Source organism: Grus americana, chromosome 11 (genome assembly GCF_028858705.1).
Source record: "Grus americana isolate bGruAme1 chromosome 11, bGruAme1.mat, whole genome shotgun sequence".
Taxonomy (NCBI): Eukaryota; Metazoa; Chordata; class Aves; order Gruiformes; family Gruidae; genus Grus; species Grus americana.
In genome coordinates this window covers 14,155,584-14,299,762 of record NC_072862.1, presented here as the reverse complement: position 1 = coordinate 14,299,762, position 144,179 = coordinate 14,155,584, and the positions used below count along the sequence as shown (strand labels likewise).

The 144,179-nt window shown below is 37.4% G+C and overlaps 4 protein-coding genes across 38 annotated transcripts in view; 2 read left to right on the top strand and 2 right to left on the bottom strand.

The window, feature by feature from the left end:
• The window catches only part of PDE12 (phosphodiesterase 12), a 5,152-nt gene extending 3,778 nt beyond the window's left edge, over nucleotides 1-1,374 (top strand). Inside the window, exon 3 of the mRNA XM_054838863.1 lies at nucleotides 1-1,374. This exon is cut by the window's left edge and continues 599 nt beyond it. The gene's annotated coding sequence lies outside the window, so the exon portion shown is untranslated.
• A 6,423-nt stretch (nucleotides 1,375-7,797) lies between these two features.
• ARF4 (ADP ribosylation factor 4) lies at nucleotides 7,798-19,610 on the bottom strand. Its single transcript, XM_054838864.1, has 6 exons — nucleotides 19,200-19,610; nucleotides 12,365-12,445; nucleotides 11,747-11,856; nucleotides 10,277-10,348; nucleotides 9,628-9,753; nucleotides 7,798-8,749 (listed from the first exon to the last, which is right to left on the bottom strand). The coding sequence occupies exons 1-6, from the start codon at nucleotides 19,264-19,266 to the stop codon at nucleotides 8,663-8,665; spliced, it is 543 nt and encodes a 180-aa protein (XP_054694839.1). The 5' UTR covers nucleotides 19,267-19,610; the 3' UTR covers nucleotides 7,798-8,662.
• Nucleotides 19,611-21,024: 1,414 nt separating this feature from the next.
• DENND6A (DENN domain containing 6A) lies at nucleotides 21,025-46,967 on the bottom strand. Of its 2 annotated transcripts, XM_054838861.1 has the most exons (20): nucleotides 46,722-46,967; nucleotides 43,203-43,241; nucleotides 43,060-43,102; nucleotides 39,318-39,430; nucleotides 38,249-38,329; nucleotides 37,786-37,891; nucleotides 35,998-36,077; nucleotides 34,440-34,502; nucleotides 33,715-33,770; nucleotides 33,265-33,387; nucleotides 32,992-33,087; nucleotides 29,823-29,917; nucleotides 28,427-28,492; nucleotides 28,268-28,332; nucleotides 27,558-27,647; nucleotides 25,833-25,886; nucleotides 25,637-25,746; nucleotides 24,940-25,042; nucleotides 23,398-23,472; nucleotides 21,025-22,884 (listed from the first exon to the last, which is right to left on the bottom strand). In XM_054838861.1, the coding sequence occupies exons 1-20, from the start codon at nucleotides 46,914-46,916 to the stop codon at nucleotides 22,753-22,755; spliced, it is 1,785 nt and encodes a 594-aa protein (XP_054694836.1). In that variant the 5' UTR covers nucleotides 46,917-46,967; the 3' UTR covers nucleotides 21,025-22,752. The 2 variants fall into 2 exon arrangements, with proteins under 2 accessions (XP_054694836.1, XP_054694837.1); XM_054838862.1 differs by lacking the exon at nucleotides 34,440-34,502.
• An 8,007-nt stretch (nucleotides 46,968-54,974) lies between these two features.
• SLMAP (sarcolemma associated protein) lies at nucleotides 54,975-143,586 on the top strand. Of its 34 annotated transcripts, XM_054838636.1 has the most exons (25): nucleotides 54,989-55,138; nucleotides 55,271-56,701; nucleotides 92,084-92,231; nucleotides 97,952-98,024; nucleotides 99,345-99,381; nucleotides 100,418-100,480; nucleotides 102,147-102,242; nucleotides 102,537-102,608; nucleotides 103,427-103,567; nucleotides 105,195-105,332; nucleotides 106,582-106,750; nucleotides 106,836-106,886; nucleotides 107,466-107,516; nucleotides 111,790-111,852; nucleotides 117,971-118,027; nucleotides 121,371-121,451; nucleotides 121,715-121,774; nucleotides 127,737-127,859; nucleotides 128,637-128,711; nucleotides 133,697-134,017; nucleotides 135,242-135,359; nucleotides 136,910-137,081; nucleotides 138,525-138,659; nucleotides 142,166-142,255; nucleotides 143,290-143,586. In XM_054838636.1, the coding sequence occupies exons 2-24, from the start codon at nucleotides 56,504-56,506 to the stop codon at nucleotides 142,247-142,249; spliced, it is 2,526 nt and encodes an 841-aa protein (XP_054694611.1). In that variant the 5' UTR covers nucleotides 54,989-55,138; nucleotides 55,271-56,503; the 3' UTR covers nucleotides 142,250-142,255; nucleotides 143,290-143,586. The 34 variants fall into 34 exon arrangements, with proteins under 34 accessions (XP_054694610.1, XP_054694631.1, XP_054694624.1 ...); XM_054838635.1 differs by lacking the exon at nucleotides 142,166-142,255 and having other exon boundaries at nucleotides 54,975-55,138; XM_054838638.1 differs by lacking the exon at nucleotides 106,836-106,886.
• The last annotated feature ends 593 nt before the right edge of the window (nucleotides 143,587-144,179 follow it).

The window sequence follows — 144,179 nt, the reverse complement described above, 5'->3', positions numbered from 1 at the left end:
CACTGTTCGGAATACTTGCATGGCAACTGTTCCCTTTTTTATATGCTAATAAGAAAAACAAAAATATTTAAGACAAGGGATTTTGAAAATTGGATTATCACATACCTTTTTATAGGTGTTTTTAAAGGATTAAGAATTATTTTGTTAAACATACATGAATTTAATCTGATTTATAAGACAGTGTACAAACTGAATCCTGCTTAATTCAGAACCAAATGCAGAACTTGAAAATAGCTTTAGCTGATTCAACCTTACTGTAATTACTGTCATGACAAGACAGTTTTTAAAATAAGTTCAGAAATTTTCTTGTTCACTTACTAAAAAATTGGACACAGTAATGGTAAGTGGCATGAACAATGTACATGTACCTACTATCTTCTGAAAAGATGTTCTTTAATTGTCAGTGGATAGGCTTTGTGTCAACAGTTGGCCATGTTAAATTCAAGATTATAATTGATTTGAAAGCATTTTGCTTGCCCACTTAATATGGGTAATGAGAGTAACTTTAGCACCTGGTAAAATTGGACTACATATATAGGTAAGCATCTACTTTGAACATTTGTTCCTTCTGTTGTTTATAGTCATTGGCAATATAAGAAATACCAAAGTTTAAGACAGCAAACTCTGGCTGGGAGGGAGCTTTTTAATAATACAATCTGTTTTCAGATGGTGGTGGGGACAGACTAGTTAGTGTGGTACATCAGGTATCTGAATCTAAATCTTTAGAGAGACAGACAAGTGACTTGCAAACCTTTATCACAATTTTCTGTTTTCTTCCTCTATTGCATACAAAGACCACCTGAATTTAATAGTGGTTTTCCCACATTTTTTCCTTCTAGAAATAGTCTAGTCTTCCCTATTTTGTATGAGATAATTTGGAAGTGGGGAAATCGATTTTATCCATACATTCATTGAATGTGTTGGAGAGGTTTGAATCATTTAACAAGCTTCTGTCCCTGCATCATTAATCCATATGAAACAAATTGCATTTGAAAACCCTTTCACTAGATCTCCCTCTTTCATGTAATAAAGTTCCCTTTTCCATTGTCTGTCACTGGTGTCACTTGATTTCTTTCCAGATACTGGTGTCTTTCATGGCAAAGCAAGTCTGCCCAGGTGATAAAAGCTGTGTAGCCTGTACTTGCACAACTAGCTACTCCCTTCCACTGCATTCTGGTGGACTGTAGGTTTTAGTTGGGATTCAAACTCTATATACTGCTAAAAATAGGCAGTCACTTTCAAGTAGCATATTGCTGAGGGTCACTGGTCATGTCTTGCTGTAGTACCTGCTATACTGTGAAGGGTGGTGCATTGCACAAGTTTGTAAACATCTGCCTTTTCACCTATGTTATTTCCAATAAAATTACTACTGGTTTTTGTTACTGTAGTATGTGAACATCTAACAAGTTGATGCTGATAAACAACTGCACTAGTAAGGCAGGTTTAGCCTCAGGTCATACAAGGCTAAAAAAACCACTGGGCCATAAATCTGAAAACATACCTCACTGTCTCAAACAACATGACATGAGAAAACAAATCTCATGAACTGTCCAGAATTGTTACCAACTCTGCACATAAAAACATAGGTAAATGGGAATTCACAACAGGACCATTCCATTAATGTGCAAGTTTGTAGAAGCCTGTATTACATGAGATCTCATGTAAATGTCCTTTGCAAGTAGCTTTTTCCAGCAACCTAAGCAGATACCTTCCATCTTCCTGTCATCCCAACCTCTCTTACCTGATCTGGCTTTACCACCTCTGAGTTCTGGCTACTTGTTCCTGCTCATGCCACATGAAACTAAAATAGGGGTAGTAATCCAGCTAAAAATACAAGGCCTTTAATTTGTAAATATTTGCAAAAATAAAATGTATGTAATTTTAGTGGGTCATTATATCCTGAGCTAATCCACCATAAAGCCTCTTGTGCCCAAAGAGCAAGATACAGGCTTGGAGGTAGGGGTAAGTGATCAAGGCCTGGAGCAAGGCCTTCACAAAACATAACACAAGACCTAACTGAAAGGGTGATCAGTGATTCATAACTAGACTTCCAAGATACAGAATGAGGAAAAACCTTGCAAACAGAATGGAGGCTGTAAACCTTGTGTCTGGGCAAAGACTACTTAATACTTACTAATTTAGTAAATGAGGGAAAGCTTACACCTGAAGATTGAATGTTTGCAAGCATATGGCATCTTAAAGGGTAGAAAAATTAATTGGAAGAGCTGTTCAAGAAGAAAATCTAAGTATTAGACCTTGGAAAAACACTGAAAATTACTACATTATATCTGAGACAGAAACCTTCTACAACTTGCCAGCTGTGAAAAATTTTGGGGAAAAAACCTGAAAAACAAAACTCCACTGAGTAATGCAGGCTTGTAGGCTGGCAAGAGAAATGACTTAGTCACTTAGAAAAAGATGGCAATAAAATTTGGAAGTGAAATCATATTACTCAAGCTAGCTGAGCTCCCCTGATAACTTAAAAAACCCATTCTTTTTCTCCTTTTTAATACCTACCTATTACAACTGGATTGCTTCGTCTTATTTTCCAAACCCAAAACATTAGAAATCTTTAACTTCTCCATAGGACCAGAAGATGGAGCTGCTCAGAGAAGAGACTTGCCTGATGTTCTGCCTCCCTTCCAAGAAACGGCACATCCCTCTCATTCCCTGTATCCCTACTTGGGTTGCTGCAAGGAGAGGGAGAGCAGAGCAAGGAGAGGGAGAGCACAGAAGAGCTGGCATCTGCAGGAAGCCAGCGGTAAGGGAAACACACAGCACTGGAACAGGCCCAGTAAAATTAGATGGCCCTTGCACATGGGAGATAATCCTTTAATATCTTCAGGAGGAAATTCAGCCCCACGAGCCAGTGCTGGAGATTCTCCAGCCCAAGTACCTCTGATTTAATTAGTCAAATGCAGCAGCACAGGCTGAGTGCCAATAGCAGCAATGTGTCAGGAACCAGCCAGACATTTCTGGAGTGAGAATGCAGCACTAGGGTCTCAGTTAGGAAAAAGTCACCATTTGAAAGAATTGTTATATTCTGAGGGGGTGAAAAGCAACCCTTAAGTACACCTTTGGCCCATATCCCCCATGCTCCTAAGCTATATTTACATCTATGTGAGGTAATATATGGTGCTTCCTACTCCACATAAGGTGATTTTAGCTCCTGTTTTAGCTCTCCCTCCACATCTGGACCTTGCCCAGCAATTAATTCTTCCTCTCTAAATGACCCCTATAACCCAGATTTGTAGAAACTCCATTAAGTTTGTCTCCATTTAATTTCATAATCCTAAACTCACCTGCATTCCTCTTCCAGCAATTGGAATGCTCCATATCCTTCACATCAAAAGAATTGGGCAAGATTCTCTTTGTATCCTTTCAAACGTGATTTTTTTTTTGTTTGTGGGGTTTTTTGTTACTTTCCCAGACCAGCCATTAAGGAAAAAGGGAAAAAGAAACATCTTTCTTAGCTTTCTAATCAACTTTCCCATCTCTGATGCAGTGAACTCAAAAGAGATGGCATCTGCTCTGACTACCTGTTGTCTCCGAAGGAGTTTGGTCTTTCCACTGGCTCCTGCTGCGGACAAACTCGTCGCTCACAAGAACAATACAAGGACTAAGAACACTGAAAGACTGGCCTTCTGGAGGTAGTAAGATACTTGGCTAGTTTTTGGGTTGTTCTGGTTATTGTGAAATGTAGTTTACCCATGTATTTGATATGTACAAAAACCAAACAAGTTCTGCCAGATCCTTCAGATGGGACTGGCAACTTGAAACTCGTATTATTTTTTCCCCTGACCTTGTCCATTCCAGACAAAGGGATCTTAGCCACCTGTGACAGTACTTCAATTCTTACACATCAGTTTTTCTTGTATCACTGCTATTTTTGAAGGGACTAATTCAAGCTTTCAGTAAAATGCATTTATGTATCATGATAAAGCAAACAATAATGCAAAGTATGATTAATAGAAGGAGGAAGAAAAGGAAGGAGAAAAGTGGCACAAGAAGAGGAAAAATACCCAACATGCTAACGTGTCAGATATTTCAACACCTCAAAAATTGTGTAGTTGCCTTGTTGCTCACATTCCTAACATAAAAAAATTGTTCCAAGACTTTCAACTCCCACCCAGTAAGAGGAGGAGCCTGAAACATTTCAGTTTTCCTAGAATTTGCATCAGATTCCTTAATAGGGCCTGATGCTTTTAAAAATTCTTCTGCACAATGCACACCACAGTTGGCAGCTAAGCTTTACTCGCAGGTCCAACAACAGCATATCAAATGTCATTTCCTACTCAAGTCCCCTGTCAATACCATTCTTGACAAGGGTGAGAAAGATGTACTGGGACAAAGTAATGTGCAAAGTTTCATCATAGTGCTCTCAACCTGCCTTAATATAAAGGTTACTCAGCTGAGCAAGGGACTGCAAACTGGACTCTGAATTCTCATCACTGGCAAAACCCTAAACCACTTTTTACACAAGCCAGACCATTGGTGCAAATGCCCTTGTAGTATCCTATTGCTTCCAGTACATTGTTTTATGTATGTTAAAAACACTGAGAAAAAAATGAAGCAAGCACAAGTGCTTATAGCATTTGTTGTTAATTCCTGATGCTTTTAGAACCAATTTCTGTTCTGCTTGCAAATAGATGAACCAAAGTCCGTGATTATCTACAAAACACCTGCAGCAAGTTCTAGATTATATTGTTCATGAAGCTTTTTTTTTTTTAAAACAACCAACATCCCAAACCAACAAATATCCACTACTATTTATGTTACAGGATTGAGCGATAAGTTTAGTTACATGTGAGAAAACCAAAACAAGCCTTTTGCTCTGGTCTATATGTAGATCTGAATATTCACGCAAAACTATTCTCCTAATGTTAGAAAAAAAATGAAAAGCCAATCACGTGTGTACTGAAAATACAAGGAATAAATTGTATCAGCATGGCCAAATAAAAGAAAAAACACTAGTTCTTCTGCGTTTTGCTCTCTTAGTTGACCTGGCCAGCTAATATACTGAAATAAAAAAACCCCACTTTTGTATACATATATTACTAGACTGTCTCCCCAGTACAGTAGAACTTACCTGCTGTTTGAATATAGGAGTTGATCCTACACAATGAAAAATTTCAGCTACTGGAACTCAGGATTTCCTGTCATTGCAGCAGAATAAGGAACAAATTTTTAGCAGTCTTGTGCCTGTCCAAGACTTTGAACTCCTAGGACAACAGCTCAGTTCAAGTATTTACCTTCTGATAAGGAAATAACAAACAAAAGTTAGTATCTAAACTCTTCACAGACATGAAACAATTGGATCTTCGTGGGAGTTTCATCTGCCTCCAGAGAACAGAGCTGTATTATACATTGTTACTGATATACGTCATATGTAGGTCACTGTTATAATTGCTTTAGCCAGAAAATAACTATTTTAAAGAATGCTAAAAAGCAGGGGGGGGAAGTATTTTTACCTATCCACAATATCTGAAATGACAGTCAGTGCCTTTACAGTAGAAGGGTTGTACTGCGTTTGTGTAAGAATACAAGCATACAAATTATCATTTCAGTCAGTTTAAGAAAGCGTCACTGCCACAACTAATTAATTGACTGATGGATAGACACCATCCGCTGAATTTCAACACCATGTGTGATCCCGGTACTAAAAGAGATAAGGCAGCATAAAAACACCTCATCAGCACTAAGTTTGTCCCTGCACTAACAGACAAGCACTAGCTACAAACGTAGCACTAACTACAAAGGAAAAAGAAAGCCACCAAGGTTTCAGCTCGTAGCAACAGCCAGTAAGAACATGCATAACAAACTACTTCATGTTTGTCATCTGAAGACAAGGCAGCTTTCCAAGCATGCGCACCAACCCCAGGGACTGCTGCTTAGAACCAGGAACATACAACATAGCACGTACCTGGAAAACGTTTAGAGAATTACAAACAGTTGATGAGAATGTAACAACCCAAGGGAAAGTTTTACTTCTATCGTGACATTATTCCACAGCCCATCAAGCATCTTGTCCCCTCTGCAGCTTAATATTACTATGAATAAACTACGTAACAGAGACCTTGTTTCCAAGATTACAACCTTACAGAGTACTAAGAGGCAACTATCATTTTAGTAACAGCAGTCAAGTGTGATCTTATCTATTTACAGGAAGATTGAAGTACTTGCTTCAGTTCCTCTCTATGCTCCGATTAACAGTGACTACTCAGTTACACCCAAGAATTTTACTGACTTTGTCTTGCTACTTTAGTGTAGCTGTAGCCTTAACCCCTCATGCAGATCCCATCACTCTTAAATAAGGCTCAAGATCTTTACTACTTTCCTACTTTGATTTTATGAAATTATTCATTTTGTAGCAGAATTACAGCTTACTGGAACACAAAGTGAAGTGGCCAAACAGTGCTCACCTAAACCTAAGTATTTAATTTCTTAAAAACACTTGAAAGAACTAAACCAATGACATCTTCATCTCTATTTAACAGAATGTTTCCTTTACAATAATAGGCCTTTGGTTCTAAGTTTCTGCTTTTTTATTTAAATTCTACCTCTAACTTCTTCCTTGGAAGAAGAGACGACATTTAATTCGTTACAAGCACTGTTTCAGTTTAACCTATTGGGACTACCAATACAATCCACATTACAGACCAGCTGCCTCTTCTGAACAAGATGCTCATTTTAAGGATTATTTCAAGAAACTGCATTGCTTGAAACACACATATTAACAGCTACTGATCCAATGCATGGAAATATCAACTTTGGTTAATACATAATCAGCAATTCATTAAAGGTGCAAGGAAAACCCTACTCACCTTACATTGTCTCCTGGGTTTATGTTACCTACTGACGACAGCTAATGACCATATTAAAGAGCTCTGGAATTTTCTCTGGTTAGTTGTGTTCACAGTAACAGTACTTCCTAGAAACTTAAACCTCAGTTACAGCAGCAGCTGCCTTGGAAGTTGCTCTTAACCTAAACTACCTTGAGTTTACCAGACCTTGTCACTGCGATTTCTTGTAGCAAGGATAACAAGACTTAGGCTAAAAATAAGAGAGGAGCTTAGCCTAAAACTGCAATGAAATCATGCTTTGGGTTCCTAAAGACATGCAATTAATAAACTATTTCAGTTGGAAGACTGAGCCATATTTGCATCCATACAACAGACAGGCAACATAAAAATAGATTTTAAAATACCCGTTAGTAGCAGCCTCAAAAAACATGTTAGCTTAAGTCTTTTGAACTACACAGGTATAAGGGGGCATAAATATGAAAGCAGACAGTAGCAGCTGCATAGAGCTGATATTTTTGGGGTGACTATCACCACTAATATAATATTGACTAAAACCCTGTCCAAGTGTTCAAGTTAACTTCCCAGCTAGCCACCAACAGAATTTGTGATTCTCCTGCTAAAACCCATGTTGTTTTATAAATGTAGATACAACTACGAAACAGACATGCATGCTTTTTAGGCAGTTTGTACTTGTTTTATTACAATTTTTGTAACTGTTAGTATTTTCATATCTGGACATCTTAAAAGGAATTTTAGATTTACAACTTCAAAAGACACTTACAGAATTATATAAGTCTTGATGACAGCTACTCTACTGCACTGTATACAACTTTGTTGCCCACCTTCTGTGTCCTGCTCTACATAGCTCCGAGCAAGTGAAAATCTGAGACTGATGTTCACATTCAAACTACAGGAAAGATCAGGACATGGAAAAGAAGTGATAAATTGCAGTTCAACTATATCAGGAATCAAGAAGAGCATACGCAGAGCTATACATTTTATCATTTTATTAGGAATAATTCCAAGTGGGTTATGAAGAAACTAATCCATTGAGTTTGATGAATTTTCCAAAATTTCTTTATGAAGATATGTTCACCAACAAACAGTAAAACTTCAGCAGAACTATTATACACTGGGCAAAAATAGTCAGGCTGATACCAAAAAGCAACATGCAACATAAAAAAATGATACAATATAAAGGAAGACAATCTGCTGAATATTAAAAACAACCTCAACATGAGCTCTTTGCAACCAGCACAGAACTATTCTACCCATCAAATCCAATTCACACAAAGGCAAGTTGGGCTGATAGAACCCAAGGATTAATAAAATGTTCCTCAGTGCAGTAGATTTGTATAGTGTTTTAGAGCATTTTCTTGGCTGGAACAAGCAGTATTAGGAATTCTTTTTGGCAAGGGAGAGAAATAAATACATACGGAATGCTACATTTTTAAATCAGCAGACTGTCAGAGGAATGAAACAGGGCATCAGTAAACTAAAAGTAGCAGGGAGGAAAAAAATTTAAAACATTAATTTATTTGGGCTCAAAAGAGTATTCAAAACAGATCTTAAAGATGTCACAATAACTATATTCAGGCATTTAGGCTAACATGGGGAATAAAATCAGAAGATACACTTTTTCCAAGTTAAGGAGATTTTTACCCAAGCATATTGCTACCTTTGCAACATGTAGCTTGGTAAACAATAATTGGCAACAAAATAAGTTGAAACGCTGTAATATCCTGCCCAAATATCAGTTCCAGATACTGTAATAACCAAGATGCAAACTAATTTTGTTGTAACAAGCCTAGACCACTTATATCAAACATGTCCCTGGTGAGAGAGTCATCCAGTTTGAGTTAGCGTTTTGAGAGTTCATTTGACAGCCAGTCAAGTCCCTCATACAGACCAGTTCCTTGCGTAGCACAGGTAGCCTGGACATACCACTGTTAATGCAGAACACAGACAAAGATTGAATTTAAAAACTGACAAAATGCAAGCTATGTTATCACAGTACGTGACACTCAGATACACATTCAAATAGTGTTCTTTAAACATTTTTGTGCCATAAGTAGATTCAATATTGAACAGATGCTATTTTTCTAAGTTTTGAAAAGTATATATAAAACAGGCAGGGTTCAGACATTACCCAAACCCTCAGTGTTGGCCTAACAAATGCTAGGACACTGTTCAGTGCAACAAGAAACAAATACAGAACTTGCATTTGGTTTATAAGATGAAAACTAGCTTCTTGTTTTTGAAAGACCGCTCTTGGGGAAATGGACATGGAATTACCTAAATTAATTCTATAGATATAATCTTAGTGTCAATATACAGACATTAAGCGAATATTACAGAAGGATAGACAGTTTATGTGAAGCAACCCCATGTCTCAAAGGCTTGTGCAGATGGAATCTAACGATTCAGGAGCTACTTAATTTCCTTACGGCTTTGTAGCGGTGAGAATGAAGAATGCATTTCCTCCCCCCCCCCCCCCCCCCCCCCCCCGAAAAAACAGAAAGCCCACCACATACTTTGTCAAACATGTTTGACAGCTGTGTTTCAGTGACAGCCTGGAATATCTGTATTTTTCCAGGAAAAGGTGAGAGATGAAACACCTGCAACAGCTGTACACATTGGATTATAGTTCTAAGTCACTTATTTTGAATGATGACCTTAAACTATGCACTACAAAGTTTAATAGCAGGTAAGCACATCCTTCTACAGAAAGGTGGAAACTTCCCTTTCCTTTAAAGTGAGATTATGTTTATAACACATAATAAAGGAAGACAAGAGTTCAGCAACCAGGAAGTTTAGCACTTACAGTTCTGTTACGCAGAGACTGAAGACCTAGTTTATCTGTCATTTCACTGATTGCCATAGCATTTGGCAGGTCTTGTTTGTTCGCAAACAGAAGCAACACTGCATCTTGCAGCTCATCCTCCTGAAGCTAACAGAAAAAATGATCATGTTATTAAATTAGCCCAGTTAAGTACTTCAACAAGCACTAAAGAAACCTAAATACTGATTTAAGGGTTATAAACATTTTCATTCTTGCTCATGAAGTCACTAGTAAGTACTTAGTGAAATTTAACTAGTCCCCAGCAGAACACCTCCTACAAGTAAGGAGATATTCTTTCAACAGGCAGTTCAAATTTCCCAGCACCTTGCTGCTGAAATTCTTAACACCAATTTGTTTTTCCAAAATTCTTTCTTGATCTGCTCTATTTCTTTTAAGGTTTTATGAAGGAAAGAAAGGTTCTGACACATTAGTAGTTCTTGAGCTAAAGCTCTCTACAGAGTTGCAGTTACAACTCAGTGCACTATGTGACCCAGAAATACCAGGTGAATACAATATGCACTGTACAAACTCCCTAAAATTTTAAAATCCTAAATCTCTTAGGGAAGCTGACACACATCCAAAAATATGACAAAGTATAACAATCATATTTCAGAAGGTTATCGGTATTTACCATTTTCTGCAGCTCTTCTGCTGCTTCCTGGATTCTCTCTCTGTCATTGCTGTCTACCACAAAAATGAGGCCCTGTAAGAAGTTAAGCAGTTTTGAAAAGCCAATGTAAACATGCAGTACTATTTAAAAAAACAAAACAAAACAAAAAAACAACAAACCACAAACAACTCATCCTGAACAGTGTGACTGTTCCCTCTCTTAGGTAAGCAAATTTGACAGAAATTTCTGTTTAAGCAATGCAAGATATCTATTTGAACAAGTACATAATAAATTTCAACTGCAAAATAAAGCTAGGCTTAAACACCACAAAGGTCAGTTTATAGATTAGTGTGGGATTCTTTAGGGGGGGGGGGGGGGGGGGGGGGGGGGGGGAAGATACCAGCAAAATTTCAGAAGCTAACTCTCCCCCATCCCTTTTCACTCATTGTATCATGTTAAATGCAGCGAGATAAACACAAGTGCTTCACTATCTCATGTTTCACTGAGAAAACCCACACCCTTAAAGTAAGGCCTGAATCTGTTTTAAAAAGTTTGTACCAAACAGTATTTCTAATGGCACCTCTGTTATTCGAGTGCCCCCCTTACACGCACTATTTGCTCTTAAAATTTCTGTCTGAAAACCTTACATTTTATCACTCTCTAAGAAAACAGAAGCATCTTTTAAAAATACTTAGTAACAGGGTTGAATAAGGAACTGAAATTAAGTATTACTCTATTCACAAGAGCACTTTGGTGCAGAAAAATGAAGAAGTCTGGATTGACAAAAAGGAGCTAGCAATCACATGCATTACGCTGCACAGAAGTTTCTTGGAAACAATTCTATATTCAACACAGCAAAAATAAAAAACCAACAACCCAACCCAACCAACCAAACCACTCCCAAAGTTTCCTGATACCAATAAGCAACTTACCTTACTACCTGTGAACCAAAGGAAAAAAAATCACATTTATGTCACCAAAAATGACAGCAGACACATCAATATGAAGTGGATATCTTCTAATGAATTGGTAACAAGACCTTTTACCATATTTTTAGATACTCAGTGTTCTAAATACACTGATATAGCACAGTAAAAGCTGTATATTTTGAGGGTGATTAGAAAAAAAATATGTAGAAAGGTGCTTAGACAGTAACATTTCTTATGTATAAAACAATGCCAGTTCAAACAGATTAAAGCATAGACACAGCAAAGTTGAAGAGTTCCTCACAAACAAACCAGCTGCTCTGGCACATTACAGAACACTGGTAGATCCTAAAGGACTTCATCCTTGTCAGGCTACACTCACGACTGGACTTAAAGCCTTCAGGGTAACAAACCAGCTTCAACTAGAATAAAATTTGGGTATCCCTTAGAACTTGCAGGAAGTAGTGAGGAGCCTTTCTGAAAGGAAGGAACAGAAGACAACTTTCCATGTATAATGAGACTTTACAAAACAGGTCTCTAACAATTGCCATCTCTGAACTCTTACCTGTGTGTTTTGGAAATAATGCCTCCAAAGAGGTCTAATTTTATCTTGACCACCAACATCCCAAACTGTGAAACAAATGTTTTTGTATTCTACTGTTTCCACGTTAAAACCTAAAATAAGAGAGGCAAACAGAAATAGTTAATGCTAGTGTTAAAATGTAATTCTAATCATGTTAGTTACTTCCTAAGTTATATTTCTCCCAAATAAATATAAAATGGCTTATCAGAATTGAATTGCTAGATCAAGAAGAAAATTGACTGCAGGGAAAAAAACCAATAAATTAATCAATAAAATCCAAACAAAACACCATCTTTGGTTCAGCAAGTCTTTCAGCCACAACCTGCTAGAGAGGTTCCTGGTGTTTGAGGGAAATATTGCTACTTAACTGGTTCCTACACTCCTGAGCATCTGCTACTGGCCACTGTCAGACACAGGATTCTGGTCTAGATGTAACTTTGGTCTGACACAGCTATGTTATGGTAGTACCAGAAAGCCCACATTTGACTTGATGCTTATACTAACAGTAAAGATAGCAAATCCCTACAATCTTCAGAAGCCAGTCTGTACAACACAAGTTTAGAGTAACAAGTATGAAGACATGAGAATTGAATATCTTACCAATAGTGGGAATTGTGGTGACAATTTCTCCTAGTTTCAGTTTATAAAGAATAGTTGTCTTACCAGCAGCATCCAAACCAACTAGAACAAAGAGAAAATTTGATTTAGTTCCCAATATGAAATAAAATCTGCTAATTCAAAAATATGTCATTTTACATGCAAATTATTAGGGATTTTTTCCTGAGAAGCAACTTTTTAAACACTCTTAAGTCATTGTTATACTACTATGTTTCTCCCCATCTCTTCTACTCAGTACAGAGAGAGAACAAGCAATGAAGAAAACACTTCCATCCACAACCTACGGGCTCACAAGCTTCTAGTCATCTTCCTTCGTATTTGTGTTAATTAAGTTTTCACATTCACTTTGAAAGTTTCTTCTGTCTAAGTCAGGATGGTTTAAAATGCCTAGCAACAATCTACAAGCAGGACATAGTTCCTAACTGATCACGTTTGCTACTTCACACTCAAGTTGGGGAAGGTCTCACTTACTCAACCTTCAGCTAAGGCCAGTTTCACACACACCTGAACCAACAGGAGCTGGCACTACCAATGGAAGACACTGCAGTCTCCCTCATCCCAGTCTCTTGTCCTTTTGCTATAACATTTATTTTGCATTGACAAAAACCACATACATTTGGAAACTCCTGTCTTCTCTCTGCGTATACCCTAAGGGTTGTAACTCTTCTTCAGGATATCACTTCTATTCATTGAGATCCACTAGGATGCTTTCATCAGAAGTCTCTACTTTTGATCATTGTAGAAGGCCTTCTGCACTGAAATTTGTTCTTCTGTTTCAACAACAAAGCTTAAACTTAATGTTTTTCAATATTAGCTATGTGGTAAATATGCAATCCTTAAAAAAAACCAACACACAAAAAAAAAATCCTTAAAAAAAACCAATAAAAACTGAAGCCTCAGAGACATTTTTGAGAAGCATCACTAACATTACAGGTGTACACTGTAGTTTTCTAAAACTGTTTGTGCAACTGCTTATTGTTAGGCATTTCAGAACACGTGAAGAGCAACATATAATAGCAACTCAAAATACAATTCTTTACATTAGAACCCAATGCCTAGCACATAAGCACCTAAACAAACAGTACGTACTAAACACCACAACGACAGCTTGAATAAAATTTGTGAAACTTAAAATAGTCCATAAAATTTTGCCCAAACAAAACACCCATCAAAGAATTAATTAAATAACACTTGCACAAGAACCCAAATGTCATTCTTGTCTGATAACATTCTTAAGTGTTCTGAGTTAATTTCCTACTTGGTGACTGTGATATGTTAAGCTTAAAGTGGTTTGATGACTTGACTATTAATAATATAACTGTTTCCTTAGTGTTGCAATAAAATGGAATTCACAATTACCTACTTATTCAGAATGAAACCAAATTAAAAAGCCTCCTCCTTCTCAAGACACAAACTGCTGTTACAGCAAACTAATTAAAAAACCCTATCTATAACTGTCCTACACTCTGATATTGTGAACAGGATTATACATGCCAATGCAGTTTCTTTGGTATTGTCATTGCCTGTTAAAAAAACCCCACACTGGTCCAATTGTTAGTGTCATGAAAGAAGAAGGGGGGGTGGAGGGGAATAATCTACCATCAAAACCAAAGCTCCTTGAGGGGTAATAAACTCCCAAAATACTCGAATTAAAATTTAACAGTTAAGTTTGCTATTGTCTAAGTGTTGGTCTCTTAGAGTCACACACAAACATGAACAAAAAAAGACATGGCGCAGCAGAAGTTTCACAAGAGCTTGCAAGTCATGAAACATGTAGATGTTAGCATTTTCCCTACACCAATAGTGTCAGGTAGCCTTAGAAAACCTTTTAAGCAAACTCTGAAACTCTCAAATGCTCCATCTATGCTGAAAAACAACATTTTTGATAGCACAGTGCTTGAAGCCCAACATTATTCTTATACAGCTCAGCTTCAAATGAGCATTTGTAGGATGCCTAGATCTTTACAAGAAAACATAATGTATGTACATAATATAGGATAGTTTTCCAGTAAATTAACATTAAGATAGTTTAGTGAACCACCAATTAAAGCTACACATACTCACAAACTCTTCTCCTACCCCTGCAACCAAACCCCCAACAGTTATCAGTAGAAAAAAAACTGACAAGAGTTGTTGAAATTAGCAACGAAAGAAAGATGGCTTTATCTACACAAATGGTTTTAGTATATTTAGGGGTTATACTAAAGATAAAGAAAAAAGCTAATCTCATTTCCAAGAATATACACAAGGTATCAAGGATCATTTGAACATAGGACTCCAAGCTAAGAACTTAGAAACCAGTCAAGAATTTCAAATTATTTCCTATATTTAAGAAACTATTTCTCTAGTTATCCACTCTGCTCTTGTGCCAGGACCCACCACCACCTCAGCGGCCTTGGCAGAAGGCTACATTAGCTATGTAAGTGCAAAGCCCACAGACTTTACCTAAATCCACTCTTACTCACAATTCTAATTAAGCTGTTGGACTTTGCACTGAGGCAGGCTGAGCTATGGATACATGTTTTCTTCTTCTGACTCCACACTTAAGACAGCAGCTTTCAACCAAGTGAAGGTGACTTTTGCAAATCACCATGACCCTATTTGCAAAACCTGCCTCTTTTAGCCAAATTGCAAACATTATGAAGTCTAAACAAGCAATAGTCATCAAAAGCATAGCTTCCATTCATCCCTCTTACTCCAATTTGCCATTTACCAACCTTTTTAGGACAAGAAATTTCAGAGCTCCAAATCACAATTAATCTTTTGAGCCGCTAGGAAGTGTAACTATTGCTTTTAGTAGTTAAAGAATAAACACGTTTACATTTGCACTGAAACACTAAATGTGAATCTATGAGCTACTTCTATGTCATAAAGTTTAAGTTGATTTAACTATCAAGATTAAAGCCTAAATCCCTAAATAGCGTAATTTTCTGATTCTACATTTTCACTCTGATTCCACTGCATAACTGACCATCATCAACAAGGCCAAGGTGTAGGAACCTCGATGTAGAGTATGATGGTCAGCAGTTGTACCACAAAGCATTAAGATTACAATAAGTACAAATGGAAAGCACAGACTTGCACTTGCAACCACTTCTCTTTAAACTGAGTCAAACATCCTCTTCCTCTAGCTGGAGAAAAAAAAAGAATCTACAGCAGCAACTGAAAGCATTAAAACCATTGTGGTTCTAAGTCCTTTACTCCTCTCTTAAGAGTGTTTTACTCACAGACTGTTAGTTGTGTTTCTAAATCTCAAGCTTGTAGTTCACTTGTCCCTGGGAACACCACCCCTGTGACCGCATCACATTCCTCATTTACAAGCCTTCTACTTTGACCACTGGTGTCTGAATAGCTATCTAGCAGCCTCAGTTATCATAGCACAGAACTTCATGAACTATAGGTACAGAAAAATTAAAATTAACTTTTTAAATGGACCACCCATCAAGACCAATAGATTTTGCTCAATTTCCAAAGTTTATCATAGAATACAGCATGTTGCTGCTTCCAAAATGAATGCTTCCCATAATCAGAGAAGGAAAAAACACCCCACCTTGTACTGTATTTAACTGATTCATGACATTCATGTTACAATCAAAAGCCAGCTTAGGAAAATAAAATTAAGGAATCCCAACTTATCACAGGTTTGTATTCCCTCACTTTTCTTTTACCTTTATGCCAGTTCTCTCAAAGCTTGTCATACTTATCCTTTACATACTATTCCTCTTTCAAGTTTCATTTCAATTGGATAACTCTTTAGAGGACATGAAAGGGCGATTCTCAATACAGCTTCTCAAGAAAACATACACACAGACACAGAAAACCCCAAAACCAAGAGCATACAAACCAACAGTGGTTAAAAAAACCTAAATGGTTTTGTGCTGTATGGCAATACAGTTACCAAAGAATCTGACAATTTTTCCCACAATGCATTTAATAATTACCTTTGTATTTGAAGCTCCTGACTAGCTATTATCTCAGTTAACACTTGCACAACTACACCAGGACACAGAACACTAAATTATGATATTGAAAGGTGCACAATGAATCAATAACTTTTCTTTTTTAAGCACAAGAGTGAAGAGTTTTACAGACAGGTACATGTAGGGTTAGGACTCAGTTTTTCCACTCTAATGCCCAAGTTGCCTAGTTTAACTTTAAGTCATTCAATTCTATTCTACAGTTATTTCTTCTCCCTTGTGCTACTTCTATCTATAAAGACAATGCAGGAATTATTTTACATGCATTTCCTCAGAATGTTAATTTAATATTTCTAAAAAAATATTTAATTTTACAAGTGCATTTTTTAAAAAAAACAACACTTCAGTAACAGTGTACCATTACATGTCCACCTTTTATCATAAATGTAGTTTGAGAATATAAAAGATAGTGCATCATGTTTGCTGTTGGTAATGGTACCTGATGAGAAATATTCAAGTTCTGAGAACTCAATAACACAAAGTCTGTCTTAAGAGCTAAACTAATTCTACTTTATCTTGAATTCTGCAGAAACAGAAGAAAGCTGTGAAAAGGAAGCTTGAATTATAAATTAATCATCTGTTCATTATCAACTCACCCATAAAATATTTTTCGCTAAGTATTTCTCCATAAACACCTTACCCCATAAAGATACTGCACTAGTATACTATTTAAATGCCTAGCCTTATCCAGCTCATTTTCAAATCATAAATTTAAAGTTATCATCTTGAGGAAAAATTTAATTTGGTCCCAGTATTCATTCAGACATCTCTTCTCAAATTGCTGATACATAACATAGAATGTTATCAAGATCTTCTTTTCCATGTTACAGATATAAACTAATTATGTGATCTCCAATATAACATATTTAGGTCCTATGATACACTCTCCTCACAACATAGCAAAAGTTTTACCCTCTTATACTATATAACAAATATGGTGCAGTTGCATGCTCTGATCCGGTCCTGGTTTTGAATATAATCCATGCCTTAAAATAAAAATTATTAAAAAAAGATGCAGTTGAACCAACTGCTAGAAAGTGCGGCTCCCTAACTCATATCTAACCTAAAATTGAACTAATTACCTACCCATGAAGAAACTAAAGCCTTGCAAGCTATTTTGATCTGCATGACATTGCTTTCCTGTTTTCATTATTTTGCAGAATGCAACAGAACTACAAATACCACGGACACTATCTCATCCTACAGTCAAGCTCATTTGAAGATTTTACTTCATTCATTTAGAGTCATATGAAGAGTCTGGCTACTAGGGAGACAGTCAAATCACTTCCTTGAAACCAACAGATGTACTAAGTTGTCTCAAAGACAAAAATTACTCAGGTTATTTTGAAATGGATGAGACTCTCTAATTTCAAATAGCAAAGATACTAAAAATTACTCTGCATGTAATAAAGAACTCTGTCATCACAAAACATATGGAGAACATGGCAAATAATTTTAAAAAGTTGCATTTTGCGTCTGCTGTGCATACCCAGGCAGTCCTAAGAATGAGCAGTGCTCCAAGAAGTTTCACAGTTAGGACCCAGTCCCATTGCTGGCTATATTGAAATGAGCACTTTGTATAATTCCTTAGGACAAGCTCCTTCAGTCTAGGGCCATGAATCAAGTTCCATTCACTTTAGCAATAGCATTTGAGAAAAAATTGGGGGTTAAGATTTGTTTGTACATAAAGCTTGTGGGGGTTGGTAGGTGGGAAGAGTTGGAAGTGGAGGAGGAAATACCGAATGCAGTATGCCACCTGCTTTGACCTTTTGAACCATAATCTTGAAGTGAGAATCTTCAAGAGCCACTGGCTTCAACTCTTACACAGCCATTTCAACAGAAATACACTCTAATTCTAAATAAATAATTACGAGCTGATAGTAAAACTAGGTTAAGCACTGAAAAAGCAGCCTATGGGGTTTTATGATTTTGTGCACATGGTTCAGGAGAATTAAAGTGCACAGATGTTATGCTGAAGTGTCCTTTCACAAGAGTCAGAGATACGGACACCTTAGTCACCGAAAATCGGCAGTTATATGGCCACTTCTTAAGCTGTTGGTGTTGAACACACCAGGTTTTGCCACATCCTGTTCGAAAAGCCACGCTGCTGGGGCAGGAGCGGCGTCCCCAGGCCGAACGCACAACCGCACCGGCGGCGGGGGAAAAGCAAGGCGCAAACCTCGCTCTCCTCCTCGGAAAAGGGACACGCTCCTCAGCCTTGCGTGTTTTCCCCAGCAGGCGGGCACCGGCTTCACCTACTGCAATTTGATCTTTGTTCTACATTTCGCTCTGGCTCAACGCAAGCGGAAACGCAGGTGCAAAGAGAAGGGGCTGCAGCCTCGCATGCCCCGCTGCAAACCCCAGAGGAAGCGGGGCTCCGTCTCTCATTATCCAGCGCAGCCGCGACCCCCGACAGCGGGATTTGGGGGGGTGGGGGGCACAAGAGAAGAAAACGAGAACACGGCGGAGGAAAAGGAAGGGCAGACATATCCCGATCCCCACCCCCTTCCCCCATCACTCCTTCTCTCCCCTCCACTCGTTCACTTTCCAACGACCCTGCGAGCCCTATGGAAAGGGGATAGAGGTGTCCTGTCCCCCCCCACCCCAGGACGGGGTAAGCCCCCCCACCTCCGCCTTCCGCCCGCGGCGCCCTCCTGCCGGCCTCCCCTCCCCCACCGCCAGCGGGACACGTCCGTGAGGGAGCGGGCGGGCCTGGCGGCGGCCTCGGCCGGGTAGGGCGCAACGGCCGCGGCGGCAGCGCTCTGGGGAAGGGGGGTGGGCGGAAGAAGGATGAGAAAGCCGCGGACGGGCGGCGGCAGCGTGCCGCTGTCGCCCCTTACCCATGAGGATGCGCATCTGCTTCTTGCCGAAGAGGCGTGAGAAGAGCGAGGAGATGGTGAGGCCCATGGCGGCTCCGGCGCGGGGCTGGGCGGCGGCGCAGGCAGCGGGAGGAGTGCGGAGAGGAGGGAGGAAGGGAGAGCGCGGCCCGGCTCCTGTCTGCGCTCACGGATCCCTCCGCGAGCAAGGAGGCAGGCTGCCGAAGCGCGGGGTTCGCCCGGCGACGCCGACTTATAAGGCGCAGGCGGCAGTAACGACAGCGGCGGCTGCTGCTCTGTGACCGGGGAACCTCGCTCGCCCGTTCTCTGCCACGTCACGCTCGCCACGGCCGCCCCGGCTCCAACGCGGACAAAATCACGTCACGCTCGCCACATCCCCCATCCACAGCACCACCCTCTGCCACACGGCCCGAGCGCCCAACGGCGGCGGGGACTACTTCTCCCAGCGAGCGCTGCGCAGGCTCCGCGCCTCGCTGGCTGTAACAGCTGCCGCTAGTGCACGACGGGGGATGTAGTTTAAGGCTTCCGGCCCGCCTCGCCGCTGCTTCCGGCCGCCCCAGGCAAGGCAGAGCGCGGCATGCTGGGAAGCGTAGTCCGCCGGGCGCAGAGCAGCTCCTCACGCCGAGGCCCAGCACCCCGCGCCACCCAGCAGCACCGCCCGGCGGGGCCAGAGCGCCTCTCCCCGGGGCACGCGTGTCCCTGGCTCCCCCCAACCCTCGTAATTCACCTCACCGCAGCTCACGCTCCTGCTGCCCTCAGGCCGAGACCCGAGAGCCAACAGGCTCTTCTCCCACGGGCCAAAGGACAGCCCCAAGCAAGAGAGAAACAGGGCTTTCAGAGCAAAACAAATCCCCAGGGAGCCTCCACACACAGCCAGGTAATTAAAAAAAACCACCACCCAACCCCGATCCAACCAAACCAACCCTCTATCACATGAACGCTGAATGCTGCAGCATTCTGACATTGTTTCTATGACCTCGGCCCTCTGCAGAGTCAAGACAAAACTGTGATCTTGGCACCAGAACAGCACCTGGTTTCTTGGCCAGGAAGCAGAGAGATAGAGGGAAGTAATACGGGAATAAAACTGAAAGCACCATGGTTTATTAGAAACAAGCCATTTTTTGAGAGCTATGTTTGATTTCATAACCAGCTGGTTATAACAGCTTCATTCACAGCTACTGTAAAAATCCCACAGTAGGGTAATAATTAAATAGGGGCAGAAGAGGAGCTGCATTTAATACTTGAGTGATTGAGCACCCTATCCCAAGGAAGCACTGGATCAATCAAAAGCCCTAAAATATTTCAAGGGATTTATAACCTACCTCTGCTAATTAGAAACCACATCAGTACACAAATAGCTAATGTTTTTCAAAACAGTTTTAATGGTCTTGATAAAGAGACAGTCCTGAATGGGATCTTAACAGTAAGCTACTAAAGAAAAGGTCAGCCTAAGTTGAGTCCCTCTCAATATGTCATGTTAAGACTCTTAAATTATGTTCTGAACCAAAAATCTGCTTTAAATTAAGGAGGCAGTCTTCTTAGACTGAAAATTGAACAAATTTTGCTTGGAAGCCATCCCTGCCATTTGTTTTCTTGAGGATCCTGCAGCTCCATCATATTATAACCATGATGCATGATCAAACTATAACAGCACTCCATCACATCAGGTATTTCTGGTCACCTAAGGGGTACAGCTTCATAAAGTCAGACTGAGCAGCAATCTCTACAAACTGCTGAACAGCTTTGCTTACACAGGAGAGGGAAAAAAACCCAAACAAACCAGCCACACACATCATACAAGTCATATAACTTCCAAAGGAAAAAAAAATAGAAATCAAACCCTTTATTTTCTTTTACAAAAATACATATTTGCAGTCATGTGATAGTTATCATAGTTGTTACCAGTTTACATGGTTCCAAGAAACTACACAGTGCTCCAGGTTAAATATTTAAGATAATTTAGTATAAGAATGGCCACTTAATTTCTGGATTAGAAATGCTATTCATCAGGGTGTGCAAAAAAATTTGCAAGTTAGAAATTAATGCTGAAGTGGTATAGTTTAAGCAACATAACAGATACACTAAACTTTTGGTCATGAGTAATTGTATCAAACCATAACAGTATTAAAATACATATTTTCATAAAAATACCATTGTGACACTTTATATCTAAATAAGACATTTTTAGAAAGATGGTATGAAATATTTATTATACAAAAGCATATTCTTATAGCAGGATTATGTCTTAAGTTTTTTAAAATTCTATCCAAGCACTTAAAAGCAGATTTTTTTTTTTATAACTGTGATCCACTTGTCATATAAAAGTATACATTGTGTGTACACTATAGCATTAAGTTTATTCTACTTGAAACTGGTCAAAGTACAACACTGCAGGTGGAGCAGCTGAGTTCTTACATACCACTGAAACTTGTTCAAGAAGATAAACATCACATTCTTGTTGCTTAATATGCAAGAGGAAATTACTCTACGCATGTCTGCTATATGCATATACTGAGAATAATTTCATGCTACAATCGTTTCTTGCCACAGTTTGACCTTTCCATAGGGTTTTTTCAGCTGAAGCCAACATCTTCTCCCTCCAGCCCCATTACCTCCTCAAACACCCTTCTGATATAAGTAAAAAAATTTTAAAAAAATTATATCAGGAGCTGACCGCTATGATCTCCAACTGAAACAGACTATGTATCAGCTAATTCTACTGAAATCACCAATTTTAAAATCCGTATTAGAACACCACTGGGTTTATTTCCTGTGATGAATACCACATACTTACATTTACACTAGTGATCCACTTTAAATCCTGAATGTCAGCAGTTTAAAACCACCAATTAGTATACAATTACTTTATATTTAAGGCATGTGAGTAAGAGCACCCTAATCAACTGACATTGAATGGAAGAGAGTTCAGGAAATTTTTGTCAGCTGCCTATTCTTCTTTAAAGATGCTAAATTAATACGGTTTTGGAAAGATGGCAAGGAGGAAAAAGGAAGAAAGTTAAGAACCAATCTAATTATTTCAGCTGCCCCTGAAGTGGTTTTGAAAGCAATGATTTACCAGTAAAATACCTCAACTATAATGTATTCTGACCAAGTCACATAATACGCCAGTTGGGCTTATCACTAGATGAAAACTAAAAGAGGAAAGAAAAGCAACTGGGTACTACATCACAGGACAGTACAGGATCAATACCTGAGTTACCAGGACTGGGTATAGCAGCACCAATTGGAAAACATTCTGCAATGCCAGCACTGCATTGTGGTCCTATACTGTGGTATAGTTTCATATGCCCACAGATTTTTCTTTAAGAGCACTTATTTCAAATGTTAGACACAGGAATTCCTTTAGTTGCATTGGTATTTAAGTGGAAAAAAACAGTGAAAACAGTATAGTGGGCTATACTATTAGTACAGTCCATCCGTAGTGTTAATATACTATTTAGAGCTGTGTTCCGAAGTTGGTAAGCCACTGTCTTCTGTGAAACTACATTTGCCCTTTGTTTTCTGCACAAAAAAAAAAAAAAAGGCCCAGTAGAAATCACGTTGTGCCAGTTTTGAGCAAGATGTCCTGTAAGTCATCTGGAAGTGCTAGTATAATATCATTGATGTGTGTCTGCAGCTTTTTCAGTGTGTCAGTTTTCACAGGAAGCTGTTCTCTGTCAGCCTGCAACTGCAAAGGTACAATTAAACAGGATTTCTACTAAAAATGCAAGTTTACCTTAAGACACACCAAAGCAACATATTAGTGAATCTGGAAAAACAATTCCTCATTTGCTGACTGAGTAGGGATTTGGACAATAGCAGCTTTCCTCAACCACCACACAACAGCATGAGCTAACATCGATCTGGACTTTCAGTAATCACAAGAAAGTGTGGGTTTGTTTCCCTGAGGATTCAGCCTTGTTCCCACTCAGATCAGTCACAAAGTTCCAACTAGTTTTTTTTTTAAAAACAAGATCAGTGCAATGCTTCCAACATAGCTGAACAATGTTGGGAAGTTAGCTAACTCTTCAGTCATGGCTGAAATGAACTGGTTTTGTTTTAAAAACCTGAATGATTGATTCCTTGAGCTACACAGATGTTAATATAATATTGTTATTTAAGTACTTGTAAGCACAAGTATATAATACTTTTATCTAGTTAAGTCAGACAAATTTGAGCCATGTTCAGTTCAGTTACTTACCAGTTTATTCTTTAACTTTAAGACAAGATCCACTGTTTCTACTTCAGTATGTTTCTGACTCCAGAAAACCAAGTTCTAAAAGAATAAAAATTAAGCATTGACATATTTATGGCAATGTATATAATTTTCACAACTAGTATTAATTTACACCTGCTGTTCAGAATGGGTCTTTTCCTTATTCTCATGCCATTTACTAAACTCATTTTACTCATGTACTGTGTCTACTGTGAGCTGCAAAATCTGCTTTATTTGCATGTTTGCCCAGGACTTAGCAGAACAGGAGACTAGGACACAAACACAATACAAACAAATTAAAAAAAATCATGCTAAACAGGCTTAGTTTCAAAAATAGCATCTACAATGCAAAATGGCAGTGACTGTTTACCAAATCAGATCTGGCAGCACAATGAAACATCAAAATAGTGCCAGGCAGCACTTCTTGTTTCTTGGGCATTAAAGGAGAGCACACAGTCGCTAACTAGTAAAATATATTAAGTGAATTTTGTTATGGAAGTTCTGTTCCTCTACCCCTTTACTATTTACCTGTTAAAGACATTTGCTCATGTACAGAAAGATGTTAACACTTGGATTAAAAGAAAAAGCTAATAAGAAGCAGAGTCAGTAATAAATCTGTGACATTCCCTTTTCTTTGCAGTAAATTAACATCAAATATAGTTGGATAGATTCTAGGTGATGTAATTGACCTGGCTATTGCCCTGCAATTACTTGAGCTGCTCTATTCGAACAGTCTATTTGGGTTGCCACAATGTACTGTTTGGGAATTGACAAGGCAAGGGCTAAAAATCAATGGCTAAAAATCAATGGCTTTTTAAAAATAACCAGCACAATTTTTTATTTGTTTTTAAGCTGTGGTGTTGACTTTTTTTGTTCTTCCTACTCCCTCTTTAGCTGTACAATCTCTTCTCCTCTTGCAATACCTTTCTTTATGAGCTGTTCCAACTCAAATTATACTGACACCCACTTCAGCTTCTTAAGTAAAGAATGGATCTTACAACATAAGATCATTTATGTGGCATTTTGTTATATACATGAATAAACAGATTTCACTTCTCAGCTTCCAATTACTATGGATCAGTTGTAGGCTTATTTACTATCCATATCTAATTAGTTGTCAATTTTCTATGGTACTGACTGAGTTTATACCTTCAAAGCTACAAACTATATCACAACTAAAAATGTGTTGGAACACCAAAGAAGGAAGGAAATAAGAGCAAAAACTTTTTTTTTTTTGGGGGGGGGGGGAGTGGGATATGTATTCAGTTTCAAAATACACAAAAGATATTTTACCAATTATGACAGTCGTTATAAAAGTGAACTGTATTTCATATTGTTCTCTTTCATGATGATAGTTCTAGCTTGTAGTCGGTTAACAAGTTCATGTTTTGCTAGATCAGACTTGACAAAATTGTCAACATTTTTATGTTCAACCAATGAAAACAGCAGGAGTAAAACTGACTTGAGGGAGAATATATTTTTATTAAAAAGATTATAAATGTAACCATAAGCACACATTTTTCTAACCTCATTACAGAGTGCTTCTAAATGAAGGGCCTCCAACTTCTGCGTCATTTCTTTCTGTCGGCTCCTAAACCAACCATCAAAGTTGGGCGATTTCAAAAAATGCCTGGTAAAACACCGAAGTAAAATACATTTTATATTTTCATTACAATTTTGATAACAGTCTGTTTTCTATGCCATCAAATGTAAAGTAATTATGTTTGAGGTTGAAGAAGATATTAGGAGCCTTTCTCTGTTTACTTTCAAAAAATGTAATATTCTGAAGTGGAGTATAACAGGTGCTTCTATTAGTCAAGACAAGGATCAAGAAAACAAATGTAAAGAAAAGGTGTCTGAGAGACAATAAAGATCAGGAATTTTGCCAGGAAGCAAGGCTCTGTTTGAAATATCTTCATTTTTATCTTTGTGTTTGATTGGAAGGAGGAATCAAGTTATAACCAGAAATAGAACCACAAATAATACTGGTATACAGAGACTTGTAGCGTTAGTAGCATCTTATGAAAACCGTTAACAGGTTACAGAGAAACAGATTTGAGTGAAGTATACTAAACACTATCAATTCCTATTAAAGCATATATTCTAAAAGTAAGTCTTACTCAAATTACTACTGATAGTAAGTTTGTTCAGGAAAAGAGCATTCATATTACTGATTTGTCTTCATTGATATCATTTAATTTTTTATGCTGATTAAAGAAATTACCTGTAAAGTCCTATCCAGTCTCCTTTTAAACCTGATGTGAGCTGTGGTCCTGCTTTTTCCAGTGTCTTCATGAAGTCATCTTGGCTAAACTGCCTCAGCTGTGGTGGACTCTATGGAAAGAAAAAAAATCATTGGCATATCATAACCATTTCCTCTTATCACCGCTTTCCAGCTCATTCAAATTATATTTCCTTACCTTCCATGGTGATATGCATTTTTGCAAAGGCATCAGGCTTGCCACATAACGTTCCTAAGGAAAGGAAAAATAAAGGTTGTTTGTACAACCAGTATTAAAGATACACAGTCCACGTGTATGTTTACTTATCACTTGTGACCACAGCATTTTCTTTTCTAAGTATTGGTACAGGGTGAGGTCGTGCATATTTACCACATGAGAGCATAAGGAGGAGCTTATCTAGTACCATTTGTATTTCCCAACTACAGAACTTTACGTCAGCAAGATTCAAGACGGACATGAGGGAAAGGAGGGCAGGAAGCAAATGTATACATGGAATATATATATCCTGAACTCCAGTGACTAGTAAATAATGTCCCTTTTCTTTGGTGACAGCCCACAGGTACCTTCATAACATGGGTGATTCCAAATAGTAATCCCACTTTGTATCAAGTATTTGGGAGTGATTTTCAGAGCCCCTCATACAAGCATTAAATATAGAACTAACCTACAAAATGCTGTATTAGCTGTGGGCATCTCCACAGCAGCAACACTTGGCAAACGCACAGCTAGAGCCCCAGCTGGCTACCTAACCTATGACTAGTGGAGACATTTCTCAGCAAGGCCACTGCTGAAGCTTAAGGTCTGATGACAGGAGACACCTCTGCCTTGCCAGCTCACACAAGCACATCAATACAAGCTGCTATATATTTTGAAAGTGTTTGTACGCAAATGACCATACATTCTGATCTGTGAACATGATCAACTTTAATAACATTATGAGAAGTCTAGTTCTATCTTTTGAAAAAACAAAACACCCCTCCATATACTTTTCTTGTGGCAGAGAATGTAAAGGGTGATATCACCCTGTAAATTTAAGATTTATGACAGAAAACATATTGAGTTTCTTGCTTGAAATGAAAGTTGGAGCAAGATGGAGGGGAATGCCAGGGAAAGGTTTTAGATTCACCCTACATGTCCATCTTGTCTCAAAAGAACAGAAAAAAGACAAATTTTAAGGAAAAACTCCTCTAATCATTAACACCCAAGGACAAGTGCCTAGGGATGTCCCAATTCTTGCAGACAGAAATTGGGCCTGATCACGTATGCTCTAAAATGATGAAAAGTTCCAGTCATCCACAAAAAGTGTTCACAGAGCTCAGAATGGGGCAGCTGATACATAAACATCCAATGCCTGAGGTATCACTTCCCAATTTTAGCCACTTGCCCAGAGAAATGACTTAACTTCACACAGAACTTTTTTGGTTGATGAAGACCATCACCTGGTCCTTCTTAGCTTCAAGGGCATATTGCGGGCTGAAGTTCAACTTCATGTCCACGAGGACCCCCAGATCCTTTCCTGCAAAGCTGCCTCCCAGCCAGGCAGTCCCCAGTATATACTGCTGCATAGGTTTACTCCTCCCCAAGTGCATGACTGCATTTCTCGTTGCTGAACTGCATGAGGTTCCTGTCAGCCCATTTCTCCAGCCTGCTGAGGTCCCACCAAACAGCAGCATGATCTGGTGTATCAGCCACTCCTCCCAGTTTTGTACCACCCCCAAACTTGCTGAGGCTACCCACTGCTCTGTCATCCAGATCACTAGTGAAGATGTTGAATGTTACTGGTCCCAGTATTGACCCCAGGAGTACACCGCTAGTTACTGGTTACTGGACTTAGTCAGGCTAAGGCCAAAAAAGCTACTCCATATTACATATGTAAAAAGCTCCATTAGTCTAAGAACTCACTAATGGAATAATGAAACTTTCCGTCAATTCCAAAAAATACCGCCGAAGAATCACACTCTGTGCTTCTGTAGGACGTTTCTGTTGGACACCCTTAAAGAAAGAAATAAAATATCACAATAAGTCTGTTAACCCCAAAATATATAAGTAGTTTTGGGGTTGTTTTTTAAGAATATTTATTCCAGTATTTCAGTATTCATTTGCTGTAAGCTTACACATAGCACCCCCTACCCTGAACCACAAAAGGAAAGCAATAGCGTGAAGTCCTTTTGCACAGATACTCATTCCTTTAATTGCTGATTTTTTATTTTCATGTAAAGAAATTCAAGGAAAGAAAAAATTTCTGTGAACAAACTTGTGCAAATCAGTTAAAGTTTGGAAGCTCTGATTCTTACACACCTCATGCATGAGATTTCTAGACTCAAAGAGGCTAGAGGGGGATGGCAGAGGGTGGAAAACCCAAAACAGATGAACTGATCAATTCTCTAAATTGTTAAGCTAACTTGAATTCTACCATTCATGTTGTTATAGAAACTGCTAACGCAGCCATTCTACAATGACGGTGTATATCTATCTATTCAGTTTTGAATTGGGGCAAAAGGAATCAGAACCCAATTTAATTTCAGTTACGTACACAGAGCTCAACCTTAAATGAAAACACCGTACAAGAGTACACAAAACAATTTCTGTTAAGTAGAGACTTGCAGTATTACCTTTTGTAACTGTTTCACGATTTCTTCATCTTTGTTCAAGTATGGCTTGTAAGAGGTATAAACACCTGAAGAAAAAAAGCAGCATATAGCCAAAGGAAAAATGGAATATGCTTTTAAAAATTAAAATACTGGTAATTAAACTCTGAAGCAACTTATTACCAGGTTTGGAGTCCAAAGTTTTTAGGTTCTTCAGTTTTTTCACTTTCACCTGCTTTGGAACTTCACCTGCCAAAACATTTAAAGCCACCTTACTTGAAATCCCCATCCCTTTTACTAGATACTACAGTTAAATGTGCTATATGTTCCACTGATTTTTAGAAACGGCTACTTTCATTTAGAAGACTATCTAATATTGTAAGAGGCATTAGAAACACCGACAAGCATCCAGAAACAACCAGTAAACACATGAATAACAGCTTATAGGCTTTTCACTTTGTATAAGGGGTCCCAAACAAAACCAAACAAAAAACCCAAAAGGATGACCTTCTGAATCAAAGCAGCCAAAGAAAAATACTGACTATACAGCAGTAAACAACTGTTTCATTAATTTCAAATTTTATTGCATCTTCCTTTGTTCCCCTTGGGTAAATACTTTCAGGAACAAATCTTTAGTACCTTGGCCAAAATAAAAACTGTATATAAGAAATTAAAACAGTAGCCATGGACTAAGTTTTGTAAGAAAATTAATTTAAGTCTCCTTTTTCCATAGGCCAAACTAAGTTGTTTTTGTTTTGTTTTTCAAATATATCCTTCTCCAGCCAGAGACCCTAAACCCTGTTAACAGTCTTGCAGCCTCAGCAGAACCTTCCTCTTAGATCTAGTTGGATGCTCGATTTCAGAAAAGATAATAGTATAAATTGCCACTGAAACTGCAGAGTGGGAAGAAAAGGAAAATTAAAAAAATAAATAAAAATCACAAACCCTTTCTTTGTCCCTAAAGAAATAAAATTTAAATTTCTAAAGGCAAGTCAGACAGATACATATCTGGAAGTTCCTGACTAAGCATTTCGCATCAGAGTACTGCAGTATTTTATTACAGGCTAGCAATTGACATATTATCCAAAGATTACATTAAAATTCTGCTCAATTGTGTAAGGAAATCATCCAACCTGAAAAATTAATAATTACTGGAATATTGCCAGATTAGAAATGTATTATCAAAATACTGTCAAACTACTTTTTATATTATTGTAACATTCAACCTTCGCTTTCACATGGGTTTTACTTTCTCTGCACTTGCTATCATTGATTTATTACATTCTACTTATCCTAAAATTAACATCAGTAATAAGTGATGTTTCTCATTTTAATACCTTAATGGTAGAGACACAAAAACTGGATTATGCAAAAGGTAAAACATTATTACTAACAGTATTACCATACTAGATTTGACAATACAGTACTCAAGAGTCTAATTTCACTTGACGATTTACATCCATGAAGATCTGGTTAGAATTAAACTAAATTCATTGAACTAAATGACATATGTTTATAAAAAAATAAGCACACAGTTAGATCTTGTTGCACAAGACTGTAGAAGATACTTGTACCTTACCTGGAAGTTTAATATCTCCAATTCGGATAATGTGAGGCCAGTGCTGAAGTGTTTTAGCAAAAAAAGGATTCGTCACCCCTAGAATGACAGATGGTCTAGAAGAATAATGATAATGTTTAGAATATCACAGTAAAAGCTTCTGTCTTAACAAATACGAAAGTTAATTCTTAACTTGAAATTATTTTCCTTTTGTATTTACGAGTTATATGAAGTTGCACAGTATGTTTATCAAAATTTTTAAGTTTTAGAAGATAGCAAGACAGATGTATCTGAAAGTCCAAATGGTAGCGGAGAATAAAAGTAACAATGTCTTGGCTGAATTCTGCCCATTTGCAATGATGAGAATAGGGTATTGTCTGATTTATTACCTCATTTTTTTTTTTTTAATGAGCAGGAATCTGACTCATTTGAAAGATAAATTGCTACTTTTCAAGGTTTGATTATAACAAACTCTCAGTACTTCAATGTGCATGTCAACATCACTGCTGTTTGCATGAGACTTCTCAGCAGAGCTGCTGCTCAGATGGCATGGTTAAGAAAAGAGACATTTAATATCCTATTGCCTTTCCAACATTTTCGTTATTTGTTAAAAAGCAGTTATCAAGTGGTGAAGTACAAGCACATTAATAGCATTGTGCTCAAGCTCACAGCCTGTGAGATTTTTCTGTCTGTTCTGTGCTTAGAATCTGGCTTCTAGGATACACAGGGGCACCCAGAGAACAAGAGGCAGTAAGAGCATAAGGCCGCTGCTACAGCATAGGGCTGCAGAATTTGGGATTTATAGCACTAATATGATGAAATATGACCATTTTTTCAAAATAGTGACTGCCATCCACATTACAGGCAAAAGTTAGCTAAGGAGAGAGTATAACTGCAAGCCTCATTGGAGCTGCCAAGTTTCCTGTTTCTCAAGGCAAGGTGGGGGGGGGGAAAAAAAAATCAACAAGTAATCTAAGTTTTTATTCAGTTCTTCCAGCTATATCATGGTAGCAATTGGGCATCAATTTTTATGTTAACATACAAATATTTCTGACTTTCATTCCTCCCTCCGCTTGCTAACTATAACTATATATATATAGACACACACACTCATTAGGCATTCACAGATAAGTTAAAAATCTGATCACACAGCTCTGTAACTTAGTATAACGTCTGGGCTATGGGACTAGCAATTTTCATCTCCCCGTTCCATCTTAGAATGAGCAGCACGAAATTGTATCAGTTTCTCAGCAGTCTTCTCTTGTTTGTCACTGACTCAACCTTCACCAGAAAATTCACTTCTTCAGAGATCTACTGCTGTACGGGTATGTTCACCTGAAAGCACTTTATTCCAGATATATTTTTCCCCACTCATTTGAATACAGTTTATTTTTTGTTGTTTCTATAATCCTGTTAAATTCATTTGCATTACTGATTTAAATTCATTGGGATTTGCAAACGTTATTCCTGTTTTTTCAGTGTTACCATACATGATTTACAGTCTCTTTTCCAAAACAATGATAAAGACGAGTGTCCATAAAAAGGTATCAACAGATTCCTTTGCTGTACTCTGAAAAAATCAATTTATGATGTTTTATCTTATGTTTTTTTCATGATCATGTGATAGGAATCAATGTAAGAAACAAACTGAGTCTCTAAAGAACCCAAACAACAGGCACTCTCCTTCTCCCTAGGAATGGATCAAGTCTAGCCTAACTTAACACAACTACTAAAACTTCTCATGCCTATTCTGTGTGAACCAAAAAGGAAGTTTTACACACAATTGTTTTGGACCGATTACACAAACTTACATTCTCTCACTAACTGGAGGGTTAAAGACTGAGGGTTAAAGTCAAGTAAGGCTTTCATTTATACACACACACACAAATAGTAGTTCTCCGCATCAAGGTAAACTGGTAGCAAATCATGAGGAATCTTGTTTTGCTGCTACTGCTGATATAATTAATAGCAAGATGTGGTAAGCTACCTTGTCACTTTTAGAAGCCTTAATCTATCGTATTTACCAGACCCAATTCTGATTTTAAACCACTGAAGTAATTTCTGAAAAGGCACAATAAATTAGAACATCAAGATGAAAAATAGTCCTTGCTCCTCTCTTGCTGAACGTAATAAAACACACAGAATCTGCATCATCTGGATTCTTCCCCTTCTTAGAGCCACTGCTTTAAAAGCCTATTTCCAATTTTTCCATTTTTTTTGTTTTCTCTAAGAAAGCCAGAGCAATTCTAGATCTATTTCAAATACTAACATCCATACTGAACAACCTTTCTATTTTGCTACAGAGCAGCAAATATAATTTTTAAACATGGGTTACTAAAGTTTAACCAAATTCTTCACAGAATTATTTTTAGAAATTAAATTACATACTGCATGACCATTCAGATTGTATTCCGTGGGAAACAGAATGCCTATGTTTGTATATTTTTCCACTGCTGTATCTCTGGCAGTAATTTTCATTGAGAGGAAAAATACAGTAAAAAAAGCCAACAAAACAAACAAAAAACCCAACACAACAACCACTGCCTGGTCAGACATTAAAAAAATTGTTTACAAAAAGATCAGTGAATCTAACAGGCACTCCATTCCCAAATCAAGTTGCATTTAAATAATGTATAATAAGAAATATTGGAGGTATATGCTCTCAAAATAAGAGTGGGATAAAAAAAAAAAAAAAAAGAGGAAAATGTGTCCTTAAAGCAGTTTCAAACAGCATTGTTTTTGCAGACTCATGCTCTTAAAAAATAATCTTAATTTCTAAATTATTTACAACATTTTTTCTAACTGATTTAGTGAAGAGGTATTTACTTTTTAAATTTTTGTCTCAACTAGGACACCAGTTGGACTAACTTTATAAACAACCGTATGGATGCTGAATTCTAGAAGTCAATTTGTTTAGGAATTGCTTAAAAACTAAAACCAAATACAGAACAATTTCCCAAGAGCTACTACGGAGCTGGTATTGCATAGACAAACCCTTACTGAAAGCAAAACTTTCTCCCGCTTTCATATTTGCGGTTCTCCTTATTCTGTACACAAGTACCCTAAATAAGGAGGCTAAATGTATTCTCTAATGATAGAAACTCAGAATAGTTAAGCAGTATCTTAAAACAGAGTTATGGTTATGAGTGGCTTTGAGCAACACCTTCACAACAAAGTTTGATTTACTTACGGGGCTTGTGTGCGAGTTGTATATTCTTTGAATTCACTGTCATGTATGGTAAAGTATGGCCTGAAATCACTGCAGTACTTTAACGGTGAAATACAACTGCAAGGTAGAAAGAGGATAAGTTTGTTGTATGTATACAGTGCAAAATCTCATGAAAGAAACAAGCAAATCTAAAATTTGTAATGCTTTGTTATATTCAAATCAAATGAAGTTGCACTCAGCTGACATCTACAATGACTCACTTAGTCATTAGGCAGGAAGCTCAGCTATATTTACCTAATAAGTGCCAACACGGTTTCTGAAGATTCAGATGGTGATGGTGCCATGACAACGAGTGGTTCTCCTAGCAATACTAGTTCCCAAAGCATCTGGATGTGAAAGAACACTGGACAGAAACACCTAAAAACCAGATTGAGGTATTGTAACAAACATAACCACAAGAAATATGTATTCAATCAAGAACTGGATAAAAAGGAAGTTTGCAGTAGTATTTAACAGTCATTTGAAAAATATAAAATATTCTTGTAAAATGGAGCATTTAATAAACTTGCTTATTTATTGCAGTTTCAGACTGCATGTTGTCTGAATTGTTTTTAGCCAGCTTTACAGAAAAAGAATATTAATACCAATACTGATAAATGTTAGCTTGTAAGCTCTGTGTGTTATGGAACAGTCAAATATTTGATTTGTGGGAATTCACAACTAAGAATCAATCCAAACTCCTACCTGAAAAGATCTACTTCGTGAACAGTCGGTAAAGCCACAGAGATCTGAGCATCTGCCTAAAAGACATCGCAATGCTTGGTTTTTAGTCATCAGAATACCTGGGTGTTAAATGAAATAGTTTCCCTTAAATGCTTACAGACAGTAGATGGTATGTACCCTAATTATTTACCACTACTGTACTACTGCAGTATGTACTACATTATCTCCAAAACTATTACTGTGTGCTAAAAGCAAGATTTCTCCCAACACACACTCACACTACTTAGAGGCATGCGACTTTCAGCCCAGCAAAGATACAAAATACTAAAGCTGTTTTAAAGAACAGCCACACAGCACAGGAAGGCACATACAGATTTGTTTTATATCCACCTTCTATGGCTAAAGATTTTTAATTCTGTTTTCATCCTCAAAAAAAAAAGTTTAGTACAGTTTCACCCATTAAAAGGATGTTCATGTTCAGTAGTTTTGTCAGCCAACTATCTTTTTTCAGGAGCTGGACAATCCTCTCCTAAAGTACTTGGGTAACTGGGTTAGAATGCCTTTTCTATGAAGAATCCAACTCTAGACTCCTCCACTCAAAGTTTCAAAGACTGTGGATTTCATTATTATCAAAGTATACGAGGATTGGTTACCAATCTTTTATAATCAAGTTTAAAGGAAAAGAATGAAGGCAGGTATTGAGCTTTTTCTTGCTGTTATATTCAATAGAAGTATCTAATCTCTACCTGGTGCATATTCTGTACTATTGGCGTTGTTCCGGGCTTGTCACGATATGTTGGAATCCGCAACTTTGAAAGAAAAAGACAGACTTTTTTCTTTGTATTGAATTCAACAGAGACTTAAAATGCTGACTTACAGACAAGATGTAACATTTAAAGATATACTACAGTATGATGCTTAACTTACTTTACAGAACATCCACCTAACAATGAAAACCTAGGTGAAGACTATGGATCATTGCTACAGGAATCAATATGCAATATTATGTAGTACTACATTGCAAATTAAATACTAGAATATGAAAATTATACTGTTAAAAAAGACTATTGATGACATTAGTCACAACTGTTACGATAATTTCAATGAAAATACATTTAAAATGTTGGAGAGAATGATCTGAAATAAGGTTACGGAGTTTTAAGGTGGTACAGAATTACTTTTAGAAAAAAATCTTCTCCTAAAACATCAGATATCCGGGCGGGTATAAGGCAGAATCCAAATATACTGAACAATATAAATACCTTTTTCTGATCTCAGTCTGCATCTGTAAGTCTTGAATACTACAAATTTAATCATATTGGAGCTGGTGTGCACAAATGGATGTAATTCATACACAACAATTAAAACCAACTGCTCAAACAGTGAAAACCAGGGACAATACCACTGAGGATGGTGATTGCATTCCTAAACTGAGTGAAGCCGTAATTTCAGCTCTCATGGATAAGAATTACTGATGAGGTAAATGCAGGCAGTACCCAAAGAAGACATATCTGGCATTCATAATTATCATCCAAAACACTGCTTTTTTGAATTTGTGCATTCAGAACAGCTTCAGAAACTTCTCCTTCCTCTCCCTGGTGATGCACATGCATCTAGCCATAAACTTGAGAGTACCTGCTAAGAACGTACTTCCAACTGTAACCTCTGCATCCATCAAATCCATTGAAGTGCATTTCATATGAAGATGCTATGGCTCCCAGAGGCCCAGTTCTTAGCCACCATTTAACCTCTACAGTTCCTCCCCATGCACTAGACATAACTTCTTTAATAGCTTTCTTGAGACATATTTCACTTTCATTGAAAATTATCAACAGACCAAGAAATTAATTTCTGGTGTGTGGGCCAAAAAAGATTTCTACTTGTCAAACTTCAGGAACAAGAATGCTTTTCATTAATATATTTAATTTGCATGACTGGAACTTAACTCTCAGTATTTTGAAGTGTTACTTAATGTTTGATTTGACAAATATAATTAGCATTAAAGTCTCCTAGAATGCATATTCCAGAGAGATAATACAGACACTGCAATTAGCAGCTGTACTAAAACACCTGTTTTTAATATCTACAAAAATTACGTATTAACCTGTGCACCATAAAGGATCCTCCCCTCCTTGTCCCAATCAAGGAACCTAATCAAGACTTCCTGGACCTTCACTCCGAGTGGAATATACATCTATTCCTGTTCTAAGTATGAGACACTGAAAACAAGGCAGAATACAGTGAGTACCTACACACTCAATGGAGGAGAAAACACCCCCAGAGAAAAATAAGCAGAGTATTTACCTTCATTATAATACCCATAATAGGCAAATGCAGTATTTTCCCTGGAATTGGTGGTGGCCAATGATCAACATCACTACAAACTTAAAAAAAAAAAGAGTCTAATTTAGAATTAGTTTATATGCGCTATAACCCGTGATATTGTAGTCACCTTTGTGCACATTGCAATTTTAAATTAGTGCCGATAGCCCACAACAGTTCTACTTATCTCTTGATCCCTGTATACTCTAAAGACATTTTACAGCCTTTTTGACATTCTTAATGTATTATTTCATTAGAACTATAGAGGTTTTAATTTAAAGAAAACAGTATCCTCGTCTTCAATTTTTTTGTAGCAACTAGACTTGCAATTAGTTGAAGAAATGTTATATGAAAAACCATGAAAGTAAATATTAAGAAACTTTGCAAAGAACACACAGTTGGAGCAAGTCCAGAGGAGGACCACAAAGATGATCTGAGGGCTGGAGCACCTCTCCTATGAAGACAGGCTGAGAGAGTTGGGGTTGTTCAGCCTGGAGAAGAGAAGGCTCCGGGGAGGCCTTAGAGCAGCCTTCCAGTACCTAAAGGGGCTACAGGAAAGCTGGAGAGGGGCTGTTTACAAGGGCATGGAGTGACAGGACAAGGGGGAATGGCCTTAAGCTGAAAGAGGGGAGACTTAGATTAGATATTAGCAAGAAATTCTTCCTTGTGAGGGTGGTGACGCATTGGAACAGGTTGCCCAGAGAGGATGTGAGGCCCCATCCCTGGAAGTGTTCAAGGCCAGGTTGGATGGGGCTTTGGGCAACCTGTTCTAGTGGAGGGTGTCCCTGCCCATGGCAGGGAGGGTTGGAACTAGAGGGTCTTTAAGGTCCCTTCCAACCCAAACCATTCTGTGATTCTATGCATATTAGCTACTGTAGAACAGATAAACATAAGTAGTTGAAGGAAAAGCTACCTTTCTAGCTTGGCTAGAAAGTTTTTCAGCATTTTGCTGTAAACAGTTATGAATATAATTACTAATTCTAGTGATTTCTGCAGACCTTATTTTGTTCATAATACAACCTATCATAAAAACCTGTTTATCTACAGGTTATTAAAAAAATACAGTTCCTTCATCAAGAATGGTTTCCACAAATTGTTGTGCAGTGAAAGCACAAAGACACAGATTTGTACAGGGCAGACAGAGTACCTCCAGGCAAAGAGCAAATAACTTTCCCATTTGGCCCTCTCCGGCTGTCAAAGTTCTACAGTAAGGCTGAAGTACCTGTTATCAGTGCTGCTCTGTTGCTTTTTCTTTTTGGTCAAAAAACCCCAAACAACCAAACAAAAAACCCAAAACAAAACCACACCACCAAAACCCAAATAAAACCACATTAAAAAACCCCTGCGCTCAAGATGACATTTGTACAGTTGCTTAACAGAAGTTGTCAGAATGCTCAAAAGGACTCAATTTGTGAAGAGTGCAAATTAAGAATTGCCATCAACTACTTGTGCTGAACAGCTGGTCCTGAAACATACAATGAAATCCTAGATGTTTCTTTAGGGGGGAGCTTCAACTCTCCCATGGAGTATCCAAAATTAGAATCATGGAATTATTTAGGTTGGAAAAGACCTTTAAGAACATTGAGTCCAACCATAGATCGGCTTTGTTCAATGATCTAGAAATCAAGTCAGTTTACTACAGTTTCAACCCTCTACCCTGCAAGAAGACAGAAATACAGACTAGAATGTGGCAGTGTTGTTTGTTATTTCTCCAAAAGAAGCATGTGATATTATAGGAGCTCTTCCAGAACAACATAATAGTACCACTACCTGCTTCCAGGAAAGCTTCACTTTTTTCAAAATATTCTGGTGCTATTTGCTTAAGGATGGTGCGAAAGAGATGGACATACGGTAGTTTGCTGATGAGGACCAGCGACTGGAATAAAGAGTAACAAAACAAAATTATAATTTTAAGTTAACACTTTCCCTCAGTTCTACTGGTTATCCTCAGAGAATGTCAAGTGTGATTTTTCTCACACATGCAAGCCAATCATGCATTTGACTATAGGCAACTGCAAACAAACAACTTCAAAAGTTCCCAACTTTTTTGTTTTTAAAACAACAAAAAAAATTCTGACTGTGCAGCTGGAACACACCATAGCTCATGTAAAAATAGACCAACAAATCAACAAAGAATTTAGTTCAGAGAGTAAGATACTCTCGCTGCTCCTCTGAGGTCACTGAAAAATCATTAATTTCCGAATTAATATTTTTCTAAAAGAATTGAAATCACCTTCTGGAAGTAGCCTCTTTTTAACGATTTGTCTCGAACTTGTCTGAAATATACATAGCCGTAGTAATATGCCGGATCTTTCTGCAAATGAAAGGAGAGAATTCAATACAACAACCTGACACTGCCCTTCCTTCTGAAGCATTCTATATGCATTTTAAAACCTTATTTCCCTGCAAGATCCAAAGTTGATTAGATACAACAAACTAGAAGCATGACTCTGTTTATTGGCTTTTTTTTTTAATACGTACTTCAAAAAGAAAACACCAGTGTGTGGAAACAGCTGTGCTTTCTGAATTTACTATTTTTATATCTACATTCTCCTGACACACCATGAAAACAAAAATAGAATTCATTTCCTGAGGAATAAATCAACAGTCATAATTTTGCAAAGTAGCTCTAAAAGCATTTTAGCAGTTAAAAACCTTAAAGCCCTGACTTGAAAAGATAAAAACTAGTCTTTCAAAGTATTAGTTTTATAAAAAATTCTTGGAGTATTAAGGAAGCATGCTCTCACATGTCAAAGATAAAACATCAGCTTCATCCTTCCTACAAAGAGAAATTCAAGTATTTGCCACGTAAACAGATCTAAATAGAATTTGAGAATCGGACTCCCACTAACATAGTTAAAGACATGCTGGGAACAACTTTTTGGCCACTATCGCCTTTAGATAACTGCTCCATCTTCAAAAAAAATGAAGGGTGGAAAGAGAGAGAAATATCTCAACCTATTTTTTTTTTTTAAGTTATAGAGCACTTCAGATAACCAATAAGGTAATGGTTTTTACAATTTGATCTACAGGTTTCTAGTCAGCAGTAAAATAGGTCTGCTCATCAATTTAATTTCTTGCAGTCCAAAACTCATAATAAGAAAACTTAAAGAATAGTTAATGGAACTAATTATTAGCATGTCATTATCATAATAATTAACTACAAAAAACATTTGCTGAGCTTTGTCTTTCAGGACATCCAGTTTGAAGATTTTGTTTTTGAAGCATTAAATTTAAGCACAAAGACCCATAAATTAACATTACCCAGAAGAAATGAACTTCATTTTTTTCTTATTTCCAACCTTTAAGTAAACTGGCAGATCTCTATCCAATTGGTCCAGAACACAACACAATGAGACTTTCCTTCCAGGAGACCGTCGAAATCTAAAACAAAACTGTGTGTCCCCAAGACAACCTACATAGAGGGAAGAGATGAAAAACAAATAGACAGTATTCTGAGTTTGAGCCTTGTTTAACATGAGGAGTTGTCTATAGCCAATGAGGTAAAATAGTTTTGGTTCATTTATCTTGCACTGCTATTGCGGCCATTTATATATTTATATTTTTATAAGTAAACAATTTGGCATCTTTGGCAACAATAAATAGCTTACCTGCAACAAGAAAAAAAGTCACTCTGCCTCACAGCAAGTTTATTAGACTGTCACGTCCTTAAACAGCTCTACTAATGGCTGTCCTCCTACTGTTATTACACATTTTATTGGTCTGCCTGTATAGTTCTGATTATCTTAACCACGTCATTTCTCCGTTGAATGACTGCACTTAACCTTTTTTTGATACCAAACAGCTCATACGTAAGTCATACCGTAAGAGCCTATTATGCTAATTTCTTATAACTCCATGTGCAGGCCTAAGACTCGGTATTTGTGAAATCTGCAAAACTAATAGCAGAAAACAGTGTGAAACAGAGTATTACTTCCCAGTAATACTCCCAAGGAGTGAAGTTTCCCCTTAATTTCATAAAAATTAATTTCTGAAAGAAAAATATAACTAAGTATATTGACTATTTCTACTCTGAAATTAAATTTGGGCTAAGTTTCTAGCAGATATCAAAGAAACTTTCTCCAGGTGGAACTGAAGTATCAGAACTTGTATCACTGATACTCTCATGGCTGCATTCTTGCCATTGCAAATGTTGTCTGGTGTTAAAAGAGAAGAAGCTCCAAAAATCCTTTAGTTCAAGTAGAAGCTAAGTAAGTTGAACAGAATGTGCTGTTCAGGGGAACGATGATAAGTGGGACCGCTAGAATCTTAAGAACATGCAGGTACCTTACTCGTTCTAGCAAACTTGTAAAAAAAGCCCCTTCGGAATGCTGTGTTATTAACATGAACACAGTCAATGGAAAGACAACCTCCTGAGCATTGTCAACCCGTGGTAAGCAGACTATCTTCACCATAACAAAGTAAACATTCATGCAAGCGACTATAAAAACCAATCTACTATTAAACTTACAGCTACTATTATAGCAGTAAGTTTCCAGCTGGCAAAGGACACTTGCTTCACCATACTGAACCTAACTTCTTCATTAGCACTTTGTTCTTACAGCTTTTTACAGTCATTTGCAGAGACCTCCAGGAAAATAATCAAGTCACTACTGATCATCAGCACTCTTCACAGCTGTCCTGTCTTACATCAGCCAGTGCCAATTGACTTAATAGTAAGATAGAGCTCCACTCTCCAGATAACTATTCTTCAGACTTAAAAACTCAATTTCATCTTCTCTTTCAGCCACCTACATACTGCTACTGCAACCACAGACAACCCAAACCCTCAGTCAAATTCACTGGCTCTGCAACTGGCAGTGTAGATTAATACTGGCATGTTCAGAGCATTCAGGTCTGAGTCTTAGAACCCCTCAAAGTTGCAGCAGGAAACCTACAATGTGCTAAGACAAAACCAAAAGTAGCAAAACACTGTATAATGGGATAACCATCCAATTCAAACAGGTAACTAAAGCAAGTGTATAGCAATATGGATCCAATCATAACAAGAAAAAACACAGCACGTGCCAATAACAAAGCACTAAATATTTGCTCCAAGTTTTCACAGCTAGTTCCCTTCATCCAAAGCAAAAAAACCCCACCATCCTACCTATTATAAAAAATCATACACAGAAAACCTAAAAGTAAATTACCCTTAATTATTAATATGTTGAAATATCATTCAGAGTATGATGTCTTCTTATGTAACAAGCTATTCCGGTATGTAGAATTTGAAAAGATCAGTAAATGCCTGTTCTTTCTTCAACTATCCATGTAGAAAAGGCAAAAGCGTTATTTTAAAGATAATGGTACTAGGAAACTTAGCTTAAAAAACACAAAGAGAGTCATGATTTAGTACCTGGTTAAATGCTTTTTTCCCGTAAATTCACAGCCACTACAAGTCCTAGAATGATATCTATTTGTAGTTGTATAAGAAAAAAAAAGGTTCAATTAATCTTTTGAGCCACGAAAACCTAGGAAAGACTGATCTCAAATTCAGCTGCAAGCTAACAACTTCCTTCACTGCTATATTACACAAAGCTTTCCTTTTTATATTGTGGCCTATGATGAAAAAATAAATTGTAACAGATAGCACACACTCCCTGCTAATTTCTATAATGCAGGTTTTACGTAGGTAATACCTCTACATCATTTGAAACTTCAGCCTACCAAAAACTATCAAGAACCTACAAGTTCTTAACAGGGACATCATAAAAAGCAAAAAGGTGGGGTTTATTTCCTGCTTAAAGTAAACCCTCCTTACATGTATCTAGTCTGCCTAAAATAACTTTACTATCACACTTATTTGAAAAAACAAACAATCAAACAAACAACCAAACAGCCTTCATTTCTAACACATTATTTTGTACCTTCAATATACCTTTTGAAGGTTGGACAGATTAATAACCATTGACAACGAGACTAATAAGAAGATACAGTTAACTCATCTTTCAATAATAGAAAGCAGCTCTTCCCCTATTTACATACAGGATTTCAAGAACAGAGAAAATATCTTCATTTTAATGACAATAAGATAAAGGGGAAAAACTAGCCAAGATATTTTGTAAAATTACTAAGGGAGAGCTCACACACATGTTAAAAGCACACATCTGCATAACCCCATATGAGTTGTTATGTTGCAGAGCAACTGAAAACACAGAGTAAGAGAAGTTATAGGGACAAGTTTGTTACTACAGGTTTTTTGACTTTTGTAAAGAAATAAATGTGAAAGAAAGTGTTTGTACTTCTGCCATATCATTTTGCAGGCAGTCCAAGTCATCAGCCACATGCCCCCGACTTCTCTTTGGCAGCAGAACAGTAGAAGTTTAAATTAAAGAAGAATTCAGTGAGCAGGATCACACACAGCAACAGAAGCATCAACAATAGAGAAGATACAACATAGCCTAGGTTTTTCCTTCACAACTGTTCTTTCTAAATACTTTTGAATTTAAAAGTCAGTTTCACCCTTATGAATTTAGAAAATATACTTTTACTCCTTTATGAAAAGATGGTTCCATATCCCTTCCATTTACTTTATTAAACCATCCAAATTCTGTGCCTACACTTCTCTCTACAACAAGAATATTACTATTTTCTTTAAAAGCAAGATTAAGATGTTCATTCTTTACTTGCAAAGTATTCTGAAGCATCAGAATAAGACCAGGTTGGATGAGGCTTTGGGCAACATGGTCTAGTGGAGGGTGTCCCTGCCCGCAGCAGGGGGGTTGGAACTAGATGATCTTTAAGGTCCCTTCCAACCCAAACCATTCTATGATCTGTATGTGTGTCATCTGGAAGGTCTTATACATTCACATTCCTGATATTTCATTTACAGAAAATAAAAAAAGAGTTCTCCAACCTTACCGCAATATAGACAGCTACAGTTTTATATTTAACCTTATATGCAACTTTTCTGTAATGTAGTATTAAGATATTCATCTAAGCATTTAATATAAACCCATGCATTTATACTGTCAAATTCTGTCTTTTTTAATATAGCTTAATCTAACAACAGACTTACTAGAGAATGAAGGAAGCACTTACCTGAATTAGAATCGGGAAAAGACAAATAGCAAATATTGGTCTTCTACAGGGTGGGAAAAGAAGACAAAAAAAAGTGCCATTATATTTCCTGAAATTATTAAACTAAAAACAAATGATATACTAATACAGCAACCATGGCTTACCTCTTTATCTGTGAGTTTTGAATGTGGAGGATATATTACCTACAGGAAAAAGGTATTATTTTATTTGAAAATAAACTGGGTATAAACAGTAAGCTTTTATTACATATTTTTATGATACAACCCTCAAATACCTGCCTAGCCTTAGGCCATTTTCAATGGTAAGCTATTAATATTACACCTCTGTTCTTATTTTTCATACGCTTTTAAGCTAACTTGATTATGCATCTTTGCAAGGTATTTTGAATGCCAGTTGGAGACCATACAGCTACAGTAAAAAAATTCAGAGTACTTGAGATTTCTGGCCCAACAGGTCTCAAAGGAGAGCAAGATTACATCCTTTAGATTTAACTTGTACATACAGATGCAGTAGATGATTCCATAGAAAGCCAACAACACAGTATTGTCTGAAATCTGTTGCAATGCATAGTTAGGTGGGAGTAACTGAAATTCAATTACAAAACACCCTCTATATTAATACTAACTCTTGGAAGATGAAAGTCGGCCCCAAATGAGAGCCGGGAACTGTGAAAGCTCAAGGAATACACTCAAAAAGCCATTACATTGTACCAACAGAAAAAAGTATATTTGTTTAATGTTTGTACAGCAGAGAAGTCAAAAACGATGCAACACAATGTAAGATATGGAAGCACCGTAATTTAAAAAAACCCAACAAACTGGATGTACAAAATCAGTGATTATGCAGGTAAGTGAGAAAATAATATACAGGAAAGAGGACAAATCTGCGATTCTTAAATTTCAACTTCAAAGTTGCGTAAAAACCTGCCCAAAAGTACTGGAATGGGTGGCTAGATTGTAAGCAAAGGAAATTAAACATAAATTCAAAGATTACGTTTCAAAGGTTTCAGTGCTTTCGTAGATGGGAACTTCTCTAAGAACAGAAGTTCAACACAAGAACACTGACAGCCTAGAGTCCTCATTTTACCATACCACTAACATCCAGATATCTAATTCAATCTTGTTCGACAAAAGGTAAGTAAATATATCTCCTGATAAATATAATGCTATCCTATTCCATAGAAAACAACAAATATCTCCGCTGGCTGATCTCTGACTAAGCGGGCTTTCTGCTCTCTGGCTATAAAGGCCCTAATTCATTTATTTTTCCCCTCACTCCTCTATCCAATGATGTCCAGGCATACAGCATACCATTAGTATAACTAAAGCTATAAGCAGACATATGGGCAGAACACCTGATACTGCATTTAGTAAACCTAGTATCACCTTTCTTTTTTAATCTCTTAACATCTTCCTATGCTATCTTGTGCTAAGCAGTACATTGAAACGTAACTCTTTCAGCAGTTGAATGATGCTGAAATGATCTGCATCTAGCCAGATGAATGGAGTACAGAGCAGACTTGACTTCATACTCCTTTTCCTCACTAGCTGGTGTATCTTCCCACAAGTCAAAGGAAGAGGAGTAAAACCAGTTGTAACTGTTACCTCTATCCTCTCACATCCGCCCAGCCTTTCTGACCTGCATGGATGGCCATGTCAGAATGATGCAGTGATAATGAAAGTAAGCACAGCCCAGGTGAAGTTTTACCAGATTTCACAGTATTCTGAACAACCTTACAGAAAAGAGCACAAACATCACTCCTGTGAGCTAATGCTATGTCTGCTGTTCATCACCAGACAGTGTTAAGATGAAGCTGCCTATCAAAAGCAAACAGGAAAGATAAGACTGCATGGGAGACACAAAGATGCAGAATTAACGGAGACCATCACTTCCTAGTTCCCAAATGTTTGCCTCCATAATCTAAATGTCCTTTTCATGTATGCTCTCCCCCCTCCCCCTGAAATAATAATCTAATTTGCTGGATAGAAAACAAACAAAAATGCCCAAAAGACTAATTTTCTGTAAAATGAATTCCAGTGTTACAACAAATCCTGTGTCATAAATATCAATGCTATTATAAGAACATGTGCTTAAACTTGTAAGTGAAAAAAAGTAACTTGAAAAGTGTTATTATTGAAGGAAATATAACTTTGTAACTACTTGAGAACTCTTCCCCTCAAAACCAGAACTTACTTCTAGAATTGCTCATTTGAGCAAGGTGCTGCTTCTTTCTGTCTAAGGAGTTTCCAAGAAAGAAAGAAAACATCATCTTTTGCGTGGGTGTGCAACAATAGAAAAGCTTGCTTTGCATTTCTGCATCTTTTAATATTCTGTACTGTTAAGTAACCTAATTGTTAAGGATTCCAATTGAAACGAAAAGCTAATTCTTCCTGCAGCAACATAATCGAGAAAAAATGTCTACATGACTAAGGCCTGAGTTAAGTTTCATTTCTTTTGTCCATTCAACTAAAATTATTGGGACTGTTAACAGAGTTGTTTGCAAAGCTACTCTGTGCTCCCCTCAGCCACCCAGTACATTATCTGCTTAAGTCACAGGTTATAAAGAAATGCCTGTCTTTGTTGCTAACAACAACTTATAACATCAAGCAAATAGTGTTTTGAAAACCAGCACAGTATGCTGGTTTCTTATGTGCACTTCTCTTGCAGCCAACAATGCATATCAATTATGTATTTTAAATATTGTAATAGCTAGCTTGGTTGAATTTTAAGCCAGTCTGCCACACATTTATGCTAGCACCACTTCAATAACAACAACAACCCCAAATGAAAAAGACATTTTTCCCTGCACATTAACTGTTTGTTGCACAGTCATACGGTGGATATGGTGAAACAGGATGTGAAACTGATCCAAATGATAGTTATTCTTTCTAGTTTATTTTTCAGCCCAACCAGTTCCCTAACACAGTTCCACCATGCAATTTCATAGATGTTTGCCTGTTGCACAAAATGGCAAAGAGCAGCAGGGAGTTAAAAAAACCTGCAGTTTGTGGCAGCGTCACTAACACATCGTCACAGTTTGACATTCATTTAATGGTGCAAGGAAAACGCTTCCAACATTTAGATAGTTTATTTGCACACCTTTGCGATACGGCGAACACTGTTAATTAGGAAGACTACTTACAATCACGCTATTATTATACTCTTTTAAAATCTTTAACATCTAGATGCGATGGAAATTAGCGCTCTTCGTACATAAAGAAAGCCGATGATGGATTTAATATAAACCCTGGCACGAGATGAAACCCATTCACAACGGCACACTGACGTGACAACCGGCATAATGAACACAGTTGCTTGAAAACGCTTAAACTCACCTCACGCTCCGTGACAGCTGTCGCTATCAAAGGCTTTCCCACAGAACGCTCCCTCCCGCTCTCCCCACACGCCGCGCCCGACCCCGCCGAGGCAGACTCCCTCCCCTCAGCCTTTTTTGGGATTTTGCACAATCCCATTTCTCTCAAAACACCGCCGAGCTTCCCCCGCCGCTGTGCAACACCGGCACCAGAGGAAGTGCCCGATTCCGGCGGGGCCCTGCCGCAGAGCCGCCCGCCCTCGGAGAGAACGGTGCCCACAAGCCGGCCGAGACGCCCCGCACAGCGCCGAAGCCAAAGCGCCCACCGCGCTCCCGCGGCCCCACGTACCTCCACGGCCTGGCCCAGCTCCAGGTCGAAGCCCACCACGCACACGCAGTGCAGCCAGGCCGAGAAACGGTCCCACGGCAGCAGCGACAAGCACCGGTCCGGCCCATCTGGCTCCGCCAGCAGCGCCGCCGCCGCCGCCGCCGCGTCCTCTCCGGCTTCGACGGCGCCACCCGGGCTCCGCTCCCGCAGCGACATGGCGCTGCCGGCCCCGCACCGCCCAGCCGCCGGCCCCGGCCTCAGCCCCGGCCCCGCCGCGGGGAGCCACGTGACCGCCGGCGCAGCGCCCCGCCCCCTCCGCGCTCCCTCGGGGACTGGAGCCGCCTGAAGTGGGAGAGCCCAAGTGGGCAGCAGAGCAGAGGGGGCAGCCTGCGCCGGAAAGTCCAAATCATTACGGCAGGGGAGCGGTAGGCGCGGCGCTCCCCCCCGCGGCCTGCGAGGGAAAGGACGGGCGGACCCGGCGCCCTCGCAGCGCCCACCCGCGGAAACCCATCCCTTCTGCCTCGCCCACGCACTGCGCGCCCTGCTCAGGAGCGGCCCGTGCTCGCCTCGGTTCCGAGCGCTGAACAAGCGCTGGCTTGGCTTGTGCAGCTCGCTTTGAGAAAGGCCATCGCTCTCCTTTTTCGGGGGGCTCCAGACAGAGGAACCCTGCCCTGGAGAGCGACTGCCCACCTTCACTCGTGCTTTAGGAGGGTGCTGGCGTGGGGGAAATTCCACAGGCAACATGCCGTAGGCAAACAATCACAATTTTCTTTTCCTATTTGGCACGTCAGTGAACAGCACCTGGACAAGGTTATCGCTAAGTAATGAATAGGCATGTCCTACATGGTGTCCTACACAAGACTGAGCATCAGTCCGGAGTCGCATGGAAACATCCCACAGGCTGATGGACAACTTTACCCTAGACTGCACAGGAAATTGGAATAATAGAAGTGAAAGCATCCTAATCTTTTAAAACCTATTTTAGTGTCTTAGCCAAAAGCCAAGCTCTTTATTTAATAATGTAAGAGCTCTCAAATATTCTTTCAGCATAGATCATGTCCCATTTATATTTCAGCAGTAGAAACATTCTGTGGAATTGAAAGGGCTATATGTTATTAAACACACACACACACAAAATAAAAATCACCACCACTCCCCTCCTAAGCTGTAACTCTTATTTAGCTATTCACACCAGACTTTTGGTTGACTGCTACCAGAACAGCTTCAACTGTAGTAGATGCGGACAGGCTGCTTGCCTGAATTACTACATGCCATTTTTTCCCAATAGAAGTTGTAAATATTAAAACCAAGACACCACATCTATACATACTTAATAGAAAATTTATGGCTGTTCAGATGCAATGTTTCCTTAAGACCCATTAACAACATTTGTTTATCTATCAAAACAAAGCTGCTAGAAATTAAAGCATGCTTTGATCATTACAGTAATTTCCTAGACAGAGGAACAAACATGTAACTCAGACAAAATTATAATACACAAAATTATCATTGTAATAATTTAAGATATAGCAGCCTTCAGTTATCATATACCATTAGCGGCAAAGTGAATTTTAGATACAAACTCAGATATGAATAGAGTTATATAGCGTGCAACAGGAGTGGGTGTACAGGAAGGCTCTTGCTGTCTCTGGTTGCATCAGGTATTTTACCATGATGCCACGTAAGACTCACAAACTTTTCCAATAGTTAACTCCTGAATTCTGTAAAAGATTGCTATCCAAAATAAGACATGACTAAGACTTCACTTCATCAGGTTAAACTCAGCAATGATTCTGCAGTGGTATTTTCATTTAAGAGCTGAAACAGGGCCTGGCCAAAATCTTTTATCACTTGGTTTAAGAAAAGATAACATCTCACGGCTTCTTACAAGCCTTCCCTTGTTTATATTTTCATACTTTCCCTTGTTTACATTCTTGCTATCAAGGGCAGAACAAGATTTTAGCTAGTAGTATCACATGCTCCCTTCTAGTTTTTGCTGTCCTCTATTTGTAAGTTTTCACGTCAATAAAAAGCATCAGTATATACAAGTAAAATAATGAGAATAAAGTACTTAGTAAGACTGATATTCTCTGCTAATTTAGTTAAACAAACAATAACCAATAACTTAATTCCACTAGGTGCTTAACAGAAATAAACTTTTGGCAGGAGAAAGTTCAAATAATAGAGACACGATCTGAGAAAGAAGTCACTGAAAAAGAGAGGATTTTTGCCTACTGGAAATATTCCCAATTATTAGGGAAACATTAGTTCAGGAAGATTTTCACATAGCCATTTCAAATACATTTTAGTTTTGGTAAAATGTGATGATCTTCCTCAGGTGAGAAAGGATGTCAGTTGTTTAAGAAAAAGAATAAAAATATTTCTGCATGTATTTTGAGTATTGTAATGTTTAGAACAACTGAGACTGCTTTCTCCTTCAAGAAGCGTATCAATGCAGGACAAAATACAGACTTCAAGGTTGGGAATCTATTAACTGAGAATGCTTTGGCTACAAATTTCAATACAGTCCCATGAAAGAGTAAGGCTCTGCATATGGAATTTGCCATTACAAAGCTCTATGAACTCTGTCTTATTTTGCAGAAAGACAGCAATCTGTTCATGTAAGTATTCGGCAGGGTTTGGAGAAGAGTATCTTCTAGAAAAAGCATCCCTGGTGATGTCAGTTGCTGGAATAAAAATTAGTATAGGCCTATGTGGGACAGCTGGATTCTAAAGAGCCCAAACTGTTTAGCATTTGAGCCTATCTTGCTTTCTTCCACCCTCTATCTTTCTCCTACAGCTGCTATCTCTGCTGTTCTATCCCACCTCTCTCAGCGGGTACTTTCTATCAGGTAGCAGCAAATGTTGTGTTGGCTGCTGGCTGGCCAGTTTCTATCAGCTTCAGTAGGGAGTGACTCTGCAGGCTCTTCATATCCACTGAGTAACACCAAAGAATTGGATAAACATCTGCTCAGCTCACCTTCCCCCCTCCACCTTCTGCCTTGAGATTTCAGTTTGAAGCAATACTTCATTTGTATTTGAAAATTAGATCTGGTCTAATAAATACATTTATTTAAAACAAACAAACTAAATCCAGAAATGTCATATGTATTTTTCAAACACTTTTTCTTCTTTTTCAAACAGCCATAGAAAACATCAAACATTACAAAAAGTCAACCTCATATTAACAGAAAAGCAACTAACAGCTGGTTACATGATGACTACAGTCTACTAAAATGAAAAAGCAGTGAAAATGCTATATATACCAACTTAATTTCATTAGAAATGAAGAAACATTGTATGTAAAATGCATTATATATTAGCATAATACTGTATTAATAGTATGCATGTTACGTTATTTATATACACCATATATGTGTATCATCAACATACTATACAATGTATATTGTCTATATAAATAGGATATATAGACTATATATTTATTCTTGTATAACTAGAACATATGCATATATTTAATAGATAAGGTAAAATAATTAGTGTGTTCAATATATTTTATGTGTATTACATTAATATAATTGTCTGTTATGTTAGCAAGATACTAATTTGTACACTGGGTACAAGTATCTTTTAATAAGCTTAATGCAAACTAGAAATAGGAGCAGGGAAGAGTCTGAATAAAAATGAGATAAATGGAGAATCTACCTGACAAGAGAGGATTAAACCAGCTCAGTTGCTTATTCTTTCAAAATTAATGCTGAAAGAGAATGCAATTGTTCTTTATATAATCAGAAAGTTAAAAGATCAAGAACAGAAAATAAGTCTAAAACTAGAGAATAATGATAGTGCTACAATAAAAAAAAAGTGTAACCACCATTCAATAAATCCATAATGATAATTGGAATAAATTTTCTAATCAGTGGAGAAATAAGGTTTTGAACTAAGTTTTCCAACAAGAGTAGGGAGGAGTAAAGTCCTAGTAAGTTTTAAGGAGGAGCTTGGTGAGCTTCTAAAAAGGATTTTGTGTGGTCAGTGCCACTGGAAGCAGAGTGGCATATACAAACCAACGTCTCTATCTGTGCAGAATCTTTTACAAAGTGGTTTACATACAGTGGTTGAAAAACTATGCAGCGAAGTTCATAGTTTAAACTGAAGTGGAAATCAGCGCTTAGATGTATTACAGGCTTCGTGTTATCTGTGATCTTTATTCATCTAGGATAGTTTGGCTCTTTTTCAATGCAATCATGAAACCAGCAAATAACCTATCAGCAAAGACCTGTTGTTGTTTTCTGGTAATGATCCATCATTCTGAGGACATGGTCTTGCTCCATTTACTTCTCATGATAAACTAGCATGGACAGAAACACACTGGTAGAGAACACATCTGTAGAATGTATATGTATTCAGCAGCTCTTAAGACAAACAGGTATCCAAAAATACAAATCGAATTGTTGCTGTCTTGACATACAGCGCAACTACACCATTTACGCCTGTGAATGTCCAGCAAAACGCACTATTGGGGAGTATTTGTAGTGTTAACATTCAAATGTGGTGCTTAGGGACATTGTTAGTGGTGGACTTGGCAATGCTAGGTTAATGGTTGGACTTGATGACCTTAAAGGTCTTTTCCAACCTAAACGATTCTATGATTCTAAATTGACACATTTATAGCTCCAGGAAAATGAACCTCTTGCTCTGAAACAATTCCTTACTTTTTGACAGTTCAGCTTGATTCTGAATGTTTCAGGAGCTACTTCTGAGGCAAGTTTGTTTTGCAAAAGATACAACATTAGGATGTAAATAACAGTTCAAACTTTGCCATACATTTCCACATTGCTCTATGTAGCAGTAAACGCCTTTATAGACTGTCATATTTTAAAATTTGGTATGGCTTAAAGGAGTGCAGTTATACATAGAATTTGTTGTATTACTGAAAATCAATGAGAAATTGATTTAGTAAATTGTTGATGAATGAGTTTCAGGGATGAGAACTCAGTAGAAAACTGTGCATCTCCAACTTTCTCCTTACCTGTTTATTCCATTTTCCTTATCAGTTTGCATCTTAATTTTTACACTAGAAACTGAACTTTTGCTATACTGTATGCTGGATTAATTCCAAATGTAACAATCCCTCCTGAGTCAGGATCCCCCAATAAGCAACTGGTTCACAACACCTCCCCACTGACAATTTTAATCTGATGTATATTAATATTTTGGTAGCTTTTTAGATCATCATTGCACAATACTCAGAAATCTGGTACTGAGTTGCCTATAATGATGCTCAGTGTTTTTCTTTTCTAGTCAGTTACAGTTAACTTAGAATTCACAACACACTTCCTTTAGCAAAAGATCTTATTTTTCATCAAGTCATTACGAACACAGAATCTCTCCCGCACTTTGACACACTCAAGCCAAAATCCAGATGTTTGGCAGGTATGCACATAAGCTCTACCTCTGATGCATTTCATCATCCTGAAACAGAGACTAGCTCTTCAGAGGGCAACTGTGACAGCCACCTTCCTTCCATTTCCCTTACCCAAGATGGCTATAGAGCGGGCTGTTTTTGCCCTCAGCTATGATGGCTATCATAAAATTTTTGTGGACTTCCTGCCCAGAAAAAGGATGGCCACTTAAGTGGCATCTTGCTGCCCTTACCTAACATGGCTGCCAAAGCTCACTGCCTCTTTTGGTTGTGTGGCAAACGGTGGTTCGCAGAAATGAAGCGTGAGCTTACACGTCCTCCTTACTGCTGCTGAGCACAGTACAGCCGCTCAGCATTTTATACTGAACTCTTTCCATCCACCTGTTGCTTTCCACAGTTCTAAGACGGACACTTTCTAGTAAGCATCAAATACCTCATAAAATACCCATACAATAATTGTATCCTCATTTCAGAATGCAAACACTTTCTATATTTTTAACTTAGTCTGAGTCTGCCCCTGATAACTTTTGAACTCATTAGGCAATTTGAAATAGTTAAAAAAAGTCTGAGAGATAACTAAACTCATCCAACTTCTCCGAAAGCTGGCACTCATACAGAAAAGGAAGGCTCAAATTAATGCCCTCGCTGAAAAGTAGGTAGAACTCTGCTGTTACATGAGCCGCTTGGCAGCGCCAAAAAAGTATTAGAAAGGCAGCTGGCATGTACCATTGCTTCCCCATGGGACTTCTCGAGGGGATGGAGAAGCGTTCCGGATACCATAATATGGCAGCAGCTTACAGTTTAAAGGACACAGATATGTAGGGTATTAGTTTGTTCTACTGGTCACAGGAAGCCTTAAGAAAGAAACTGTACAGACAATACAGTATGAAATTTGTTTGAATCTCAATGACAATGTCTAAAAATTATAAATACTTACAGAGAACATAAGAAAAATATATCCACTGCTCAGCTTATCATTTTTACTTGAATCTCTTAGGCCCTATAGATGGTAATTGTTCTTCTTTATCTTTGATCTTACTTTCAGATTCCTTTCTCCATTAAACATGCATACAAAAATATAAAAAATGCTCTCATAAACGTTCTTTTCATTCCAACACCTGTAGTACTCTTTGTTCCCACTTTCTGTGCCTTTGCAATTCCAAAATGTTCTCAATTATTTCTACTTTTGCAACTCTTTCCCTTAACTCTAACTCCTGATGGACTTAAATTTATTCCCCATTTCCCTCATTGTCTTTTTATACCCTTTTCCTTCCCCCTTTTGATTACTTACGGCACCTTGTGTGCTATAAGCAATAGCATTACTGAATTCCTATTTATTTATTTTATTTTAAAAATGAGTAAATTAGGAATATATTTATCACAATAGTATAATCTCATAAACAAGCTGATGAAAGCCACAAAGTGGTGTGCCAGATATTGTTTTGTTTATCTCCTGTCAGGAGAACTAAAAACTATGGACAAACAGTCCTAAAGCTTCCACCTATTAGTCTTTCTTTTTTTGTCTTCAAAAACCAGACTTGTCTCTCATCTTAGATTTCATTTCTTTGCTTCAAACACAGATGTTACAGCCTGGTTTTGCTGTCTTTTTCTCATTGGATTGTTGGAAGAAAACAGAAGAAAACTAGGCTGTAATGAATCACCTCCCCTAATCACACTGCAGTCAAAAAGAAAAGAAAAAAATTAAGACAACCTTGAGATTTTTCTGTGCTATAACTAATAACACAGCAACTATGCTTTCTCTCATACACTACACTGTCTTACCTCAATTGTTGCTTATTTCCCTCATACACTGCTGGCTAAACTGCCCGGCCCTGCTCCACTTCTCTCCTCCACGCCTGCCTGGCCTTTCTGGCATCAGAAAACCCTCCCATATCTCTAATCCTACCACCTTGTCACAAGGTAATTATAGTGCCGGCACAACTCCAACATCTATCTTATATCAAACAATCTCCGCTTGTTTGCTTTATAGGGAATGACGGACTTAAAAATTAATTCAGACTGGAGAGACCTGTTTGGCACTAGCACTGTATGACCTTGAAAAAGGAACAACCTTTCCTTGGCTTCTAGAAAATGGGGATAAATATGCTCTTGGACGATGCTCCAAGCCCTTCCGAGGGAAATCGCTGCACCAGTGACCCCACCTCTGTCCTGCCCTGACCCTTCCCTCTCGCTGCCTTGTCCCTGCACTTACCACTCCAGGGGTTCCCCCCGCTCCGGCTGCCAACCTGTAACCAGAGACGGCAGAACACTCACAGCCAGCATTTCTCCCTCCCCAACACACGTCAAATGACACTGCATCTTCCAAAACTTTCAACCTGGGATCATAAAACGACAAGAAGAGCACGGGGAAAGCAGGAGGATGTCGGGGAGACTCCTGCGCTCTCTCGTGAGAGCTCTGCTGATAACGTGGCACCCCAGTTTCTCCTCAGGGCGCCCCTACTTAACGACAGACCAGCCCCGGTCGCTCCTTCCCTCCCTCTCCCGCCCAGGGCAGAGCTGAGGAGAACAGGGGAGGGGAAAGAGACGGCACCCGGTCCCGGGGGCTCACTCACCTCAGACACCTGCCCCCGCTCCCACCTGCTAACGCGTCCTAGCTGTCCCCTTCCGCAGCAGCCCTTCACCCCTTTTCCCGCTTCACAGGAGGCCGCTCGGCCCCCCACACGCCCGCCCGAACCCTCACCCCTCACAGCTCGCCGCCCACCTCCCCTCACAGGCCCAGCCCCCTCCCCCCGATTGCCCCCCCCAACCCTATGCAACCCGGAAGAGAGCGGTAGCGGCAACAGGGCGGGGCCTCGGCCACTGCCGCAGCTTCACTGGGCGCAGCGCGCCTGCGCAGCTCTCCTTCCCGCGCCTGCGCAGCTGCCGGCGCGGAGGCGGGAGGCGGCCGCCGCGCCTTCCCTTTGGTCAGGCCCCGCTGAGGACGGCTCCTCCCTCCGCCACCGCCTGCCCTCCTCCCCGACCCCCGCCCCTCCCCGGCAGCACCGCGGCTGCTACACCGGGTAGGTTTCCAGTCACTATGGCGGCCGCTGCGCTGAAGGTAAGGAAGGGAGCGGAGCCCTGGTGCGTCCCGTGCCTCCCTCGGGGCCGGGCAGCGCTAGGCCGGGGGGGGAGGAGCGGGGCCGCGCCGGGCGAGGGAGGCGTCTGACCCGGTTTGTTTTCGGCTCTGCAGGTCGGAGGAAAGTTTTCGTGGTCGGCGGCTGCCTGAGAGGCAGAGCTACTGAGCGGGAGGCGTCCGGGCCCGGCCGTCAGGCCTCTCCCGCCGCCGCAGGGCCGGCCGCCGCCGGACCAGCGGAGCCGCGCTCGGCGGGCGGAGAGCGCGGGGGGCTGAGGAGCGGGCCCTCCTCATGCGCAGCCACCTGCGGAGGGGCTGAGCGGAGCGGAGGGGACGCCGCCTCTCCCGGCCCGCCACTCCCCGCGCCGGGGGTTTCTGGCAGAGACTTCCTGGAGCAGCCCCCTGCTCGCTTCCCTCCTCCGCCGGCCCCCGCGCCCCCGCCCGCCAGCAGACCCGCCGCGGAGGGACGCTTGCCCGCTGCTGCTAGCCAGAGCCATCGCGGGCACCGCCTGGGAGCAACCTGTCAGTGCACCTCGTAGGCCGTCCCCGAAGGACCCTTCCTACGCGTTGGTTTGTCCCCAAGAGAAGGAGAGTTTGAAGCCCTCTCCATGCCTTATCAAGTTCCTTATCTGAGTGGCTGCCTGAAACTGTAGACTAGTTCAGCTTTATCTGGTGTAGGGGAGGAAAACAGTATAGCTCTCATACCCCATCCTAAGTTGAGCACCACCTATTCTGCTTTGGGTTAGTATACGAAGATGGTGAAATGCGGATTGCCTTGTGAAGCGACTAGATCCCTGTTGTGGAGTGAGGGCTTCCAACTCCTGTTCTGTGTGCTGTGAGAGAGGACACTAATCCTTCTCCCTCATCCCCCTTCCCTAAACCTTGCCTTGCTTCCATGTTGCATTGGTCAGAATTTTGGTCAGTGTTGTTTACGGAAGGAGGGGGGAAAGAAGGCAGTTGAGGTTACAAACAAAAGTACTTGTATGACTCATCTACTTGGATTTAAGACATTCTATCCTTCTTTCAAGGAGCTTTTGCTTCTCTTTGAAGGAATCAGATGCTTGTTCCTGTTCTTCCAGAGGAGGATGGATTGAAAGTTGTACATTTTAGACTTTTTTTGGGCCACTGCTGGTATTATTAAAAGACATAATGGGGCTTTTTCACTGGATTATTGCCAGAATTAGTTTACACACTGAAATAATGAGTTGTTAGGCCTCTCCTATGATAATGTTTGTCCTGCTTTAATATAAAGTTGCTGTGGAGGTTTGGGTTAAAAATTGTGGAGGACAGTTTGCATCAGAAGAGGCTCTCTTCATCTCTGGTCAGTGTGGCAACCCCAATCTGTCCTCGATGCCTTCAGCCTTGGCCATCTTCACTTGCCGCCCGAACTCTCATCCATTTCAGGAGCGTCATGTCTACCTGGACGAGCCCGTCAAGATCGGTCGCTCAGTGGCTCGCTGCCGGCCAGCTCAGAATAATGCAACTTTTGACTGTAAGGTGCTGTCCAGGAACCATGCTCTTGTCTGGTTTGATCACAAGACAGGCAAGGTAAGATGTTTTCTTCATTTAAAAATAATGAACTACACATTTGTTTTAGCAAGTCCCTGTAAATTGCAGATCACTTTGATTTTGCTGTAATAAATATGGCTTCATATGGTAGGAGAAGGATTTGTGTTATAGTTAAAATTATTACTTTTTAGGTAAGTTGATAATTTCTTATGAAGGAGAAACTTTAAATATTATTAAAAGTACATAAAGTTAACAGTTGAAAATGGTGATAAGTACTGAAAAATTTGCATGCGTATTATTCATTGCTGGAAGTAGGTGATTTTGAGGTGAGTAATACAAATCTGAAAGTGCAGGCTTGTATGAATATAATGGTGTAATAGTATTTTTTCAAATGCTGAGAAATTACTATTTAATCAGAGCATGTAAATAAATCTCACTGTAAGGAGTGTCAAAAAATGGATTTAAAAAAAAATACTGGGTTTGGCACTCTTCCTACTTGACCTTTTGAAATTTTGTAAAGAGTATTTTGTTGTTTGGGTCTGGTAGAAGGTTTATTACTGGCAACAGGAGTGTAACAAATGGCTTACATGATATTTTCTCACTGATAATGAAAATGGCTTTAAAATATATTCTATGTTGTCTTAACTGTTTCTCTCATAAGGTTAACTATCTTGTTAAGTGAAATTTAGGGGTTCTGTAGTGCATGTTTTGTCCACTAGGGATTGAACTGAGACAAGTAAAGTTACTTTACTTGATGACTGTCAAATTAATTTTAAATATCTAGCAAGAAATGACTAAAGTGCAGATTTCAGTTGCTCAGCACTGTATTTTTTTTCCCCCTCAGATATATTGATGTTCTGCCCTAGAAATTCGTATGTTCTAAATCAGCTCTGTGTTTTAGCTTCGCAGCATGCCCTTCTATGAAATGTGGTCAGTGTAGCTCTTGCTTTTAAGAATAATATGGTCTGTAATTAATGCAATATTTTTTAGTAGTATGACACAGCATGAGGAACAGTACAATGCAGTCAAAGTTCTTAAACCTTCCATTGTTAACTATCCTATGTTATGCAATACCTGGGCATGATGGGACAAGACAAGCATTTAATTTCTTAAGGTTGGGTTATGGCATGGCTTTCAAGTTACCTGCACATAATTGTGCAAACTGCTATCTGTATTAGTGTTTCATTAAGCATGTTATTTTGGCTCTGTTGTGTATGTGATGTACCTTCCTGGATGCTTTAGAAAACTTCAGTCCATTAAATATTTTTAGTTTTTAACCTTTCTTGTTTGACTCAACAAAGTAAAAAAATGTTCCAATTTATTGTACTGTTTTTAAATTAAAAAGTCTTATGCATGTAGCTTTTTATCAACAATTCTTATGAATTATAAGGATTTTAAGACCCCCATGTACTCTCTTATGGTTACGAATAATCTAGCCGTATTAAAGATAGTTAATTTGATAAAGCATTGAGTTCGTTGAGCAAGTCTGCTAACTAATAGACAAGCTTAAAAGACAGTTAGCTATGGGGTTTTTGTTTGTTTCAAAATTTGTTAGCTTTGGTTTTTCTAATACAGGTCAAAAAATTATATGCATATTCACTTTATCTAGCTGATCTAAAATAGTAACTTAGTAGTAGTAAATAAGTGGATGGTATGTGATAGTTCTTGAGATGCCATCATGTGAGCGTTTGATGGAGGTCTTGATGAAAATCACCTGGGTGATTGTGTGGATCAGTAGCCATAGTGATCAACTACAGAGGAGGTTTAAGATCAGACATAGGAATACATTACTTTAAATTTTGCATGGTAGATGTTGTGGTAGTGGAAGAAGTTTAAAGCATTTATACAGTAGTATGGAGAATTTTGGATTCTGTGTTTGTTTCTTGGCAATATGGCCTGTTTTTTCATCTGTTTGAGTATCTGCATGGTAAATTGTGAGATAGTTGGAGGAAAGGGAAAAATGCATCATTAGAAATAATAGATCTAAAATGATGTTTTGAAAAGCAGGTAGAAGTTGTCAGTAAATAACATCTTAATCTTGAATGGCAAAAACTACTTTAAAGAAAGTAGTGTTTTCAAAGTACAAACAAAAACATAAAGCTAATGCCAGAAAATTTGCATGCAGGAATGTTTATTATCATTGTTTACAGAACTTCTAATAAGTACATCTCAGGAATATGTCATTATCCTATCAATGATCTGTATTTAAACCTGCATAAAATCTTTTTGTCACAGTAATTGTAAACATTTCTTAGAAGCATATATATAGGGCTTTTATCATTCTGAGTTTTATGAAAGATAAGACCTTGGAATTTTAATTTAGTAACAGAGAGAAACCTTCAAATAATTGAAAATAGTTCATGAATGATCTGGGGCTGCAGTTTCATAAGTTGTGGACTTTGGAAATACTAGTTTCTGGCATTGTCAGTCAGTCCAGTCTCTGTGCTGCCTCTTGAGCTGCCTTTCAGTTATACTCTAATAACATATTTTTTCATGAGGGTTCGGAGTTTTGTTTTGTTTCAGTGAATCATGTGAATGACCCTGTTTACTACATAGCCTGCAAACAATTATATCAGCATCATCTGTAAAGAAAGGTAGAAACCGAAGAGAGGGAGCATCAGTAAACAGTGGCAAGGAAACTAGTATACAATTTTTTTTAAGGCAGAGGTAGGTTTAGGCTGAAGTATGTCACATAAATAGACCAAGTTGAAGATGACATGTTACTTAGAGTTGAAAGATATGAATGTTTACTTGGTATAAAGGCATTTTAATTATGCATGGAAAAGTTACATGCCTAAAGGAGATAATGTCTATGTAACACCAGCTTTATTAAGGATAAAAGTAGGATGAGCCTTTAAGATCACCAGTAAATAGCAATTAAAAGAAGATATTTAAAGTTGGATTTGCTTTTAAAAATATTTTTAACATAATATGTAAGCCTAAAAATGTGTAAAATGGAAGGAGGTGATGGGGGAATATCTGTACTCAGACTTTTTCTGTGCACTGGTTGTCTAGAAAAGTATTACTAAGCAATGCCTCTTTTTGCTTGTGTTTGTAGAAACAGGGTGATATCTCCTTGTGAATTTCTTCAGACAACAATAACATTAGAAGCTTATGCTTAGAATTGATTTTTTTTTTGAGTAATTACAAGTTAATGAATCTTTCTAAGAGATGCCTGAAAAAGTGAGTCACTAGATATGTAGGAAGTGGATGTTGTGCTGTGCATGGACTGTTCCAAAAAGTGTGAATCAAAGCAAAAGAAAAAGTGGGCTATAGTTCAGAAAATCTAAATGTTCAGCTTCTATCAGTCCATATGGGCAGAAACTCTGTAAAAACTGCTTAATTGAAATAGTCTTAAACTTTTTTTTAATTTTTGTTTTGTTTTTAAAAATAAGTTGAAAACCCTTGAGAATTTGTGTGTGACTTCTCCCAGGCTGAAATGCTTCTGGCAGATGTGATGGAAGCTTTTAGTAGAAACATGAAGTTTCCAAGAGATATCCAGGCTTTCAAAAATTGGAATTATTCAGTGCCTTAGATTGTTATGAGTGGCTATTTTAAGTAACTTTTATAGAGAATCCATTGCCACAATTTACCAAAGGCGCTGAGAAACTGTGAGAAATAAAGTATTTTCTTACACCAATAGGACTCTAAATAACTGGTCATTTTTAACAACTGAAAAAAAAGTGTAGGCACAAGTTTCTGTGTTAGGGTGGTAGCTAATACTACTGTTTTCAAAATGGATTTGAATTGAGCACATTCATAGTATCTTGGTTACAGAAATGCTAACTAGTAAATTGAAAGCCCAATAGTCCACATGATAGCAAATGAAATTTATTAAGGCTGAGCTTTATGGCTTCTGGGCTTAAAATACGTGAGATAACAATGTTACAGTACACTTCCTGCAGGGAGCACCCTCTTTAAAGAAAACAAACAAATCTTGCTGTCCCGTCTCCGCCCCCGCCCCAAACACCCAAAACCCCCAAAACAACCACACAAAACAAAAAACAAACACCCCAAAACAACAACCCAAAAGGTGCAGCCAGGGAATTACAGACTAGCTAGCTTTGTTTGAGTCCCTGGGAAAGTCATGGAACCAGTTTTGGGAACAGTTTTCTGGGCAGGTGAAGAAGATGATTTGGTAATGATCAGTATGGAGTTAGTAGGGATAAATCATGTCTGATGAGTCTGATTGCCTTGTATGATAAAATGACTAGATTTGTGGGCATGGGAGAGCATTTACCTTGCCTTTAGCAGGGCTTTTGACTGTTTCCCACAGTGGTCTTCTGTCTAAGTTAGGGCACTGCAGTCTGGATGTATGAACAACTAGATAAGTAAAATAAAACTGGTTTGAGGATCAAGCTGGGGGGTAGTGGTCAATAGGTGGTGCTCTATGTGGATGCTGGTAACAAGCAGAATACTGCAGGAGTCTGTATTATGACCTGTCTGTCCTGTTTAATATTTTTATCAATGCCTGAATGGCGTGGTGAAGTATATTCTAGCCAAGTCTGAAGATGACACCAAATCTGGGAGTGTTGGTGTGTTGAGGAACAAGTTGATATCTTCAAGGACAGGGCTGCCATCCAGAGGGACCTAACCTTGCTGAACAAATGGTCAGGGAGGAACGTCAGGAGTCTGAACAAGGACAAATGTCAAGTCCTGCGCTTGGGAAGGAAGAACCCCTTGCAGCTTGTTAGACTATGCGTCAGATAGTGCATCTAATTTTGGACCACCAATGCAAGAAATACATTGATAAACAGGAGTTGAAAGATTAGATGCTCTCTTTTCCTGCTGTATTGTACTAGGGATAAAAGTATATTGACAATGGAAGAAAGAAGAGAAAGAATTTCTAAGAAGGAAATTTGTTGCTCACTTAGTATTACATAGAATTTTTTGTGGAGATCAGGACTTTGGCAAGATTCAAGAAGTACAGGGCATCTTCTCTGGACATCCTGTTTGTTCAGAAGTATTTTAGTAAATCTATCTTACAAATTTTAGTGGGATATGAAAAATGTTTTTTGTGGTTGCAGGATTTCAATGGGAGGGTTTTTTTTTTCTGGCTGCTTCCTATAGAGATTCCTGTATGATATTCTGGGTTATTTGGTGCTGATCTAAGTAAGGGATGTTCAATTTTTCATGTATCAGTAGCATTTCTTTTGGTAGATGCCATGTCTGCTATTTGTTTTTCCTCTATTACATCTTTTCAGCTTTCTATTATGATTGTTATCTTTGAGAGCTGAACAAATGTTTTATTTTTCAGTACTTTTGATGTTGCTGTGTGCTTATAGACTGCAGTGTCTGTAGAGGAGATGCTTTATCTTCCAAACTTTGGATGTTTATTCCAAGTGCCCTGGGAGACTGACCTGGGATCTGCTATAATGCACTAAGGTGAAATTTCAGTGCTTAGATGCTTTCGGTAAGAGGGTGATGTCAGCCAGCCCTTACATACACCTGTTAATATTTTTATGTAAGTGCTCTTCACCGTGAATGAACTATCCAATTGATAATGATATGATACTGATAAGATCACAGGAGTAGTATGGGGTAGGGAGTTCTTGGTTTCGGCAAACTTCACCACCATACTTCTTTTAGAAGCCAGCGTAGGAGTGCTGGTGGCCATTTATAGTAGAGGTACGTTACTGCTGACAAGGATTTCCCTGCAGAGATACCATCTAGAGCCACTGCTGCAGAGCTAATACTGTAATTCTTGGAGCTGATCCATTGCAGTCATGATGCATCTATCCTGAGCCAGGAACACCAACACATTGATTAGGTTTTAAAAACAAACAAAAATCCCTTTTGTATTTGCAATGAATTTTTACAAACCTCAAATGAATCAGGTTACTTAGCAGTAATGAAGTCAGTAAATGTGTTTTCCTTAGGTCTCTAATGGGTGGTTTGGGTTTGCTCCTGATCCCGTGCTTATAAATGTAGAACCTTGCTTCCCTAATACGCTTTGTATTATATAAAATTCTTTTTGCCTTTTACTTTCTTTTACTTGTTAGTTGCAGCAATCCATTGATCATTTGCAGGTAGATTTACATTACACTGGAGAAATATTTTTTATTTGGCTTTGCTCTCTCATTTTTCTTACTGAATTTGAACAGTTTGGGTTACTTTGTTATCTAATTAAAGTAACTGAATTTGCGTGTGCTGTAAAGGTCCATGTGGGTTAGTATTGTCTAACTGGGTCAGTGCTACTTTGGTTGTGTTGATTTGAACATGATCTAGCTAAAACTCTGCAAAATGTGTAGACAAATATGCAGCTGATTTGTTGCATTTTGGTTTTTGTAATTTCTTTTAATAGATAATATAAAATGAAAATGATTATTGTTTGTGGAACCTGGCAAGTAAAGGGAAGAATGCTGTCTCCATTCTGAAAGCTAGCATTTTACAGGCTATTGCTACTAAATTATACGATTGTTTGTTGCCTCTGGATTTTCTTTTGAGTCACATCAATAATTGCTTCCTGTTAATATTGCTCACTTGCTGAGAGTTTGGATTGTCTAAGAGCTCCAAGTTTAGTTAAATATTGCTGTGACAATGAATTAACATTCCCAACTTGTGTCTCTTTCCAGAAACATTTCTGCTTGTGGCAGAATTGGTGGAAGAAGGCTTGCGGTATTGTCATGTTTTTGTCAAGTATAGACAAATGTTTTTTCAGTCTGCTTTAGGAGTGGGAACCTGAGGCAGAGAGATGGACTGGAGCGTACCATTTTAAGCCCCTGCAGGAAGACATACCTGTCTGCCAGAGACCCAGAACAGTTTCCTTTTTGAAAAGGAAAATAATTGTGATGGGGCCAGACACTTAATCGGCTACAATTTTTGTGTTATGTTGTACCAGACACACATGTATGTGATTGAGCAATGTCTTGGGGTTTATTTCAGTCTTGAGAAGGGACAAATAAATGCTGAACTTCCAAGCAGGCTTATAATAGAAAGTCCAAAATCCTGTAGTAACACTGTAGTTGAGTGGAAAACCACAGAAAACACTAGCAGGAGTTTGATTTTTTTTTTTTTTTACTTTTGTAAACATGTAAAAAGTAAATATAAAAAGTACCGAGATTAGTCAAGAGTAATTAAGGGCATGAGGAATTTATAATATCTTCGCAAAGCTAAGGAACATTTCAGTATTGATAGTTGAACTGTGGTGCATACTGGAGGAAAATATGAACTATTCTTAGACCTTTTTAGGTTAAGAAATAACAGTAATCAACCATTGAAAAGACTGAAGAATTGGTGATAAAACAGAAAGAACATTTGTGATTGAGCCTAATACTGTAAAATAGTGAGAACTTGTAACTAAATACAAAAATATTGACAGTATTGGGCTACTGTTAAAGTAAGTTCATCCCTGGTTGGAACATCTTGTTCAGTTTTGGTTTTCATATGATAATATTTTCCACACATTTGAATTGACAGAAAGATTTCAATATAGGAAACGTGACATCTGAGATAGATATAGAAGCTGTGTAAGAACAGACAAGTGACCTTTTGTTCTTGTATTAAGAGACTATTGAAAATAAAACTAAGAAGAAGTTATTAATGCTGTATATTGTCATAATTACAGTTGTAATAATAGTTCTTCCATAAAAAGAATGCAAGAGCTTAAGATACAAGAGTTGTGGATGCTTGTAACTGTATTGAGTAATAACCTTTTTAAAGGAAGGAATGGAAATGCTTATGCTTCAAATCAAAGAAGAAAAGCTCTGTTATGGGCCAAATAGATAATTTGTACAGCAGGTTCTTTTGAAGACATTTGGTACTGGCTGCTGCTATTTGCATATGCCATTAGTCTTATCTGATATGGCAGTTTTTGCTTTTAACTGGCACTTTTCCATATTTGTTCCTTTTCTGGATGTTGAGCAAGATTAAGTTTAAACATAATTTTTTTCCGAAAACTTTCTTTGATGCAATATTATTAATGTTCTGTAGGAGGTTTTTTGCTTGTTTAACACCTCCCCCCAGCAGATTTTGATGACTCTGCTTCACTTTCTATTTTTTAATTGCTTTTCTTGAAATGTAACACTTGACTGTATAGGGTAGAAGCCGATCTCTTGGTTTTGTGAAGCCAGGCTTTTAGCCTGCCTACCTGTTCACCTTTTTAAATTTCTGGTGACCTTTCCCAGTAATTCCTGGCAAAATTAATAGTAATTCTTCTCTTTTTTTGGTTGTTAGCTATAATAGTTGAATGGACTTACAGGCAATAGCATTGCAAATCAGTTTCTGTAGTATTACTGCTTGTGATTTTATTCTGGCATTGCTGTTTTCTGCTTTCGGGAGACATAATTATTTGTAATTTGTCACATTTTTAATTTTGTTATTTAAAAAAAAGCTTTGTTTGTGAAAAAAACAAAAGCTCTGGTTGTGAAAGAATCCATTCTGCAGCCAACTATTTTTTCAGGTCTTTGATATCCGTAGGTAATTGCAGCTCCTTGTTGTTTTCTTGCTATCATTCCAGGGATTCCTCTTGTGGAATGCCAGAGGATTTTTAAGGCTATGTGGAGTCAATATAATCACATATTATTCAGGGACAAAGTATAAGTTTGATGAAGTTTCTTTTGTTTCTATGGATTCCAGAACTGTAAGTCATTATGTATAGTTAGGGTGGTATTTACTTTAAGGGAAGTTACAATACTATGAACAAGGACAGCCAAATTCTATGACATGGATGTACTGTCAGAGGCTAAGTTAGGTTGGTATGGACCTCTGGAGATTATCCAGTCTCATCCTCTGCTCCACAGCAGGTCCAGTTAGTTTAGGTTGCTTGTGGACTTGGGATAGAATTTTGGATACAGAATTAATCCCTACCAACAAATAAACTTCTGAGGCTAGGGTCAGGCATACTTGCTAGGTAGGCTGGCTTGTGTTGCTACTGTCTTATGTTCTGAACTTTCGGCATCTGTGTGTGTGTATATATATAAAAAACTTAGTATTATGAAATACCTGGAGTACATCTTTTACAGTGTAACTTAGAATTCTCTTAAAATTTACTTGGAGGAAAAGAAGCACTGAATGAAAGACATAAGAATGTTCCTAGTTCCACTCCTAATTCCATAAGCGTGGAAATAATACAACACTTTCACTTACAGCTCTCAACCACTACTTCCTTTTTAAGAACTCAAAGGGGAAATTAATTATTTTTTTCAGTCTTCCTCTTTGAGAACTTTTCCTAGACTGCATATTCCTGCAGCAGTAAGAGAAAGCCTGGAATACAAATCATCATAGAGGGGGCATATTTGTTTTTGCAATCTGAGTAACTAGTTAACATTACGTAAAGCTACTGGTTGTGCTGTTCAAGCAGGGCTTTTGGTATGTATATAAATATTGTCTATGACTATAAGCCAGTGATTTGGTCTATGAACAGAGGCCTTCCTATGTTATTAAAGGAAGAACTGATAGACCACTATTAAATGAATAATATGTTACCTATAAAATAGAAAGGTGTGTGGATATGGTGTCATCCTGATTTTTAGTTAAATTAATGAATCTGACTGCTAATTAGAAAGTTAAAAGTATGGATGCTGTGTTTGGATAACCTTTAACTTTCATGTAAACAGAAGGGAAAATGTACTAGGTGTTTTTTGTACTTGAGCAAATGCATTGCATTGACACACATGGACAACTTTCTCTCAAACCTTGTTTTTTGTTTTGGAATCTGTGTACATGCTACCTCACCTGCTGAAGTCAGTACAGATTACAGATATATCCTATTGCAGAATATTGCGTCCTGATAAATTTAATGCAGATCTGCATTTTAGCTGCAGGTTTACTTGCTCTAACCCCATGTTCCAGAAGTGAGCTTGGGAAGGGTTAATCTGGCAAAACTCTGCACCAACACAGCCATCCCTCTTTCTTTGAGCCACTTTGGGACATCCTGATTGCATTCCTGTGGGCTCTTTAGGTCATCCCGTTTGGGGGTTTTGCCTGCTTCACAGCCTGGTGTAAATGTGCCTGCAGTTGAACAATTTCCTATGCAGATGTGCAGATAGCTGGGTTTCTTGGGTCTCCCCTGCTTGATGAAATGAAAACATGCTCAATTTTCTTCTTCCCTTTCCCACATAGCTTTATGTTGAGCCTTCCCAGGATGGGTGTTGCAGGATGAATTTGAGATGATGACGTGTTTTATAAACTAATATTAAAGGATCTTGATGACTAGTCTTTCTTTTGAGATCTGTAACTTGTACTCTCTTTGATGTGTTTTATAGTTTAAACTTGCTGTACACATCTTCCTTTATTTTAATTGCAGTTTTGTTTCCAAAAGATTTACAAAAATAATTGCTTTGCAGTATCCTTTAAAACCCTTTTATGAAGATGCAGTTTTGAGTCTAATGTTAGGATACCTGTAATCTTGTAACATTATTTCAGTGACTGGATCTGCTTGCTGGTGTCATGCCTCAAATTAAGTCTAGAAGGTATATTATATAGTTCTGCTTTAAATATTGCTTTAGACAGTTTTTATACAAAGATGAGTGGAAACTATTCTATCCAGAGCGACAGTTTTCAGACAATAGAAGGATTTAAGAAATAGTAAATGCTTGCTTATGCTTGTGAATGTTTGGAAAATGTAATCATTTTACATTTTCCATGCTGCGCTCATGCTGAGGTGTCCCAAGCTACCTTTTCATGAGGTAGCTGTGGTTGTGGACCAAGTTCTAGTTGTGCTAGATGAAGGTGCTGTTTAATTGTTGACAGTGCTCAGAGTTGGTAATTTGTATAATCTCTTAGTGATAGACAATTGAGAGGTCCATTATCTGCCTCCAAAAGGGAGCTCTTGCCTGGTGATTGTTTAATGAGGTCATTGTTGTTAGTAATAAGGATAACTTTTCTGATACCATCATGGTTAAAGCTGTTTGGTGAGACACTATGCAACTGTGATTTCTCCATTAGACCAAAATGACAAGTTACTTTGCAATTATAGAATAAAAATCTGGTGATCTGAATCTATTTTGCCTTTTTTTTTATGACCTTCCAGAATTAAGGCATTTGCATCTGATTTTTTTTTTTAAACAAAAAACCTCTTGAATTTTTTTGTTTGAAGTGTCTGTTCCTGGACTGTGCAGGAGCTAAGCATTCTTACAGCTGATAAAGCTTCAGTGGCTTAACAAATGACTTGGTGCCACGATAGCTGCCTATGTGTAAATGTTCATGTCCATGGCAAATACTAAGTACTTTGGTTTAGTCTGTAGCTGAAAGCTAAGGGTGCGTGTATAGGTAGCTATTATGTATCTGAGTCCCAAGCTGTTGATTAGAATTAGTAATATGACATCACAACCTGTTTGGGGGCCCCACTATTAGCATTTACTAACAAAACAGTAAATGCTGTTTTAGTGGGGAATTGAGAATAAGGAGCTTTTATGGCAGGATCTGGTTTAGAATGAGAATCCGTGATTACGTACGGACAGAAAATGTTTTTTATCTTAAAACTTAATTATTGTATTTACAGACACAGCCAACTTGCATTTTTATTTTAAACTGGTTATATTTAATGGATGAGAGTAGAAACATGAGTAAGAAGGAAAAAAAAAAAAAGTGGCAAACCTGCTCTCCAGGAAGTCTCTTCAATCTGAAGAGAAATTGAAACTTTTCGAAAGTTCTGGTTGAAGGCTAAACTAACAAATAACATGGTGAAAAGAACACACAAGCAAAACAAATATTTGGGAACACAGGAAGGGGTCAGATTTTTGCAATTTTAATAATACCAGTGGCTGTGCAATTGCTAGCAGAATAAAAAGGATTTTAGTGAGTGTGCTGCGTCAGTTATGAAAAATGGGCCAATTTAGTCTTTGCTCTTATGATTTTTAACTCTTCTTGGGGTTTCCTTTCCATGAAGCTAGAGATCCTACAGTGGATGGAGAGGACCAACCTGCTACTGATCTTCCAGGGTTCCCCCCTGCCCATCATTGTTTCTTTCATGGTCTTTATAATTTTCCTTGCACTCATTCAAATACTAGAACGGTTATTAACAAAACTTCTGAGTGCAGTAGAATTTCTTGCTGTGCTTTTCAAAGTTCTTGATGAAATGTCCCATTTCAGTGGAAGAAAAGAACACCAGTAATACATTACCACAAAATCAGATGGGTATTCCATGCTCTGCACTTGCTCTTACAGCTGGCCAGGAGTGCAGTTTCCTTTAGTTTTGTCCATGAGAAAGTAGGTCTGAAGGCCATTTTAGCTACTTAGCAAGAGGTTTTTTTAGTTTATGCGTATACTGTCTGCATTTTGGTTGGTGGATATTAGCTCCTTATTTTCCTGATGCATTGTATTTTTGAGCAATTGAAAGAGTATTAGCTGTACTAGAGCTTACTTTTTTAATGTAGTCTTTGAAGCATGAGCTTTGTTTGCTGGCATCTTAAGAGAGGGAGGAGAAAGTTTATCTGCTTTGGTAAACAAGCCTTTAGAAAGAACTCTGTGACCTTGCATGAAGAAGAATTATGATGGGAGGAATATCTTGTATATTTATTTTATATAATCAGAAGTGGTAAAGTCAGTTAAAGTGCAGCTTGTTTAAAGTACTGAGATACAGGTCTATGCTGGAGGCATAGTAAGGGTATTATCATTTAAATGTATGAGTTACAATAATTAACATATTTGTTTAACATGCTAATAGTGTATTCAGCCAAACTTACAAGTTTTGAAAACATTCTAATTTCCATGCTTTTGTTTGGTTTTTTCTAGTATTACAGCTTCAAGTTCTGGAAAATAGACGTGGATGACTGTTCTTTATAAAATAAAGTATTATCAACATGCCTGAAAAAATTTTTTATTATGCTTGAGTAAAACTGTTAAGATTGTCCCATAGTAGGAAGCTTCCGTCTTGCATTTCCCCACAATGCTAATGAGAAATTGCATTATGAAAACCATGGTAGGATATGGATGTTTTGTTATTTTCTGCAAAATTCAGTGCTGCAATTCAGAGAGGAATCATGCTTGTTAGTTCCTAATCCTATTCTCTTACAGGATTTCTTTCCAACTCAAAAGGTACTTTTTTCAATATTGATTCTCAGTATTGATGCTTTCAATATTGTTTCTCCATGCTTTCTAGTTCCCTTGATGAATCAACTAAAGCTAGTAGCATGAAGCAAAATCTTGTCAACTTATTCTGCATTGTCCAGGGCATGTATCTTTTAGAAAATTCACGGTCACTGAACCTACACGTTTCTGAAAATACGGGTGATAACATTTATCATAACATTAGATGCTGTTGCCAGTGATAGGGCAGTAATCTAGTAAGTTAACAGGAAGAGTGAAAGGGAGTAGGCACTAAAAAAGCATGATGAACCACAACATCAGAGTAGTGTTCCTTGTTTCATTTATCTAATCCTCTTGAGACCTAAAGCCTACGTAGCAGTGAGTGCCTCTGTGTTGTGTTTCTTTGTGAATTTTCAGTAGTAATTTCCTTTTATTGTAATGTGTATTTATTACCATTAGAAAATAGGGTACTTTAGGTCGTGGAATTAAGTTTCCCTTTATTTTTTTTTCAATTGAGAAGGTAAAAAAATAAAATATTCTGCAAAATACTGAATTTTAGCAAGGTATATGACAAAACTGCAGAAATGAGAACAAATCTGTGGCAAAAAAGGTTGTGGGTCCACAGAATTTTCCCAAACTGCTTCTCAAATGTCAGATGAGCCCTTCTGCATGACTAGTCCTTCATCCATCCTGTCCTCTGCATTCTAACTGTCTCACTTGGGCTGCTCTTAAGAGCTAGGCCTTAGACTTCAGCTCCCATATCTATGCTCTATACTGTTGATCCTGTCTTCTTTCCACGCATTGGGAGGAAATCAATTCTAAGTGTTCATAAAGAGGTACATTATCTATCCTGTCTGTTTTTTGAGCACCACTTCCCTGCTGGAGCCTATAAGGCTGCCTTCCTGAAAGTCATTGTTATCCTAGCTGCTGCCTTCCTCTTACTACTGTCCCTTTCAGCAAAGACAGACAGATTCCCAACAATCCGTGGTAGCATCCTACCTCAGCTGCACCTTTGATTCCTCTCCTCTTTTGTCCAAGTGGGTTTGGGGTAAGTGTGACGTGGTGATGAGGCAGCCATACCTAAGTGATTTTTAGGGACTGGAGAGAGGAAAATTAGGGGAAAGTAGAGTGAGATGAAAGGCTGGAAGAAACTTTTCTGGTTCTACATGTCTCATTCGTTCTAAATACAAGCATCTCATTCCTTCTAAATACCAGTTCTTGACATCACTTTCTCTGGTTTGAGCCTGCTAGCCATATCGAAAGGTGTTCTGCAGGTGTTTAGGTACTGTGAGGGGGCAGGAAATCTGTATGGTCAGGTTGGAGAACTGTAGAGGTGAGCTTCCTGTCAGCACTGAGGCACAAATCACTTTTCAGTATTAGGGATAAACAATCAGGTGAGAAGAGCACTGAGCAGTGAAGATACCATGGAATTTGATTGGAAATTCTACGAGGATGGGATAGAGAAAAGATGACTGATGTTGCAAGTGGATGAAGTGATGCAAAAGGGAATAGTGAAACTTAAGAACAATTGAAGTCACGATTACACACTTAGATTGCAAGTTGCTCTTTTAAAAAAAAAGAAAAACCAACAAGAAACATGTATTACCACTTCTCCTTTTTAAATTTACTTGTAGCATTAAGCATAGGTGCTTGACGAGCAGAGTTCTGTGCTGTTGAAAAAAATCATCGTAAAGGTTAAAATTATCATTTAAGGTAACAAAGCTTTTCCTTGAAAATTTTCTATGTTAAGTCTGCTATTTGAATGTTTCACTTTTAAAAATGCATATTTTTCTCAGCTTAATTTCTTAAGTTCTATCAAAATATTCTTAACATGTTAAAAAGAACTGTCATTATGAGCAATGCAGCAATGGTGGTTGTAATGAGCTTCATTTATAGCAAAGTAAATATTTCTTGATCTGACAGATTTTTTTCATTGAACTACTCATACCATTGGAAGATAGGTTCATCTTCCATAAATCCATGAAAGATTTTAGGGAAAATAGTTTCATCTCTTGACTTGCTAATGAGAGCATTGGATGTTTGAGTTTGCTTCGGTGGTTTTGGTTTATGTTTTAAATAGCAGCATGGAACTACTTGTGTTCATTTCCATGGTTCTGTCACAGCTAAAATAATTTATTTCATATTTAATGTAGTTTTGAACAAGTCACTTCATGAAGAAATCTAGTAATTCAGTTTGCCTTGTAGTCAATACTAAGTAGAGATGAATGTTTGTATCCTTGAACTGACACAATGATTACTCTTCATGTCTGCAGAATGTAAAAGTTCTAGTAGTTTTCTTTAAAAATCAATGGTAATTGGTTTTGTTTCTGAGACTGTCACAGTAAGTGATGATTTTTATCAGCTAACAATTTGAATTTCCCTGTAATACAGTATCTGAAGTGAATGAAGAATAAAAATTCAGGTAAAGTGTGAGTAGTAAAAATATGGACACTTAAGTGAAAAGACTTTGTTTGCTCTAGTAATGTATTTACAGAGTGACTCTTAACATAATGTAAGGAGGATTAAGTATTGCTTGAAAAGAAATTGTTTTCCAAAATGAGCACTCTTAGAAGCTCGTTATTAAATTCGAATCAAGTTGGTAAGTTTCCCTTTGTGAGGCTTTTTGGGGGGTGGGGGCTATGGGGTTTTTTGTTTGTTTTTTAATTTTTTTTCTTGTAATAGTTTAGGGACTGAATTCTTCTAATATGCATTGAATTTTCAGTTGAAATTATGGCTGCACGTAAATCTGAGAGAAGATAAGCGTAATTTGTTGCAGTTTAAGTGGTATTGAAGTTCCAGGTGATTGACTGACATATGTGGGCACACTTCTTTCTGCATTGCAGAACTACATGTTTGTAAATGAAGCACACTTGGTAAATGTTTAGAAAGAGAGGAATAAAAGAATAAAAGGTTATAACTGTTCCTGCGTGAAGCTTTATAATTACAATTGTCTGACTGGCAAAGAAGCAACTGTGTTGCATTCTGTCATAAGGCCCAGTGCAAGAATACTTCTATTGTAATTTATCATAGAATATTACTGTTGAGTGACTTGCTTTGCATAAATGATTATGGTCGTTTCTTAAAGTAGTAAGTGAAAACTGGATTAATAGTTTGCACATTGGTTATTGTATGTATGAATGACTGATAAAATCCAGAGGGACTTTATAAAATTATAATTTATGTTTGTAAATTATTTTATACAAAATAATTTAGGTATTGGTAGAATAGTTAGGAATAAAAGGTTAAGTTCATTTGGTTTGAAATGCCTACCATTTTTCTTTCAAAGTAATAGTTGTGTGAGTTGTCTTGGGATTTTTCTCCTCTACTTTGTTACTCTGAACTATTGATGTGGTTTACACATTTTTGTTTACTAGTTTTACTGTTTCTGGTATTTAAATTTTCAAGCTAAACCTTTCAAAGGGAAGTGAAGAAAGCATCAACGTTCCTGATGTGCCTGTTAAGAAACACTGAGGTTATAAAACTGTTGAGAAACAGAGAAGGCCAATGCTGCTGGGTGGTGGTTGATGATAATGTGTCATGCTTTGAATTAGTTTTTGTTGGTGCTGTTTGAGTGGCTCTTGGAAGTCTGAAGATGTTCAACTGCTGAGTCTGGAAGTCGTCAGGTCATCCAGTTTGTGCTGTCAGTAGGTAGATAAGCTGCTCAAGTTGTCCAGCTTTGAATTAAGTGTGAAAAGTGCAATTTAACAAGGTAAGCGAGGGACCTTGGTTAACAGAACATGTTTATTTGATCTGACTTGCACCTAACTATAAGAGACAGACAAGCAAGCCATGGAATAAACAAATATAGTAAAAATGCATTTTTGTTTGTCCCATGAGAACTTAAGAACTAAATGATGTATTTGTGTTTATGTCTGGAAATACAGCACCCCTTTGTTTTTAAGGTACCTTTTACTGAAGGCTGAAACTGTAGTACAGGATATTCTGCGGTGTGCTTCTAGTTCCTTACGTGCTTTGCACGTGTTGCAGTTGTGTGATGGGAGGGGACCAGTCTACACTCAATTCCTCCATGGGTCCAGGGTTTTTTTCTTTTCCAAAAGAAACCAGAGCACATAGAGAGGAAGCTGGAGATGTGCTGTAGTGCAACTCTTAAAGCAGATGTTTGGGAGAGTAGAAGAGCTGTCTGTACTGCACAGTATGTCTTTCCTGCAGTTGAGTGTGCTGCAGTATAGACCTGGTGCAAAAGGACCTTGTTAGGATGAAAAATAGTTGAAATACATGCAAAAGAAAGAGAGCTGACTCCTGATGCTTCCCTGAAAACTTAGGTGGGAGATACTGAGTGCTGTCCAGGAATGTGCTATCCAGTAGAGCCAAGAGATATGTAAAGACTGAGGTTGTGTGTATGTAACTTTCCAGGAACTGCTGCAGAGTCTTTCTTTTAAGAATATCTAAAATACAGCTGCTTCTTCAGCCCCTAGGAGCTCCTGTCAGGTGGCAACAGAGGAAGGAGGTAATTTTAAGATCAAGTAGGAGGAGGACTTGCTTCCTTCTTTTGAAGTCCATGGTAGAGGGACTTAATTCCTACCTTCTAACAAGAGCAGCGTGAAAAGATGCTTTCATGTAAGAGGGTCTTACCCTTTATTTGTTACCTGTATCTGCTAGATTATGTGGCTTCAGTGGATATTCACATGAATCTGTGTAGAAGCAATCAGGAGGGCTGTTACTGATCTATATGTAAATTTCTTACTGTTTTTATTATAACAATAACTTCTTAATTGTTTTAAGACTAGCTGGGCAGACTTTGAAGCATTTTTCCTGGTTTTGAGTGGTAAACACTTCTTTAAAATTGTTCTAGCAAAAAGTGTCACAAATTTGGTTGTTTTTTTTTAATTACAGGGTTGAAATAATGCGAAGCTATAATAATCCAATGAAACGTTCTGTCAACCTGCATCATTTATAGGGCTTGATATGCCTGGTATTTGCATAGGACCTCAGTATACTACTTGGCTGCAGAAGAAAACTATTTACCAGAAAAGTTTGGAAGAAAGAAGTGATGGGGACTCACACGTTTCTCTTGAATTTGTATTTAACCATGTTGCTCTTATTGCTGCCAATTCCCAGTGGCCCAACCTATTTTCCTTTGAAACAAGCTATGGATAGCATCTAATCCTAATTAAAGTTTATTAAAACTTCATACTAATACTAGACTAATTATAGGTAGTGTAAAAGTCTCACTGATTTTTCTTTAATCAAAGTATAGTCTTGTCTACAGCCATATTCAATTTAAGTTTGGATGACAAACCTCTTGGTGTGTCAAAGCTCATTACTTAACAGCAACCATGTTTTTTGTGGGAAGGCTGTGTTTGTACTGGGAGTGCAGTTTGAATTTTATGTGAACTTAATTTGAGGGTTCATCTGTTTTGGTGATATACAGTACGGTACAGATTTTGTTTTTTCATAGAGTAGATGAGCCAGCGTAGATGGGACTGATTTGATGCACAGTACCAGTGCGTTGCCACTCTTAGAAAGTGTCATTATCATTTTAGTGACTGGAGAAACCAAGCTTGCTGAGCTTCTTCTGTGTTGTTGGGACTGTAGATTTTGAAATAATTCTGTAGATGTTTTTGCTTTGAGTTACCAGTGCATATCCTTCTGCCAGTTGTTTTTGTTCTTGTTCTTTTAGTAAATGACTCATTCTTCTGGTTTGCTTTAGTTTCTGGACCTTCTCTTTTGTTCTTCTAAAAGCCTAGATAATGAATTGTAGCAGAACTTAACATGATAAACGTCAAGAACACATTTCAAGAAAGTCCTACCTTTGTAAAGAAAAAGCCTAACTGTTCTCAGAACAGAAATATTTTTGAAATGCTGATTAGACATGGAAAAATTTGCATGTTAATTCCAGTGCTTTTGCAGCATATGGCCAATTTCTAGCTAGATATTTTTTACTATTGATTAGGAAGTTCAATTTCTATATTTAATGTGAAAAGGTTTTGACAGTATTCTGATTTTTACACATGCTTGCTTATTCTGGGTAGAATTTCAGTAACTTGCAAAATTTCAGTAGCAGGAACATTGAAGTTGAGAAAACTAATTTTAAAATCTGAGAGGTAGGAGAATTGTTAATGTGGATGTTGTAGCTTAAAAATAGCTTGTGTTTCAGGCTCTAGGCTGTAACGATGGGATTAATAGTTTAGACAATCCACAGTATATGTGCTATAATTAATGGAAACGTCAGTATTAAAAACCCCCACCTTCATAATACAAACAGTCTTCAACTGTAGTTTCTGATATGTACTTTTTGATTGAATCTGTTTGTTTTACCAAATCTGGGCAAGAGCGTGTATAATTATGTTGCCCTCTAGTGGCTGTAACTCAGGTTTAAATAGTGAAAAGAAAAGGCATTTTCATGCTTAGGGAAGAATTCTGTGATTATTGCTTGCAAATGATTAGATGTGTTGTGTTTTTTATGGTAGCAATGTGTTCATTGGCCTATGGAACAGCATGCTACTTCTGTGACAACTGAATAATACCAGGATTGTACACAGAAAAATCACTTGATGATCCTTCATTTATGGGCAAACGATATACTAGCTTTCCACATTGAGTGGGACAAGTTCCCTGAATTGACAGCTACATGAAAAAACTTGGTACTCAGAGTTACTAGTTGTGTTTCCATAATTTTGCATATGCTTTTCAGGATTGAAACTCTCTGTACTTACGTCATCTCTATCTCCCCATCCCTCCTCCCTCCTTTTAATTAAATCAGTTTGCAGAAAAATACTATCAAGCTTATCCTAACTGCTTTGTTTAAAAAAAAAAAAGGCGGGGGGAGGGATGGGGATGGAAATAACTTTTCTGGTGATGATACTGAAGTACAAAGAAAGAGAATGAATGATTCAATGCACATAGTATCAGCAACTTAATATCACTGCTTTTAGGAGGTGAACTGTGGAAAATGTCACTGTGTATTTCTAGCCATTAAAAATACATATCATCTTGGTAAGAAAAATGTTATATTTTGTTTTGTCAATTGGACAGTGTGACCTGAAATGTGCATGTAGATGGCTGAAGGTGTCTCTAGTTTTCAGACCAGGAAGGATCTGCCATTCGGAAAATGACTTGATGTCTGTTTAAATAATTAAAACATCGATTTCCCTTTATAAGATCTATGATGGAGGATATTTCTTCTTAGACTGACAATCTAGAACCACTGGTGCTAGAAAGAGGTTCTCTTTGTACTTTGAAAAATGTTTTCCATGTTTTAGAGGGAAATACAGCACATTTAGTCCAAAAAAATGCAAAACCTGCTAATGTATTTGAGAGGTGTGGATGACTACTCTCTTGGGCTTTACAGCTGAAAGGGTGTGAGATTGCCAGCAGTACTTTGCAATTCCCTTGCCCCTGCTCCTGATGCACACTGGCAGATTGGTGGTGGGCACTTATCGTGTTCTAAGTACTTTTTATTGACAAAGATATTTTAAAGGCATTCAGGTTTGTTTTCTTGGCTTGTCTGAAGAATAAAATTCATGGGCAGAGTGTTATCAGTGTAATGTCCCTGATGACTTTGGGGATGTGATGGAAAATAGCAAGAAAAGACGTCGAAATACTTTTGTCTGTGTGGAAAGCTGTACTGGAATGATTACCTTGGCAAGTTTTGCCACATTAACAAACCTTTTAATCTGTAAACCCAAGGTACCATGTCTGTGATTTCTGCCCTCAACTAAGACCCATATGAATCATGAGTCACTGTGTTTGAAATTGTAATTACCATATCCTTGACCATCTTATCTGTGCTCTGCCTGTTCCTCTGCGTCTGCTGGGTTTATTCTGATGTTCCAAACAGATGAGAAGGCTGCAGCACCTGCACCTTGTTCTGAAGCCAGTAGGACACAGCTAAAGAAATGGCTGACTAATATTCTCTAAGATCAAAAAATCAGCTCATACAATCTCTCACATTGCTGGCAGACCCATCTCAGTATGTGGATGCATGCTATAGGTATTTCTTTCCTTAATTTAAAAAAAAATCTTTTTTTAATTGTAAAATTGTTAATCTCCAAGGAACACCAGAATAATCTGCCTTTGTTCATGAATACCAGCATTCAATTACTGCTTGCTTTGAAAGTCTTGACCCAAGAATGAGTTGCAAATAAATACAGCCTCCTCCCAGACTGTTTTCGCTCTCAGTTTGTTGGAGGTATGGCTTGGCAGTGCCTGGAGTACAACTATTAAACTCCCAATTGTCAAATTTCTCCTCTGTGCTGGAAAATGAATTTTCCGTCTTTGGATGGAGCCACACCCTTCTCTGACAGTGTTTGGTTTCCAGTAAATTGCATTTGCTCTTGGTATGGAATGCTGAAGTTCAAAACAAATAATGAAAATAAATTAAATTTAGTAATATTTTTAAAGAAGTTTTGGTCCTTACTCGATGCAGAGAAGTCTTCAGAAAAACATGGAGGAGCGTATTGTTCTGGTGACACCTTGTTTTCAGTATGAGGAAGTGTGCAGTGAACTCTCACTACACTATATTTTGGTAGTATTTGTGGTTTGGACCTGTTACAAAAGTATCTAGCTTGACATGATTAAAATTATTACAGTGTCATTTGTACTTAGTTCTTTTGAGTTAGGACTTGTACTTCTGCATCTTTTATGGTGATATAAATTCAATGCAGCCAATACATTAAGCTTATCCTCAGTATGGTCATTTTAACTGTAGTTTAGAAATGTGCTGAACATTATTTTCCTTGTGACACCTGTCATCTGTTGATAAATAGTTGAGGAGCAGATGATGTCAGAAAGCAAGAAATCTCTGCTTTGTGTGGAGAGATGAATTAACTAGGCCTGCTGCAGATGTTTGTTTAAAAAAATAACACTGTAGTTGCATTAGAAAAGTCCTTTCAGATGGAATATGTCCCTTGCTAAAAGGAAGGGAGACAACATCTTCATAAATTTTTCAGGGTATTTTTAGAGTTTTTATGTAGTGTTATTGTGACAATACCAAACCACTATTGCATTTGGAGGTGTGTTTGAAATCTGATTATTTCCCCCCCCAGCCCTTATCTGAATGTGTGATTACTGGGAGTTTTCTCTGTCATAAAGCAGCAGTAGTACAGAATTAACGATAGCAGGTAAACACACTACCTTATGTGGAAGGAGTAGAAATGAGGAGAGGTTGAAATAGTTTCAACAACTTCCCCCTTTACTCTCTATACAGTTGAAAAGTGAACACGTGAGAGATATTCTTCTCTGCAAGGGGTAGAGGAGCTTTGATGTAATGATTAACTAATTGGAGAAACTTCTCAGTGTGTAGCAAGATCGTTAAGCAGCTTTTGCAGTACTGCACCTGACTTGAAATGTCTGGGATTATGGAGTTGGAGTTTCCTGATAAACTGACAAGCTGCCTCGTGCTTTTTGCTTTCATATAAGTAGATCTTCTCTTCTGGCTCTTCACCTGGTGGAGTATCTGGTAATCTAGGCTTGTGTTGTGGTTTTTCTCCAGTTTGCTTGCAAATGAAAAATGTGATTGTTTGCTGATATAAATTTAATAATGCAAATTTTGTAAGGCAAATTTCCATTTCAGTTAATTTTTTGCTAATTACTTAGTTAATTCAAGATTTTTGAGGAAGCAGAAACAGTAGATGATGTTAAGTGTTAGATTTCTTGTTCTAAGTATTTGCTGTGCCAGATCCTGATAGTATTTCAAGATTTCCTTTTTTTAAACACTTGTTTTTATTTGTCTGCTTTTTCTGTCAATTCTACCTATTCTCCAATGTTTTCCCACTGAAACAATTTAATGTTTATTTTAGCAGGTGTTGTAGATCTTTAGTTTTAGTTTTTATTTATGTAAGGTTTTAGTAAGGTCAGTCTCTTAACGTTTAAAGACCAGGAGAGATTTATGCCTTACCTCTGGTCTTAAATTAGGGCAAAAGCTATGTCCAGACATGACAAATCTCCCTTTTTATGTCATATTTTTCTTTGCTACAGTCAAAGACAAGACCACAGTCTATTTTGGTCTTGCACTTTATAAAGTTTGTAAAAGAACGTTACTATCGTTGCTATCAAGTTTAACTATTTTTTCTTGGTCATGAATTTAAGAAGAAAAAATTTAGTTCTATGAATAGTCTTAGCATTTTTCCCTAGTGCAGAATATTAATACAGGTGCTTTTGCTGCTTGAAGGTAAGAACAGATTGCAGTAATAAATTGAAAACCTTTAGGAACATACATTTGAAAAGAAATTAGAGTTGTATGTGGGAACCTGCTCTTTGCAGAGCTCATAATTCTTTATCTGGATACATGCACCCTACAAATAGTCTTTGGGACTTTGAACACTTCAAGATAAAGTTTACTTTGTTACTGCAAAGTTTGAGTATGTCATGTTGCCAAACTCTCATTAAATGTATTACAGTAAACAATAGTATTTAGCTTTCAGTCTAGATTTGGAGGAAAGCATTCATGTAAGGGCATCAGGATTGATGAGTATTTCAGCAATATTTTACACTTAGAAGTTTTTATCCTAAGTGATTATCCTGAAGAAGCCTGGATTTCTGGGTAATTGACTATTAAGGTGTTTTGTTTCTTTATTTTAAAGCCATATTAAGTTGCAGTATATTTATGTAATTGATTAATATAGAGAACATAGTAACATTAAGTGAAACCTCAGAAAGTCACCTTGTCCATATGTTTTCCCCAGGGTAAATGTTTGATGTGGTGATGGAAGTTGATGTAAATTATACAAAGTAATCACTGGTATCACAGTGACACATGATACATAGCTGTATAAATGTCTTGCGTAACAAGAGACTGAGCTTCCTTAATGAAATAGAGCAGAACAACTTATTTGTAACAAGTACAATATCCGTCTGGAAACCTATTTTTATTTAGTTTTTACTGGTTTTATGAGTGCATGACACTATTCATGTTTTTAATATGGAGCAGGAAAGTTATTTTCCAAACTTTCTATATTTTGTGTAAGATATTGTCATCTATGACAGCAGTAATATAAAATAAGTCTCTTCATTATATTTCTTTTGTATTCTAATGAGTCAGTTTGAGCATCTTGGGACCATGTGTGAGTAATCATTTCTCAGGAATCTTTCTCTTTATTGCACTTTATTGTTAATATATTTTAGCTTAGCGCTTAAAGCAGCAATATACCTTAAAAATCTCTCAGCATCTTCAGGATGAGAATTGCACCCAGAATTAAAACTGTACTTGAGAATTTTCATGTGGGCTGAAAATTCAAATAATTTATTTCCTCAGTAGTCCTGAGTACTGGCGATTTTTTTATTTTGTAGGAAAGGTCTCTGCTTTGTCCATATTCAGAATGGAGTTGCATCTCCTTTTCTAAGGCTATTAATGTCTTTAAATCTATTTAGTGATTTACTTACAAAAGGAAGTATTAAAGCATGGCATATGTGAAGGGACAGACTGATTCAGCTGTGAAGAGAATAAATATAAAATTTTTCTAGTTGTCCTGAAACTATCCAGCATTTGTAGCAGAAGGCTGATTTTCAGGAATTCTTGTGTGAGGACAAAAGTTAAGTAAAAAAGGTATTCTAAAGAGTAGTAATTAGTAACTATGGTGACAGATGTCTCACTGTAACAAGTCAGTCAGCTATATATAAACCAAATTACTTGTACATTAGAACTCTTCCTCTAGATCTCTTCTTATTTTTAAAAATAGCCTTTTGCATCAAAACTAGTGACATTAATGTGGAGAGAGATCTATTTTTGCATGGCATCGTCACATTTTGTGGTAAAACATTTTATCTTGAGGTTTTGGGGGAGTATTTTGTCATCCTTCCTCCTTTTGACAGTGAGTGCAGTTCTGGATTATTTGAATAATCTACAGGTAGATCAGCACTCATGAGTACCTTGTTCCTTTTTGAACTACTTTATATTCCACACCTGTTTACCACAGAAAACTTTATTCAGTAAGAGGAGTGAATATTGTGTTGTACCCTGCCTAGGATTGTTTCAGGTCACATCCTTCAACATGAATGTTCTACATGAATGTACTTATTACAGAATTTTGAGGAATGAGGTGTTAGTGCGTAGTAGAGGGTGGTCAGGACTTGTTCTTCTGTGACAGGGCATTTTACTGCATTTTGCGGTTACAGAATGTGATTATTGGAAGGAGTTAACTTCACAACTGTCAAGCTGGGTTACAGATTGTTGTTTCTAGAAAATAGAGTTTGTGAAGTTACCTGAATGCCACCAGTTCTGCCAGAGGAGGGTGAGGGCAAATAAGTTAGCGATGGGAAGCATCTTTTCTGATAATGTTTCTATTCATGCTTGTTTGTTCCAGGGTTTTTTGGTATTAAAAAAAAAGACCAGACTTGGGCACCTTTTGTGCAAAGTTTTGGATGAGTGCACAGTTGTAGAATAAAAGCACTGTTTTCAGTATAAGCTGTTACTTTGTTGCTATTCTACCGTGATCATCTCATATGAAAGATTTTTTTCTATATAAATTACCATCACCATAATACTACTGTATTTTTTTTCCAGAAGTTTTATTCTTCTAGGTGTTCAGAGTGTTAATAGTTCCTTGTTCTCTGAAAGTGGGTTTTTAGCTGGATAGTGATGTTTGTGTAGTTCGGTACTGATTGTTGGGATGTTGGGGGTTCCAGGAATTGTAATGCAGTTTGTTTACTTACATTTTATGAAAGCAAAGATGATGCAGGTCATCATGGTTTTCTTAATTTACTCCAACTTCAGACAGCTATCTCCTAATACAGAGAACTCCAAATTCTGGTTGCGAAATGTACTTTAAGGTCTTCAGATTCTGACATACAGCAATTGACAGAAATCAGATGGTTGACATTGTAAATACAGCCTGCTCTATGCCATTCTCTTGAATGATGTGGCTGCTGCAGGAGGTTTGAGTATCTGGCTTAGGAACCAGCTTGTACAGTATGCTCATTTTTAGCCCAGGTCATTGTTAGATACCAATCAAATTAAGTAAACTGAAGATGGAAGGAATTCTGAAACAATGCTGAGTTGTTCAGCTCTCCCTGCCATTGAGCCAATTTTGCTGCTTTCTGTGATGGGTAAGGAGCAGATAACTAGGGTGGTGGTGGGTTCAGCTGCCTCATTTCTTTTGTCCATTACCACATGTGAGTTGAAGACCTGTCTTGAATGGTATAGTGATTGTGAAAGATGGTTGGAAGTTGAGGGCAACAATACATAATTACAGCAAACTTTGGGAGACAAGCAGTGGCGATCTTCCTCCTCATTCTTTTATATATATCCACAAGCTTTAAATTGTGAGCATGGGGTTTTGCTTTTATTTTAAATGAGAGAACTTGGATTGTGATATAATTTGAGGTCCTAAACTTAAACTCGTATCCATTTTCTGCCAGTCTCTTTAATATGAATTACTTGGAAAAATGTAACAATACTGCTTGAGAATTTTATTTGATAATAAATAGCCTAAACCATGGAAATAGAATGTGTTTAAGCTTCACATAGCTAGTTCTAAAGCCAAATAATTAAAAAGTATTGCTTAATCTTTTTAGTAGCCTTTCTGTTAATAATGACCACTGATACAAATAAAAAAATTGTTTTAAAGTAGATGTCTGACATCCTGTTTCTGAATTTTCCTGATGTAAAGTAGCTTATGTGGATAACTGCAAATATTGAAGAGTAGTATAGAGCTGTTGATTAATAGTAACCTTGAGTCCTCAGCTTTTCACCTTCAGACCAGTAAGTTCACTTACAACTACTAGCAAATTTGTGGTTTGAATAGTGATTTAGAAAGTAAATGCTATTGCCTAATGGGCACAATAGGTAGGAGATGGTATTAACTCTGCAAACATGCAGTCATGTTTTTCTTTGTTAATGTTTTTAATATGCCATAATTTAAAATTCTGGTAGGTGTAAGTGTATCTGTAGAACTCAATAGTTAAAATAAGCATTGCAATGTAGTATGTCAAAAGAAAGGTCTGTGCTGAAATGTTTGAGGTACAACACACCTGGAAATGTTTGCTGTGTTTTGTTGAGGAAGGTGGCATTTTGCTACGAAGGAACACACTGGAGCAACTCAAGGTTGCAGGCAAGTGTATGTTTTGTGCACAGTTTAAGCTGTCAGTGCCTCTCAGTGTTCGACATTGCCCCTCTACCTAAGGTGGTTGTTCCTCCTCTGCATAAATCTAACCCGTCTTCCCTTCCCCACAATAGCCCATGTCCTTTTCAGGCAGTCTGCTGAATTAGCTCAGACAAAGTTAAGCTCAATGACAGGGCCTGTAGTGAACTTCAAAGCACTTGAACTATCAGGACATGGTAAGCAGCAGAGGGAATAATACTTTACAGCACTTCAAATACATCCAGAAAAGGCTGAACTCTGTTTATACTCAGACTCAGTTATGCTGGCACAAAACTGCTTTTACTGCCACAGTTTATTTTGTTTGACAACAGGTATGAGCAACCAGCAGGGTTGTCCTGGCAGTACAGTCAACAAAACTTTAAGGTGTAAACAGACACGGAACAACTTGGTCAGAAGAAGTGCATATTCACTGCTGTCCTCTCCCTCCTGCCACTTGGAGCTACTGGCAGATTTGGAAGGATAGCACTGAATTCCTGGGGGTAGCTGAGGATTTTAACCCTTTTTATCAGAGTACCTAGATTTAGATTAGGCTTACATTTTCAGTTGAAAGTTTAGGGTGAATATTTTTTTTGTCCAGTGCTATGACAGTGAAGGTTCACTTTTCCCTTTTTTCATATTTACTGCATAGAAAGAGTAGTTAAGTTTATTTTCCGAAGAAGTTACTGAAAACTACTAACAAGTTGTGCTTCTCTCCGTGGACCTTCAATACTTATGGTCCCTCAATAGCTGTCTGCCACTCCTTTCAGTCTGACTGGAAAATCCCTTCACAGCTGGTCACTTTTAGTTTCACAGCCTGTGCCTGCCTCAGGTAGCTAGAATCATTTTAAAAAGATTTGCTAAACACCCAAAAGCTAGTTCACTGGTTCTGTTTCTAAGGTGGAGGAGCTGGTGTTTAGCAAGCAAAGAGCTATTAGATCCATGTGTTTAAGAAATACAAGATTAAATAGAAAAGCAATTTTGCTTGATGTACCACACCCTGTGAATTATGCTTGCTTATGGAGACAAATACTTCGACTTCCTTGATAGGTGGGTGGCGTTAGGCAAGTGAGAGGAAAGGAATTTAGGATGTGTCTAAGCAGACCAGAATGAGGAACTCAATCAATTGGATCTGGAGATAATTTAGCTTTTGAACTTCTCTATCTTACAGCCAAAGGATTGACCTGGAATTCAGTGCAGTTTGCACAGTGTACTCTGCTAGCAGAAGTGCTGCTCCCAAAATGAGAAAATACTCAGTGTTAACACTTGAAGGAAGATAAAATTATCTTTTAATTGTATGGGAGAAAAAGCTTTCTGGCTGCAGTGTGATAAATGTTGGCCATATTGGTTTGACCCCATTATGTATTGTTTTAAAATCTTTTCAGATTGTGCAAACCCAATATACTTCATCTCCTAGTAGAATACTCAGCGTGAAACAAGTAAACAAACACAGTTGTACTTTTCAGTCCAATTTTGGACTGAAGTGTTACTCTAGAGCAAATACAATTTTACAGCACCATTTATTTGGTACATTTGAGTATTAGCTTTAGTACTCAGGAGGTACATTTGTAATGCCATCATTAATTATTTAATGATTGATCATTTAGTTTGTAGCATGAGCAGGGGAAGAATCTGTCATCTGAACTGCAGCATTTTATGGCTTAACTGCTCTAGCTGACAGCCTTGCTGCCCTTTTGTGGTAGTAAACATGGCAGAACTGAAGCTGTCATCTCCTTGGTGGCTATAGTTCAGTATTTGACTAATTTAAATCTTTCTGGTTTAAACTGATGCCTCAAAGCCTGTATAACAGTGCTCTGAAGCACATGGGAAAATAAGAGATGAAGAAAAGAATGGTAAACTTAGGAGGTCCTGAATTTGGGGTTCTTTTTTCTATATCGGTTGTCTAGGCAGTGGAAATATATTGAATGAATAAAATGTAATAATATTTGACTTTCTGTAAAAGAGGCAATGGCCTTTATTTTGGTGCTTATTATTTACTTAATTCAACTACGGACTAAGGCTGAAATGTGCTTAAATATATGCTGTGGTCAATATGTACACTTTTAGATGTAGAATTTGTTCCTCTTCGTGGAGTGAATCTCACATCTCTGCAGACAAACTAAGTTCTCCAGCAGTTCTCCTCACTGTAATTCTCAGTGTAACTGTCCTGAACTGCAGTTTCAAGCTGGGTTAGATGAAGTAGCAGTAATGTGCTCTTAAAATGGAAGAGGATGGCTATAGATAGTGATAGCAAATGTTACGTGAGTCTGTCTTGACTGCCATTCTTGATTTACTGCCTTACTGCAGTACTGGTATGGTTCTACCCTAAAAGAGACTTGAGGTTCTTTTTTCATTGTACTGTACTTGGGGTAGTTAGGCTGTAAGAGTTTTTGAAAAAACACTATTTAAACAGTCAAGAACTCATTAATAGAGGACTTTTAAAACATTGATTATTTTTTCTGTTGTCCTTTTATGCGGAGCACTTACTCTCCATCTTGACCTTGTAATGAACAGTTATACAACAAAAAGATCTCTGGTACCTTTGGCTTTTGAGTGTGTGATAGATTATTATGTACTGCTGTTTTTTTGAGATTATAATTTTATTCTGAGAAAGCTAAAATATTAAACTGGCAAGTTAATTAAAAGTTAATTTTTGATGATACATTTTGCTACATTTTAGGCTAATTCTAGAACTTCATGTTAAAATTCTAGTTTGAGCCTCAGTGAAATGATGCCGTATATTGAGAGATACTGTATATCGTCAAGATGAAGACGAAAAAAGCAGTGCTAAAAGCAAGTCTGGTAGTAAGATATTAAAAGAAAAGCTTGTCAGTTGTTTGTTCTACCCTTGTGTTGTACTGTAATTAAATCACTGAAAAAGTGTGCTGCTTTCTTTTCAAGATTTTGTGTGCATCTCTGAGCTGATCCTTTGTCTTCTCTGAGATCTTCAGAAGTGTGTCATCCTATACCAGAGCAGCATATGGCTTGGCAAACAAAACACTTCATGACTTTCTCACCTGTCAGGCTAACTAAGGAGTTATCTTCAGCCTACCTCTTGGAAGATGGTAGAGTAGTAATAATTAAGCAGAATGGTTTGTTGTTATTTGGTTTTATTTCTTTGAAGAAAACAGTCTACCTGCTTTACATAGGTGAAGTTAAAATCAGTCCTTATGGAGCATAGCAATTTTGTAACTTCATAATATCAGCTAAGATTCATATATTGTATGTGCATAAGTTTAAGGTATTATTATCTGGGATCTCTGTGGAAGAATTTTTCTATTTCATTAATCAGGAAATATTAGGAATTTGTTACATGGGAAAAATTGTAGTGCTGTCTAACTGCATGAAAGTAAAATGTTGACTCTGATTTCGCAAGTTGTAGTGCTCTTCTGAGTCACTGACCTAGAAAGCAATGGAACTTAAATGGAATGAGATTTTTGTACACCACGTCATAGCAGAGGAGGTTCTTTTGTTCAGTTTGCAAAATTGAATATTAACTGGAAATATGACAAATACTAAATTTGTAAAATCAATACATAATTCTTTGTAAAACATGGAACCACAAATTTAATTTTTTTGAAACTTCCTTAGTGCAGTTTCTAAAGATGATGGACTGTACTGGGGAAGACTGAGTGTACTGATGAACTGCATGTTTCATTTTATTCAGAAGTCTCCATAAATTTTGTGGAAGCAGCATGATAGAATGTCTGCAGTTAACTGATTTTGTTAATGGGGTATGAGAGAGGATGCAAACTATTATGAGAACATAAATTACTAAGGGGGACATGTGGGCTGGGATTTCATTTTCTAAGAAGGTGTTACAATACTGGAGAGGAAGTTTCTTAAATAGTTGTATGTTACCTTGGTATTTTAAGAAAGAGGGAAAACTGCCACTCAAACCATACATACATACAGTTCTGATCTGAATTAAGGATGTGATAATTCTTTAACAGTCCTCAAAAGCTGAGGTGTTTTGAATGTTCATGAGTTATCCTCTCGGCTTTAAATTGGACTTGTTTTTAATATGAGGCACAGAAGGGCTGGGACTTTAGTTTGATCTGAAGGGAAGTGTGAATTATAAAAGTAAATGTAATTAGGTGAGTACATGCTGCCCTTCTTTCTGGCAGCACTGGCTTAAGCACCTCCTCATATAACTTGCACCAGCTCTCAAAACTGGTTTACAGTGACTAAACAAATGCTTGAGCCAGTACAACTAAAGAGGTGGTGGTGCAACTCAGTAATGAGCATCGGGGAAGGGAAAGATTTATCGTTACTCTTCAAGCTGGCACCGCTGCTAGAGCTTGTTGGTTTGTGCTGCAAAGCAGGAAGAACAAATGGTGCTGCTTTCACAGAAAGCACTCACTGTATTACGTATCTGCTGCATAAAAGGCGTTGTTTTGGCAATTGGAGAACCCACCAAGGATACTGCATAATTAATACTATATTAAATACCAGTATACTACCATAAATATTAGTTATCATATACATGTGTTTGTTTCAGGGCTTGTGCTTGATTTTGTTTTCTAAAGATAACTTTTAGTAATGATACAGAAGTGATGAAGGGATAGACCTTTAAGATAATTTGAAGTAGTGAAAACTAGTATGGAAATAACATTTGAATTTGGTACAGGAAAGGGACCGGTGCTGTGGATTGCTGACCAGTTGCTACATTAAAGACAAGATGGCTCAATCCTTTTTGCTAAGTCTTGAAGTCAGTGCATTTCTACTTAGGCATCAGCTTATTAATATGTTGCTGGTTTTACTTATTTCTTTAGGTGCGGGAATAGGAGAGTATTTTAATCCTGTTTGTAAAGATTTCAAGAGCATCACTCTTCTAGAATTTACGTAACAAAATTGAGTAGCATACAGTTAAATGGACATCAATTTAATAATATTAAATTTAATTTGTATTTTCCATGGCCATTTGTTTACAGATTTTTTTTTCAGTTTGAATTTTGAGAGTCTACTGGTGTTTTGTAAGTTTTGTGTTGCTATGGTCTGTTGCACTTCCTTTCCTGTGGTCACTCTCTTGTATTTCCCTGTGCTATCTTGTCTGTGCCCCATCTGCAGATTCTGCAGAAGTGTGTTTACAAGGCGCAGTGATTAATCAAAAAGTTGGAGGGATAAAAGACAGATACTATGCATAGGAAAGAAAAGGGTGGGGAAAAACAAATAAGCTCAAGCATGTTTGTTTCTCCTTGCTTGTGACTCACTTTTTTATAACAGAAGGATTTTCAAGTGGAGCAGAAGGCTAATTGAAAACAAACAGGAAGTAAAAAATAATTATCTCTGCACTGAACCATGAGAGGGTTCAGTACTTTTAGATTAGTAAATTAAGCTAATGAATTTGATTGGCTTTAAAACTTATAACTGTTATGAAAGCTATATTATATACTATTATATAGTATTTCATAATATATAGAGTATTATTTAGAGTAGGGTGGGTCTGATTGTTAATACAGTGAGTGCAGCCATAATTTCTTGATCTATGCATAATTTGTGTTTACTCTTCATCTTTATGAACATATGACTATTTGATTATTATTTTCTTTTTCTTCTATTTAAGATCAAAGACATATCTGCTGGGAAAAAAAAAATCTTTCATGTGCTGCTTTGCATTCTGTCATTACATACACCTAGCTGAGCTTTCCCGTGCTGGCATTCCCCTTAATTACTGTATTGAGTCCCATCTTCTGGACCCAGTGGCACTTAAGCTCTCAGGTTAAGGGCACTGCTTTGTGGTACTCAGGACGAGCATATAAGATACAAATGCTTGGTGTCATTTTGCAGTATGAGATCTGAAGAGCCCTAGTGTTGGGGTCTCACTCCATTGTAACCCTGCCTTTCCCCTCAACGCTATTATTTTCAGCTATATACCACTCTTTCTGAGGAGTGTGATAATAGAGGCAAATAAAAGCATGGAAAAGTTTGCATGGAATCCTGCCAAAAGCCATGAATTGCTTTTATAGGGAAAAAAGCATTGGAATGCGTTTATTTCTTTGAAGGCAATGTCTCTCCCCCAGCCTTATGCTTGCTTTGGGACTCAGTGAGATTCCTTCTGAGTGCAGGAATCACAGAATGGTTTGGGTTGGAAGGGACCTTAAAGATCATCTAGTTCCAACTCCCCTGCCATGGACTGAACCCTCTACTAGACCGGGTTGCCCAAAGCCCCATCCAACCTGGCCTTGAACCCTTCCAGGGAGAGGGCGTCCACAGCTTCTCTGGTCAACCTGTGCCAGTGCCTCACCACCCTCACAGGGAAGAATTTCTTCTTAATATCTAATCTAAATCTGCCCTCCTTCAGCTTAAGGCCATTCCCCCTTGTCCTATCACTCCCTGCCCTTGTAAACAGCCCCTCTCCAGCTTTCTTGTAGCCCTTTCAGGTACTGGAAGGCTGCTCTAAGGTCTCCCCAGAGCCTTCTCTTCTCCAGGCTGAACAAGCCCAACTCAGCCTGTCTTCATAGGGCAGGAAGGCAGGGATTTCTACCATCCCAGGAGGTTCCTGTAATAACTGTTGTCATCTTGAACTACTGAAAGTGACTCATTTCAGAAGTTACACCTGGCTGGTTAGTAACATTCCAGTCCCCTCTTTCATGCTGTCTGTTAATCAGGTCTTGGCCAGTAACTGGTCTTCTGCCAGGTGACTCACTTGTAACCTCTTCTCAGATGCAGCAGTTTTGACTAGAAGTCTTGTGTCATAAGCAGTTTCAGATTCAATGAGTTGCTATTAAAATTTCATTAACTCTACAAATGGATATTTGCAAAGGTACTTGATGATGCAGCAATCTTGACATTAACTTAATGGTGTGAACTAATATCGCTGAGAGATAAAACATCCTAGTTTTGTTTTCCGTAGTGTGGTGGGTTGAGCCTGGCTGGAGGCCAGGTGCCCACCACAGCTGCTCTCTCACTCCCCTCATTCACTAAACAGGGGAGAAAAGGCATAACGAAATGCTTGTAGGTCGAGATAAGGACAGGGAGAGATCACTCACTAATTGTTGTCACGAGCAAAACAGACCGAACTGAGAGTGGGAATTCATCTAATTTATAACTAGGCAAAACAGAGTAGAGGAATGAGAAAAGAAAATCAACTCTTAAAACACTTCCCCCCCACCCCTCCCATCTTCCCGGGCTCAGCTTCACTCCCGGCTTCAACCTTCCCCCCCTCAGCGGCACAGTGGGACAGGGAGTGGGGGTTACGGTCACTTCATCTCACGGTGTTTCTGCCGCTTCTTCATCCTCAGGGGGAGGACTTCTCTCATTGTTCCCCTGCTCCAGCATGGAGTCCCTCTCACGGGGTGCAGACCTTCAGGAGCAAACTGCTCCAGCGTGGCTCCCCCACGGGGTCACAAGTCCTGCCAGCAAACCTGCCCTGGCGTGGGCTCCCCTCTTCACGGGTCCACCGGTCCGGCCAGGAACTTGCTCCAGCGTGGGCTTCCCACGGGCCGCAGTCTCCTTCAGGTGCCTCCACCTGCTCCGGCATGGGGTCCTCCACGGGCTGCAGGTGGAATCTCTACACCCCCTCATCCTTCCTCCATGGGCTGCAGGGGGACAGCCTGCTTCACCATGGCCTTCACCACGGGCTGCAGGGGGATCTCCGCTCCGGCGCCTGGAGCTCCTCCTCCCCCTCCTTCTGCACTGACCTTGGTGTCTGCAGAGTTTCTTACATCTTCTCACTCCTCTCTCCGGCTGCAAAAGCTCTCTCTCTAAGTGTTTTTTTCCTTCTTAAATATGTTATCACAGAGGCGCTGATTGGCTTGGCCTTGGCCAGCGGCGGGCCCGTCTTAGAGCCGGCTGGCATTGGCTCTGTCAGACACAGGGGGAGCTTCTAGCAGCTTCTCACAGAAGCCACCCCTGTAGCCCCCCCGCTACCAAAACCTTGCCACGCAAACCCAACTCACTTAGTTTCACCTTGGTCTCCTCTTACAGTTCCTTAATTCTGTCGTCTGCCAAAGCTTTTCGTTGTGCCCCAAGTGCTAGCCTTCCCTACAGCATGTTTCTGTCATGGAACACTGGTACCTTATACATGTATGAACAGTTAGAATTTTTGTGTGTTGATCAGCATAAATATAAATTCTTACTTATGTGTGGCAAAAGATGTTGTTAATAACAATGTCTGATTCTTTCCGTGCAGGCAGTAGGTTAAGTACAGTTTGTAGCAATTATTTGCATAGTTTATGTACTAGAATTCAATCATATGTTAAACAACTAAAAATCAAATACAAATATTTCTTGATAATGAGAAGGTGTTGCATCCTGAAGAGAGTGTTTTGAGTTTGGTACATTTGTCCTCTTCTGCGTAGGGAGGTCAGGCTATATTTTATAGCAAATAAAATTTTACTGGAACTTAATGTTTCATCATACTTGTTTTGGTTTTTTTCAGATACTTTACTATTCTTTTTGTTTGTTTTTACAGTTCTATCTTCAAGACACTAAAAGTAGTAATGGTACCTTTATTAATAGTCAGAGATTGAGTAGAGGATCTGAGGAAAGCCCACCATGTGAAATTATGTCAGGTGACATCATCCAGTTTGGAGTAGATGTGACGGAGAACACACGGAAAGGTAAGGGTATGGATCTTCTTTTAAGTATATTTATTTAGAACATCTTATTACAATCTGATCTTTAAGAGTAAATGGTATTCCTGTTCTAAGGAAATAGTTTGGGGTTTTTTGGTTACCTCCTTTGTGCTGGCAGTGAATCCTGCAGCCACATGGTAAGTTGGATGAGGAACTGATCTGAAAACACTTGACTCTATCCACCCCACCACTCACCAACTAGATTTTAACTGGGTTGCTTCCACAGCCCACCTTCTGTGGCTGTATGGGTGCTATACGGTGTAGTAGAAATGCAGATCCAGAAGAGGAGGCTCAACTGGGACCACGTTTAGCTGTTGCCTCACTTAAATTGACTTAGAGCAATTTTAGAAGTGCAGCATGGGCGTGTGTGCGTAGTGCTGTGTAGGGTTTTTTGTGGGTTTTTTTAAAATATTTTATTTTTGTAACTACCTTTCTGTCAAGTCTATGAAGCCTAAAGTTTCAGCTAATAATATGGCAGAAGTATGAAACTGCATTTCTTGATGAAGTACTTGGCATAAGTTTGAAACAGGCTCATTTAATTCTTGTCAAGATACATACTTTCTGTGACTGCTGCTGATTTTGGTTTCTGCAGGGGCTTTAAAATGAGAACAGAAAAATGTTGCTAGCTGAAAATGAGGTGATGAGGGATTTTTGTTTGGTTTGGTTTTCTTGCTGTCCTCTTCCCAGTATGCAAGCTCAATGGATCTCGTGTTATGGTAACAGCTATATATCTGTGTTGTTAAAACTGTAGCCTCTGTCTCTTTTTTTCCATTTATGTGCAGTGTTTCAGGAGTTATGTCTCTTTCTGAAGACTGGTTTGTATGTGAATTAATAGATTGTAATCAACATTGTCAAGACTTTTGGAAGTTACCTAATGGGTCAGTTACTTTCTGTAATTATCGAAGTTCTTGCCGTATTCTGAACAATCCTAATTCAGTAACACAGATTGGGCAATAAAATGGCAGAACTGCCATCACTGCGCTTCCACTTTACTACTCTTCTGACCAAGACCTTCATGGAGCTTATCTTTAGAGGGGTATATTAGAAAAGAATGAAATGAAAAAATAATATGAAATTTAAATGCTGATGGTAAAGTTCTTTTTTTAAAAAAACAAACAAAAAAAACCCAAACAAAAAACTCCATGCACACCCCCAAACCAAACTCCCTAAAACCCAACAAACCAACCCATAGTACAACAGTAGAATTTTTAAAGGATGTTAAGTGAACAAAACAGAAATATGAAGCCTGTTCCATCTGTTACTTACGAATTCTATCTGTCTTTAGCCAGGTAGGTTATGATTCTCAAAGTCTAAAGTATCAGAGGAAGGTTAATGAATATATTTTTAAAAAACACATTGTTAAGCAATGGAGGTGGTTAAGTATTTTGTCATGGAGAGCTTCTGGAGCTGTAGTGTTCTTGAATGATTCATGGTAGTGAAGGTCAGATTACATTGTTTCACTTTTCTCAAAAATGATGATGTGAAGATTTAACTCCCAAGTGTCTAGTTGGAATTGTCTGGGAGTTACTTAGAATGTTATTTCACGTGAGGTGATTGCAAATATTAATGCTAGCAGTATACATGGAATAAATCAAAGGAATATATTGCATCTAATGAACCTGGAACTGTTCATTTGATGAGATACTGTCCTTGCTAAAAGTAGTTGAATTTCTTCATGTGTATTTAGACCTAAACCAATTTTTATTTTAAGATTTAGTTGGAAGAAAAACTGGAGTTCACTTGTTTTTGTCAGCAATTATTTGCAGTTAGTTTATGTGAAAGTTCATCATAAGTAAATTCTTGCCAGGAGTTCTTGCCAGTAGTGGTTCTTCCCAGTGGTTTTATGTTAGTTTTACAAAACAAGATCCCAGCGACCTGGCATTTGTCATGAGTGATCAGGTTGTACAGCCTTCCTTTCTCTTCCCTAGCTTTGAACGTAGGAGCTGTACTTATTTTACTCATGAATGTGTTGATCTCGCTAATGAGGAGGAGCATACAAGTTTGCTTTCCTCTCTCTTCATGCTCCCCTAAGCAATGAAGATTGTATCATCATGCTGGGGCATGAAACAGCTGCATCTCAGTTAAAGTGTTTACCCATGAATGCAATTGAAATGCATATAAACACATTTTTTTCACCAGTTCATTTCAGTAATCTTAGATGTTACTGTTAACCTAATCTAGTAATGAAACAGATGTGAAAATAGTTTTTAAATTAGTGATTCCCTTTTTAAAACCATTTTGCATTCTGGTATTTACATACAGCCTTACTTGCACAAGACATTTCAGTATTTTGCTGTGTGTAATTACAAGGTAATGACAGGATAGGCAGTTTACTTGCCTATGTAAATTCTAGGATACATTTATTGTTATTTTATTGTTCAGGCTGTGTTTTAGTAAGTCATTTCCTTGCAAATACAATCTTGGTTTGGTTCATTAAAATGCTGGCAGATTCAGTATGTGATTTTTTTCAAGGTATCTTATATGAGCACTGATTCCTCCGCATTCTGCTGCTGAGCTGAAGTCAGTAACAGGCCCCAGAGAAACGTTTCCAACTCTCCTGCTTCCTTATTTGTCCACTTGCTATATTACTAACAGCGCACAGGCCTGCTCATTTCTCCATTCTCAATACAGTATTTACCTTTTAATCATCTTACCGTGCCTTTCTCTGCATTAGTGTGGTCTATATTCTTTTAGCACTTCCTAACTTTCCCAGTCAGTACCAGAGGATTCCAAGAGTTAACTGATGGTGACTTTCCCACATGGAAAGGAGCAGCAGGCTTTCGAGTAGGGTCAAATAACACCAGATGATTTAGTTCAAAGCCAGTTCACGCATTTTTTTTTTTCCTAGTCAAGTTTGGACTCTTCTTTTTAATAATCTTTTCTCTCACGTGGTGTTTGAAAAAGCCTGTGCAGATGGGGAAATGCGGTTCGTGCTGCTTGTCAAATACATGGAGCTCTCCAAGGGGAGTGAGAGGCTGTTTCTTAGCCCCATTTTGCTTATTGCCACGGCTGCTGTTATCATATTAACAGGTGAAAATACAAATGAGAGCATCATTTGAAAGTTATCTCTCTATGAAGCAAAAATGTTGAGACAAAAAATACTTTTTTCCTGTTTTGATGCTCCTTTGCAGCATAAACCCCTCATCAGGGTTCAGGGCAACTCTCGCTGGTTTTTTGGAGTTGTGCGGCACGGCGTGTGACGGTTCCATGTTTCAGAACGGTGCAGCGAGTTTGTGACTCAAGTTTCGCAGAGCGAATCGAGCCCGAGTAGGGTTTCTCACTGTATTTTCGGTTAGGTAAGGCAGTTCGGAAGCCGAAAGCCGGGGCTCCGGGGCTCCTAGCCGGCAGCGCGGCCGTGGCCCCGCCAGCGGGTGTCGGCCCGGGGCGCCCTCTGCCGCCAGGCCCTGGCGCCGCAGCTTCGCTCCCGGCCCGAGCGGAGCGTCCGCCCGTGCCGCGGGGCGCGATGGAGCCGGGGAAGTGCCGGAGCCCCGGCACCGCTTCGTGATCCCCTGCCACCGCCCGGGAGGTGAGTGCGTGGCGTGACAGCTGGGACGTGGGGAGAGGAGGGAATGCGTTTTGCTTTGAGAAGAATTGTCTCGATCCCATTTGGCAACCAGAGGTTCCTTTACTGCCTTTTTTAAAAAAATTCCCCAAAAGGAATAATATAGACGTGCATTTAAACAATTACTACTATCCTGTCCAGTCTCACTATAATAATGTTTTATATGTTGCTTTACCTTTCCCTTAGGCTTTCTCATTATTGTTCCAGTTATAATGAACTGATAGCTAAAGGACAGCATGCAGGGTTTTTTTCTTTTTTTAATTATTTTTATGTTATAAACCTATCAAAATGCTTGGTATCTTTTCACAGTCACTGTCTATTTGAGACCCTCTGCTAAATCCCCTTTATCTCTTAATTTTTTTTACACAAATAAAACTCCTGCATCTTTTAGGCGATTTCTTTTTTTCAGTCTGAGTGTTGATGGAAAAACTTCAGAATTATGTAATCTAACAGCAGACCTACTTGACACATGACCCAAAGGTGAAGCCGTCTGTTGGTCTTTAATTTCAGATACCCTAATCCTTTCTTCTCAGAATCACTAATTTCTTCTTTATGCCTTAAAGGAAAGATAATTCATTATGAAAGCTTTGTGAGTATTACATGCTACAGCTAATATTGCTAATGTATTTTTTTAATGTTTTTGCAAGAACAGATTTGTGAATTCTGGGGACCTAAGTCTAAAGCCAAAAAAGACCCTAAAACCCAGAGATTAATCTGTTTCGAGAATAAGGTTCTGTCTGTTCTTCCTTGGCATGTAAATTTAATACTTTACCAGGTCAGCTTGAAAAAACAAGGTGCTGTAGCCAAGAGGATACTTCTCTAAAGCATTAGCTTTTAGCACTGAATAAAGGTTAAGAACAACTCTGTTTAGTTGGATGATTTCTTCTGTATTTTTAGATTCTATTGAGGTGGCTTCCTCAAAGACCTGTCTCGTTTCCCTGGAGTACTACCGTTGTCCTAAAACACCCATTGCCCCTTTTTTTTTCTTTTTTTCTTCAAAGCCAGATTAACTGTTTTGCTGATATTAATAACCATGAAAGTAGAGCAGCTATTTGTATGTTGGTGGGTGCTTTAGGTATAGTGGTAGATGATAGATGACCATATGTTTATTGTATCTAGCTTATGGTAGTATTTTGGAAACAATGTCTGTCTGTCGTCCATGTAACTGGAAAGAGTTTTTACTTCCCAAATGATAGAACCATTTAAAAAAAAAAAACAAAACACCAAACACACACCTACGCACACACACAGCCCCCCCCCAAAAAAAACCCCAAACCAAAACCACCACCAGAAAAAATCCCAAACCCAACAGGTGTAATTTGACTGTTTGCAATGTCATTGAAAATGGTATCAGTAACATTTTTGGGGAAACATTGTTGAACTTGATGTAAGGATCAAATACTGCATTTCCTCCTCTTATTTCTTAAGATCTTTCTTGAATTTAGTCCTGGAGAAGCAAGCTTTATCCTTCTGAAGTGAGAGGCCACTTGTCTAGGACAATGCAATAGAGGTGTACTACAAGCATACTAAAATAGAGATGTATTGTTTTGAACGATGCCCCTCATAGCGTTCAAGAGGATGTACTTCTCAGTGGTTCCTATACCCTTCCTCTGCGTTCCCTTTTTGATCCTTGTGTTTGTAACAATCGCTGGGCAAGTCCCAGATGTTGAAGTGATTGTCTGGTGACACAAATTGGATGTGTTGGATATGCTTATAGGAATCTTGTAAAAAATGTAGCTCATTGTTTTGTTTATACTTCTTCATTCCCATTACCTAGTGCAGGTAAGATGTATTCCTTTTTACTCATTTTAAGATGAAAATGTACAGTTAACTTTTTTAACTTGCTTCAGTAAAGACCTCTTGCAGATATTGCTGCACATGGAAGAATTGGAACTGGAACTGCTTCACCAGCAGGACTTAGTGCACAGCATACCCTCTTCAAGTTTCCAGTGATAAAGTTTCGGGTCTCCAGAGGAGGTCTGAGAAGGCAAACCCAGGCACTGATGCTTGAAAGCATTCATGCCTTTTCTTGTTTGCTTGCCTCAGAGTTTAAGACAGTTTGCTTGGTTACTATAACATTAACAATTAAACTTATAATTAAATAGTAACAAATCATGATGACTTAGTATTTGTTTCTTTTCAGTTACCCATGGATGTATAGTCTCCACAATCAAACTGTTTCTTCCAGATGGAATGGAAGCTCGATTGCGATCAGAGTAAGAATCAGTATCTATTCATGTGTAGCAAAATTAAACTACTGTATAATGAGGATTTGATGGATATTGTTTCGAGTCAGCATAGGAACAGTTTCTTTTCCTGTGATCATGCAAAGAAAATAACTGACAGCATGGTTCTTTTGCAAGCATTGTAAAAAAGAAATCTCATTTGCTTGTTGCTTTTAGAAATTAAGACGACTATGAAAGAATAAAAAAGTTCTTACCAAGTTGTGCTTTTCTGACTGGCTGTGGTTTAGTGTACTGGAATGGGTATTATGAACAGAAGAATATAGGAAAAAAGCAAGCAAATGAGCATTCTCCTTCCCTCGTTTTTATTTGGGATTAGTATTTTTGCTGCTTTAAATGCACCTAGACTTTACTAAAGAGATGGTGTGTCTGTGTATGTCCACATAACACTTTATATTCTTCAGCTAAGTAATACAGTAACATGTCCTCATGGTGCAGTTATTTGGTGTCACAATGAAAGAGCTTTGCCTGGCATGAGGAAAAAAAAATCCTAACATGTTAGATGGAATAATGTTTGGAAACTCAGATGAATATTGACAGGCTTTTCTGTGTATATGTGCCTATTTTGGGGAAAACTTCAGAGAGCAGTAGAAACAAAAAATGTAAACTTTTTTGCAGTAACTGAGTGCTAATTAAAAGTTACATAATCATTTTTCATCCACAGCAATTGTATGGTTTTGATTGTTTATTTAAATATTCTTTTGTCATTAATATCCAGTAATATTTGCATGAAGCTTTAGGGTATCTTTTTGCTTCTGGGAAGTCAAAATAAATTATTACAGGAAATTTTCCATGTAATTGCATGTCCTAATAAGAAATAGTAGAAATATATGGTGTGAAGTTTTTAGTTCTGATGAAAATGTGGAAGTATAACATTTGCTGCAGTGGAAGTGCACAAAATTCTGTAAGTTACCAAATATTATTTTACTCAGCTTGCTGAATTTGTGAACAAGAGTAGTATATCCACTCTCTCTTCATATCTATTGTTTTGTGCTTGTAAATTCATTTAAATCTTAATAAATCAGTTTTAAGGTCAAATACTATGTAACTAGTGAAATAAAAGTTGGTAAAGAGAGTTTTTAGAATAGGCCTTGGATTTATTATTTGAAAATAGTTCTGTAACTATGAAAACATTGCTCAGGATAGTTTTAACTGGTTTTGTACATTTGTATATTAACTCTTCATTTTTATCTGAATACACTTAAAAATTTGATTATATGTATGGTACTAGGGATCATCTGGATTTTTTAACTGCTATTCTGCACTTTGTATTTACTTTTTGATTTTTTTTAGTGTTATCCATGCTCCATTACCAAGTCCTGTTGACAAGGTAATTCAGTAATTTGCTGTTTTCTACCTTATTCAGCCATGTGCTGTTTTCTGACTTGTTATAAAGATGAAGAAATGGTCAAGTCCAGTTACATTTAGATATGTTTTCCACTGCCTGTTTTAACGTAGTTTAATATTTTGAGTGACATTTAAGGTAGAGAAGGTAATGCAGTATCGCAGTGTATGTTTTAAGGTAGCTTGACTTCTTACAGTATGGCATCTGAAACATGGCTTTGAAAAAACCCTGTTGATGTTAAGATGGTTAAGTTTCCAGGTACAGGTTGACTGACTAAAAGTCTTGGGTATTGCATGATTAATACTTGATTTGTTCTGTGGGGCTCATGATTTGGTGTTTGGATGAGGTCTGTTGTCCTTGTATCTTGTTTTTTTATGGAGGAGAGTGAAACTGTACTGCACAGACTGGAAAATGCTCTGACATCTTCCAAAGGAAGATTGAGACTAAACCTCTCTGCTCCCCTTGTACAGATACAGCTGAAGTCACTCACTGTAGAGTCATGGAGTCGATAATGTCTAGTGTAATTTTTAAACTCAATTTTGATAATGTGGGGGACGTGTAGAAAAGCTGTTAATAGATACACTCTTGAGACAAGTGATCAGGAACTGATCGTCTGTCTAGCCTCTAAAAAGGATTATCTTAAATAGGTACAAATCAGAGTTTTAAACATGAATAACAAAATTTTGAGAAACTAAGGAAACTTATTTGCAAAGTTAGCAGCCTGAGGAGTTCATAGACTTTGCATTTAAGTTGAGCTTTCAAAACAGCGTATGTAGCTTGAATCCAGGGCAAGGGCAGAAATTCTGAGGAGGGGCAGCAGGTATAACTGTATGAAAAAAAAACTAGCTTTGAAACTATGTCAGTGTAGGAAGAGCCTACAAGAATTAGTAAATAAACACTTTTGCCTTCCCCACCCACTAGCCCACCTCCCCCAATTCCAGAACAGTTTCTGGGATGGTAGAAAGTATAAAGTAAGACTTACCAAAACCCATTTTGATTCTTAAATTCCTTTATTTTTCAGGTCGCTGCTAACACTCCCAGTATGTATTCTCAGGAATTGTTTCAGCTTTCACAGTATCTACAGGTAACTTTTCTCTTGACAGTGTTAGTTTGGCTAAATATTTAATCTTTGTTCAAAACACAAATCTTATGCTCTGTATATCCGTGTTTGGCTTGCATTTTATGAACTGGAACATAACAAGCATTTAACTACCTTTTTCTGTGGTGAAATAATGAAAAACATTATTGCCCAGAGAGGTGGTAGATGCCCCTTCCCTGGGAACATTCCAGGTCAGGCTGAATGGGGCTCTGAGCAGCCTGATCTGTTGAAGATGTCCCTGCTCATTGCAGGGGGTTGGACTAGATGACCTTGAAAGGTCCCTCCCAACCCAAACTGTTCTATGATTCGATGTCGTAATTGAACATAGTATAGTTCTATGTAAACTTTTGGGGTTTTGCATGAGCAATATGAACTATGACTTATAAAAGAGACATGGAAGCTCCCTCTTTTATAGAAGGCTCCCTGAACCCTCTATACTTGCTTTTCTTGGCCTTTCTCCTGTCCTGCCTCATTGTATCCCAGTTTCTTTTGCTCCCAATATTTTTGGCATTATCCACTGCTGTGGATGTACTGTGTATGCGTATAAAAGTTTTGGTAGAACAAAAGAATGGCAAAACAAGAGGTCATTTCATGTATCTAGAACTAGTTTGTCTCTATGAATATAACTTCTTGGTATTAATATTTCTGTCCCTGTTCTTATTGGAAAGTATAAAGAAGGGGACAGTGTTGGCAGCTCTTCTTCCTCATTGGCATCACCAGCCTTTCTGTGCCTGCTCCTGTGTCAGTTTTAATAGGTGTGTTGTTAATAGGTGTGTTTTTTCCTAAGGTGTCATGTCACAAAAGGCTTAGACTGCAAAATGGCAACACATAAAAATGTGTTTATATATATTATATAATATGTGTAAATAAACTCTTTAGAAAGGATCATAAAATGAGCTTTCTGGAAAAGATGTGGAAACATTCTTACTGGTAAATTCTATGTAGCTTTAATTTATGTATAATTCTGCTGACTTATTTTGCCTGTTTTTTCTTTGGTAATGGCAATTTTTATTTATTCACATGAATGATGAGGCTTTTGAGACAGATACTAACATTATATGTATTTGCTGACATAGCAGGAAGCAGCTCAGGCAGATGCTCTTTCTTGGGATGGCCAAATACATACACACCAATCTGTTCACTCTCTGTATCCTGGAATTGTTAATGAAGATGCTTTTCTATCTTACTGTCATAAAATGAAAATCAAACAAAAATAGTAGTTCTTGCTTGGCATTTTTCTCTTGTGACCTGATTTAAGGATGAACAGCTCATTGCATGAGAGCTGCCAAGCTGCCTTTTGGTGTTTACAATTTTGTTAACTCAAGTTATTGACAAAAGTCAAAATGTGTTTAAGTCTTGGAAGGAATAACTTGTTACTATGTGTACTCAGCAGGTGCAACATATACATGGAAAATGAAGGGATTTAGGAACCTGATCATAGGTTAGGAAACAAGGTTATAGGATAACATTTTCTAATTAAAATAAGTGTATGAATGGATAAAATGGGATGGGCTTATTATAGCTTTGAATATGTGACGATGTTTGCTGCTCACACTTCCTTTTTTTTCCTTGTATTTTGGTTTCTTTTATGTTGCTTCTGTTGTTCTGAGTTGTTCCAGCTGAACTCACTGGTGCTCTGCTCTCTTCATAGGAAGCCTTACATCGGGAACAAATGTTGGAGCAGAAGCTGGCAACCCTTCAGCGACTACTTGCTGTCACGCAAGAGGCTTCAGATACTAGTTGGCAGGTACCTGCAGACATTCTTTTCCTTTATGGACTGAAGTATGCAGTGGCATATAAATTTTAGCTATTAATTTACGGAAAATGGGGGGAAAAAGCAGCAAGAAGAAAAAAAAGCTTGTGGCGGTTCTCAAACTGCGCAAAAGATATTTTTTAACAAGTTTAGTGATCATGTACCAGTTTGAAATAACTATTTGTAGTAAATACTCCAACAAAATTAAAGTTTTTAAAGCGGAACTCTACTGGAACTACATAAAGCACATTTCAATACTAAGGTGACTTTTTTCTTTTTTTCTGCTAGGCTTTAATAGATGAAGACAGGCTGCTATCAAGATTAGAGGTTATGGGAAATCAATTACAGGCATGTTCAAAGGTAAGTAGTTCATTTAAAGGTGAATGCTCGGAATGATGAAAGATAACTCTTTTAAAGTGTTTTGAAATTAGTTATAGGAAAGCAGTTGGAACAGTTTTGATAATCTGAATAGCATGAAAACTGTAGATCTGTATTTCATGGAATCACTTCAAAACTAGATAAACGGCTCTTTTCCAGCATTTTTTTAGCATGAACTGATTTCTTTTGTATATGCATATAGACATGTCTATACTGAAATGCAGAAAAGGAATGTCATCTGTGAGAAGCAACCATTCTGTCCAGTTTCCTATGGATGCGTCTTTCCAGATAGGGATTTGAAAAGCATTATCAATGCCTGATACTCAGAGGCAGAGTTACAAGTATGCCCTGCCTTGATTGTTGTTTAGGCCACCTATGCCTGCCTTAGAATTTTATTTTATATTTTAAATTCCTCTCAACTACCTGCATTATAAGAACTTTTTTTGCAGGTCCTGTTTGAGGTCTTTCAGATGGGACCTTGTAGGTTTCTGGTTTGTCAAATTGTTGGTCTCCTAGGCTTGACATTGTCTTAGCAATGCCCAAAAAAGTCTCATAGTTTTCCTATAATCAAAACTGATCATTGAATGTGTGCTACCATACATACACTTCAAAAATAATTGGTTTATACTCAGTTCATGTCTGGAATCTTTAATCACTGATTTGTCCATAACATTTTCCCAGCTAACAGAAATTGCTAGACATTTTGGAATAGAACAAGTCTTATCACAACCTCATATACTGAATCAGCAAAGTACTTATTTATGTTCTGTCTTTGTATCTGAATTATCTTGTATGTACAGAATCAAACAGAAGACAGTATACGAAAAGAGCTTATAGCATTACAAGAAGACAAACACAACTATGAGACAACAGCCAAAGAGTCCCTGAGGCGGGTCCTTCAGGAGAAAATCGAAGTGGTCAGAAAACTGTCTGAAGTGGAGGTATTGAAGTCTCATGCCTAGTCTTCTGGAAATGCTGGAATAGTTATAACTGCTGCTACTTAGATCCCTGGTTTGTTGCCTGTAATATGCCAGTATTTGTTGTATTGTGGCACTTGCAGTATATTAAGTAGTAGTGTTTATTTCTCCTGTTGGACAATATTTTTAAACAGTTAATGAGAAACTATTCTTTAAACTCCTTTTTTTGCAAGATTTCAAAATTCACGAAGCTGTCTTACAGAAGTTAGTATGTGTGGGAAATAAATGAGGGGGAAATTACATACATGCATTAGAAAAAATGCTATTAGACCTTGTTTAAACTGTAAAATTGATGGAAATGTAAGCTTTAACCACTCATACAAATTACTTAAGAATGAGCTTTTACAATTACAAAGTGTTGGACACTTTCTGCAAATAAGATTTCTGCCCTTATAATGCCTCTTACTGCTATCTTTTGCTTTATTTTCTCTTTCTGTTGTCATTATTTGCTATGTTCCCTTAGGTCAAGAAATATCATAAGATTTAAAATTAAGTGCAGAAAGTGTCTACCCTCTTCATGCTTTTTAGGGAATGCGATGTATATAGTGCTGTAATAAATAACCTCATGAGATTTCACTTAAATATACCTTTTTATATTGTAATAGTTTTTGAGAGGTTTGTTAGTGATTGGAGTTTTATGTTTGCTTCTAGCCTTCTTCTTTCCAGTCCTATACTAAGAGAAGAATCTTCTGATTTACTATACTTTTTCCTTTTTACTTTGAGTCTTGGGGGAGAAATATTAATTTAACTTTAGTAAGAGATTTCCTTGGGTGCTTTCTGCCACGAACTTTTCTCTCCACACAGAAGAATCATTGGCTCCTGCTTGAAAGTTGTCCTTTATTATATAATGTAGTTTTGAATGCACTTTTGTTTAAAGGTGTTTCTTTTTCGGTGGTGAACGAGAACTAAGGGAGAGCTTGTTACAAAAAAAAAAATATTGTATGAATGAAGAAACAAATCTTGAGCTATGAGGAGGAAACTCTATACACCATTTAGTTATGCTGCTTCAGTTATGCAAACTTCTGGAGCATTCCTTGCCTCCTGAAGACCCAGCTGCTTCTTGAGTAAGAGGATCTTAGTTTAGCTGCCTTTCCACATTATGGATTTCAGAAAAAGATTTAGAACGCTTCCTAGGAGCCATTTGGCTTATGTAATGTGTTAAATCTTCTTTTGCTGGGTGAACAGTATGATGAAATCTATTGATTATATTGAATCACAAAATATTATAAAACTTTCACGGTTTATCATAAAACAGAAGAGAATGGGGTAGATAGATCACATGTTTCAGTTCTTTATTCCTATCAATCACAATTAATTGTATAATGTGTTTTTTTCTTTAGGGGTTTTTTACATGTGCATGAAGCTAATACCTTTTCACATAATCTGTTCTTTAAGTAGAACATTACAATGGTTTGCATAGATAGCCGTTTTGCCAAGACTTCATCTTTTTGTTTAGTGTTAATGATTAGGATCAATGTAGTTAAATATGATTAGTTACATATACTGTTTGGAAAAAATAGATCAACTTCAGTGTTTGGTAGACTATTAGTCTCCATTTTTTTATTTATTGCATAATAATTCTATCTTACAGCGGAGTTTAAGTAATACAGAAGATGAATGTACTCACCTGAAAGAAATGAATGAGCGGACTCAGGAAGAATTAAGAGAATTAGCCAATAAGTACAATGGAGCTGTAAATGAAATTAAAGATCTTTCTGACAAGCTAAAGGTAATGACAGAAATTCATCTGACTTATGATGCTATAAGGCATGGAACCAATAAATACAATTTAGCAATCAAATAGAGGTTAAGAAGCTTTTTAAACAACGGGAAAATGAAAGAAAGATGCACATCATCTTTTACACGTTCCTTTGGTTTACATTTAATGTACTTGAATGTGTCATCAGTTAAGTAAATTGCTAAAAAGTTTTCCTTTTTTGTTCACTTTGAAAGTTACCGTATTTTTTGGAGCTGCAGTATATTTTAATATAAAATGGCGTGTGGTATAAAACTGTGTTTAACTTTCAACCTAAACATCTTACAGTTAATGGGAATGCAAAGTAGAATTAGAAATAATCTTGTATTTCATGTTGCTTCTTTGTGCTGTTATAAACATAACTAGCTTACTACATAGGAATAATATGGCTCAACTTCCAGGAGGAAGGAGCATGCTGTCAGATTTGTTATTAAACTAAATGTGTAAATATATTAGTATTTAAAGATCCTTTATGCTGGAGAACAAAATAATCACAATGTGATAAAGCCTGTTCCCAAAGAGTCTCCAGTCTAGGTAAGTAGAAGATGCGGAGGAGGAAAATAGTAGTGTTCCCTTTGTAGATCTGAGACAGTTGTTGCATTTGTCTTGGATAAATACTGGAATTTGAACTGAGGTTCTTTGAGTCCTAGTTCAGCACCTCAGAAGATTTTTCTTTCTAAATGAAAATGGTAAATCACTGGTCTTAAGGCAATTGGTTTCCCAATTATGAGTTAATCACTGATGATGATGAGTATACACAAAAGGATTAAAATTGAAACTTACTACCTAGCTTAGAGGGAGGGGAATCTTTGAAAATTATTATTGTGAAATCCAGCAAGGAAAAAGATGCGGCTTTCAATCAAGTCAGTCTGTGCAATGTACATTCGGTTCAGAAGGAGTCTTGGGTTTTGATTTATTTTGAGGTACTGGGAGACTCCAGGTGTTTCTTAGTTCTTGGGCCATGGTACTGTTCCTGTAAAAATTAGGTTCTTCAGACAAAAAGTTAGTTAAGATATTTTGAAATTCTTTCTCTCGGTTACAGTACTTGAAGTGAAATTTATAGAAAAATAACAGTAGAAAAATTTTGCATTGTTTGCATTTTCTTTATCTGACCAGCAAAGGAAGTTACGTATGTACGTTTAGTGATATAAAAATCAAGCAAATCTATTCCTTTATATGTTAATTTTTATTTGTTTGGGGATTTTTTAATCTTTTTGAGCAGGTAGCAGAAGGAAGACAAGAAGAAATCCAACAGAAAGGACTGGCTGAGAAAAAAGAATTGCAGCATAAAATAGATGAAATGGAAGAGAGAGAGCAAGAGCTTCAAGCAAAAATAGAAGCTTTGCAGGCTGATAATGACTTCACCAATGAGCGGCTAACTGCTTTACAAGGTTAGTCACTAGTGGGGAAGAAACTTTGATTATTTGCTTTTCTTTTAATCTGTGAAATATCTTTTTCTTGGACTTCTGTTTACAGTACGGTTAGAACATCTTCAAGAGAAAACTCTTAAAGAACACAGCAGCTTAGGTAGGTGTGATCAGTTTTTGTTTCAAGCTGATTTCCAGATTTTCTGTTCAAATACTTTTACTATAATAATCTTGTAGTCTAGATGTCTGGCAAAAGAATAATGTTTTACAGTTACCCAGTAGTGCATTATTCTTGGTATCACTGAAAGACCTGTGGCCACAACAGAATGTCAGTAGAGGGCACTGCTGTTGTGAGTGTTCAGACTTCTGGGTCATGGCTCAGTTTAGAGCTCTGTTTGTGTCCCCTCAGCTCCAAGGTTTTGAAAGTTTTTGTATATATGTACGTACATATATACATTCACACACACACACATATATATGGAATTTTAAAATATATATATGTAATAGGCAGTAGTTCTTCAGATGATAGTAAGGTCTTATACGTTTGAAGAAACAGGAATGTGATCTGTAGTGCTGGAAAACACATTAAATTTTGCTTGCTTTGTTTGATTAGATCAGATACTTAGAAGGAGGAGGTAGTATGAAAAGCCAGATGCATTTCACAGTGCTATATTTATAAAGAAACAAAACCCAAAACATTTTGCTTGGTTCCAGAAATAATACCCTTTCTTAATCCTAGGCATACAAGTTGACGACTTCATACCTAAAATTAATGGGAGCACAGAGAAAGGTAGTGTATCTTTAGGCTACCTTTTGTCTTATGGTTGATGTTTGAAGCTGAACAAATGCAAAATGTTCTCTAAAGTTTTACTTTGAGTAATATTCTCTTTTAAAAATGAAATTTAATTTGTCCACTCCTCTGACCAGCATTTTTTTGCTTAGGCTTTCAGTCTAGGTTTTTTTAGAAAGTTCTGTAAAACATAATGAGCCAACTTGGAAGTCGTCCTTTTTTTTTTTTTTTTTTTTCCTTTTTTGGGGGTCTCAGTGGATTCAGTAGGAGTATACTGAATGATGTCAGGCTTGTGACACAACAAAATGGAAAACACATTGACTTTTTTCTTCTTAATCTTATTTTCCCTTGAAACACGATATATACCATTTTTCTAGTAAATTAAGTATGGTAAGTAAAGTCAGCAAAACATTTTTTTTTTCTAACGATAATGTATGAAAAATGTGAGAATACGAAATGTATAAATAGTGGAAACTAACTTTTTAAAACTCAGGAGTGTCTTTATGTAAAACAGGAATGAATTACAGATTGAACTAACAGATGGGTTTTTTTTTTAAAGACCAATTAGTTAAAGCTAAGTATTTTAACTAATGTGTCTTAACATACACTTGAAGTTTTTTGAATAAAATTGTCTGATAAGACTATGCCCAATATCACATAAAGTAAAGATTATTCCAGTTATAATTCTAAATTCACTGAATTGTTCCATTGGCTAAGGTATATTTATCCTCTTACATTAATTTTATTTTTTTCCTTGATGTATCTTTCTTCAGTGTTTGCTGAGTCTTGCTAGATAGCAAAAGCTCTGAGGAATGGTGGTAGTATTAGTTGAGAAGGTTGGGGCACTTACAGAGAACTCGCTGTTTTAACTAATATTCACAGGGTTTTACTGTATACATTTTTGAAACAAAATTTCAAAACTCTCTAATTCTTAGCTTTTTACTTTTTTGTATTATAAATAAAGAGCTTATTAGGGAGACAAATAGCAAAATAAAGGAAGTTAATCATGGCGTAACCTCATGCATATTTCTTATTTGGAGCAGGAGGAGAGATCTGTTAAACACTGACAGGAACTGTACAATAATCCCCCCCTTAATCTAAGTACTAGTTATCCCTCAATGTCTTAGCATTTTAGGCCCTTAGCTATGATGCGTGCTGAGATTGGCAAGCAGAAGACTTAATGTCTGTTCCCAGTTTTCTGGTTTTAGATAGATTGATCCATCTTGTTGATGCATGATTTAAGTTTGGTAATACTCTTAATGCTTGATAGAGTAGTTAAGAAATAAATTTAGTTTAAACTTTAAGTCTTCCACCCCAGAAAATAGTTAACTTCTTTACAAAGCAAAACTTAGGTACTGTATAGGGATGGCGATTTTTTTTGATCTAATCATGTAAACAGTAAAAAGACTTTGAAAGTTAGGTTGTTGGAGGTTATTAGAAAAACATGCAATCCTGTGAACAAAAGTAGCTTAGAGCTAAATCAAAATGTTTAGTAAAAGCTTTCAAGCTTTGAGTGCAAATACGTATTGTTTTAGAGAAATAATCGCTATCACACTAAATATGTTTGTTTTTTAACAAACACTTTTTTGTTTGTTTTAAAATTGTTGGCAGGAATGTCTTAGTTTTTTAAATACTGATACCTCTTATCAGTCTGAGTTTAAAAATTGTCTGAAATATTTCAAATTTGAATTAATTATTATGTGATTATAACAAATACTGTATCACTGATATTTGCTTTTTTGTGATAGTTGAAGAAGCAATCCCTTTTTGACTTAGTTTGGATTGCATAAGAGTTAAAATGCCATCTGGATGGATGCATGAAAATACAGATTCCGCCATCCTATGACTAACAGTCACACTTGTGCTTAAACCTGAGAATTTTAGGAAGCTGTCTGCCAATTTCTTTTTCTTTCTGAATATAGACATAATGTAACTGCTTATTAAAGTTGTCTTTCTGTGTGTTTATACAGTCTATCACCTTTTTCTGTTGTGCATCTACCATGCTATTTTATTATTCTATATTTTAGCAGTTTTCCATTATTCTCTCTGTTGTACCACATTCTTCTGCATCTCTGCTATACCTGGTCCATACACACTTCCCTGGCATTTTAGAGCTTGCTGGCCTGTGTTCTCCTCATGACAGTCTGTGCCGTTCTGTATCTTCCTGTCCTTTGTCTAGCCCTCATATAATGACAGATGGGCAGTCTTTTTCTCTGCCAGATTTTGGATTTTGTTTTCTTGAAAGCAGTGGGAGGCAGTTACTGGGGGTGTTTTGCTGAGTACTCTTGCATTATTTTAGAAAAGCTAAGAATTTAGGGGTTATAATGTAGATTCAGCAACTTTGGCAGTAAATAGAGGTTGTAGGTATTTTGTGTAAGGGAAAGACTTAATAGTTGAAGGCAGAAGTCAGAAATTCAAATTCTTTTGGTGTGCTATTTAGCCTGTAAGGGAATTAAAGTCTCCTTTTTATCTGTAAAGGTATACATATACTCCCCCTGTCAGAGGAAAATGGTGGTAAAACCATGTAAAATCAGGATGCTTTAAGATGCCTTTTTGTCTTTTTATTTTTCAAAACTTCAGGTCAAGTCCTCAAGGTATGTTTATAGGCATTTTACCTAGCTGTTGCAAGAACAAGGATTTTACATTACTCTCTTCTGTGGCTGTCCCTAACATTAGAAGAGCTGTACTTCGAGTAGAGCAACTAAGAACTCATGTTATAGTAGCTCTAGAGTCTTTTTTAATAAAGTGTATTAAGATGATGATTGTTAGACATTCATTTTCTCTCATTGCACATATGGAAATTCTGGTGCAGAAGAGAATAACTTGCTTATACATCAAGCCACTAATAAAGGTTGTATAGAACTGAGTTATTTCAGTAAGTGCTGTGTTTTTCAGTGAGTTGCACCACACCTGGCCTTCATATTTAAGTTTTCTGAGCTGTATATTATGTAAAGAAAGATAGGAGAAATTTTGTGTATAGTCACTTAGAGGATCATGTAAAAAGGCTTGGGGAAAAAAGAAGTTTAAACATGGAAAATAAATGTTATAGCCATAGTGCTGTCTTTTAAAAACCCTGTCCTTGTGGGTTAGAAAAAAGTTTACTTTTTTAGAGTAACTTTGGAATATAGTAAAGCTTAGTATTACATACTTGATCTTAACAGCTAAGCGTCTGATATCAGAAGCTAATGATTGAAAGATTTCATTAAAATGTTATGCATTTTGCTGGTTTGGGTGCTAAAAAGCAGCCTTTTCAGTTTGTTAGACTCTTGAGGCCAAAGGAGTTTTGAGGTTCTTCAGAAACGAAATGTTAGCACCTTTTTACTTGAAGGTGCAAGGCTCTGGTGTTAGGAGCTCAGCAAGGTCACCTAGGAGGAGTTGGGTAAAGCTGGAAACTGAGCCCAGTTTTAGGATTTCTACAGTAGAACTATCCTTTCAAAAATTGTTGTTTCAGTGCAGTGAAACGTTGTTTAAAAAGGAAAGGGAGATATTCACCAACACTTTCAAAATAAATGATTTTGCATTTCAAGAGGGTATTAGGTATGAGGAATAAACATGAAGACTAAAGAAAAAATTACTAAGTGTCCTTTTAAAGCTAATAAAATGCTGAAGAATATAGGTTAAATAGATGTTTCTTATTTCTTCAGTGCTTGGATTTGGTATTTGCAGTCATCCATGTCTGATTATGAATTAACAAATGGGAGGAACTAGAGACATCGGTATTGCATGTTTCAGTAGTTTATCATATGTATTCTAAATTTATTGTGATTTAAATATCACTTCTGTGCATTAATCTTTTTGTCAAAATTATGAAGCTGTCAATGGAAATTTAGTGGAAGTCATTTGTCACCACCTAACCTGAAAAAGCAATACAATAAATGCCAAATGCAGAATGTTTGGACTTTTAATAATTGAGTCTTACTAAAATTTATTGAATAAAGGTGTTTTTTTTTTTTAAAAATAGCTTCTATTAAGGTAAGGGACTTTTTATTATGCTTAAGAACTGCTATTAGATTTTCGTATTTAAAAGTATCCCTTCGAAAATGCAGTTAAAGTACTTCTTTCTTCTGATCCATTCAAAAGAGTAATCTATTTTCTCATATCACTCAGACATCATTTCAATTACATGTCTTGTCTGCTTGCATATTATCTCAGATTTCAATAGCTCACTGTAAATACACAATTACAAATATCGTTAATATACCTTTCACATTTTTGTTGCATCAATTTGAAAATGAAAAGAAGATGTAAACTGAAGTGTTTCTTTTTTTACTAGAGCACTTTCTTTCAAAGAGTGGAGGGGACTGCACTTTTATTCATCAGTTCATAGAATGTCAGAGTGAGTACAAGAGTGTTCATCACATTTGCTTTAAAACAGAAAACCCAGAAAAGGTGGATAAAAAAGAGAATTTGTCACTACTATTTACTATTTCTGTAGCAGCAGAAATTTTCTAAGCATGGAATTGTGGCATTGTGATATTTAGCAGATGCCTGCAGTTTTAAGAGGATAGTTTTGCTCTTGCAGAGCGATGATCACGTTCTCTCATCTTACAATTAATCCATTATTGTCCTCCGACCAATAAAAGGGTGGCAATGTTGCCACGTAATGCTTAAAACAGAGTCTAATTTTTCACCTCTTACAAAGAAAGAAGTTGAAAGCCTAACTGTCAGTTTAAGCAAACATCGCAGGAAGCAGTAGGACAGAGATAAGGTAATGATCCCTTTTCTTCATTCACATGTCTATAATTTATCTGATAACTAAAGGTCTTACATGTTCTTCAAATTAGTTGTCACAAAGAACAAAAAGGAGAACAAGGCGTTAATCTTTTAAGTGGAAATCGAAGAGATTATTTTATGAAAAATAGAACAAATAAGCAATACCAGTCTTCATAAAGATGTGTTATTCTGGAATGAGTAATGTCTTTCAAAGCAAATGGCTTTTGAAATGAGTAATGAAACAGCCCAGTCTGCATATCTATAATTAAAGAAAAACTTAACATGTCAATACTCTTTGTCCACTGGGAGAAAAATATCATTAGGATGAAGAGAGAAAAGTGCTATTAAACTTCAAAGAAAACTCCTTTGTAGCATAAAGAATTATATTTTGACTTACGAGTTTACAGAAGTTATGTAGCTAAAGTTGTGCAGAGAGAAATATTTATAAGCAGAACTAAGACAAGTATCTTTTTTTGACATTATGCCCATTGGACTCTTCCCTTTTAAATTTCACTAAGGAACTGTAACAGACTTGTTTGACTTCACTCCTTGTGATATTGATTGCAATGCTATAAACTGAATGACTGGATACTGTTAATGTTTGTCTAAGAAAACTTAAACTTCATTTATTTGAAAAATGTTTGGTTTTAAAAGTGAATGACTGCTAGCTGTCTTCTGTCAGGCTGAAGTTTAAAATAATTTTAAATTCTGAAGAGATCTTGTATGAATCCTCTTCATTCAATACATAAAAATGAACTGAAGTTAAATGTTTGAGTAGTATTTTTTTTTTGTTTAGAGTGAAAATGAAGAGCACATTGAGTAACGTTTAAATGCAAATTGGTTGCCTGTTTTTGTTGTTTGGATTTTAGCAAAACTTGTATTAGTATCATCTCTATTGAGAACCAAAAGCGACCATCAGGATCTAGTAAAAGTTTCTAACATGCAATGGAAGTAGTACTAAGAGAGTCAAATAAAGATCGATTTACTTATGCCTCCCCTTTCTTGAAAGATTGAAAGCTAAGGACACAGTAAGGCCTTGATTGCCTCTTTTTAAAAATGAATACAAGTTCAAAGGATTCAGTATTCTGCATTTTTGTGACAGTATAAATTTTTACTATCTAATCAAGTACAAAAAAGATTCCAAGTCAGCAGCTGATATCTTTATTCCTGGACTGAAAGGTTGCCTTTCCCAATTTCAAATACGTTTAGTCAGGCCCCACAAAATCATGAGGTTAAAAAACAACAAACTGCAGGATCTGTTATTTTCATTTTGTATGTAAGTGCTATTCTTCAGTCCTCCTGCTCTTTGTGTTCTGCAGCAGTGAAGATTGAGAACTAGTGGGGGAAAAAAAATACAGTTTCAGAGTTCTCCAGGAACTGGAGCTTTAAGACATGCAGCAAATACTTAAGTGTAGAACAATATCATAAAGATTGGAAATAGTGAGAATATATAGTTCATCATATGATACTATGCTTTTTTTTTGCCTAGAGGTTTAGGTATTGGGAGAGGAGAAAGTTTATTTCAAAAATAATACTATGATAAAAATCCCCAAAGTAGGAGTCACTCACTGGAGTTGTGTTATGTAGAATTTACTGTTTCATAATAGAAGCAGAGGAATTAAAACTATAGAATCTGCAAACCATAAGAGAAATCTAAAAAGAAAGGAGAATTGAGCCAACCTTGCAGTCTGTCTAGAAGACAAGATTCTGACTTTTGCTGGTACAGTGGGGAAAGTGCGCATCCCCATAGTTCTGGGGAAGAAGCACTTAAATTAGGAAAGCACAAGCAGAGAAATGAGGAAAAGCACCTTGAGTCAACGAAGTGGAGTATGTAAGATAACACAAGAAGAAAAATTCTATACAAACAGTTGCTACAGAGGTATAAGGCAATTGAAAGTGCTTATCCATTAGGATCAATCAAGACCTCTCAGGGTACTAAAGCTAGATTTTTTTTTTGATGGGGGAGAAACAATAGGGCACTACAATCTTAGTTGCAATGCAGCTTGAATGCTTATCTTGGGTAGTATTGTTTGTAAAATCTGGCTTCTGTAGGTTTTTGAAGATGCTTTATTTTTATTTTTTTAAAGCAGAATATGGCTCATGATATCATCCAGATCATCCTGATCTACAGCATCTGTAGAATGTTATGAAATCTTGCTGTGAATGATCTGGGAAGTTTGTTACTTTCAGATCATTACATCCAGTTCACTTGTTGCTCATTTCATAACTTTATTTTTTTAGTAACCACTGGTGAAAACCAGTGACATCAGCAGCAAAAGTCATGGTGCTTCTCTTTGATTAGTACATGATATGAGTTATTACCAGAAATGGTGATGATGTATAGATGAAAGAGAGATTTGATGCCCTACTAGCTTCCTATTTTTTGCTCCAATCTAATTCTTCTTTGTGTCCTTTTTTGTCTTCATTTTGTGATTTTTTGCATTTATGATTTTAAATGCAAGTCAATTTTTTGCCTTTTTGCTAAGTTTGTGATTTTTTTTTTTTTAATTTATCTGTCTGAAATGGAGTAGGTTTTGGATGGATCAAATGGCTCTTTTTGACTTTTCTATGAATTTATGACCTGCAGGTGGCAAGTAAAGTTAAAGCTGCTTAGTATCACTTTTTTCAGACTGCTTGAAATTTGTGTGTTGGGGGTTGGGTTTCCTTTCACTGTGGTCTTCAAAACTGGCCTCCTTCAAAGACTGATTTGATACAAAAACATGAATGTCTTGGGGGGCATGTTACTTAAGTAATCATTGTAATGTTAACAGATCTTAACTATTATATTACACATATTGGTAGGCAACCTACATTTAAAAAGGAATTCTTAACTGGAAAAGATTGGAAATGCCTAAAAACCTAAAGGAAAGCTGCCTTTGAACTGCATTCACCAGCAAAAAGAAACATAGACTATCTTAAACATGAACTGAAAACTTAACTTCAAAGCACATTGTTTCAGCAAAAGTTATTATTATTTATTATATGTATCAGTAACACTTTGCTTTTTGTTAAGTAGTGACTGGATAGTATGAAAGATAAAAATTATTCGTGCAGAAATTAAAGCTAGGATCCTGACCATAATTCATATTTTGGTAGCCAAAATTGCACATCTTGATTGAGGAAAAATGTGGATTAATTTTTTTTTTAATTAAATAACCAAGTTTATGAAGCAGTTTTCTGAAATTGTGATATGAAAAGATGCAGAGATCTGGAAAGGGGAAGTTTTAAAGATACAGATTTGTCTGCTTTTACTTTCTGATTGTTGTCTGGATTCTGCGTTTTTAGTAACTAGGGTGGTAACAGTGCAGAATAAGATTCTATTTAGTTTAGTGACATCAACATCCAATTTTCTGTTTATTATCTAAATACACACACTGAAATAAACTATATTTGTTGGCTTTGAAATATACTAATGCTAGCATTCTTAAAACACAGAGAATGCTTACTTGTTTTGTGCGTTAGGAAGAGATGTCAGCAACCCAGTGAAAGATCCTGCCTGCACCAGCTTTGGCTCACACTGGGCAAGGGGAGTCGTGTGTTACTGTTGAACTTCCTTGCTGAAGAAGTAGCATCAAGAAGAAAACTTTTGTACAAATGTTGAAATTCATAATGGAAATTAGAAAACAGTAAAACACCATGGAAAAGAAAAAAGTGCAGATTTTTTTAGTCATAGAACTTCAGAATTCTTAAAAGCGTAAAGAGCTGCTGCAAAGGTTTGAGTTTGGAAAAAACATCTGGGTCAAGAAGACTAGTTTCTTTGTTTTGTACTGTAATTGTTCCGGTTCTAACAGTTACTGAATTGTGAAAACTCCAAGATCCATCAATTCATAATGCTAAGCTTTCTTCTGTAAACTGATTGTAGAAGCCTGTTTTAAGCTAACAGTCTAGCATAGATGAGGTGTTACCCCTTCAGAATACACAGTCAATAGCTACTGGGAGTGTATGGTTTTTGCATTCAGCTAATTTTTTCAAACACAGGAAGAATTCATCAGTTACTTTCTTGGTGCCTTCTTCCCCACCCCATTCCAGCCTCAGCTGGGTCCTGGAATAATCACATATGAAGACTTTCATTTAGATTGATTTATTTTAAATGGTAGAGGGCTCATAATATCACTCAGTAACTCTTCACTTGTGGCTGCCGTAACTTGATTCCCCCCATGGTGCCTTCCTCCAGCACTGACGAACTCGAGACTGTTCTGAACTCGGATGATGAGTGATCTCCTACAGTTGCTTGAGACCTGAAGCCAATCCTGAAAAATCCAGTGTGCTGTTCGGTGTATTTCTGACGCAGTTATAGGAATGCAGGACAATATTTGTAGATAAAAGTAGATGGAGGGAATGTCTTTCAGATTGGTTTGTCTGGTTGTGAGGGCAGGAAGGGGACAGGAAAAACTTTTGGCCGTGCAAACCCTCCTTCAGACCTCAGGCGTTTTTTGTCAGAAAGCTTGTCTACTATCTAGGGTTGAAAAAGAGATCTCTATGCAAATGGTATCCTGCCTCTGTCCTCAGATTGTCATAGTTGCAGCAACATGCCATCGGAGGAGTACAGAGACTTAATCTTCAGAGCTACTTGCAGCTGGAAATGCTGACTAAAACTCACTTTTTTTAATTAAAAATTTGAAAATAATTAACTGTCATCCAACTTCCTTAATCTGAACTCTCCTGTATGTGCTGTTTGTCCAGTCCTCTGCATCCCAGTTAGCTGTTAACAGCACATGGGGTAACCAGCAAACTGGGTTCCCTGCCTGATTGTGAGGGATCCGGCAGGGAGAGCAGAGAGTGCAGGCACAGGCAGCTTCCAGACTGGTGTTTCAGTGGATGTTAAAAGTTTTCAAAGTTGTCTAAATTGCAAGATCTACTGCATAGAAACTTATTATCTGATCTGTAAGATATGTGACCCTCAGTAATAATTGCATGTTGGCATCACTAGCTGGTTGTTAAGGAATTTGAAATAATGAAATTTCCTTGGGAAAAAAAAAAGAAAAGAATTATTGGTTCAATAGTTCTTTTAGTGTTTTTGATTAATCCAAACCTTTTCTTCCCTTGGTCTTACTGTTTGCCTTTCATGTCCTAGCTGGAGTTAGGATGAAGTTAGGAATCTAGTCTCAAATTCCATGTTTTAGGCTTTTATGCACCTGACATACATAAATAGACTTCCCTGTCAATGCTACATGTAAACTCAACTTTTGTGAACTTGAATACGATGCTTGCACAACTTTTTGGAAGTTTGTACAGCTCGCAAAGTTTTAAGCTAAGAAAGGCTATTTCTGTGTACCTTTCCTAGAGACTGTTAAAGCAGTTGCACTGGTGGCTTCTCAATTACTGTTTTACTGTGGCATATTTCTAGATTTCTTCTGGGTCTAGTGGACATCTATTTGCGGCAACCAGCTCTTATAATTCCATTTTTGATAACTATAACTTGAGAAATTTATTAATTATTTATTGCTTCCAGTTTTTTTAAAAAAAAAAGTTTTCCTAACTTGTCATTAGTGAGCCGAAGCATTAATAATGTAAGCTAATAAACTGCAGAAGAAATAATTACGCACTTTATCACAAAGTTCCAGTAGGCTTGTGTGCTCTGTTTCATTATTCCATGCCAGAATAAAGTTTTTGTTCAAGCCTCAGTAGGAAGTAATATTATCAGCTTTTAATTTGGTCATGGAATGTAGTCTACGTACATGTGTGCAGGGAAAAGCTTCCTTAATTCGAGCTTGGAAAGTAACACTTATTTTGTTTGGCAGACAAGATCATAGATGAAGGACATCTAACCAAAGTGGAAGAAACAAAGCTTTTGAAAGGTTAGACTTCTGGATTATTTAACTGGTTTTGAAGCATGTTTTTGTGTCACTTCAGTGCATGTTCTGTCTTAAACTAGGAGTTTGAGTTTTGTTGAATATTGACTTAAGGAAAAAAAAAATCAGTGAAAGAGAGGTATATTCTTTACTGAACTCTGCTCCAAATAGTATCGTAGGATAAAAAAATTTAAAGGAGACTATTTCTGAAGATTGAGTGCATGAAATGTGAGTCTCGGTTGTGACTGAGTTCTTGCCTGAATGTACGTTTAAAAAAAAATAATTTATGTAAATGGCTTTAAATCTTTAGTGCCTGCATAAATTTCAAACAGCTTTTTGTTTTTACTATAGGACTAAACTGAAAATGAGGCCAAATATTACTTCTGCTTTAAATAAAAGTGTATTTCAATTTGGCTTTTTTCTAACTTACACCCTTGTAACTTTAAAATAACTATTAACCTCCTAAATGTGCCTTTTCCAAGTAAAATATAAATGTGCATCTCTAAATGTTTTCTCTTCTGTATAAAACAAGTAAAATACAAGGACCTAATTAGAAGAGATTTATCTTGTCAAGGAACAGTCATCCTTATCTTGCAGTGCCAAAATCAGGAATGCTACAAAGTGTGTAGATCAATGTTTCCTATCTGTCTAATAATGTAAGATTGTTTGGACTTGTAGGCTGACTCCACTTTTGTAACTTTTTATTCATGTCTGTACATACTAACTCATTTCTTTACCCTCTATCCTTAGGCAAAGTGTTGTTATATTGAATAAATGTTAGCCTGTTAAAAGTTCTGGTATTTTAGAGACTTCTCAGTTTATCTTCTCTTACCTTCAGTGTATGAAATTGCACCTTTAATTTGTTTCTGTACGTGAGTAAGCTATAGACGACATGCCATATTTGGGAAAAGAATGCATACAATAACTGTAACGTAACACTTGCATGCCAGTTATCTTGCAAAGCAGTGAGCTATTTTTAGTGTTTGTTAATATATTCTAACTCATCAAGTAAGTATGATGTCAATACACTTTAAGATACTTCATCATTTTGGCTATATTTATTCAGCTCAGTTTTATTATGGGAAATAGGGACAACGGCTGTGAAATAATATAGTACAGGAAAGAGTTTTGTGCTTATGACTCTGGTTCCAGAACAGGAAGCAGGTTTCTAAATAATTTCTCTTTTTGACTTCTGCTGTTTCAGATGTAGAATCTTTCCTTCAGTGCCTAATCTTGTTGCTTGTTTCAGAGGGAGGAGGATAGGAGGGACGAAGAAGCTGGTGTACCCGAGAGTGGGTGGGAGAGGGAGTATGTGAGGGAGGTGGGGAGAGAGAGAACTAATTCAGCAGTTGGAACTTGCACGGCGGTTCCTGTTTCGCACAGAGCAAGAAAGCTGTGATTCAATGTATGACCAGATATGGTAAAGTTAGTTGGATACAGATATTGCTCAGCATAGCACTTCTGGATTGGCCGCTAATATAAACGACATGGGTGAGGCTTTTAGGATATACTTTCTTAATACTTTAAAAAGAATGTATTATTTGCTTTAGTAATTATTACAGTTTTAATGGCAGTCTTGTGAGCTTGATTCTATATGATACATGCAAACACTTTGTCTTGTAACATCTTTAGATAATAGTTAAAAACCTTATTCCTAAAAATAGCGGAGTACCCTTAGCAAGGAACCACCTTGAAACCTCAAGTTTTTAACTACTCCAGTCATTATGAGCTTTGAAGTCTGAAGTCATATGAGGTATGTTTGGAATAGCTGCCAGGTCCGAACCCCTAGTGCATTTTAAGTGTACGGGTGCTTTCCCTTTCTCCCTCGACAGTGATTTCAGTTACATTAAGATAGGAAGAGTTTGGCTCTTGATCGGCTGCTCTGTTTGTACTTGCCTCCTTCTGTTTCATGTACAAGTGGATGTTATTCTGGCACAGAGAAATAGAAGACTTATCATGTTAGATGAAGAAAACTTTTTTTTTTCCCCTATTAACCTGTCTGTGTTTTGTCATCTTGCTGATTACCCCGTGTGAGTACACAGGTGGTCTTTGGTTTTTGCTTCTTTCATTTTGGGGATGTTTAGTTCTGTTTGTTCTCTTGTTACTTGACAAAGCAATGCACACAAGCTATATGCACACGTATACTAACCCTATTGGTATAACACATTTATTGCTGTGCATCTTTCTTCCCATGGTACTTTTTTGTTGCATCTACGGTAACCATATGTGAAGAAATTATTTGTTTGCCATGCTTTTCTGCATATATAGTAGAAGTAAAGTCTGTATACTGGGAATGTTGTAAGGATGCCTTTTTAAATATATCTATCTGGAACTTGAGACGTCTATTAATCTGTGGGTGAGCAGTGATGCTGTCAAACCAAGGCTCCACATATCAGCCGAGAAAGACTTCGTTATGTATAACTTCACCTGCATGTTGGTGACATGGTTCCTCGCTGACAAACTTACTGGGTTTGCCCAGACCAGAGATGGTGTGCCTTTGTTTAATGGACCCATCAGAACTAAACTGGAATGGCTATTTAAAAAAAAAAAAAAATTACAGCATCATAAAGTATTTAGACTCTGAGTCAGGGATACTTCTGTGTGGGGAAAAGGATGTACTAGTATAATTAAGTCTCTTCACCTTTTGAAAATGTCTGGTCTCCATTAAAAATCTAGAACTGGTGAAAAAAACCAAGCCAAAATCAACTGTGTGGCTTCACTGAACTGCATGTAATAATGTGGTGAGTTGTGTATGAACAGATATTTCATGAAGGTATTTTTTTTGGTGGAAAGGATACAGACTGCCTTCTCTGAATTTGAACTGAAAGTTCTTTCTAGAAATTAGTGTATTAATTTATATTGCTATGATTCTTTACTGGTTCATACCACACATTTTTTTTAACAGTACCGTATATACAAGGCTTGTTGCTATTATTTTATTTGTCCTAAATACTGAAGCACAATTTTATTCTTGACAGCAGTTTCTTTCTGACTTGTTACAGTATCCGCATTGTTCTGGTTTTCTTTTCTTATTTGTTCCCTGATTGAATCAGCTTTTGCACAGAGTTCCAACTGGCAAGAATACAGCTTTAACAAAAGTTCAAGCTATTCATGAGGCAGTTGCATCCCCTATTAGATGCTAGGCTAGATTAATGACTTTAGTGATGCTGAAATCCATTTTAGCCCAGACTTAAATAGAAAGAAGCAACCACCGTTTTAAGTGTTTCTTCAGCTGTGCTGTTTTCTGTTGACATTTAGCAGTAGTTAAATAGATGTACAGAAGAAATTATGATTAAGAGACTGAACAAAGCATTTATTGATAGTACTTGATTTTCCTTGTGTCTTACAGAGAGTCAAGCAAGAGTCAAAGAATCTGATTTGTCAGACACTCTTAGTCCAAGCAAGGAAAAAAGCAGCGACGACACTACAGGTAAGTGTTTAACTGAGATTTCTGTAACATCTAATTAGTTTGAATTAAATCACTTAATCACGAGCATTTTTTAGAAAAGCAGAGAAGGTGTGTATTATGTGGAGCCAGATACAAGCCTAGAGCAGTATTGTCTATTTTGTGACTTCATAATTAACTGTTATAAAGTGAGAAGAACATAAAAGCTTCTCTTTGCTTGAAGAATGCATATTCAAAAACTGTTTGCAGTCTACCTGCTCTCTGAAAGGTGTGGGTTGTTTTTTTAGATGCCCAAATGGATGACCAAGATCTAAATGAACCTATTGCTAAAGTAGCTCTTCTAAAAGGTAAACAAATTTATTTTTGTAACTTTAGATGTATAATCTGTATATATCTTCTTGTCTATCTGTTTTTATCAAATGTGTGTTGAATTAGAGTACTGAAATTCAAATGTTTTAATCATGGTAGTATGGAAGACTTGCATTTAAATACCGATAATGATTCCTTTGAGTGATGTGAGATAAAAGCATACTTCTAAATGTTAGTATAGAAATAATTTGTGCTTGAAACTAGTTTCTGCACTCACCAACACTGTTCTAGGAATTTACGTTTCTCAACTCTACTTGAAGTTATAATAGTTTCAGCATACACTTAAGTTAGGGCTAATAGCTGTGGGGAGGAGGGATTCTTCCATCACTGACATGTTTTAAGCATTGCCAGATTTTACTTGTGTAGTTTCCATCACTGTCAGAAATGCTTCTGTTAGTTTGCACCTGATGGGTTAAAAGGAAAATCTAAAATCTTATTTAGTTAGCACACTCAGGATCTGAATTTCCTGTTGTAACTGTATTTAGAATCATTGCTGAGCCTTAGCTTTGAGCTTCACAGCTATAAAATTTTTTTTACTGCTCTTTACACTGAAGGTATGTATTTAAAACTTGATTAGCCAGCTAATATTTACATATTCATGAACTGAAAAAATTTGTGGGCTATTAATTAGTTGTTACACTTATCATACTGAAAGTTAATTTTATGCTTTATGTACGGTTAGACATTTGGTAAGATCTGTGAACTGATGCTATGTTGGGATAACCAGTGAAAAGAATGTCCCAATTCTTCATGGTTCAGAAAGATAGGAAACCATAATGAAATTTAGGAGACCTGTAAAAGATCTTTTTTCTGTGATTTACACTTCTCTAATTTTATGACAGAAGGACTTCCAAAAATTACATGTAGTATATGTTTCCAAATAGCAAAACTAAAATTGAATTTGATATTTTCCAGTGGATATCAGTTCAGCAAAGCAGTTTAAAAAGGAGTGTTTGAGAAACTGAGCATGTTGCGTTTGGGTTTTGCTCTAATGTCTGCAATTAATAACATAGGAAGTCACTGAATATACTTGTTAGAAGGTAGAATCTGGCAGTGTTGTTCATAGTGATTATGACAGTCTTAATTTTTGGTAATAAATTTGGGATTGGCAGCAAGTTGTAATTGGAAAAAAAGTTTTGGTTGAAAAACATGATATTCATTAAATATCAGAACTTTTAGTCCAGAACAGGATACTCATTAAGGAGTTTGTTTCCTGTGAGCATTGCCACATGCACAGAATTCACAGCCAGCACAACCCTGTGTATGGAAACAGTACAGTAAAGAAAATTAATTCAGCCAGCTCACGTCAAAATTATGTTAATTCTAATTCTTATAGTTTTAAGATAGCCAGCTGAAAACTACTCCTAATTGGCTGGATTTCTTAGTTATCTTCTGCAGACACGTTAAAAGTAGTCCATGGACGACTCAGGCTGAAAACCACCAATCCCTGAGTTCTCCTTATATGCAAAGTGAAGTCTTCCTGCGTTGTCAGAAAGGTTTGTTTAGCAGCACAAGACCAAGCTAAGGCTGTTGTGAGCGTGCTGCTTCCTGGGTTAGAACAGTCTCATGTCACGGCAAGGGTCAGGTATAGTCAGACTTTATCTGTCCAGGGTATAATAAACTGGCAGGCAGGGTTAATTGAACTCATAAAGGATAAAAATCAAGTTTTCTGTAGGAACATGGAAGCAGTCTTTTGCTAATGTGGATGTTTTCATTGCTTCATTTGTCTTTCACTCAGTTGAAGATTTAAACCATAATCATTACTGAACTTTTAAGTGAATAAGTAGAAAAATACCTGTTTGCATAGACTGCTTTGCTATTGAATTGCATATTGCAATTAACTACAATAATTGGTATAATTCTCTCTCTCTTGAGGCTATTTATGGACCTTCCTATTTTGTTCTCATGAAATCATTAAAAAAATATCTGTACAATGAATCATTTGCCCTTGTAATTTATGAAGAGCCTATAAACCCACAGTTTTGTTTGAGGTTTTGTCAGAGAGCTGCTTCATGTGCCTGACTTTGCCCTAAAAAGGATCTTATTTGCCACAGAACAACTTTCAAGTGGATTTGTTGCGCAGTCATATAATTAAGGAAGAGTGAGAACATTTCTGATCTGGCAGCTGTTTGGAATGCGGAAATGGCTGCTGGAAATGGCAGCATTCCTTTTTAACTGTTGGAATTTACAAAACAAATTAATGGAACAAGAAAATGATGAGATTTTTAATTGTTGTAGTTTCCTCCAAATGTATTTTCCATCAATAAATTGAGTGCATTCAGGATTTGTTTCAACTTTCTGGAAGTCATAACCTGGCAAAGAGGTGAAGGGGAAAAGCTGTCACAGATTAGAAGTGCTTCCCCCCCACAAGTTAAACAACTTTATTAGCCATTAATAACAGTTCCCTGGACACTTCTATTTAGACAGGCTGTTTGTGACTACTTATTGCAAAGTTAAAAACAGGTAAATGTTAAACAGATGAAAAGAAGTGCTAAATATCATTGGAAGGTTAATAATCTTGTTCTTATCAACAACTTTATATTTTCTTAGTAACTACAAGACTGATCCATGGAATCTTAATAGAAAGTGTTTTCAGTTGAGGGTTTGCTGAATAGTGGTAGTTGACGTAAGAAATTTTGAAAATCAGCAATGCTCTGTAGATCGAGAAAGTTTGGGAACCATTGTGTTATGTTGCAGTAGCCAAAAACTTTATTTTAAACATACGATACAGTTTACATGGATCTTATGAAGCTGAAGAAAAGTCAGGGTTTTAGTCATTTATCTGACTTCACCTGAGTACTCTGAAAATAGTCACCTGAATAACCTGAGAAATTCTGCAAAATTCTGAACTACTGTGAAATTTGGAGAAACACCAGCCTGCTCCTAAAGCTGGTTCCACAGGCTGGGCCCATACAGATAAGCCTATGTGTGGTTCTGTATCATCTCTGTTACCAAAACAAAAGTATAAAGACACACATAGGCAGAGCCCTGTTAATGTCTTCCTGTTTGTAAATATTAATTTCATCAGAGCTTTTCTTTTGGTTTTATTGAACTTTTACTTCATAGATCCTAAAGTGGCAATATATTCCTTCACAGACCATGATATTCTTTAGTGATTTGGAAATGGTCATTTTTTCCCAAAACTGACCCATGGGTTAGACTCCTTTTCTTGGGCCAGATTGAAGAAGGAATTTTCACATGCTTTGGGAATGATTTGTACAGGTCATGCCATTTTTTTTTGTTGACAATTTTAAATCTACCAGTAGAGGTGATGTTAAGGGAAACCTCATTGTGTGTGTGGGAAACAAAGTGGTGTTGATTAAGAACCTTTCTTGTAACATGGCAAACAATCCGATCACACATTAAAATTTTCCATGAGCTAGAATACATGAATAAGAGTTTTCAAACTGTGGTATTTGACTTTTTTTTTTCTTGGTACCTTGTTGTAAGTAGTGATAGAATTCCTTAGACTTCTCTGAGAACAGTTAGTCCAATGCTGAATACTTCTGGAAATTGCTCAAATACGTTTTTAATTGCAACCTTCACATTAGTTCTCAAACCAGGTTTTCGTGATGTGAATTTGCTTCTTGAGGGCGTTCTAAGTCTGACGATACTTAGTAGCTTTATTATTTATACGTAGAGCAATCCTACTCACTAAGGAATTTTTTTCAAAACTAGAGTTAGCACAAAAATGTTTGCTTTTAACTAACACATAAAAGAAATTTTCAGTTTGGGTAAGAGTGAGCAGCTATTATTTTCTTGTACTTATATTTCTTGGCTTTTGCTTTAGAAGCATGTCAAGCATGTGAAAATTCCCCTATTGCATTTGAGTAGGAGAGAGTTTTTATTTTGATTGTGCCTTTGCTAAACTGATTATGTTGTCCCATAAGTTGAGTTTCTCATCTCCTTTGAAGCAGTGTTACCCTTTATAACGTGTACTTTCATTGATTGGAAAATATCGTCCACGACAAAGTTCATTTAGGGTGTCTGTTGTTGGATTTGGGACACTGCTTCTTTATCAGGCATGATTTGAGCGTAATTTGTCAACTTCCTCATCCATTTCTTCTGAACAGTCTCATTAAGGAGGGTTGAAAGTCTAATTGCCCCAAGTCTTTATCCATGAGAAGCTAAGAACAAAACATGTTTGGTAAAGTGAAACTTGGATTTGAAACTCTAATAAACTACAAAAGAAAGTATTTGGATTAAATATGTAGTCCTCTTGTTCTTTCTGCTCTCATAATTTTGTTCTGAAAAAGTCTAAAAGCACATGTGTACCTTCAGCACTCCTCAATTCCACCAATTCATTACTGTGAGAATAGGGAAAAAAGCCTCTTTTCTTAGAGGGATACAGTGTGAATACTTCAGCATGATTTGATAAACATTTTAATGAAGAAAACAGCAAAAAAAAATTTATACTTTGTTGGTGACATATAGTCAAATATAAATGTCAAAAGTATAATGACAAACTAAACTATGGCTTGTTTGGTTTTTGGGTTTTTTGTCTTGTTTTTTGTTTTTTCTTATTAGTGAAAGGTCCAGACAACCAAAGTAACTTATCTTTTGGGGTTTTATTCTAAGCAGTGTGCCTTTATCTTAAATCCATATGGTCTATAGTAGTAGACATTTATTAACCAGTTAGTTATGTAACACATCTAACTTTTTGTTCTCCCTCTCCCATGATGTATAGCTGGACTTTTTTCACTGATTTCCCTCCTTTACCTTTCTCACCTGACTGGCTTTATGTAAAGTTTTAGCCCTCTGTATAGTTTTAGGGCTATTTGTGCCTATTGAAAAACCTGTTTCCGCACAGACACTACTTAAGGAAAATTTAGTGAGTGAGAGTTTCCTGGATCTGATTTCTGGCATTGCACATACCTGCAAGCTAAACCATTGTCTTCCTCTTTGTTACTGCATCTAGTTTTGTGTGTGTGCCCATTAGAGGACACTGCTATTAGTTACAGATAATTCATTTTGCCTCTTTTAAATTCCCCCAAAAGTTCAGTTTTAAAAGTATTTAGTTAGTCTGTGACTGCAAGTCATGTCTCGCAAGCCCAAGAGGTATTTAATATGCATTTTAGCCAATACAAAACTGGTGGAGAAGAGCAAAATGTTTTTATTTAGAGTTTAAATAACATGCATAGATATCCGATCATGTTAAAGATATACCTAATACTGTAAGACTCAGTAAAAAAAAAAAAAAAAGGGCAAAATTTAGCTTAGTATTCACTAGGCCACTGAATGAAATAAGGAGGGTGGACTTTTCTTCATTTTCTTTTGTTTTAGAAAATTTCCCTAATTTTTTCCTTTCCTTGTAGTTACGGTCCATGGAGGGAGAGGGAAGCCAAGCCTTGCAGGTCACAAGCCAATTGGCAGTAGCAAACCACTTCCTAGCCACTCTTTGCATAATCTCTTGCAGCTGACTGGCATTACGCAGCCTCAGTATTAGGCTGGGTCTGTCTGTCTGCTGGTAAAGCTGCCTGTCCGGGCTGGTACGTGCTGTTAGGAGCAGGACTGTGGGAGGGTGGCTTGGGATGCAGGGGATGCAGGATCGTTGCTGAGAAGTGTGTGCTAGGAGCGAAGGTTAGAGTAGCTTCCTTCCAAACACAGTCAAGAATTGTGTTAATGCTTGTTGTTCCTTCGTTTTTGTCAATCCATGAATCCCTGCCAATCTATACAGTGTTTTTAAAATCTTTCTAATTCTTGTTTGTTATTTTTGGTTTTATATGGCATGTTATATATAATGAATGTTTTTAAAGTTTGTGTATGTTTTCCTCCTTTTAAAAGTATATTACTTTTTTTCCTAATACTTACCTAATCCAATTTTGGATTTACTTTAACTAACTTTGTAGGATTTGAATAAAAAGTTGTCAGTCATCACATGGTAGTGCAAATTAAACTTTTGTACAAATTTGTGATTTAAAGAAACTGTTCTTTTATCAGATGAATTGCAGGGTGCACAGTCAGAGACTGAGGCTAAGCAAGAAATTCAGCAACTGCACAAGGAGCTGATTGAAGCCCAAGAGCTAGCTAGGACAAGTAAACAAAAATGCTTTGAACTTCAAGGTGAGACCCAGATCAACTTGATTGTATAGGGTATCCATTAAAATTGTATTTATCAGATAGTCTTAAAAGGGGGTCCAGTTCTGTTGACTCTTAGATAAATTTGTTTCATAGTATTCACATCTCCTGCACAGAATATCAGAAACTTTCGCTTTTTCCCCAAACTCTATATATGGTCCAGTTGAGCTCCAACTTTTTGGTTCAAGATAAACCAGCATCTTTTTGTACTATTGAATACATACTTGAACTCAATATATTTCATCCTTATAAAATACATTAATTTACAGATATTCATTAATTGTATTTCAGTCAGATAATGCACATGATGTACTGTATTCAGTGGTAGTTCTTTGTTTAGATCACCCTATCAGATATGTAGCTGTATCATTATCCTCAGCAAAACTGTGGGTGGTTTTTGACAGGAAATAGTGTAGTCCAGTTTAATTGCATATTGTTCAGTGTTCTTTATGGGGTATATCTGCAGCTTGCTTCTCTCTTCCCACACCAGGTTGCATTTAGCACACAGGGAGTATTTGGATCAGGCAACAGATTATATTAATTTCAAATTAATCGTAATACTACCACAATAATGGAATGATGTTTTAATATTAACTTCTTAATAAACTACTTACACAGTTACTAGCTTTGATAACTTAATGAAATAATACAATTGTTTTAATTTTTTTCAGTTAAGGGGAAGTTATGACTAAAATTAATTACACAGCTGAAATACTTCTTACTGACAAAAACTTTTGGGCACGTTTTCACTTTCATTTATAGCGCTATTGGAAGAAGAGAGAAAAGCATATCGAGTGCAAGTTGAAGAATCCAACAAGCAAATAAATGTTCTGCAAGGTAAGAAGTGGGTGGGGTTTTTTCACCCCACTCTTTTGGGGAAAATATATAGCTTTGGCTGTTTCCGTGGCGTCATAAGCACTAATAAATGAAAATATTAATTGAGTATATGTTTTAAATCTGATTTCTTTCACCGTATCTTTGAATTTTGTTGTGAAATGTTTCCTGTCAATTTCTACTGTTCTGATCATAACTACAAAAGATGTAATCTGTAACAGATGCCTCTTCCTCTCTCTTCAGTCTTTCTCAGCTTTGAATGATCCAGGGATAGTTACTGTGACTATTTTATCTTCAGAGCACTCAGAAGGTTTAGTCTTTTTGTGCTGCTTAGTCTCTTCACTTCAGTGGTAGAATCCTCTTAAATAAATTTTTAATCACTCCACATCTGCATCCAACATCAGAGCATGCAGTAAAATTTCTGCAACAGAGACATTGTCTATACTTTTTTTCAAAAAACACTATAACCAATCATGCTCTTTTCAGCCCAGAATAATTATAGCAGAATGTAACTTCCGTGTCGCATATTCTGTATCAGGTTAACGTGTCAGCCTGTGCATGTGAGCGAGCACGTTGGTCAAGAAGCTGTCTAGCCTTAAAATCAGTAAGGGTTATGTTATGACTCTTCCTTAGAGCAAGCATTAGTTTGAACATCATCTCAGCCATTGATTGGTAGGAAACTTGTAGGAGCTTCATACCTTGGTATCTTTGTCAGCATATCATTTGGTTTGGACCTAAAAATAGTTGGAAGCCAGATGAGCAGACAGGCAGATGGACTGACAGCCCTCACTTTCTTAGGAAATCAAAATAGCTTTAGCAAATTACTTTACGGGCAGTAGTTTGTTGTGGAATGTGATACTTCTCAGTTACACTGAGAAGCTTTTGTAATAGCACTGTTTTATATGAGTGTCAGCATAGAATATTTACATTATCTGCCATTGCCCCTGTAAGAGAGAGGAGCTTACTTGATACATGTCTTGAGAACAAGAGGAACAATTTAATTTTGAATCTTGTCTTACTAATAGTGAAAATTCTCCGAGTAAAAAAAAAAAAAACTGTAGCAAAAGTTAGAAATTAGGATTTGATAGTTACTTCTATGCAGAAAAAAGAAATGTTTTGGTTTTCCTCTGGAAAAAAGAGAATCAAAGTGGAAGCTTGACAAACCCAAACTTAACTACAAGATGCCTCTTGTCAGTTCAGTACTTTTTTGTCTCCTGAACCCTTCTCAAGTGAGGCCTTGCTTATGTTTCCTCCTCTTCTCTTTCCATCGTAGTTCAAAACATTTTGATGTTCATTGTGTGCTTGCTGCTTCCCAAACATTTAGGGTGTGACACATCTCACAACTTGGAAAAAGTTATCAGGATGTCAGGTGTGGTGGGTTGACCCTGCCTGGGGGCCAGGTGCCCACCAGAGCTGCTCTGTCACTCCCCTCATTCATTAGAGAGGGGAGAAAAAGTATAACGAAAAGCTTGTGGGTCGTGATGAGGACAGGGAGAGATTACTCACTAATTATCGTCACGAGCAAAACAGACTGAACTGAGAGGGGAAATTCATCTAATTCATTACCAAGCAAAACAGAGTAGAGGAATGAGAAATAAAGTCAACTCTTAAAACACCTCCCCCCCACACCTCCCATCTTCCCGGGCTCAACTTCACTCCCGGCTTCAACCTCTGCCCCCCCCTCAGCGGCACAGGGGGATGGGGAGTGGGGGTTACGGTCAGTTCATCACACGGTGTTTCTGCTGCTTCTTCATCCTCAGGGGGAGGACTCTTCTCATTGTTCCCCTGCTCCAACATGGAGTACCTGTCACGGGAGACAGTCTTTCATGAACTTCTCCAGCGTGGGGGTCTCTCACAGGGTGCAGACCTTCAGGAGCAGATTGTTCCAATGTGGGCTCTCCCACGGGGTGCAGACCTTCAGGAGCAGACTGCTCCAGCGTGGGGGTCTCCCACGAGGTCACAAGTCGTGCCAGCAAACCTGCTCTGGTGTGGGCTCCTCTCTCCACGGGTCCACAGGTCCTGCCAGGAGCTTGCTCCAGCATGGGGTCCTCCATGGGCTGCAGGTGGAATCTCTACACCCCCTCATCCTTCCTCCATGGGCTGCAGGGGGACAGCCTGCTTCACCATGGCCTTCACCATGGGCTGCAGGGGGATCTCTGCTCCGGCGCCTGGAGCTCCTCCTCCCCCTCCATCTGCACTGACCTTGCTGTCTGCAGAGTTTCTTACATCTTCTCACTCCTCTCTCCGGCTGCAAAAGCTCTAACTGTTTTTTTCCTTCTTAAATATGTTATCACAGAGGCGCTGATTGGCTTGGCCTTGGCCAGCGGCGGGTCCATCTTAGAGCCGGCTGGCATTGGCTCTGTCAGACACAGGGGGAGCTTCTAGCAGCTTCTCACAGAAGCCACCCCTGTAGCCCCCCCCGCTACCAAAACCTTGCCACGCAAACCCAACACATCAGGATTCTCTCTTGGCGGCCTTATTAACTGTAGTGGAGAAAAAGAAATTCTGGCAGCTTCATGCATTAACACTTCCTAAAGTATTTTCATGGAATGAAAATTTTACCAGCCAGTGCTACGTGGCTTTGTATGTTTGTCATAGAGAAGAGAAGGTGCCACAGAAACAACTGAGATCCTGTCTCCACGTGTGAAGTTCTTTAGATGAACAGATAGGTAAAGCGAGGAAATTCAAATAACTTGTCATTACTTATTTTACAAAAGAAGTGAAGCATTCAATTTAGATGAGGTAATGGCTTACATAAATAAGAGATGCAATGGAAGCTTTCTTTCTAATTGCCCTTTCAAATTGTATCCAGTGCTTCAGAAACCATTCCAGTATTCTTGGTAGTAATTTTTCTGTGTGAGTTATTTCTACAACTCCACCATATTTTAGAAACACGTGTATGTGTGTGGATTTTCAGTCATACTATGCTTGTTTTCACGTCTGAACATTTAAAGGGAGAGTTGTTCATCAACAATGCAGATAGAAGGGAAAAAACCAAATTTATTTGAAATACTGCCATTACTGAGAAGCAGGAATTTAGCCTGGCTTGATAAAGAAAATAGTATCAGGAAGATACTGTTTGAAAAAATCACTGTCTTGCTCATTAATGGGCACCTGCTGTGTCAGCAAGTTGTAATTCTTGGTGTTTTAGAACCATGTGGTTTCCTAGCATATTGGTTTGGTAGGTTCAAGGCTTTTAACGTAAGGATACGTGGAAAGGCAATTGTTAATGCGTAATGTGTTGTATTACTGTCACGTTGTTCTCATCTACTACTTTGCTATTCTGTTAGTATAACCCAGTAGAACTATTTCCAAAGAAATAAGGTGGTAGTAAGCCTCATGGTGCTCATATATATTTAAAAATCCATCATGCTGCAAATGTCTTTGTTACAGAACAGATAGACTATTTCATCTTATACAGAATTGCTGTGAAATCTAACTTAACTGTTGCCTATAATAGCTTTATGTATTACAATATATTATAACTATCATGTTTTTTCCCCCTACTGTCTTTTTCCTCCAGAGTGTGGAATTGGGTAATGCATAGGTTCTTTAGTTTATCTAATGAGCTAAATGTCTTGCTGGACCCTTTTTAGAGGAGGAGGGAAAAAGTTGCATTTTCTTCTTAGCTGTACATCAACTAACAGCAAAGTTTCTAGATTGTACCTGTATATGAATTCTACCTGTGCTACAGTATATGCAGCTACTGTAAAACATCAAGTATAGTTGTCATGAAAGGGCAAGTCTCTTGAGTGGTTTTTATGCTCTATCAGTTTACAGCACAACTCACTCATATACCCAGTGTCATCTTCTGTAATGGATTGAGAGAACAAAGTGAATACAAGAAACCTATGAAGGTTACTCAGCCTTGGTTATCTTACCCATGCTTTCCACTGTCCTTTTTTGCCCTTTGCTGCTGAAACATACAACTTTAAATGTGTAAATCTGACCTTCTATAGTATCTTATACTAGGTTTTCAAGTGATATTAAGAAGTTTGTACTTTTCTTCTTAGAGCAATTCTTCGTTAATTTAGTAATTGCTTTTTCCCCATGTTAAAAATCAATGAAATACATGTGAACTCTGATGTGTTCTTTAAATAGCAAACCAAAAAGCACTGAGCAAATTAAACACTTCCATCAGTCATAGTTTCAACTGTAATTTTGTTCTTCTTTCTTTCATGCTTCCCTTTCCTCTGTACTCTACTTTTTTCCAACTGTTTGCACTGTATTCTATCTGCATGTATGTTTATAAAAATAGTTGTGCTCAGAGGAGAGATGTTTAGTAATGAAACAGTTTTGAATGGGAGTAACTTACAAGATTTGCTTCATGTCGAAATGCAAAACAACCTAGTGTGTATGTGACTGCTGCACGTTTACAGTAAACTGTAAATGCTAAAGGACTACTTATTGTTCAGTGTATTTGGTGCAGCTGTCCCTTTCAATTAAAAATTAATCTTGTGCTTTGAAAAATGCTTTTTACAAAGTAGTAAATTTTATTTCCCTAGCTACATATTGAGACTGGAGTAGAAATTAGACTGTGTGCCTCAAATATTTATAGACATCATAAGTTAATTGCTGAACAGCAAACATTTCCAGTGTAGCTTCGCAACTGTTTGGCTTGTCACAGAAGCTTTCTTGTTTTTCCTCTTGTCTCTGAATGCCGCAGTGTCCTTGTTCTATAATGCTTGTTTTGCTTACAGTGAAGTTGGATCTAAATCTTGATTTCAGGTTTCAGAGAGTTGCTTTAGTATCACACTCATAACAGAGCCCTGTCCAAGAAAGCTTTGTCTTTTGACTCGCTGTAATACGTGACTCCACATATGTGTCTCTTTAAGGGTACAGCAATTGGCAAGATTAATATCTTTTTCAATTGCATTAGGATTCTTTAGTCCTATTAAAGATCAACAAGTTGAGAAAGGGAGTTATGTTTTTAGATTTTTCTGTAAATACAGTTTTAAAAAATACTAACATTAACGTATGCTTTCCAGCTCAGTTGCGAAGATTACAAGAAGATATTGAGACTCTTCGTGAGGAAAAGGAGAATGAAATTTCAAGCACTCGAAATGAACTAGTCAGTGCTCAAAATGAGATTCTGTCACTTCAACAAGTAGCAGAAAAGGCAGCATCAGAACGAAATACAGATATTTCTGCATTGCAAGACGAGCTGCAAACAGTGCGAGTGGAACTTGAACGGTGGCGGAAAGATGCCTCAGAGTATGAAAAAGAAATTGTCAGTTTGCAAGCCAGTTTTCAGCTCAGGTGTCAGCAGTGTGAGGATCAGCAGAAGGAAGAGGCTACTCGCTTAAAAGGTACTTGTTTAAAAGGATGTCACAGACCAGTGCTAACAGTAGCATCCTTATGTATGTATTTATATATGTGTATCAAGGTTTGTAGTGTTACAAAAGCTGTTTTGTATACTTCAATAAATAGTAACTGTCAATTACGCCCATGTTAGCTTAGGTACCCTTTGATATCAAAAGTAGACCAAGTATAATTCCACTTAGAAGAGATGGAAGACTGTACTGTTTGAGGGATTGATACTGCCACAGGTTTCCAAAGGGACTTGTGTAACTTCTGTATAACTTCAGCTTGTAAATGGGTAGCTTCTGACCTTTTAATTTTTCTAGCAAAACTTCACTGGAGACTTTATTTTATAGCTTAATAAAACTGATGATACCATCTCATTTTTAACATAAAAATGTTAAAGTCTAAAATTAAAGCTTTATTCTGAATGCATGATGTAGAGATGTACAAATACGTTGTGCTGAGCCAGCATAGGGCTTCTTTTAGGCTCATTCATTTGCATTTCACTTTACCTCTAATGCACCCAACAGGTCATGAGGAGTGGTTTAGAACCACTACTCCAGGCCTATAGCTTCAGGTCTTGGAGAATCTGTAACTGAGTTCAAAAGCTCGTGCTGAAACATTGTACATGCCACAGAGAAGCTGGCATATGTAAAAGATGCTTTAAAGTCTGAATCAGTTAATTTTTATGAAATTGTCAAAGAAGCCTTTTTCCAGTTCAGAGGACTCCATCTGTCGTATTACTAAGATGTGTGTAACATTGATTTTTGTCTATTTTACCAGGGACCGATTTATTTCAAAGGTCTTACCCTTTAGTTATTGCTTTAAACATTCTGTTCCTTGTAGCAGAGGCATGGTATCTAGTCATTCTAGCTGTTTGCTATTTTCAAGTCTTGGGAAATTGTTTTCTTTAAATACACTTTTCTGTCACTGTTTCTAAAATATCAGAGTAGACCCATAAACAGACTTTTCTATTCCTTTGTGCCTTTAAAAAAAAGCTCACGTAAAAAAAAAAAGCACTAGCTTGTTTAATGGCTCACAAAGCTCATAACAGTAGAAGGTACAGTAATGTTTTACAGGTGCTTGGGAGAGAATTCGTATGACATGATTATAATCAAATATATTTGAGATTTATGACTGATATCAGCTTTTCCTGTTTATTAGTTGGTGATACTTGAAGCAGTCATGAAATAATTTTACTCAATTCAATTAAATTTTATTTGTTGCAGGTGAACTTGAAAAGTTGAAGGCAGAGTGGAGTGCTCTGGAAGCTGAATGTGTTACACTAAGGAAGGAAAATACTTTGCTTACGTCTGAAGTTCAGCGACAAGAGAAGGAGCTTTCTAGGTAAGGGCACAATGGATTTGTCTAGGAAGGTATCATAGTAGCTGAAGAAGGGGATTTTGTTGTTGTTTTTTTCTTCCCAAAAGTGGTACTAAATGTCTGATGGTGTTTCAATAAATGTACTGAAATTTTATTTATATCATAGCATTGGGCAGAACATACTTTCATGCCAAATTGTTTTATACCAAGCTATGTTTTTCTGTTTTCCAAATACTTCTGTATTACTTATCAGTCATGTTATATTGTCATAAGTTAACCTGACTTATTTTGCTACTTTAATAAGGACTTGAAAGCATGCATTGTGGAAGTATTTGGACTTAACAGTTATCCTTCTACTTAACAGATAATAAACAACATAGATTTCCTAAGCTAAAATTTTCTCAGCGTTCAGGGTTGGAAAATGATTGTCAGATAGTATGGTGTCTCATGGAAGCCTGTCACGTTATAAATAGTAACGATGGGCAGAAAAAAGATTACGTATCATGTTTTGCTTAACAGAAAAAATACAAATCTTTTTATTGCAAGTGTCATAGTATCTTTTGGGAGGGATTTTTAGAGTGTAGGAGTATTTGTATTTTACTGTATTTCTTTTGCTGTTTGAGCACATGGCATTGCTAAAAGCGATCTAAATCTTCTGCCTGGAAGTAACTTCCCCTCTTATCCATTCATTTGCCATTATTAACGTTGTGTTTCAGATATTGGAATGTAATTCACAAAGTAAATATGGGGTAGCAACTTTGTTTTATTGTAAATCTGAAATTTACCATCATGGTTAGATATCTTTTTTTTTCTTTTGGCTTCCTCACTGTTGTAAGATCTAATTGAAAAAATGGAAAATTCCCACAGTAAGGCACTTCTAGAAGTAATATGTTATTTTACATGAATCAAAGATTTCTTTTTCATTCCATCATGCCCTGATTTCCACTCATATTTTTTTCATATGGAAGGTCACACGAGCAAATACGGGATTTGCATAATGGCAATAATGCAAGATCTCTCCCTTTTTTTTTCTTTGTCTTGCACAGGCACAAATTAACACTACTTGGTTGTTACACTGAAGTTCGCAATGGCTCAATTTAGAGCTTTCTATGACTATTACACAATCGTATTAAACACTTGAAGAATGTACTAACTATTAACTTATGCAACTGGATTAAGCAAAGAAGCATGTGTGCAAATAAATGAAATACTTGGACAGACTTCTCATTACAAATTTGTTTCAAAATACTTTGGAATAGATAATTAATAGTGAATAATAAAAAGTAAGAAATGAAAAATTATGAATTATAAATTATTTACATTATAGATTATGATTATTTATACAAAGCGGTGCACATATATTTAAAAGCAAGACTATGGGAAGCCTTTTGTGTCAGTACTTTGTACAGGGAGATAATGTTGATTTGTACTTCTATGATTGCTCTAAGCTGATATTTCCATATTAAATAAAAATAATGTCTCAAGCTTTGGAGGATGAAAAATGCTTTAAAAAAAAAAGTCCTGTTTGTTTAAATGTAAAACACATGAGGAATCAATTGGATTTTGTTTTTCAGCTCTCAGAAACAGAGTTTAGCGCTAACCAGCGATATAAGTGTTCTTGAAATGTCTCGAAAGGAACTTGAAAATCAGATGGGATCTTTGAGAGAAAAACATCAACGGGATGCAGCTAGTCTGAAAAGCCAACTCAGTGAAGCTGAGAGTCAAGCAAAAGATGTTCAGAAAGAGGTAACATGAAACATTATTTCTGTGCTGAGAGAATATAATTTTAAGCTAAAAGAAAAGGAAAGATACAAGATTTCTTCTGGTCATGAAAAATTTTCATACTTTCATTGCAAGTACTTTATGGTAGCCAAAAATATATAAACTGAAGGTTAAATCTAAAAAGGAAGATTTCAGATAACATTACTTGTGTATGTCTTGGGAAATTCCTAAAGATTACTTTCATGCATTAACTTAGCGAATTTACTTTTAAGCTGTACAGACAGATAAACCCTTATTCAGAGTCTTCCTGAACGTTGTGTTTTAATTGTTATGAGTCAAAATTAATTCTTTTTAGTCAGTATGATCTTCCTAGTTAGATTTAAACTCTTTTATTTGACAATCGGACTACACATTCTTTACAAAGGTCTCCTTTCATCTTACTGAATCATTAGACTGCTGAAGATGATTGGCAAGTGCATAAAGAAAAGCTAGCATTTTGAGCATATATTTCATCTGTGTAGCCTCTAAAGATTATGTCTGGAGAAAGACTGTGGTCTCCAACAATTACTTGCTTTGTCTTAGGAGCGTTTTGAGTGACGTTTTCCCCAGTCACTGCTTTTAGTTCTTTTTGCAGTCCTTTTCTTAGTCATTAATTCATCCACAGCACATTCCTTACCATTTTCAGAATTTGAAAAACCTAGTCTTGTTGGTGTGTGGCTTTGCAATCAGATGTATTTGTAAAGTTGCCTAATCTTTTAAATTTGTGGTAAATGCCAGTACTGAAAGTCATTGGTCCTGTCCTTACTAATACCTGTCGTGAGGATTACTAGAAAGCTTGTGATCTACAGAAAAAATTGGATGTGAGTTTTTGAAAAGGAAGCTGCCCATACTGTAGGAACATAAGATGCATTCACCCAGTATTATTGTAGTTGACCCACACTGAGGATTATGACAAGATAGTAATAAAGGATAATATTTTTTTTAATGACTTTCTTACTCTTATGTTTGAGTTTGCTATGTGGGAAGCGAGTTGGATTTACTTCATATAGAAAGTTGATTTTTGCACCTATTTGATTGGTGTGGGTATTTAAGCTACAGCCTAGATGTAAGACCACTATTTAACTCATTGTTCCCGTTTCTTGTTTTGTCTTCATAGTTTTTACAGTCCTTTCCAGTATTTTAATGAGTAATTGTTTGATATGAGAGATGAATTAAGGCCTTGCATTTACTTCATATTTCCTTCGTTTTAGTAATCCTAGCCCTTCAAAGTCAGGGACAAAAATCTTCATTTAGGAAAAAAGAAAATAAACCCAAAGATTTTTCTACCCTGCTTTTATGAAAAGAGATCGTACTGATCCAAGGCGAGTTACTCTAGGCACACGACAGGAAAGGAAGCTATGTGCTAAGCAAGGGTAAGCATGTGTTGGGTGTCCAGGTGTCCACAAACTGTTTTCTCTTTGTCTTTAGTATGAAAGAACACAGACTGTGCTCTCGGAGCTGAAGGCGAAGTATGAGATGGCTGAACAAAAAAATCAGTCACTCACAGAAGAGCTTAAACAATGTAAAGAAAACCTGAAGCTGCTACAAGAAAAAGGAAACAACGTAAGTCTGTACAAAATATGTGGGGAAGTAGGATTATGACACTGGCAGTTCTATTGATTGAGGGAGTACATAAGTGTCAAATAGAAACGGATGGACTTAAAAAAAAAAAAGCTGTGTATTATATGCAAAATTCCATTCTGGTACTGCCTGTGCAATTTTGCAGGTCATTGCACTGTTACAGTTACGCATGCAAGTTAAATTTACAGTTGCGTGACAACTTTAAGTATGGCCTTAGATATCTGCTGTCTTGAAAACATCTGGCTTAAATACTTGTGAACCAGAACTAAGCAAAAATTTTTCAGAGAATGATACATGGGAAAAAGCTGAGAAACCTATATCCAAATGAATTAAGCAACCTTTTTCAAGATGCTTTTATTTTATTAGTGTTTATTACAACAAATGTTCCCTCCTTACTCTTGCTCGTGCTTCTTAACAGTGGTTATCCCTGATCAGCTCATGCTTTAAACAGTGCAGTTGAACTGTCCTTTCTATTCACTGATGAAAATATTCTTTAACATTGCAATTAACTTGAGAAGTTATATCATTAGAATTGAGTTTACAGCTAGGGACAAGTTTTTTTATACTGAGACTTCTGAAATCCTCCAAATGTTAAGGGTGCAGCAGACGCGTTTTAAGGTGGTCATAGCCGTGTTTTAGATACCTTACTACCTTGGGATAGCTGGTTTATTGTCTTCTGTAGTGCCTCTATGATCAGTGCAGGGTGAACAACTCCTGTAGTGGACAGTACAAAACAGGAGGATAACGGATGCTCAGTCATAACCTTTTAGAAAACTGTTTCTCTGACTATGAAGAAAGTTTTACAGGTACCATCCTCTAAAGTCAGCTGGCTCCTAGATGCCCAGAGTTTGTGTGAATACTCTTGCTATTGCCAGTTACTGAATGTAAACCTCTAGCATAGTAGAGCTGTCAAAGATGTAGAGAATTCAAAGCCCTTCTCACTTTTTTCAGCCATATTTTCAGGAATATGATGTTATAATTCTCTTGGAACCTGCTTCCTGCTTAGTGTTCTTCTGCAATGCTCAGCTAATGTTGCATTACTAAAGTAGGCAGAAGTCAAAAAGAACAACCAAACCCCTCCCATTCTAGTACAAGAGATCACACCGAAGAAATAATTGTGCATGTGAGATTTTCTGCTCTGTTAAAAATATTAACCTCAGGATTAAGATGATCAGTGGAAAAAAGGGGATAGTAGAGGGAAGAAATACTGTGAAGGGAATTGAGCATCTGATGAAAGTGGAAAAGCTTGCAAGGTAAGGGAAGATTTAGGAGGAATTCGAGGTGAGTATTTAAATGAAATCAGGAACCACAGCAGTTGCCAAAATCTGCTTCCAGAGGAGGAGTTAGTTATAGCAGTTGAAACCTGGAGGTGAGGATATGATGAAGAGCATCCAACCATATAAGGACTCGCAGGACAAGCTTGCTGTTCAAGCAAGCGTTACTCACAATTGGTAACGTAAGACATATCTAGTGGATTATTTGAAGCATCATGGATACTGGGCTGAGTTCCAAGGTCAAATTTTTCAAGTACCATTGTCCCCTTATGCCGGAATCATTGTCCACTACTTCATTTCCGAGGACAGTCTCCCACAGAAAATGACTGGGATTTGTCCCTTTTTGCAGCCCATCTGTATCTGAGTTTGCATATCTTCATATTCTGATACAAGATGCACATTTTTGATGAAGCACCTAGTTAAATGCTCCTTGACAATAAGGAGATTTGTTATAGATTGCTAGGTTCATGAGGGGGGAAATGTAATCGTTTGGAGGCAATTTAATGTCATATTTATCATTTGTTTCATTTGCCAAGATGCCACAATCATGAATGTGTATAACTTAAAAAAAAAATTTTAAAATAATAAAAACAAATAAATCCATAGAATTGTTCAGTGAACTAAAAAATGTTAGAAAAGACAAGGCTTCTGTACTCCGTTTGGGATATCATTTAAATATTAAGTTTTTTATAGTTAAGTTTTACTTTAAAAAAAAAAGAAAAAAAAAGTGGTGTGTTCTGAAACGCTTAGCAGTGTGATATACTACTTGTGCTTGCATGCTTGTAGTCACTGATTATTTCCTGATGCGCTTTATATGACAGAGTTGTTTATGTGAATGGTTTGAGAACATTAGCTGCTCTGGTTGACTTAAACTTCTGGCACTTTTGTGAACACTGCTGTGATTATTTCTACCAACATGCTTTCTGTGGGAAGGTAGCACTCTGATTTGTGGCACCAATGACACAAAAATAATCCTGCATGAAAATTACTTTAATAGTTACACATAATTTGTCTATTAAATATTTGCCTTGATTAAAACAAATTTGAATTGAATGGCAGACACTAGAATACCTTCTAAGATTCCTGTGGTTTGAACCATATTGGAGGTTCTGTGATTAAGTGACTTCTACAGATTCCTAATCGGGTGAGATTTTATTTATGAATCACAATGTTTCAGAAAGTCTTTAAACATGAATTTGTTATTTATTTTAATGAACAAAATCAAGGCGGCTTCAGCACAAAAAAGTTCTTAAGAAAATATTTGGCATGGTTTGAACTTAACCTCTGTGTGTCTGTGTGCGTGCACGAATATATAGGCTAAGATACAAAGAAGAGATGTCTTCCAAGGACAGTTTAAAAAGAAATTGGGTCCCTTTTTGCTCTTAATTCATCATATTAAGGATAGAGGCTATCCATCCAGAATGTGAAGTAGTTTACAGTTAATTGAATATAGCTGAGAAGATGTGTAGATGGTTCTAATGAGGCCATAAGCTAAATGAACCCTGCAATCTTACCAGCGGGTAGTTTGGCCCAGCTGCAGCATTTGATCGATTTTTCGGAATTGCATTTGGTCCCAAGGCTGATGACCTGCCAGAGGTGCTGATCTTCGTGGTATCTCTAATAGAAACATACTTCCCTGCTTTATAGTAACTTAGTGTTGATTGTATGGTCATGTTACAATCGCACGGAAATGTCTGAACTACTGAGTTTGCCTGTGGACATAGTTGGAATTGATTCACTGTCAGAAGAAAATGATTGTTTTTCTGGAGGCTAGTGATGCAAAATGGGAAAGGCTAACTTGCAAGGAATGAAGTAGCAGCTGAAAAATTCAACAGCTGGTGTGAGTCCTTCTACCTTAAGAAATCCAGATGGGATTTCCTATCACTTGGAAAAACTAAAACCAACTATAAATAAGATACAGGCAAATCAGTTTAAGATGTGTATTGTTGTTACGTGCTAAATTCCAAGTTGTGACAATAGGTTTCTTAGAACACTTTCTGCTTACTTCCCTTTATTTTTAAACATCCCCGTTCATTTCAGTAGAATGGTGTACTAACTTTGTATACCAGATTAGATAATGCTGTATTGTGTTAGATGTCTTTAATACATTTCAGTTAAAACAAAACTCACTGACTTATTTTCCCCTCTCTAAATCATCTTTACCTGATTGATTTGTAGCACAAAGTGATTTTTAATATCCCTTCCCTTCTTTAGCCTTCCATATTACAACCCGTCCCAGCCGTATTCATCGGCCTAATCCTGGCTTTCCTGTATTGGTGTTACGGCCCATTGTGGTAGCGAAAGGTACAAGCACTGCTGTTCAGTCAATGTATGTTTGTCCCTCTCACCTGTGTGTGCCATTTCTGTATAAAATAGTGCATGGTGAAATGCTCACAGGTATTTCTTTACCTGAAGCAAACCCTTCATTTAATATGCCATTTTGTGGATACTGATGAGCTGAGCAATCAACTAATCATTTAACATCTGTGTGATTTCTTTAATTCTAACAGTGAATTTCGTTCTAACTGGTTCTGAATGTGCCTCTTCTAACTCGGTCTCAGTTTGTCTTTAGCAAATGGGCTACCTTTTGCACAATGCTGTGATGCTAGGGCCTGTAAGAAAACTTAATTGCTTAATTAACTATGGAAAATGAAGAGTTTGCCTCTAAATAATAAAAATCAACAAGCTTCAATTCCTATTTATGGACTAAGAAATTCCTCTCTGGCTCTAAACATTTTTTCTCACAATTGCTATGAAGAAGATGGAAAAAAAAGACAAGATGAGAAATAGGTGGTTGGTTTGTATCTGAACTCTCAGCTTGCATTTTCTCTAACATCTCTCAATGTCTCCTCCTCTTAAAATGCTATTGTTGTCATGAAATGTTGTGACAGTCCGTTAAAAATTATGTTGTAAAGATCTGCTACAAACTAATTTCATAGAACTGGATGTAAGTATTCAAAAGCTAAGCTAAAGATGTCAGTACTGCATAAACTTGTGTTTAGTGATTACTGGGCACAAGTGATGTTTTAAACATCTTAAGCCCTCACATGTTTAATAGCTGATTTCTTTGAGGTGCGTATGGTAATGAACCTGGAAATATGGAACTGCCAAAAGTTCTCCTGATGCTTCTCAGTCGTGAAGAGTTGTGGATTTCCTTTTGCTAGAGAAACATGGTTTACTGTGATTCTCTAAGTCAGGACTAGCCTGCAGTAAGGCTCATGGGTAACATTTTAGTGATACTATCAACAGGTACTCAGGACTTTCAGGAACCACGGGGTAAACTGATTAGTATGAATTAGAACAAATATGATATTGATTTTTTTTTTCTCTCCACACAGAGACAATGGCCTTGGATGCCTGTGATGGCAGCTTTGGTTGCTGTAACAGCCGTGGTGCTGTACCCAGGCCTAACCAGAGCTTCTCCATGAGAACTGTTGTTGAATCCATACACCGTCCTCCCTTTAGAAGCTGGCAACATTCATATACTGAGGGAAAACAGATTAATTCTCTTCCTTTTTACCTCTTAATACAGCACAGCTCTGCGTGAGAACAGCAGTAGGGTCATTTGCTTTAAAGTGTATAAAATGTATCTGTCTATAAAGAGGGAATAAAATTGTGATTCATCATACTGTGAGCAATATTTTTGCTTACAATTTCATGCAAGTTTTAAATTAGTATGTTGGGATTCTGAATACTATAATGGTGGCCTAAAGTAGGCTTCTTGGTACCAAATTATTTATAATGGCTAGGGTTGTGGACACTTTAGAATCTGATTGCCAGATGTAAAAGAAAAACCACATTTCTAATTTGGACACCCAAGCCAAGTAACCTTGCAGGTACTTGGAAAACAAATGCAGTGTGCTCAGTGCCTTTCAGTACAATTTAAAAAAAAAAAAAAAAAAAAAAAAAAGACAAACTAGTATACCATTTTACTTGCTGTTAGTCACTGAGCTGTTGGGAACAAGACTTAAGAAAACTTCTCTTACCACGCCTTTTGAAGGAAGCATATTTTTCTTTGCTAAGGGTTGCTTTATTACTGATTTTTGGGAATAAACACAATTCATATCCAGCCTTAAAGAGATAGAGATACTGATGGTGAAGACCAGCCTAGAGTATTTAGTGTGCGCGTGTGTGAGTGTAAGCATGTGTGTGTTCTTGAGTGAACTAAGGTATTTCTGGGAGCAAGTACTTGGTCATTTGATGGACATAGTGCAGTGATTCAACTTAC

What these genes read in the sequence shown, in the direction of transcription:
- SLMAP (XM_054838635.1), top strand. Translation starts at nt 56,504, where the DNA reads ATGCCTTCAGCCTTGGCCATCTTCACTTGCCGCCCGAACTCTCATCCA. An exon ending in AATTACAGGCATGTTCAAAG is followed by an intron (nt 102,609 to 103,426) that starts GTAAGTAGTTCA and finishes TTGTATGTACAG; the next exon opens with AATCAAACAGAAGACAGTAT. An exon ending in GCGGCTAACTGCTTTACAAG is followed by an intron (nt 106,751 to 106,835) that starts GTTAGTCACTAG and finishes TTCTGTTTACAG; the next exon opens with TACGGTTAGAACATCTTCAA.
- ARF4 (XM_054838864.1), bottom strand. Translation starts at nt 19,266, where the DNA reads ATGGGCCTCACCATCTCCTCGCTCTTCTCACGCCTCTTCGGCAAGAAG. An exon ending in CAGAAGAGCTGCAGAAAATG is followed by an intron (nt 9,754 to 10,276) that starts GTAAATACCGAT and finishes TTTTTCTGTTAG; the next exon opens with CTTCAGGAGGATGAGCTGCA. An exon ending in AGTCTCTGCGTAACAGAACT is followed by an intron (nt 8,750 to 9,627) that starts GTAAGTGCTAAA and finishes CTGCATTAACAG; the next exon opens with TGGTATGTCCAGGCTACCTG.
- DENND6A (XM_054838861.1), bottom strand. Translation starts at nt 46,916, where the DNA reads ATGTCGCTGCGGGAGCGGAGCCCGGGTGGCGCCGTCGAAGCCGGAGAG. An exon ending in TTATGGGTATTATAATGAAG is followed by an intron (nt 34,503 to 35,997) that starts GTAAATACTCTG and finishes TTTCTTTCAAAG; the next exon opens with TTGCGGATTCCAACATATCG. An exon ending in TGGAGATATTAAACTTCCAG is followed by an intron (nt 28,493 to 29,822) that starts GTAAGGTACAAG and finishes ATGTTTTGGCAG; the next exon opens with GTGAAGTTCCAAAGCAGGTG.